This window comes from Muscardinus avellanarius (assembly GCF_963383645.1).
Source record: "Muscardinus avellanarius genome assembly, chromosome: 7".
Taxonomy (NCBI): Eukaryota; Metazoa; Chordata; class Mammalia; order Rodentia; family Gliridae; genus Muscardinus; species Muscardinus avellanarius.
In genome coordinates this window covers 10,441,006-10,585,184 of record NC_137793.1, presented here as the reverse complement: position 1 = coordinate 10,585,184, position 144,179 = coordinate 10,441,006, and the positions used below count along the sequence as shown (strand labels likewise).

Here is a 144,179-nt window from a genome sequence, read left to right as displayed (position 1 = left end):
GGAGATGTGGATAGAAGGGGGGAGACTCGATGAAGAAATCTGTTCAAACAATCCTATGTACATTCATGAAGTTATCAACACCATTTCAATATTATGAATGGGGAGATGTAGGGAGTAGTGCGGGATCCAGAGGGAAGTGCACCAGATGCTATGTGCATGTATGTGTCTCTCACACCAAGTCTCAATATGATGTATGGTTACAATGCACCAATAAAAGTATATTTTATTAAAAAAAAAAAAAAAGGAATCTTCTCTTCTGATAAATGAACTCACCAGGTTAAGAGTAGAGCCACGGTGCCTGTATATGGGGATTCTGTTTGCAGTAAAGTAATAAACACCTATAGAAGCCAACTTAAATTCAAAAGGTTGTGGGAAGCATATTGTTACAGTCTACATGGAAATCTCATGGAATCCAAGCCAAGGCTCAAGGAAAGACCAATATAAGAAAGAGAAACCCATTTGGAATCCAAAGGCCACTCTCCCATATTGCAGGACCAATGCTTCCTACTGTCTACTTTTCTGACTTTTCATTATCCACCTACACACAAAAGGTCAGGGTGGTGGTGAGACCACAAAGCTTACACTGCAGCCCAGGAGTTGAGCCATGCATAAAGAGTCCCTTGTGGTCTCCGCTTCTGTCCCAATTCCAAATTCCAGGGAAGGGATCATATTGCTCCAACTTGCTAAGTTCAGGAATAGGTGTTTGAACACAATTAAGTAGTGGGAATGCTGTGGGACAGGGGGTGAAAACAAAGGGAAATCATTGCAGGCTCAGCAGAGAGCCCCAAAAGTAATTTCTAACGGGCATTCAGTTTGGTAAAAGAGAGAGAAGGAAAGAGGGAGGGAAGATATGAAGTGAAAAACCATCCAGATACATGTAGACAACTTCACCAAGATGATAAGAGACAGACCAGAAGGTTGGGAACGTGGTGTCTTACTGGGGATGCTCCTGAAGTACAGGGACAGTGACATCATCAGACCTAATCCGCATGTAATGTTTATTTGCACGTAGGGAGCCATGGGTTGCATTTGAGAATATGTATGCTAATCAGTAGCAGGGATCTACAGCTTAGGAAAAATAAAATTAGGCAAACACTTTACTGAAGAGCCCAAAACTAAACCTGTCAATGACTTCTGAATCAAATGAGCCAGGGGCTATGCACCTCATACCTACTGTGCATGCAATTTTACTGAAAGGTAGAAGAGGAACCCCTCTCTCTACTCAGGCTAAAGTGTAAATGGGTGCTCACTACAGACAATGAGCAGCCCTCTGGGCATCAGATTGTCAGTAAGATAAAGCCCTGGTATGGTCTAGGTTTCCCAAAGTATGGTTGACATCAGAATCTCAACCAAGACATCTGCAAATTTAGCAAGCCCCTGAGCTTCGCAAGCACAGCACCACTGTGTGGTAGTGTGGTCCGCAGCCTCTGGACTGACTCGCAATGGTCCTAAGCCACACCTTTGCATAGCTCCCTCTCATATTTTACTAGGTTTGCTCTATATGACCAAGGCATATAAGAGACAGAATATCACTTCTACGATCAGGTTATAAAAATATTGTGGCCTCTGTTTTAATAGCTTTCTTTCTCTCCTTATTCCTCTCTTTTCTCACATAACACCAATCCAGGGGAGCCATGTGCCGGACAACCTCATGGAGCTGCAAGCAGCTGCAGCCTGCTAGCAGCTGCGAGTCACCTGAGAAGCAAGTCTCTGGCTCCTTCAGAAACTTCAGCATGAGTTGACAGCTTGACTGCAACATCTTAGGAGGCTCTGAAATCAGAACCACTCAGCTAGCCACGCCCACATTCCGTATCCCCAGAAACAGCACCAGGTAATAAACAGTCTCCAGCTGCTACACCATGAGTAATTTATTACACAGCAATAGACAAGTAACGCAGGCAGCCAGTCTCCAGAGGTGCCCCTTCCTGTCCTTGCAAACACCTTGCTCTTCACGTCAAGACATGGCGTTCACTTCTCCTGTCTGTGACTAGTGGGAAGAATAGAATGTGGCAGAAGTAATGTTCTAGAACCTCTGTGCCTAGGTCTCAAATGAACTGGCTGCTTCTACTTCCTACATGTTGGAACCTGGACACATGCTGTGGGTAACTAAAGCCACACAGTGGTGCTGGCTACCACAAGAAACCCATAACTTTTTGACATTGGCTCCCCCAATTTCACCTTTACTTCTAATTATAACACAAATGACTAGCTCTGCTAAGACCTACTAAGCCTCAGACGCTGTCATAAATATATAAGTAACAGTTTGCCAGTATTAATTTAGTATATCAACCTTAGAAGCTACATCCCGTTGCTAGCTCTACTCTCCACATTGGGAAACTGACTTGAAGATGTCAAGAACTTGATCAAGCTCACACACGCTGATAGACAGTGGAGCTAGAAGTGTGGGACCTACTCAATCCACTCTGCAGTTACACTTTCAACCACTATCCACACTACCCCCAACCCTACAAGCAGGGGTCCCTGGCACAAAGACCACAGGTGATTAGGGAAGCAGAAAGAAGATAAACGTCCTATAGCACATATTTTCGGAGTACCCCCATCTAGAGAATGTGCAGATTGCAGCAGGGCCTGATCTAGCCACAATATCAGGACTAAAAGACAAGTCAAAGAATCACAGCTGTCCAATCAACTCAACAACTCTTAGTCCTCTTTGCCTCCCCCTGCTCTCTCTCTTGCATGACGTGAAGAACCCATGTGCTCTCCCTCCTCCTCCTGCCATCATGCCCTGGAAATCCATGGTCCCCAGCCTTACATAGACTGAACTTGAAAGCATAAGAAAATAAATTTCCTTTCCTCTGAGTTACGTGGTCAGTTTTTTTAGATTATAGCTCCAAGAATGCTGAGTGGAACATAGACTTTGGCAAATGGGGGCCTGTGCTACGTTTACTATTTCCAGACTAATGTAAAACATAGCATTACTCATAACTCACTTAAAACAAATCACACCTTTTGCAACACATTTTCTACCACTCCCCAGAAAAAAATTCACAATTTCACTTTCATTCTAACTTTTTAAATACTAACCTTTTTTCTTGTGTAGAGGAAACACTTTCCCTCTCCTTTCTTAAGGTTTGATTACTGAGTCAGTAAAGTAAACAAATGATGAGCAGACAAATAGGAGAAAAGGTATATCAATTTATTATATATTTTGCATGAAAGAAAAATAAATATCCAAAACCAGTGAAACCTAGAAGTTTATATACCATGTTCATAGAGGAGTAGAAAGGGAAAATATACACAATTTAGTGACAGGTTTACATTTGTATCTTAAATGTGCCTTAAAGGCCCCAGACATCAAAGGTGTGGTCCCTAGCCTGTGGTACTTCTGGGAGGTGGTAGTACCTTTAAAAAGTGAGGCCTAGAAGAAGGATTTCAGGTTATGTCGGTATGCCTTGGATGGGATACCAGGACCCCGACCCCTCCCCATCTCTCACTCTGTTTCCCTAGAGCCTTGAGATAAATAGTGTTGCTCTCTCACCTACTGACTTGCTATAAGCCCAAAACAACAGGATTGAGAGAGCAGGACATGAAAACTCCCAAACTGTGAGCCAAAATAAGTCTTTGCTCCTGTTTAGTTGCTTATTTCAAGTACTTTGTCACAGCAATGGAGAGCTGACCACCAGAGGGAGGATGAATGATTGCTGAGAAAAAATGAATGGGTCCTGAAAGGAAAGGTGACCTAGACTGTTAGACTGTGACAAAGTCCGTCTGGGTACAGTGTTGACTCCAGTCTCCCCTCCTGAGACAGAAGTTAATCCTTCCTGTCTGGTGTGATTCCCAGGGAAGAGATTTGTAGCAATTGAGTCATTTTGGAGAATAGTGTTGAGAGATGGGGGAGATAAGAGAAAGCCTCTGCCTGCATTTGCTACTCCCCAAACGCCTTTAGTTTTAAGGTCAAAGTGGCATGCTTTAGGGTGGACTTTTCCTGAACTCCTTTCACACTTTCCCCCTCTCATTTCTCTGGATTCTTTCCTATGCATACCTTACACTTCAGGCAGGTCAGCTCTTGTTTCTGGGTTTGTTTTTTTTTATACCCTTGCTTGTTTGACCCTCTTTGCTCTTCTAGAAAGTTATTATTTTCATTAGACAACTCTCTTCCTCTTTGGGGTCACATGGAAAGAATGCTAGTTTCTGGGTCCCATTAGCAAATTAGGACCCAGGGGCCCAACCCACACTCTGTAGTCCAGTGAAATTTTATTTATAATTACAATCTCACCCCCATTAATTGTGGATTATCTGTGGCTGTTTTTATTTTTATCTACAATGGCATATTTGAGTTTTTGTAATAGAAACCTCAAAGCCTAAAATTTTTCTATCTGGCTTCTTTGAGAAGAATTTTGTCATCCCCTTGTTTACTGGGAAATAAACACATTTATACTATCTATTATCAACCTATATATTATCTACTTTTGGATGATGTTTTAATAGAGGTTAATGCAAAATGTTCTACGAACATCACTATTTTTTTTTTTTGGCAGTACTGGGGATATAACCCAGGGGAATTGTACCTCCAAGCTACACACCTCTACCCTATTTTTTATTTTGAAACACAGTTTGACCAAGTTGTGGAGGGCTTCACTAAGTAGCTGACGCTGTCCGCAAACCATTATCTTCCTGTCTCCACCTCCCAAATGCTGGGATTACAAGTGGGTGCCACCATACCCAGCTACTGCTAAATTTTTAAAAGTCTAATATACATGGTTAATAGCTGCCATCTTTGTTGAAGCTTCACACTACAAATAAAAAACAAGGCAGGTTCTTTTAAGTAAAAAAATAAATAAAAATTCTTAAATTAAACAACAGTTTTCTTCTCTGTCAGTCCAGTTCAATCAGGTAGCAGGGACACTCACAGTTATATGGAATGAGATGTTCATTTAATTTATGGGAGAAATGATAATTTATACAATTGGAGGAGAAGCTAAGGAAGTGAAGGTCTAAAAGGAGCAACAGAACAATCAGGGAAAAGTTACTACACAGCCAGAACAGAGCAGAGAAGAATGAGGGCAAAAAATGCATGTGTCTGGTCATGTATATTGGCATTGTCAATTCCGAGTCCCCTTTGTAACATTCCCATTTGTATACTTTAAAACAGAAATGCACCCCAGCGCTCTGCCCTTTGGAGGAGGAGTAATGCTCTGCCTCACACTGGAGTGAGAAAGGTCCTCGTTCATACCCCCTCATCTTGATCACTCTATGTAAGAAGTGATACTGATAGTTTTGAATTTACCTATCCATAGGAGTCCTTGCCTCGTCTAGTTGAACTTTACTGATTTTAACCAAAAGCTCTTTCCAAACTTCCAGAAGAGTGATCGAGAAAGTGACGGTTTAAAGACATTTCTGTAACCTGGTGGACGTTTCTCTTACAAAATAGACAGTCTCCTTGATTATGCACGGGCTTTAGTGACTTCAAAGGCACAGAATACCATAGAAGTGATACTGTGAGACTCAGACTAAGTTATGAAAATTGTACTACTTCCATGGGCTGGCAATGTAGCTCAGTGGTAGAATGCTCACCCTAGGATGCATGAGGCCCTGGGTTGAGTCCCCAGAAACTACACACACACACACACACACACACACACATACACACACACGCATACACACTCCCAATACAACTTTCTCTTTCCTAAGAACACATACTTCTGGAGCCCTGAGCTATCATGGCAGAAATTCAATTACCCTAAAGCTACCATGCTCAAAAGACTATGTAGAGAGCCCATGTAAAGCTAGACAGCAATGTCTGCAGAAGTCCAGCTGACCCAGCCCCCAGCTATGCAGGGTCCCTACATTGGGCTAGGAACAGCTCTCATGCGATTCTGTTCTCTAGACCTAACAGGTCCCATCCAACACCAAGGAGAGCAGAAATGAACTTCCTCCACTGAGCCCAGTTCCAAGTACAGATCTGTGAGCAAAATATATGTTGTTGAGTCTTAAGCCATACGTTTTGAGACAGTTTATTATAGAGGCAAACCAGGTAAAGCAATTTTCCAAGTAAATTTTAGAGTTCTGAACTAAGACAGACAGACTGAGCTGCCAAAGACAAAACTGCATAAATTCCAATATATTACCATGGAATCTCATTCATCCATGCTACCCATCTAGCCACTCAATGGCTACTTAGGAAGTGCCTCTTTTGTGTGCTGAGAGTTCGATGCTGCCTGGTTGGGGTCACAGGCTACGGTGGGTTAGGGAGACACCAATGGAATCATTTATGAGTAATACAAAGGAGAAGCCCAGGATGCTTTGAGAACCTACCATATCATAAGACATAAGTCACAACCATTCTCAAAATGTAGCCACTGAATCGCCTTGAAAACTCATTGTCCGGAATTTAAATGTTGGACATTTCTTTGTGTGGGGGGGTGAGGGGGGTCTGGGGATGGAACCCAGGGGCATTCAACCTCCATGCTACACCCCCTGCCCTATTTTATATTCTTTATTTTGAAACAGGTCTCACTGAGTTGCAAAGAGCCTCCCTAAGTAGCTGAGGCTGTGTGTGAACTGCGATCCTCCTGTCTCAGCCTCCCAAATGCTGGGATTACAAGCATGCCCGGCATGTTGGACATTTCTTAAAGACACTGGCAATGTTCCAAATATACAGAATGAATGGAAAGATACCAATTTAGCAATTTTGGTAAATGCAGCTTTGCTAAGTTATAGGGGTTTGTGGTGGCTGCTTTCCACTGTGACAGTCATCTGTCCTTTCTCTGGATCAAACACGCGAGACAGGATGCTAATCCTGTGCTTCTTCCTGGGCCTACTTTGAAATTATTTACAATGCCAAAACTACAAGACCAGCTTTTCTGAGAAATGCCCCTGTGAGGAGCGGCCTTAGTTTGGCTGCAAATGGAATTTGCTCACACAGAAGATCTATATTACACCCATAAAACGTCCTCATCAGGCTGCCGATAATGAAGTTTGCTAACCATGCTAGCGCATAAAGTAGAATTATGAAAACTGATTCAGTCTAATTATCAAAGGGTCAGGTTTTGTCCGCCATTCTCAAAATGTAGCCACTGAAGCGCCTTGAAAACTCATTGTCCGGAATTTAAATTACCCATTGCCAAGGCTCAATGATTACTCCAGGAAGGAGCGAAAGTGCTTAAAATCTCCGGACTGTTTGATTACAGGTACCTGTCCGCTATTTGCCCAGTCATGTACGACTGTGCAATTAAAGTAAATGGTGGGGTATAAAAAACTGACTGGGGGAAATTTGGCCAGCGGGCAGAGTGCCGGCCTGTTGGAAGGAAGTGCCAGGTATGGTTGGGGGAAAAAAAAATTTTAAAAAGTCATAGGTCCCCGTGCTCAAGGAGCCACCAGGGGAAAGAATGTCCAGAAATAAGCATCAATAATAAGCGTGTAAGAGCTGTGTGGCAAGGGAACTTTTAGAGCAGAGAATCAAGGCAAACTAACCCAGGAGTGTGAACGCTAAGCCATAGACTGAGTTGGGGTCACAAAGCAAAAATAAGGAACCAGAAAGAAAAGAAAGCAGGGTTTGGACCAAGTCAATTATGAGCCAAAATGCTAGAGAGACTCGGAAAGTGACAAACTGAAAACAGCCAATTTGGTTGCAAGATTAAGAGACAAACCAGGTGTGGTGGTACATGCCCATAATCCCAGTACATGGGAGGCTGAGACAGGAGGATCACGGGTGTGCAGACAGCCTCGGTTACTGAGTGAGGCCTTCTGCAACTTAGTGAAACTGTTTCAAAATAAAATAAGACTAGAGGTGTAGCTCAGAGGTAGAATTCAATCTCTAGTACGAGAAAGAAAGAAACAGAGATGGAGACAGAGACAGGCTGAGAAAGATGAGGCTAGAGTGGTAGGAAAGGGGCCAGCCATGTCTTGAAGGGCCTTGCGTGCTATTTCACAGTTTCAACTTTCTGTTTCTTAAATATCATTTTTTTTAATTGGTGCATTGTAGTCATACATCTCAATGGAGTACAAGATGGTGGAGACATACATGCAGACATCACTCATTTAGTCCTTACCTAATTCCCACCCCATTTCCCCACTCCTCCCTCCTTCTCACGTTTGGCTCAGTGACTGACTCTGATATGCTTGGGAATGTACATCATGTACCTTAAATTTTATTTCTAACATGAAACAGACATGTTCAACTAGCACCTCAAATTTTTTTTTTAAAAAAAAGGTAATTTTATGAAGGTTTCTAAACATCAAATAAATGAAAAATCAGTTCATGCCAGACCTATAATCCCAGTATTTGGGAGGCTGAGGCCTCAGAAATTTAGTGAGACCCTCTGAAAGTTAATAAGATCCTGTCTCAAAATAAATAAATAAAATAAAATACAACTCGGGCTGCAGCTTGAAGGTAGGATGACCCTGGGTTCAGCCTCCAATACAAAACAAACAAAACAAAAAAATAAGAAAAAAATGCATTCACTTTTTCTGCTCTTAGGTCAAGAAGGCAGAGCACAGGGAGTACCTATTTCCGTATTCAACTTGTTCCTTCCAAAGACGGGTGCTTATTTAGTTATCTAAACACTCATTCCCCTGACCTTTCTCTACCCAGCAGACTGAAAAGGGAGGCCAGAGATATGAGTCTAAAAGCTTGCAAAACATTATTCTCCTTTCTCAAGAGGGAATTCTCCCACACACACACAAAAAAAATTACTATTTCAGACACACATAAGAATAGGTCAGTATTGAGTTTAGAATTGCCAGAGATTTTCATTTTCATTCAAGACTCCCGTGTAGAACATTTATGCCTTTTCCCTGGGTCTCGAACAAACTAAGTTATTTTACTTCGTGTACGTAAAAACAGTACTAGCGCTTAGTGGTAACTGTTTTTACCGCAGGCAAAAGTGGCGAAACATATGTAAACTGACTCAGGAATGTAATGGCCACCTCTCATGAAACTCACTTTGCTTTGAGAACAGCCCTGAGCAAAGTGCAGGATGTCTCCTCCATCGAGCGCTCCGACTTTCCTAGACCCACAGTGGTACCGGGGTACGTGAACACACTCAAGCCTACGGTCCACTCCAAGTCAAGGCGTGGGGCAGGCAGAGCTCCTGGAGCAAACACTATTCTATCATCTGGAAAACTTTCCTGACTTCCATTTTCCTGGACCAGCCAAACAAAACTCACAATAAGAAAAGCCCTTAAAACTGACCAACAAAACACATATGTACTTGCTTCCTCTTGCTGCCTTAAAAAAAAAAAAAAAAAACTTGGTGGCTTAAAACACCACAAACTGGTTTTCCTTTAATTCTGGAGATCAAAAATTCAGAATGAATCTCAGAGAGCCATTAGCATTGAGTTCCTTCTGGGGGCTCCAAGGAGAATCCTTCCCTGATTTTCCAGCTTCTAGAGGTTGCCCACAACCCTCGACTCCTTCCTGTCACTCGGCTGCTTCTGTCCCACCTCCTATTTCACTCTTCTGCCTCCCTCTTTTTTAATAAGAGCCTTGTGATTAACTGGGCCTTCCTAGAAAATCCAAGGTAATCTCCCTACCTCAATAACATTAATGTAATCACATCTCAATGTCTCCTTTTGCCCTGTGAGGTAACATATTCGCAGGTCCCAGGGACTAGCACGTGGGTATCTATGAACAGCTATGATGCTATCTACCACAATAAAAAGAGAGAGAGAAATCTGTAAGATCCTAGAGGATGAGACTGTCTGATTTGTTCAACATCATCTCCACCAAGGACAGTACCTGGCTCTTTGTCAGTACTCAGTTAACAGCGACTGAATAATTGACTAAATGAATAAACTAATAAGAGAAAGCAAAGAATGTGCCAGTGCTCATATAATAACTCCATATGTGACTCGGATTACAAAGAGCTCTAAAACCTCACATTTGCTATCTCTTAAAAATATGAAAAACTAGGCACAGTAGAGTATGCCCATCCTCCCAGCTACTGGGGAAGATGAGGCAAGAGGGTCATTTGAGCTCAGGAATCCAGAGCAGCCAGAGCAATTTGGTGAAACCTCCTATCAAGGAAAAAAATAAAAATGAAGAAGGAGGAGGAGGAAGAGAAGAAATAGGTACCAAGTTTCAGCTGGGGAAGATGAGATAATGGTTGTGCAATAAATAAAGAGTCGTGATGGTTGCACAGCGATGCAGCCGTACCTCATGCCCCAGAACCCCACACTTAAAAATGGTGAAAAAGAGCTGGATACAGTGGCACACACTTTTAATCCCAGTAGTTGGGAGGCTAAGATCACAGGTTTGAGGCCAGCCTCAGCAACTTAGAGAGAACCTGTTTCAAAATAAAAATTGAAAGTGGCTGGGGGTGTAGCTCAGAGGTAGAACGTTCCTGGGTTCAATCCAAAGTACCAAAAAAATGGTTAAAATGGTATTGTGTTTTTATATATATTACTACAATATGAAACATAAAGGCTAATTGAAAGATTCCACAAGTCCAGAAAAAAATTATTAAATGTCCTTGAACAAAACAGTAACAAAGGACTTGATTGGATGTAATTCTCTTGACAATTCCCTGAAAAGAAAAATGTGAAATATTCATAGTCTTGGGTAGAGGTTTTTTTTTTTCCATCACTTTGGGTCCTAAATAATCAGAACTTGTGATGATTCATGTATGTTAAACCAAAATGTTTTGATCGTGCATTTTTTATTATACAAATGAAGGTGGAGTCCATTAAGCAAGCAGATTTCTACTTGAGCCATTGGCTGGTTTATTTTTCTAAGTGTTTATCTTCATTTATCTACACCATGATTCCAAACACACACACACACACACACACACACACACACACACACACACTCACTCTCTCTCTCTCTCTCTCTCTCTCTCTCTCCAACACATGTCAACACATAAAAACATACACATATAAAGTTGGTATCCACGTATTGCAAAAACCCTCCCTGGGATTGTAGATAAAGATTGCTTCTACAGTAGATTGCTTGGCTAGACTGTCCACAGACCTATCAATCCAATATGAAGTGAATACCCCACTTTTTTGTCAGTTCCTTGGGGCAAATGTAGACACAGCCTCCAACAGACCATTCTCAGAAGAGACAGGGGAACTTTATTCCTAAAGCAGCAACTAGGAACCAATTACAGCAGTTCTTATAATGGGGCTTATTATTTGTGCTACTCTGAAAAGAATCCAATTGTGAGGGAGTTTACACCCTTTGTTACACCCACAGGGTTTACTGGGCTTCTCCTAACACCTGCCGGCTGCCTTATCTGCACCTGTAGGATGGTTTCACAGGGAGAATAGAGCCCCCTCTGTGTTCTAGACCAGCTTTCTCAGCTTCAAGTGTGGGAGACCAGGAAGAACACAGAAAACTTGGGTCATTCCATTACATCTGCCCCTGCATTACCTCACTTGATCCTTATAATCATCTCAGGAGAGATGAGTTATTAATTAACTCACACAATATTGTGCAACTGAAACTAATGAAATAGAACCTGGAGTCCAAATGTGTGTTACTCTAAGTCACCACGCTTCTATTACCATCACACACTGACCTAAGGAATCAGCCTCGAGAACTAGCCAGTGCTCGTCTTTCATACTGGGCTGTCGTTCCTATACGCTCCCTCCCTTTCCGTAGCCATCTCTCCCCTGCTCTTTGGGGAGTCCAGGTCCCTGCCTGCCTCACACACACGCTAAGATGAAAACATTTGGCAAAACCAACTTTCATGCCAGCACAGCTAGAATTGCTGGGTGCTTACTCCGAGCTTGGTCCAGTGTTCAACATCTCATTTGCATTAGGACACATGACATCTTTTTCGCAGATGTGACAGATGCTGAGGTCTGAGCCGACCTCAGCAAACCCGGACCCTGAATTCATGACGTAAGACTGGATTCCAGGCCCTGGGGGACCACAACTTCCAACTCCATCTTTAGTGAGTAGAGCCAGTGAGGGCAGTACAATATTGACTTTGTCACATCAACACAACAGGCCAGGGAGGGAGAGAAGATGGCAAAGGAACAAGGAGCCCTTAGCTGAGAAACAAAAGGACTCTTCTGTGAACAAAAGTCTCTTACATTTTGCTTTCAAAGAACTCCTTTAGAGCAGCGAAGGCTCTACAAAATAAATTTGTACTGGAAAGCATAAAAACGCATCAATATTTCCTCTGTGCATCCAATGCCTCGGGATGAAGGAGCTTGGTAGAAATTGCTTCTTCCAGTGTAAAGTGGACCTTGGTCTGAAGAGATGTATAAGGGGAGACAGAGCCAGAGTTTGTCTTCAGAGCATCCCGAGTCCTCGTATTTCTCTATACCACTAAGCACGGAAACTTAGAGGGTTTCTAAGAGATTTGCTCTTAGGGTGTTTGTTATTTAATGAGTCTCAAGTGCAAATCTCCCTATAGAAATAGACCCTGCCCCACCCGCGATTATTTAATACTCTTATTCCTGTCTCATCTCCAGGGAGAAGGTGCTGACTCATAAGCGAAGTCTGAGCGTGGCATGGTGCTCAGGAAGATGGTTTATAGCATCTTCAGGGCAGGGGAAATAGAAAACATGAGCTGGGCCATGACTTTTCATTTCACTTTTTATTTTTCCTTAGCTAATAAAACCACCCATGAGATTATGCGACTACTACAGACCAATAAAACCTAAATTTCAATGCAGAGTCTGAACTTTTTTTCAATACTGTCTTTTTAGCTATGTGAGATCCTTCCTCTGAAATAAAGGAGAAAAGCCAACTAATGCCACCCAACTAGTGGCAAGTAACCTTGAAAGAAATTGATTAGAGCAAATCAGTATGGCAGAGATATTTTTCTCTCTTAAAAAAAATATATATACACATACACATACATACTGGGGACTTAACCCAGATACATTTTATGTTTGAACTATACCTCCAGCCCTTTCTTTAAAAAATAGGGTCTCACTAAGTTGCTGAGGCTAGCCTCAAACCTGCGATTCTTCTGTCTCAGCCTCCCAAGTATCAGGATTATAGGCGAGTGCTACCATGTCAGGTGAGCTTGTAAAATTTAAAAAGTCAAAGAGAAGAGTTAAATCTTCCACTGACAAGCCTCTAGTAGAGTTCATTTCTATTCTTTTGACGATTACAGCAATTGAAAATCCCAAAGCCAAGTGATCCTAATGAGACACATAAGAAAAATTCCACTTCATGTAAATGACACCCGGCCAAGGTTAAATGTGCAGTCAACCAAAGCCTCATGATATGACTGGAAAATTAAAAGCCTGAGTTCCCGCATGGTCACTGGCACCAACTCCGTGTGTAATCAATGCTAGGTCTGTCTGTCTGTCTGTCTTTTTTTTTTCTTTTTCTCTCTGCTATAAGAGAAAGGTTTTGATTAGATTGTATCTGGGGTTCTTTAAGCCTCCCCAATCTAGATTTCTAAATTGGTCCCTTTTTATTCTCTGGTCTCTTTTTATTCTCCCTCTCTTTCAAGTCTCCCTCCCCAGTTTTGTCATTTATTTCCTACATTCCAGCACAGGAGACTTTCCCCAGCACTTAAATGAACGATGTCTGTAAACATTATCAGATTTAAAAGACACATAAGTTCAAGAACATAAAAAAAGCTGTCTTCAGCCAGGTGTGGTGGCTCACACTTGTCATCCCAGCATCCGGGAGGCTGAGACAGGAGGATCATGGTTTGGGGACAGCCTCAGCTACTTAGGGAGGCCCTCTGCAACTCAGTGAGACCCTGTTTCAAAATAAAGAATAAAAAAATAAGGCTGGGGGTGTAGCTCAAAGGTAGAATGTCCCTGGGTTCAATCCTCAGTACTGTAAAAAAAAAAAAAGTTGTTTTCATTTAATAAAAGGAGACACTCAAAGAGATAAAACCTCTTGCTCACAATTAAGAAGCATGGGGAAAGACTGGTGGTGTGGCTCTGTGGTACGGCATCCTGGCTTCAGTCCTTAGCACCACAGGGGAGGGGGAGATATGCCAAAGATCCAGGAAGAGGGTCTTGTCTGGGTCTGAATCGAGGTCCCTCTGACTCCAAAGCCCACATACTTTTCACTAACCCCTGTGGTCTCACTGAAGCTATGGACTTCTTCAGGGACCCATGGTAATTGGCTCTTTCAATGGTCCAAACCCCCAGACAGTGACCAGCTGTTTCCCACCAGACCTTATGTGACCTCTCAATTCCTTAAATGCCTGCTCAGTTTTGCACACAGTTCCATTGTAGCTGATAGAGGACTTGGTACCTATTTCATTTATTAAATTTAAAAAAATAAACAAGGAAAAAACCAAAGGCCAGCCAAAGGAAATAGTTACTCAGCCTCACAGAGTATTTACAGGTAATGTATGAACACAGCCTATTGTTAGGCTTCAAACCCACTTTTGTTTAAGTTGTCACAAACAGTTGCCAACCACTGAATTGTTACTCAATTATCTTAGAATAATATATTACATTCCCAGCTACTTTGTTAAAGAAGCAAGACAGGATACTTCACACAATAAAAGAAATACAAGTTTACTTTGGACAATTTGGAAACTAAAGGAGAATATAGAGAAAAGAAAACCATTCATAATTTACCAAGAGAAGAACACTGTTAATTTACCAAGAAAAGAGCACTGTTAATTTTGCTCACTTTCTCCCAAGACTCTTTCTTCCTTCCTTCCTTCCTTCCTTTCTTTTCCTTGGCATCATTTAAGCTTTATTTTTTTATAAAACTTTTTTCTGATTATAAATAACATTTAGTCCCCAATGGGGACATGCTGCTACCCACCCATCAGAATGGCTAAAATAGTTTTTTTTTTTTAAAAAAAATGACACCACCAAATATTGGTATGGAGCAACTGAAACTCGTGTTGTTGATGACGATAAAAAAAAGTAGAGTCACTTTGGGAAAAGGTCTGCAGTTTCTTACAAAACTAAACATGCCCCTACCCTATGACCTAGACATTCTACTCTTAGATGTTTACCCAAGGGAAATAAAAACACATGCCCACAAAAAGACTTGTGTAAGAATGTCTATAAAAGCGTATAATACCCCCAAACTGGAAATAGCACAGATCTCCTCCAACAGGAGAATGGAGACTAGAGCAACATAGACATACCATGTTCATAAACACAAAGAAGCAAACTACTATATGTAGCAGCATGAGCAAATCTCAAAAACACACGGAATAAAAGAAGCCTTCCACAAAAGACTGCAAATGGTACATCTCCATGATGTTCTGTAACAGGCAGAACTCATCTAGACCTTAAAAATCAAAGGAGAACAGAAGATGCCACCAGAACAGGGACTGACAGGGAATGAAGGAACTCTAGAGGGTGAGGACAACGTTCTATACTTTGACAGGAGCTTAGGTTACACAAGTTGGTACATTTGCCAGAACATGAGCATCTCATTGTAAGTAGATCTTATCTCAAAAGCAAAAAAGGTACAGTTTCTCCTTCCTTTTTCCAAGGAGAATATGTTCAAAGACTATGATGGATTCCTGAAACCAGAGAAAGCACGAAATCTTATATATATAGTTGCTCCTCTTCTACAATAAGCTTAGATCCCAATAAACCCATCTTAAATTGAAAATATTATATGTCAAAAAATTGTCTAAGCCAGGTAGGTGATACACGCTTATAATCCCAGTACTTGGGAGGCTGAGACAGGAGGACCCAGGTTCTCAGCCAGCCTCAGCTACTTAGGGAGGCTCTCTGCAACTTAATGAGATCCTGTCTTAAAATGAAGAATAAAAAATCAAGCTGGGAGGTAAAATGCCCCTGAGTTCAATCTCCAGCACCACAAAAAATATTTAATATATACTTTACCTGCTGAAGATCATAGAGCATAAGCTAACCTACCTTACATGTGTTCAGGTTGGATGTGGTGGCACGTGGCAGTCGTCCAAGGTACGCAGGAGACTGAGGGACGAGGATTGCTGGAGTCTGTGAGATTGAATTCAGCCTGGGCAAGACAGCAAGAGTACAACTCATAAATAAATAAATAAATAAATAAATAAACAAACAAACAAACAAGCAAGCAAGCTAATAACATGATCATAGCCCTAACACTAGCCCCCACTTCAGCAAAATTATCTAATACAAAATGTGTTTTATAGTAAACTTCAAGTATATCATGTATACACTCAGATGTGTGGTTTGTTTTGTTTTGTAGTACTGGGATTGAACCGAGGAGCATTCTACCTCTGAGCTACACCCCCAGCCCTATTTTATTTTATTTTATTTTATTTTATTTTATTTTATTTTATTTTTGCAGTACTGGGAATGGAACCCAGGGGCATTCTACCTCCAAGCGACACCCCCAGCCCTATTTTTTTTTTTTTGAAACAGAGTCTTACTGAGTTGTAGAGGGCCTCACTAAGTAGTAGCTGAAGCTGTCTAAGAAACGTAATCCTCCTGTCTCAGCTTCCCAAATGCTGGGATTATAAACCACCACGCCCATCTTTATTCTTTTATTTTGAAACAGAGTCTCACTCAGTTGGGGAAGGCCTCACTAAGTAGCTGAAACTGGCTGTGAACCTGCAATCCTCCTGTCTCAGCCTTCCGAGTACTGGGATTACAAGCATGCACCGCCATACCCAGGGCAAATGTGTATTTTGTACACATGATGAGATGCAAAACACAGTATCTCAAAAATTCTGGCAACATAGTACGCTGCAAATAATCAGGTTTTCCCCTCATGGTCGTGGGCCTTACTTCAAGCTGAGGCTCACTGCAACTGCCCCGCATTTTAAGAGGGCACCATACTGTATAGTACTAGCCTGACAAGATCAAAATTCAAAGTATTATTTCTAAGCCAGGTGTGGTGGTACATGCAAGACATGAGGATCACAGGTTTCAAGCCAGCCTCAGCAGTTGAGTGAGGCCCTCAGTAACTGAGCAAGACCCTGTTTCAAAAACAAAATAGGAAGCCAGGCATGGGAGCACACGCTTGTAATCCCAGTATTTGGGAGGCTGAGACAGGAGGATCACAGGTTCATGGCCAGCCTCAGATACTGAGTGAACCAGGCTGCATCTTGTTTCAAAAAATAAAGAATAAAAAAAAAAATAGGGCTTAGGGGTATTAACTCAGAGGTAAAATGGCCCTGGGTTCAATCTCCAGTGCTACAAAAAAAATAATAATTCATTAATTAAATAGGACCAGGGAGTATAGCTCAGAGGCAGAACTCCCCTGAGTTCAATCCCAGTACCCTACATACACAAAAGTACCATTTCTATGGAGTTCATATAACTTTTGTACTACCATAAAGTTAAAAAAACATTAAGTCAAACCATCAAATCAGCAACCATGACAGTAACCATCTTATATAAAGGGGGGGGACAATTTTTTCCTATATACACATATGTATGATAAAGTTTAATTTATAAATTAGGCACAGTAAGGTACTAACAATAAATAATAAAACAGAACAATTATCACGACTATAATAAAAGTGCATTGGGGCCATCATTAAGTAAAATAAAGATTGCATTAACACAAGCACTGGGTCCTTGGCCATTAACATGGTAACCAAGATGGTTACTAAGTGACTAATGGGCAGGTAGCCTATAGAGCATGGATACGCTGGACAACAGGATGATTCACATCCTATTCACAGGGTAGAACAGAGGGGGAAACAGCACGAGATTTCAACGTGCTACTCAAAATGATGTGTCATTTACAACTGATAAATGGATTTTCTGGAATATTCTATTTAATATTTTCAGATCACAGTTGACCATCAGTAACCAAAACCACATAGAATGAGCCATAAGAAGGGGATATTGTAAACACATATTGGATTTTTTAATTTATTGGGGCATTATAATCATACATCGTTATGTGACACAGGATGGTAGAGGCATACATGCACACATCACTCATTTACCCTTTCCCCAATTCCCAAAGTATTAGATTTTAACAACACACATGATAAAATATTTGGGGAGAAATTGTACCAATATCTGCAAGTTACTATGAGAGGCATAAAAAAATTACCGGCAGACATGTAATAAAACAAGTGTTGTAAAATATTAATTGTAGAATCTAGGTGGTAGTTATAAGAGTATTCATATTTGCTATAAAATTCTTTCAAGTTTTCTATATGTTTAAAACTTGTCATAATAAAATGTCAGAAAAAAGTTAAAAAAAGTAAAAGTAGAAAATATGAAAAACACATTAAAAATAGAACTCTTCCAAAGCACAATAAAACTGCCCAACAATGAAAACTTAACATTTTAGTAATTGTTTTCATCCTTTTTTTTCTATATTTATGAATGGGGTGTTTTATAAAAATAGTATCAAATGCATCTACATCTTTCTAATATGAAGTAACATTTCATCAATGGCTATTTCCCAGCTCATTAAATATTATTTGAAAGTATCATGATATAATTTATTTAAACATATTCTGGCTACATTAGGGTTTTTTTTTTTTTACTAAGGCTTGAACCCAGAGACATTCTACCTCTGAGCTACACCCCCATCCCTATTTTTCTTTGAAACAGGGTCTCACTAGGTTGTTGAGTCTCGCTACTTTCTGAGGCTTTCCTCAAACCTATGATCCTCCTATCTCAGCTTCCCAATTACTGGGATTACTGATACGCACCACCACACTCAGCAATTTAGGTATATTTTTCACACAAAGTTGCAGATACTTGTGTTTTTTCACTCAAAGTTGTAAATAACTTTGATGAACATACACAAACAAATATGCTTTCTACCTAGGCCTTAGAGCCACCAAGTGCCTTTACCAAAAGGAAATACATGTGTGTGGCAGGGGAGGGGCTGCTGGAGATTGAACCAGGAGCATTCTACATCCAAGCTACACTCTCAGATTTTTTTTTTTTTTTTAAACAGGATCTCGCTACATTGCTGAAGCAGGCCTCAAACCTGTGATCCTCCTGTCTCAGCCTCCCAAGTACTGGGGTTACAGATATGTGCCACCACGCCCAAAAGAAAACATTTTTACAAGGCAGTGGAGCATTGTGGTTTCAAGGGCATGCACTTAACATCACCACTTCCTATGCTCTTATCTCCAGAAAGGTACTAACCCCCTCTGATCTATTTCTCCTGCTGTTCTCTGAAGATTCAGCATGACAGGACGTGGGATATGCCTGGCACGGGGGCTGACACATCCCTAACTCCCCATATACAATGAGTATATATTACCCAGTCACAGTACTTGGGCACATGACAGTTGAGGGTATCTTTGCAAAGGAAATGTTTAGGAAGACATAGCAAGAATCGTAGACAGGAAGAGAATTGCATCTCATCTGACTTAATGTCACCACTTCTTATAAACTTTCAATCATGTCAGAGGTCCTTAATAAAAGCTGAATAAATGGCTTATAAACTGTTTTAATTCACTGAGGCCCCAGCTTCAACCATCCTTGTGATCTCTCCTCACCCCCATCCCTCTAGAAGCAGGTGAAACGCAGAAATGCTCCTTGGTTTGTTGAACAGTAGGATATGGTGGCACACGCCCATAATCCCAGTTCTTGGGAGGTTGAGGCAGGAGGATCACAGATTCGAGGCCTGCCTTAGCAATTTACCAAGAGTCTTATCAACCTAGCGAGACCCTGTTTCAAAACAAAAAATAAAAAATAAATAAAAAGGACTGAAGGTATAGCTTGGAGGCATAATGTCCCTGTACCAGTATTAGGAATGGCCTAGAAAGATTTGAGAAAGAAGCTCTGATTGTTAGTATATATATTTCAAAAATGAGGTCACAGAAGATGAAGCTCAGAGCTGTAAGAGGGAAGGGCGAGTCAGGACTTGGTTATGGCCAGGAGTCAGGGAACTGCCATAAAGTACCCTCACCTCTAAAACACACCATGTACTTAAACGTATCGAAGCCAACCACCAAGCCAAGCAAGGGAGGGAGGTATGGGGAGGGAATGGGGTGGGAATTGGGTAGGGGTTAAATCGGTGATGTGTACATGTATATACACACAAGATTTTTTACCCCAATAGGATGTATAAATACAATGCACCAATAAAAAATAAAAATAAAAAATACATTAAAAAATAAATAAAGTACCCTCGCTAAAAGTAGTTAGCAAGTGGAAAGAGGAGGGGAGCCAGGGCTCACATTCTAAAGACAGGTTTACATAATAACTGATATCTTTAGTTAAGAGGAGGGGAGGAGGGACTTGATCTTTGTGAAAGGAGAAACCTGGGTGTAAACCAAGAATCAGGTGGTAAATTAAGGGGAAGGACTTTACCTATGTTGTCGGGGTACGTAGGAGATCAAGATGGAGGATGTACTATCTATAAAAGTCTGTTTTATATTCTGTATTTTGGTGACTTCATTCCGGGCCACCCCCTCATACTATCCCTGGATAGTCTGGGGCTGTAACTGTATTCTTTATTTCTATCTTTGTAATGAACGCATTTAAATCTTCAGCAAGAGTCCGGGCTATTGCATATTTATCCTCAGCTCAGGACAAGAACCTGCAGTTTTATGGGAATTGTTTCCGGGGGTCTAACAAGGGTCCCTGGGGACAGTTCCCCCAAACGGTAACACTTATTCCCAAACCGTAACCGTCCCTAGGTTCATTTCCCCAGGACCAAGAACTAAATAGGAAAGCAAAAAAGAAAAAAAAAAGTGTATGATGAAATGCAATTCAGAGACCGGAGCTCAACATCTGGCTCTCTTGCTAACAGCAGTGAAGCTTTATGTCAGAAGGGAATTTCTATGTGATGTAAGAAAGAAAAAAAAAGACATATCTTTTATCAGCAAAGCAAATTTTACTTTTTTAAAAAGAGATCCTGCCACCAGTAAAGTCAGGTGTGCAAGAACAACAGAGATGAGACTTGCTGGTCGTTTTCTTCCCAGCAAGGCCGGGAGGCTGTGTGCTGTGCTGTCCATTGATGGGAACAAGACCCCACAACCTCACCAGGCGAGGTGGTACACACTTGTAATCCCAGTATTTGGGAGGCCGGGACCAGAGGAGCATGGTTCCCTTACAGCCTCAGCTACTTAGCAAGTCCCTTCACAACTCGGTGAGACCCTGTTTCAAAAATAAAAAAAACTAGCCGGGCGTGGTGACGCACGCTTGTAATCCCTGAGCTTGGGAGGCTGAGACAGGAGGATCGCACGGGTTCGAAGCCAGCCTCAGCTACTTAGTGAGGCTTTCAGCAACTTAGTGAGACCCTGTTTCCAAATAAAATATTTTTTTAAAAAAAGGTCTGGGAGTATAGCCCAGAAGTGGAAAGCCTCTGGGTTCCACCCCCAGTACCACCAAAAAATTAAAATTAAAAAAATAAAAATTTAAAAAATAAAAAGACTAAAAAAAAAAAAAAATAGGACTGGGGGATGTAGCTCAGCCATACCCCTGGGTTCCATCCCCGATACTAAAACAAAAAACAAACAACACACACACACACACAAAAAAAAAAAAAAAAAAAAAAACCACACAATTGGCTGAAGGGATCCCAAATGAGGGGTTGACACAATTTCCAGGAAATGTTGCCTTTGCAAGAAGACAAGCACACACGTAAGATTGTACACAATGGCAGGTTTACAAAATGGAGCCCAAGTCAAGCAACCTCTTTGCTAGTAAATACCTAATTATATTCTCACAATTACAACACACCATTGGTAACAACCTTCCCGTCATCCCATTAGGCCACTGCCACAGTCTCCAATGAGGAGGGGGCTGAGCATGTCACCAGCCCCGTGTCCAGATGAGGAAACTGCGCTTCGGAGAAGTGACTTCATGTGTCCAAATGTCTCCCTCCAGACCAGGAGGCAGTTAGGCAAACCTCCGCAGCTCCTCTGCCTCCGAGGGTCTCGGTCTACCCTGCTTCCTTCTGACTACTACTTTCAGGTTGCAAATAGGTGCCTCTGTCACTTTATTTCTTTTCTTTTATAAATAGTTGGGTTGTTGTTGTTGTTGTTGTTGTTGTTGTTGTTGTTGTCGTTATTTGTTTTGTTTTTGTGGTGCTGGGGATGGAACCCAGGGGCATTCTACCTCCGAGCTACACCCCTAGCCCTATAATTTATTCTTTATTTTGAAACCGGGTCTCACTGAGTTGCAAAGGGCCTCGCTAAGTAGCAGAGGCTGGCCACAAACTGGATCCCTGCAGCTCTCTTCTGAGGTCCCCTCCACACCCTCCGCGCCACACTGGCTCTGCTAAACTGAGCCGGGATTTCTGACAGCAGAGGGCGCTGCAAAGTCAAACCCAGCTTTCTCCATATTAGGCAGCTCACCCGGCCTGCCTGCTGAGAAGCAGTGAGAGGCCTGCTCTCCACCCTGAGTTCTGCAAAGTCTCCTAGGTCCACCGTAGTGAAAAATACCCCAGGGACCTGTAATAACAAAATAGAATCCAAGAGGAACAAGTGTTCTGGTCTTCCCTCTGCCAATAATAACCTTGTCACCCTAGGGAAGTACAGAAAAGCCCTTGCTCAGGGGTTCTCAGAACTGGCTACAGATCAGAAAGCAAGCTTTGGGCTGCTTACTACAAACATGGGATCCAAGGCCTGATCCCAGACCTGTGAAACTAGCATTTGTAGGGGTGTATTCTAGAAATTTGCAATTTTATAACTTAAGATCCCAGGAGCTCCTAGAGTATACATATGCCAGGTGTGGTAGTGTAGGCCTATAATCCTAGCACTTCAGAGGCTGAGATCAGAGGATCGCAGGTTCGAGGACAGCCTCAGCAAGTAGTGAGACTCTCCTCAACCTAGAGAGACCCTGTTTCAGAATAAAATCAGGGCTAGGGGTGTAGCATGGAGGTAGAATGTCCCTGGGTTCAAGCCCCACCACCATAAAAAAATAAAGACATGCTTAAGAACCACTAGAGAAATAAGAAGATTCTTTCTTTTCATTCTAAAATAGATAAGCCAACATGTGTAGACTCCTCTCCCACTGCCTTAACATACTGTCACTTTTTTCTGGTTTATTGGTGCTGACTGCCTAGAGATAATATCTTTAGAAGGTTTTGAAGACAGTACTGCTCAGTAGAAATATAGCACGAGCCACACATGGGAGCCATGTATACATACACTTACATCTTCTTGTAGCCACTTTGAAAAGTTAAAAAAGCAAAAATAATTTGAATAACATTTTATATTCAAAATATTCTCAATTTGTAAACCATATAAAAATTATTGTTTTGCATTCTTGTCTTAGATGCTAATTCCTTATATTCTGGTGTGCATTTTGCCTAGACAGTATATGTGAATTCAGATTGCTTGACTGCCACTCCTGACCAATGGTCCCCACTGTAGACAGCTCCAGTAAGCCACAGCAGTAAGGCGGGTCAGTTGTAAGCTGTGCCCGTGATGAGCCAGGAATTGGAGTGGAGATACATCACCGGATAGTAGATGCTAAATTACTAATTTCTGATTCTCTAGAATCAGGTAACAAGACAAGGTTCAGCGGTGACTAGCCTAGGACTTATTTATGGAGAGGAGACAGGAAATCTATATGAATAGTGGTTAGAAACAGTACAATTGACGTACAAAATGTTAAAATAAAATTTAGCCGGCACTAGTGGTAAAATATACCCTGATTATGGCACTTGAAGATGTATTATTGTAGCCGGGGGTGGTGGTGCAAGTTTGTAAGCCCAGCATTTGGGAACCTGAGACAGGAAGATCACGGTTCGTGGACAGCCTCAGTACTAATTACTGAAGCCCTTTGCAACTCAGTGAGACCCTGTTTCAAAATAAAGAATAAAAAATAGGACTGGAGTGTAGCTTGGAGGTAGAATGTCCCTGGGATTCATCCCCAGTATCACAAAAAAAAGAAAATATATTATTGTGCTTGTGTTATGAAAATAATCTTCCTGAATCTGAGACAATATTGAGAGGCTATTAATTAATGTATCAGGCATCATTCACCGTTGGGTTGAATCTCTACTTGGAGAGGTAGCCAGCCAATACACTGCAGAAGTGGGGGGCGCCAGGTTCCATGATTAGAGCTAGCTGGTTAGTACATTGCAAGAGTGGGCAGCTTTGACCATTAAGATAATAATATCAGCTGGGCATGGTGGCGCATGACTGTAATCCTAGTATTTGGGCGGCTGAGACAGGAGGACCACAGGTTCAAGGACAGCCTCAGAAATGTAGCAAGACTCTCAACAACCTATTGAGACCGCTCTAAAAATAAATAGGGCTGGGAATAGAGCTTGGAGGTGGAATACCCCTGGGTTCAATCCCTACTACCGCAAAAAATAATATCGACCAAGCAAAAATAAATCATATTTAAATTGTATGATTTCCTGAAGCACTTTCTTAATCGCTTTCCTTTATTCCTCCTAACCATCCTAGGAGGCATGCAAATGGGAGATACATTCAAGGTTGCATGTATACTTATGTCTCACACCCAGTTAGTGAATAGCACAGTCCCTCCACTTGAAGCTCTCTGGTCCATATGGGAATTCAACCTTGGCCTCATTATCAGCAAGACTTCATCAGCTAGCTACGCACCTGATGCGGCTTATAAATATCATTAATTCACTTTTCAAAGGCCTTTCCTCTTTTAATAGATTAAGTTCCAGTTAGCTTCCCATCCACCCCCCTCCCCGGGCCTGCCTTCTCTAATCTCACCTCTCCCCTGAAGGTGTAAATGCCTTTGCCTCCGGCAAGGGTGCCTTTTCTACTGCACCATGTGGAGCTGCAAGCCAGCTTTGAAAGTGGGAGCCACACTTCCCTGCTGTCTGAGTGCAGATAACGATTTGCAAAGTCATTCAGTGAGACCAGAAGAGTTTGCAGCAGGAATGTGCAGTGATGTGAGGAGATAGTTATGAGGCAGGACAAGTAGAAGGGGAGCCTAAAACTAGAAGAAGAAAATATGTAACAATAGCAACAGTCTTCTGGTTATTCAGGGCATCATCTGTCCAACCTACTTAGAGGAGCTCTGTCAAATCACCTTCATTTCTGCATAGCACCTGTCACTCACGCTTTTATTTGGTCCTTATTACCTGTCATTTTCCCCTGTTGGATATAAATTTCATGAAAGCATCAATCCTCTTTATCTTCTTCCCTGCTCTCTCTGCAGGTATTCAAACCATCTTGGGCCTATAGTAAGCACCCAATAAATATCAGTTGAATGGATAAAGGAATGAGCATTTTACTCCATGCCAGGGGCCAAGGCAAATGTTCAACTAACAGCTTATATGTTATAACACTGAATCTTCACACTAATCTGGAGAATTAGGTTTTATCTTCTGCATATTACAGGTTCCCATGATCTCAGTGTGAGGTGATATCATAATCTGTATATTATAAAGTCACTAATAATTTCTTTATCCCCCAATTCCAAACCCTTTTCTCAGTGACATGTTTTCTCATTCATTTCAGTCTTTCAGATAGGGGATGGAGCTGGGTGAGGGAGCACAGACCTATAATCCTAATACTTGAGAGGCTGAGACCGAAGGATCACAGGTTTGAAGCTAGCCTCAGCAACTTAGTGAGATCTTTGTTTCAAAATTAAAAATTAAAAAGTAGGGTCGGTAGCATAGAGGTAGAATGCCTCTGGGTTCAATACCCAGTACCAACACACACCAGAAAAAGATAGGGGACAGTTGACCTGGGCTTCTAGGAAAAAAAAAATCTCTCTTTGATTACACTCAGGCATTTAACAAACGTTTGTTGAAAGCTGCCTGTGCTAGTCCCTATACTAAGAGCTGAGGGTGTGAAGTGTTGACAGCCAATTAGGAATTGGGGAGGATCCCAGTGAGGCAGTGCTGTGTTTTTTTGGTTTTTTTTTTTGTTTTGTTTTGTTTTTTTGTTTTTTATTGGTGCATTGTACCTCCTGCTTTTTAAAGAGGCTCCATCCTCCCCTATTCCATACCCTCTGATTGGTCACCTTAATTGCTTCACTATAGGGCCCTTTCTATAGCTCAACCTCTTCTTGTTGCCCCTTTCCTCCTAGTTATTGCTGATTAGGGGAAGCATCTGATTTTTATTTTCTGCGATATTTCTCTGTGCATGTCGCGTTGCAAATACTGATCCCACTCTTGATGGCCCCAGTTGTGGCCTAGCTACCTGGTGGACTGATCCAGACCTCGCTGGCTCAAGCAGTGGCCTTGCTTCATGGGAGGCCCCGGTTCTGGCCTTGCTGGCCCCGACACTGGCCTAACCCCTCAGCTGGCTCTGATCCCAGCCTCGGAGGCCCCAGCACCTGCCTTCCTCACGGCAGGCTCCGATGTTAGCCGATGGCCCCGGCATCGGCCTAACCCCTCAGCAGGCTCCGATCCAGGCCTCGGAGGCCTCAGTAGTAGCCTTACTTCATGGAAGGCTCCGATGCCGGCCACTGGCCCCGGCACTGGCCTAACCTCTCGGCAGGCTCCAATCCCAGCCTCTGAGACCCCAGCACCAGCCCTGCCTCGCGACAGGCTCCAATCCCAGCCTCGCTGGCCCCAGCACCGGCCTAACCCCTCGGCAGGCTCCGATCCCGGCCTCAGAGGCCTCAAAAGCGGCCTTGCCTCACGGAAGGCTCCGATGCCGGCCAGTGGCCCCGGAACCGGCCTAACCCCGCAGCAGGCTCTGATCCCGGCCTCGGAGGCCCCAGCACCAGCTTTGCCTCATGGCATGCTCCAATCCCGGCCTCGTTGGCCCCAGCACCGGCCTAACCCCTCGGCAGGCTCTGATCCCAGCCTCGGAGGCCTCAATAATGGCCTTGCCTCATGGAAGGCTCTGATGCCGGCCGTTGGCCCCGGCACCAGCCTAAACCCTCAGCAGGCTCCGATCCCAGCTTTGCAGGCTCCGATCCCAGCTTTGCTGAGTCCGTCACCGGCCTCACCCTTCAGCAGGCTCTAATCCAAGCACTCTCTTCGCCCAACTATTTGTCCCACGTCTCGAGGGTGTGTGGTGGTGGTAGCATTCTGCCTCTGAGATCATTACTTCAAAGGTTCCTGGTGTAATGCATCAGATCTCTGCCTCCCCTGAGTACTGGCCACTGCCATTGCCACTGCCTCCACCATTTCAAATCTTTCCCAAGCTCTTTTTCCACTCTGAATGTTGTCCAGTCTTCCTAAGCATGCGCAACAGTAGCATTCAACCTTTGGTGTAATTTCTCCAAAAAAAAATAAATAAATAAGGTTGGTAGGCTCCGATTTCTGTTTCTCCTGAATACAAGTCTCCACCTCCAACGTGGAGACCACTTTCAGCACCGCCTTTCTCCTTGGTCTCCGCTAAAGTCTCTCTCCTTACAGGTGATGTCCAAGATTCTTAACAATGTAGAGAAGAAGCAGTCCTCCTTAGTGGGGAATTTTTCCAATAATTCCAGTTCATTTGGATAAGTTTTGTCTGCATCTCCAGTATCCTGGCATCAGCCACCTCCTTTACCCCTCTCCAATATTTTCCTTTTTTCTTTTTCTTTTCCTTTTTTACAGGGTCTTTCCGGGTGGAAAAGGGTTCACCTAGAGGTGCCCCGCCAACGCCTGCCCCCCCGCCCAGGGTCAGGGCCAGGGGCCTGGACCTCAGAGTCCTTCCGGGTGGAGAGGGGGGTCGCCTAGGGGCGCCCCGCCAGCGCCTGCCCGCCTGCCCGCCCGCCCAGGGTCAGGGCTAGGGGCCCGGAACTGTTTTTGTTTTTGTTTTTGGTGGTACTTGGATTCCTGGAAGCCCTTCTACTTCCGGGCTCCACTCCCAGACCTATTTTATATTTTTTTATTTGGAAACAGGGTCTCTTAAGCCAGCGAGGCTGGCTCCGAACCAGCGCGATTCTCCTGTCTCCACCTCCCAAGCGCGGGGATTACAAGCGTGTGCCACCACCCCGGGCTGGTTTCTGATCTACCACTTCTCTGTCTCCTACAATGGCTCGTCCACATTCCCCCCTCATCACCCTTATGTAAGTGTCCCTGAGGTCCAGCTGTAAGCCTCAGTGTCCATTTACACATGAAGATTGTATCTATTACTCCCTCTTAAGCAGGCCGCCAATATGCAGACACCTTCTTAATGTATATTTCCATATTTCTTTTTTTTTTTTTTTTTTTTTTGGTGGGTCTGGGGATGGAACCCAGAGGCATTTGACCTCCGAGATACACCCCCTGCCCAATTTTTTCTTTATTTTGAAACAGGGTCTCAATAAGCTGTCCGCGAACCACTATCCTCCAGTCTCAGTCTCCCAAATGCTGGGGTTACAAGCGCACGCCACCACGCCCAGAACCATATTTCCATATTTCTTTCTGCCATTTTTTTTTAGGTTTGTTTGTAGGCAAGCCCAGAGACTGGGAGAAGATATCAGCAAAATACATACGTGACAATGAATTGTTACTAGAATATTTAAAGGAGAGCTATATTCCATAACAAGAAAACAAACAATCCAACTATAAAATAAGCAAAATATATGAACAGATGTTTCACCAAAAAAGATACACAGATGACAAATAAGCCCATAAAGTTAGGTGTCGAAATTCTAGGACTTGGAGGCTGAAACAGGAGGATCACAGATTTACCGCTCCAGCCTCAGCAACTCTTTGAGGCCCTCCACAACTTAGTGAGACCCTTTAGACCACAGTTAATATACCATTACACAATCCTTAGAGTAGCTCAATTAAAAAGGCTGACCATAAACCAGGTGTGGTATCACATGCTTCTAATCCTAGTAGTTGGGAGGCTGAGACAGGATGATCAGTTTGAGACCAGCCTCAGCAACTTAGTGAGACTGTTTCAAAACTAAAAATAAAGCTGCGCATGGTGGCAACATGCTTGTAATCCCAGCTCTGAGGAGGCTGAGACAGGAGGATCATGGTTTGAAGACAGCCTCAGCTACTTAGTGAAGCCCTTTGCAACTCAGTGAGATGCTGTTTAAAAATAAAGAATAAAAAGCAGGCCTCGGGGTGTATCTCAGAGGTAGAATGCCCCTGGGCTTTATCCCTAGTACCACAAAAATAAATTAAAAATTAAATTGAAGGTGAGAGTGTAACTCAGAGGTAGACTCCTCCTGAGATCAAGTCCTAGGACCATACACCAAAAGAAGGATAGCCATACAAATGTTAATAAAGACGTATAATAACTGGGGGGAAGATATGTAATAAGTGAAGCTCTTACATGGAAATGTACACATGATATGACCACTTCAAAACAGTTTCTTAAAAAGTCAAACATAAACCGGGCATGGTGGCACATGCTTGTAGTTCATGCTTGTAGTAATCCCAGCATTTGGGAGGCTGAGACAGGAGGATCACAGTTTGCAGACAGCCTCAGCTACTTAGTGAGGCCCACTGCAACTGTGAGACCCTGTTTCAAAATAAAGAATAAAAAATAGGGTTGGGGGTATAGCTGAGAGGTAGAATGCCCCTGGGTTTCATCCCCAGTACTGCAAAGAAAAAGGTCAAATATACACCTATAATACAATTCAGGCATTCCTCTCCTAGGAACATACCCAAGAAAAAAGAAAACGTATCTATTAGAAGTCTTACATAGAAATGTTCACAAGATTTTATTTGTGATAGCCCAATGCTACAAGCAATCCAATTATCTATCAACCAGTGAATGGACAAACTGGAAATCTATACAATGAAATACTACTCAATATGAAAAGTAACTACTACTGTACGCAATATGAATGAACCTCAAAATAATTACAATGCGCCAGGCATGGTGGCACATGCTTGTAATCCCCGCACTTGGGAGGTGGAGACAGGAGGATCGCACAGGTTCGAAGCCAGCCACGCTGGCTTGAGAGACCCTGTTTCCAAATAAAAAAGTATAAAATAGGTCTGGGAGTGTAGCCCGGAGGTAGAAGGGCTTCCAGGAACCCCATTACCACCCCAAAAATATTACAGTGAGTGACAGAAACCACAGACTGTACACTGTATGATTCCAATGCATAACATACTTTTTCTATAGTGTCATTCGCATTTTTCTTGATGATTCTTAAAGTTTTTTTTTATTTTTTTTCATTCTTTTTATTTTACATTAGAGCTATCATCAATCATTTAATATTTTCTCTTGGATGTTACAGAAATAAGTCATACATACTATTATGTCCCAAATCAGATCAATTACCAGATCTACCCTTTCTCCAAACCTTACTTACTCTTACTTTAAGGCAACATTGGTACCACGCTCCGGTCATCAGAGCAAACAGAATGATGGATGGCAGCTTTATTTCAGGTTCTGGAGTATATCATACCAGCCTCTCCTGGCTTTCATGACTTGGGTTGAGAAGTCTAGAGTGATTCAAACTGTTTATTCCCTGAATGTTGCCCATTCTTTTGTTCTCAATGCTTTAAAATTTTTTTCCTTAAATTCTGTGGTAGCCATTTTGATTATTATGTGGCATGGGAAAGTCCTTCTTTGATCTTATCTTGTTGGTGTTCTGAATGTCTCCTATAAGTAGATTTCGAAGATTTTTTCCATTTGGGAAATTTTCTATCATTTCTCTGAAGAATTTTATGATATCCTTGGTTTTTGCTTCTAGACATTCTTCAATGCCTATTATCCATAAATTAGGTAATTTCATATTACTTGAATGTTCTGGTCATGTTGCTGTATTGTCTTCTCTATATTATTGATGATGTGGTCAGTTTTAAATGAGTTGTCTTCCGAGAGTGAGACTATTTTCCATGTGCCTGGCAGAGCTGGTTTCTACTAAGGCCTTTAATTCATTTATTGACTCCGTTTCACTCAATGCCTCTCTTTGGTTCTTACTTAGGGCCTCAATTTCTCTATTCTTATGTTCTCTCATTTCCTGTACATTTTCTCTGATTTCATCTCTGAGGCTTTTACTCATATTAAAAATTAAAATTCTGAATTCTCATTCTGGCATTTCCCGCAGCTCAGTGTTGGTGATCTCCCTTGTTGTTGTGGGAGTTTGTTTCCTCACTGGTCTCAATTCTCGTGTTTTCACAGTTCTCAGGTTTGTTTTCTCTTGTCTTAGCTTCTTCCTCTTTGTGTGAGAGTTCTAAATCTGTTATACCTTTCTAATAAGGACTATGCTGAGTATATTGATTTGCCTCTACAAACTTGTCTCATTTAATCAAATTTTTGAGTTTATCCCCCAGAATCTCTTTAATAAGATATAGTTCTTCATGTAGGCAAACAGGAATCTCTGATTGGCTGCAGGTCACTCTGCTCTCCAGGCCCAATCTCTGTAGAGCCAGATTATGATGTTCTGTTCTGAGCAATTTTGCCTGCTGTGTGAAATTTAAGGCTCCGCAGACACCACTGCTGCTCTGGTGATTGTGAGTTCATTAAACCCTGCAGAGCACTGGCCTCTCCCCTCTGTGGCCCCTACACCTAAGCTCAGCATGGTTAGAGATTACCATATTCCAAGCTCGTGACTTGGCTGGCTGAGTTTAGATGGTCCAGTAACACCGCTGCTAATGTGCCAGTTATAATCACACGGAACTATCAGTCACTGGTAAGTACCACATCAGACCCAAACCCTGCTGGCATAGAGATGAGTGCCTAGACTGTAGCTGTGATCAGTGAACCCAATGACCTCTGGATTCACTGACTTCAGGGCCCAAGTACTAGCAGGAAGAGAGTGTACCATTCTGAGCCTGGAGCTTGGGTGGCTCAGTAATTTAGCCCCAGGATACCACTGCTGCTCCAGACAGTTGCCATCACTTGAGCCCTTGTTGGCCTCTGTCGTGTTGATGTTTGTAGTACCCAAACACTACTAGGCATGAACTTATAGCCTTCTGAGCCTGAAGCATGGTTGGCAGAGTTATTTCACCCACAGACACCGTGGCCGGCAGTCCTGTGGAGATTGCTGGAGGCCCTTCAGGGGTACAGCAAACTGCAGTTCCTAGGTCCCTCCTGCCGGAATGTCTGTAGGTGCTGTCTGCTAATTCATGTTTCTGCTGTGTTCAGTTGTAGTTCCTGCCCCCATCTTCTCAGGGATGATTAGCAAACTCAGAGACCCCTCAGTTCTGTTCATTGCCAGGAAAGTCCCTGTGAACAAGCAGGGCAGACTCCCACCAGGACAGTTTGCTAACTCATAGTTTTGATAAGTGCTGCTCCAGTTCCTGCAGGAAGAGATGGGTTCAGCTGCAGCCACAGGATTTCAATGCATGATGTGGATGGGCAATGTGGGGAGTCAAGTCTTGAGGTATATTCCAGCGTGGAGAGAAGAGTGCAGTTGCTTTTGTTGATGGTTTTGTATAGTCACTGGCTTGACATGATTCCCAGCAGCAGCTGCCAGCCCAGCATGGGCTCACCAAGGTGGCTCTGCCTCCACTCTCTGCTCACTAGATTCCCGTGGAGTTCTTTTCAGCCCTCTGTTCTTGGGGCCGCAACCAGTTCCATCACATTTTGGCTGTTGTTCTGTTGAGATCTGACTGCTTTGCTTCCCTTGACAAGAAGCAATCTTCCCACTGACTGGGTTCCGAATCTCAGGGTACCTGACACACGCTGTCTCTCTACTCCACCATCTTTCAAAGTCCTTCATTTTTAAGTATGTTTTTGGTAAATATTTGCAAATCTTTCACAAAGCTGGCAGTTTTTCTTTTAGCTCGGCTCATAGTGTTTAAGGCTTTGTCTTATTTTGTTTTGCTCTCGGTTATATCATCTTATAATAATGTAAATGTGTAGTTGATGGTCACAAGAAGGACTTAGTGGCAATGTGAATATTAAGTATAATAATTCATTAAAAGGTGTTGGATTTTGTCAAATGTTTTTTCTGCATCTATTGTTATAATCATGTGGGGTTTTTTTTTCTGTTCTAAGCACTCTTTGTGTGGTGAATTACATTTATTAATTTAGGTATGCTGAACTAGCCTTGCATCCCTGAGATGGAGCTTACTTGGTCACAGTGAACTATTTTCTTAATGTAGTTCTGAATGTGTGTTGCTAACATTTTGAGAACTTTTGCATCTATGTTCATCAATGATATTGGTCTGTAATTGTCTTTCCTGGTGGTATCTTTGATTTGGGGATTAAGGTGATGCTGACTTCATAGAATGAATTTGGTAGCTTTTCTTCTACTCATCCCAAAGAACAAGTAGATATAAATGTGGTTTTTAGAGAGATATTCAGAAATAAGGTCAACATCAGCTAGATGAGCAAAGACTCCAAGGTAATGACTGAGAGTGATGAGAAAAGGGAAAAGAAGATGAAGTCATAAAGAACTTAAAGTAAAAGTAACACCATGATTGTTTACAAAATTTTCAATTCCAATCTCAAAGACTTGCTAGGGGGGATCCAATAAGGAAGCAACAAGAGTTGTATTTTCCTAATACTCTGTACCCCAATATGATATAAAATAACAATGCACTCAAATAAAAAACAATATTGAGAAGTATAAATCTTCAAAAAGTAAGTACAGTAATTTTCTACTTATAGAAAAACCACAACTATGTAGGCCCTAATGAGGCAGGTCAGAAGCCAAGCCATCCTACATAAAGCAAAGAATTTTAGTGATTCTCTCACTTTATATAACCTAGCTATCATTTTGGAAAAGTCTAAAGAATCTTAATTTTGAATACACTCTCTACAAAGAAAGATTCAAGTGATATAACGAGAATCAGAATTTCATTTGTGTTGTGTGTGTGTGTGTGTGTGTGTGTGTGTTGTATTGTGTACTACTAGGGAATTGAACTCATAAGCATTCATTCTACCTTCAAACTACACCCCCGGTTCTTTCTGTTTTGAACAGGGCCTCACTAGGTTGCTAAGAGTCTCACTATATTGCCGAGGTTAGCCTCAAACCTGCAATCCTCCTGTCACAACCTCTCAAGTACTGGTATTACATGTATGTACCATCATGCCCAGCTCCAGTCGGAATTGTTTAAAGCCTATTCAACCAAAGGATACTAAAAATAAAGCACTCTTGTGATCATTACCACCAATGTACCTTTTCTTCAGCCATGGTAGATATGGCTAATAGATCACTCACTCTCCCAAGACCTAGATGTGATCTAACAAGTTTTTCTCTATCCTCCCAAGGAGCTGCTATTAATCAACTGGTATCAGCAAGTGAGACAAAACCTGCTTTGTCACCGGGCTCTAGCTCAACTTTCCATCCTTAGGAGAAATACACAGCCAGGTTGAAGATGTGACGATACAAGAGGAAGTTAGTTGTAACATCAGACCTGGAAACCAGTCCCTTGTCTTTCCATCTAGTGCCCTGCCATGGGACCGCAAGTCCCACCTTACTGTGCTCTGCCTTTCTGCCATGTCACCTTGGCTTCCCTAAGTCCCACCTTGCTGTGCTCTGCCTTTCTGCCACCTCCACCAGCAGCCTTCCCAGAACACAGGGCCAAGGTCTTTTCCAAGAATGAAGGGCACACAGAAATGTTTTCATCACAATATGTGCGTCAATAACATCCTGCTAGATCAAAGCTAGGTTAAGAAGGTAGCCTAGTTGGGTAACCGATGGGAGCCACAAACCACAGGGATGCTGAACTATGATGATGAAAAAGGCAAGAACGTGGAGAGCCTGCCTTGGGGAGAGCTCTGCACGGAAGTGAGAGAAATAGAGAATAAAGTGTTTGTAGACCCTCCAGTAGCCCAGCGCCGTCATGCAGTCTCTCAGCTGGTGGTCTGATTAACATCTGTTCACAGAGTAGAGCAGTAACCAATTGTTGGGAACAGTAAGGAGAAGCTAAAGGCTGACAAAAGCCAGCTTCCTTTTTTGCCCTTCCCTCAGGCATGCTTCATGTCTTCTCTAAATGAATACTGAATAAATACTTAGTGACATTTGATTTAAAGGATCACCATATTATTGGCCTACTTTGAGCACCAAGTTATTGATGCTCTATCAGCAATCACATGTCTGCAACCAGCTCTACTCCTACCCAACTCCACCCATTTTCCACGTCACCTTGGCTTCCCTAAGTCCCACCTTGTGCAGAGTCACTTCTTCCTGCTCTTGTTTATCATCTGTACCTGGATTTGAGCATGGGCCCATGCCACCAGTTATTAGCAAACATCTCTCCATGAAAGAACAACCTGTCTCTTCTTCCTAGACACAAACTATGACTTTTCCTTATCTGCATGCCAGGTAGCACCTGACGAGCACAATCATTGCCCAGAAAATATCGCTAGATTAAATTGCATAAAGAATTCACAGTAACTTCTTGGCCTGACTTTCAAAAGGTCCATGGAGATCTTGGAAGAACATAGAGTTTCTCTTCCTTGAAAGGCCTATTTGACTGGGTCCTGTGCTCTTTGTGGAAGGATACCGTTTTGAAAGGCATCATACTAAATTTTTTTACCTGTTTTTGTTGTGTGACTCATTCTCATTTTATCGCATTATAGAGTAGCAATATTTCACACCTGAGCTTAGTAACTCTTAGTAGTGAGAGCCCACCGTGCAATATATTTTATCCTCTACCACGAGGGCTAGAACTGGGGAGTGGCATAAGAAAGAAAGAAAAGTGGGGCAGAAATAAGAAAGGATGAGATTGAGAGTGTGAATTCATGGATGCATGCAAATCTTTATCTAGAAAAGCATTTCTAAACTAGGGGAAAATTTTACCCTCACTTCCCAGTAGGTTGCCAGATTATATATAGTACAGCCAGTTAAATTTATACATACTAAAAATTATTGTTTCTCTGAAATTCAAATTTAACAGGCATACTGTATTTTTATTTGCTAAGGCTAACAACCCTACCCCAGGGTACGTGTAACGATATCTCAAGACATTCTTTATTGTTGAGTCTTAGGCATGCTCCTGGTCCCTAAAAAGTAGAGACCAGGGATGCTGATAAACATTCTGCAACGCACAGGCAGCCCCCCCGCCCATGGTAAAGAATGATCTGGTCCAAAACATTAACAGGACCACTGTTGAGAAGCCTGATTTAGAAGGATAATTTTATTGGACTATGGATATAACTCAGTGGTAAAGCACTTGCCTAGTAGGTACAAAGCCATGGGTTTGAGCCCTAGCATCACACACACACAAAAAGGGCTAATTCTTTCACTATACAATAACTAGTATTATTAAAAGAGTACAGGAGGAAAACCAAACGCAGGTATATGTATCAGTGTATATATCTCCCCACCACCTTCAAAGATTTGGTTGCAAAGTTTCTTTTAAATCTACAACCTACTTATGAACTAGAGGTGTGTTTTTTTTTGTTTTGTTTTGGTTTAGTTTTGTTGTTTTTTTGTTGTTTTTTTGTTTTTTGTTTTTTGTTTTTTTGCTTTTTTTGTGTGTTTTTGTGTTTTTGCAGTACTGGGGATGGAACCCAGGGGCATTCGACTTCCAAGTGACACCCCCAACTTTATTTTTTATTCTTTATTTAGAAACAGGGTCTCACTGAGTTGCAAAGGTCTCACTAAGCAGCTGAGTCTGTCCTCGAACCGCGATCCTCCTGTCTCAGCCTCCCAAATGCTGGGATTACAAGCGTGCACCACCACGCCCGGTGTAGAACTAGAGTTTTATCATGGTAATTTCTCTAGCCCTGGGGAGATGTGTATATCAAAATTCAGATATTTGTATATGTGCTGCTGAAGAGAGCACCAAAACTCAGATATTTGGGAGAGAAGAAAACTCAGAAATATTATGTGATTTTTCCAGTATAAGCTAGAATTAAAACCAACAACTGCTAAGTACACTGTTCCTTCCAATAAACTCTGCCTGTCTGCACCTCTGCCCAGCTGTCTATGCTCAGAGCCCGGCAACTGAAGAGGGTTTTCGTTTTCAAGAGGAGATCAAAAGTTCTCCTGACTGATTAGCATCCAGAAAGCAACAGCCTCCTTTAACCTTGAGATGCAAATAGCCAAAGACTGTCAAGGGATCTGAAGAGCTGGAGGATTTGACGGAAGATCAAATTCCCGACATTTCCAGGGCAATTAATTTCACATGCAGTGTCACAAGCCCCAGCCGCCCATTCTCCATAAGCAGTAAAGCTATGATAAGACTCTGAGCTTTACAAACTCGGACTAATTGGCCTGCACCCACCCAGCAGAGTTCATTATCATTATCTCAGTTTCTTAGAACAGAGAGCTTAGATAGAACTCTTGTGACACTACCACTAGAAAATGGCCTCTTGAAATTTTCCCACTCAAGTCACTGTACATCAAGTCACTGTACATCAAGTCCAGGTACTGAAGGTTGGCATTGCTTGGTACTTATTCACACCAGGGGGAAGGAAAGGTCCAGAATTGAGTCAAGTCTCTTTGCTGGCATCTCTTAAAATTCTACTAGAAGGTGAGCGCTGGCCTCAAAAAGGTTTAAAGCAGCTCAGCACTTTTATCTCGGTTACAGAAACCCAGGGAGGAAGTTGCTGTCAACACCAGCTCGAACTTTGGAACCTGAGCTAAATTGATTTTGAAAGATCTGATTGCTAACTGGCCTTCCTCACACCGGCAGCCTGGATCGGGGCCCCCGGCTGGCTTCTCCAGATGTGTAAGGGCAGTCGAGTGCCAGCCACAATGTTCTTGTATAGTTCTGTCTTTTGTCAATCATCCATGAAGATCTTCTGGGGCCAATGACTGGTGTTAGAAATATATGTCCACGGCATCATAAGAAAAGACACATATTTGAAAGTGGCTCAGCAAGGCGGGTTTACTTTTGGCAAAAAGGGATCCTGCCACCAGTAAAGTTAGATAGGCAGGAAGCAAGGCAGAATATGGCGGGGGATTTTACATTCTGTGCTGGGTTTCTGTTGGTGGGAACAAAGCCGTACAATCTCCATGCCACTGGCTGAAGCAGATCCCAGGGGAGGGGTTGGCGCTTGCAACTCTCAGGAGATAGAAACCGACAGAAAAGAATATAAGCACACACGAGGTTACACAATGGCGATTTTACAAAACGGAGCTTAAGTCAAGCTATTCTTTGATAGGAAAGCTCTGAGTATATTCTCACACTGGAGACTCTCCCACTGGGAGGCCCCAGTCTGACGGGCAAGGGTAAAAACACCCCAACTCTCAAGAGCTTTCACCTGGATGCTCCGTTCTCTGGCACTGATGAGATTTGATCTTATTGGAGCTGGCAGCCAGCTTCCTGAGATCTGCCAAAGGACACTGGTTACACACACCTGCCCTAAGAGACTATGACCAAAGATGCCAATAAAATCCACGCTGGCAGGACTGGATCCCGAGGGAACAGCTCATCGCTGGCATTTCTACCCTTTTGGTCTTCTACTAACAATTCCATGAAGAACTGGGGCCTGCAAAGGTTCCTTCAGGACTACCCTTCCCTCCCCAGAGTGTCGGCAACAGTGAGGTGTGGTCATTAAGAACGAGGCTTTAGTCTCTGCCACTTTGCTAACTCTGTAATCTTCTATAAAGCTGTCCTTTAACAGCACTTTCCTCCTCTATAAACATGAGATAATGACTCTCGGTCTTGGGAGAACTGTGGGGAGAAATAACGAACCACTGGTGTAGTGTAAGGTCTCAGCAAACACCACCTCCTGTGCAATGGTGGGGGCATGGTTTCCCTGTCAAAGTCAAAGGCAAGCTGGGCAGGTGGCACACCCTGCAATCCCAGAACTTGGGAGGCTGAGATAGGAGAACCAACCGTAGGTTCAAAGCCAGCCTCAGCTAACTAGTGAGGTTGTCATCAACCTAGTGAGAACCTGTGAGATTAAAACATAAAATAGGTCTGTGGGTATAACTCAGAGGTGGAATGCCCCTGTGTTAAATTCTCAGTCACACACTCACACACACACACACACACACACACACACACACACACACACAGCAAAGATAAACTCAAGCCTGCAGGCTATTTAATAATGCTCACAAAACACAAAAGAAAAAACAAGGTACAAAGAAAACTCAACCAGGTATGGTAGCAAATGCCTGCAAACCCAGTACTTGGGAGGCTGAGACAGGAGGATTACAGGTTCAAGGCTAGTCTGGGCAACTTAGGTTTTAGCAAGTTACTGAAACCCCCTTTTAAAATATAAAATGGGAGCCGGGCATGGTGGCACACGCTTGTAATCTCAGCATTTGGGAGGCTGAGACAAGAGGATCGTGGTTCACGGACAGCCTCAGCTACTTAGTGAGGCCCTTTGCAACTCAGTGAGACCCTGTTTCAAAATAAACAATAAAAAAAAAATAGGGCTGGAAACGTAGCTTGGAGGTAGAATGCCCCTGGGTTCCACCCCCAGTACGAAAAAAAATAAAATAAAATAAAATAAAATGGGCTGGAGGTGTAGCTCAGAGGTAGAAAGCCCCTAATTTCAATTCCCAGTACCAAAAACAAAACAAAAAAGCTCCAAGTTGTCCCATTCTCCCATTGCCCTCTTTTGCATCTAACATTTTCTGTAACCTTCACCCCCAGTCCCAGCACCTCCTCCTGCCATTCTTATCAGAAATCTGCACCACCCCACTGGCCTTGACCCAGCCGCCCACAAGCACTCTAGCACACGATATTGAAATGCTATTTCTCATGACATCAGAACTCCCACTGTCTCCGATGTCCTGGTCTCCTCTGCCCTCATTGCACAGACTCTGGAATAGTCCTGGGCAATAGCAGATCACACTGCTACCCCAGAAGGAGTGCCAGGAGGCCATGCACATGCAAACTTTCCCCCATACCACCACACACGCACTGCAGAGCTATATTCTTTTGTCCTTACTGGACTAAAATGCACAGCAGGAAATTTCCAGGGTAGGCAATATCACCCCATCCCTCCATAGGCTACTCGGAATATGTTCATAACATGGGCAACAAAGGAAAGCCATTTCCCTCACTAGGGACCCAGTAAGCCATTAGTTCACAAAAATCAATCAGGTGAGTGCTGCAAAAAGAGCCAGGAGCATGGTGCAGTGGCCCATGCCTGTAATCTTAGCAAACTGGGAGGCTGTGGTAGAGGATCCTAAGTTTGAGGCTAGCCTGGAAAAATTAAGGAGACCCTGTCTCAAATAAATAAATACAATAGGCTGGGAATGTAACTCAGTGGTAGAGTGCCCCTAGGTTCAATCCCCAGGAGAGAGACGGGGGGAGGGGGAGGTACACAGATATTAAAAAAATAAAACTGGGCCATGGAGTGGGGAAGCTTTGATGAGACTATAACAGAAAACCTTTTCTGCACGAAAAGTGAGGCTCCCTGAGAACTATAATTATTGGGGGGTAAATGGGGGATCAAGAGGCAGAAACGTAAAAAGTGAGCTGCCCACGCTTGTAGAACAGAGCTCTACAAAGGCGAGCGTCTCCCATCTCCCTTCCAAACAGCCAGGACCTGTCCTCATTCAAAGGCAGCAGCTGGCTGGCTGTGCTTATTCTTGGTTCCACGCTGCCGCAGACAGAGATGCGTGAATATTTTAAATGGATGTTTTCTGTTTCTGTCGTGACCTTGAAAACTTTTGCAATCAAACTGGGGAAAGGCAAAGATGTTGGAGGGGAGATATTATAAGCTTCTTGGGCTTAAAGAGCCATAAACAGACCATCAGGCAGCTGAAACCCTAGAAAGGCAGGCGAGGGCTCCACGTGGGCCTTTTATCATGCCCCTGTGGTGAGTCCTTATATGGGAAGAGAACTCATGGAAAGATCAATGGGAAACGTAGAGGGAGCACCACAGACTGCTAAGTGGCTCGGTGTATAAAGTCAACAGTGTTGGTTAGCTGAAACATTTGAAATATGGAATGTACTTTCTATTGACTTCCACAGATGCCATTAATATGTGATATACACCTCCCCATTGCTTCTAGACCTAAAAATTAAAGAAAATAAGGTAGGAAGATATTTTAGTATAACCCCCCAAAATATCTCAATGACTTGAGAGAAAATAAATTATTCTCTATTGCTTTGAAGTGTGTGTGTGTGTGTGTGTGTGTGTGTGTGTGTGTGTGTGACAGGGGATTGAACCCATTCTACCTCTAAGCTACATCACCAGCCCTTTTATCTTGAAATAGGGTTTACTAAATTGCTGAGGGTATCACTGAGTTGCTGAGGCTAGCTTCAAACCAGCTATCCTTCTGTCTCAGCCTCCTAACTACTAGAATTACAGGTTGGCCACAAGGCCTGGCTTCCAAAGGATTCTTTATGAGACCAGCCAATAAGAGAGAAAGAAATCTCTCCTGCACCTAACCAGTAGGGATTCCCATCACTTCACCTTAAACGACATTGGTGGGAAGTAATCTGTGGTCCAAAGTCAATGAAAAGGGGTTGTAAAGGCAGTCCAGAGAGGAAATGGATTGGCCAGCACCCCATCTTCACAATGCAAATGACAATCACTTTGGCATCTAACCTTCCTCTTCATTGGCACACTAAACAGTGCAGGCACCGCTGGGTCTCGCAAGACTGATATTTGCAGGGGCCAGGGAAATCATCTCTCCTTCGACTGGCACGTCTTTGGCGGGTCTGCTGTCACTTCTCATTTCCTGACCAAGGCAGACAGAGCTAATTGATCACGACAGTCCTTCCCTGTAACTCCAGTCACAGTGGCACCACCTTCCTTGGTGCAAAGCCACAGACACTTAGGACCAATGGATTGGCGTTGGCATGCAAAATAAGACCTATTTGTGCTGCGGGTTCTTTCCATCCCTTACGTTTTATACATGAGAAAACTGAAACCTAAGGAAGTAGAAAGACTTCATTCATTCATTGACAAAGTTATAGTATGTCTGTTCCAGTCAGCATTCTTACAGCCATAATCTAAGGACCTGACCATGTAACTCAGAGGAAAGATTTGTTTTCTTATGTTTCGGTTTCAGTCCATTTGAGGCTGGCGATCGCAGATCTCAGGGCATGGCGGCAGGAGTTGGAAAGAGGGGATGCACATGGACTGTGCTCCTCACATCATGGAGGCCAGAGGCAAGAGAGAGAGCAAGGAAGGAGAAACCATAAATGTAATCCCCAAGGCTGCACACCCAGGGACCACCTCCTTCAGCCACACCTTACTGGCCTCCTGGGAATGCCCAGGTAAATCCATTACTATGAATTTATCCACTGCTGGGATTACAACCCTCAAGACTCTACTAAAGCCTGAATATTGATAAAAGAGCTCTTTAGGCAACATTTTATACCTAAATATAATAATGTCCTTGTTATAGTCTAGATGCTATGCTAAGCCCCAGACTATGTTAATTCAAACAAGGTGCAAGCCTGCCTCCAGGAACTTAAGAAGGAACAAGAAGTCACATGAGTGAACATATAATAATACTGTATAATAAGTGTTAAAAAAAAAAAAAGGTGAGGGCAGGATGCTAAAAGAAAAGGTGACTATGTTAGAGAAAATATTGTTCCGACACTTGCTAAATAAGATAAGAAAGACTATTCAAGAGACTATTGTAATGGGGTTTTGCAGTAGGGAAAAGAGATTGGGCACAACTCCAAATATAACAAAAAAAAAAAAAAGAGAGAGAAGGGATATAAAATTAAGAAGCAGATCTGAAGTATCAGCAGATGGGAACTTACCAAGAAGCAGAGTCAAGGTGTCAGTAGATATTACTAAAGGGGTAGAAAATATCTTGCTCAACTGACCTAATTGGATTCTGGCTAAAGGCAGGCCAGGATGATCAGCTATCAAGGGTAGGAAGTTCTTTCTAAAATTATTTAACAGAATTTTTTGCTTAATCTGGACCCTGAAGGCCTTAGAGTCCTGGCAGATACAAAGGAGTCCAACCAGGGTTAGGCCAAGGAGAGTATCTGTTAGTTGTGACAGCTAACCTAGTCATGATGGAAGGTAGGCAGAACTTACTGGTAGAATAGCCATAAATGTATGCACTTGAAAATGAATAAACTTTAACCAAGTAAAGGGTAAAGCTAGAAGATAAAATCCCACAGCATAGACACATGAAATTAAAGGTGTATCAATTAGCTACTGCTGTGTAACAAACTGTCCCACAACTCAGGGACTTAAAGTAATTACAGCACTATTATTGCACGTAAGTAGAGGCATCGACTAAGCAGTGCTAGTCTCAGCTAGGATCATTTATATACTGGCAGCCCACCAAGTTTCAAGCAGGGAGCTCCCTCTTCCATGTCTGGGCATCATCTAGAACAGCCTGACTGTGACAGCTGGTCTCTCTTCCAAATAGGTTCCTACCCTCCAGCAGGCTGGGCAGTGGCAGATTTGCAAGAGAAGCAGAAATACTCCAGGCCTCTTGAGACCTGGGCTCACAGGTGACACAGTACCCCTCCCGGTGTATTTAATGAGCCAAAGCATGTGACAAAGACAGCCCAGAATCGAGGGATGGGGAAATAGGCTCAACAGCTTGATGGAAGAAGCTATAGAATCTTTTTGCAAAGCATATGAATGCAAGACGGGAGAATTGGTTGGTTATTCTTTTTCATTGTTTTCTCACTCTCTTCTCTCTTTCCTTCTAATATTTATCTATCTACCTAACTACCTTTCTATCACAGAGTAGTCACAAGAAAAAAACCTAAAGAGATAGGTCCAAATCATGAAAAGTTTGTCAAACTCAGGAGTCTACAGAAACAATGGAAAACCACAGAAGTATCATGACCAAATACCCACTCTAGCAAGGTGTTGTTTTAACCTGGAAAGTGGTTGAAGAAGACTTGGATAATGGCAAGATGGAATGCAGTGATTAAATTAAAGAGATAACAACCAGGGGCTAGGCATGGTGGTGTATACCTGAAATCCCAGGCTTTGGAAGGCTGAGACAAGAGGATCTCAGGTTAGCGGTCGCCCACCATCGTAACAGCAAGGTCTCTCGGCAACTGAGTGAGATTGTGTTTACAAATAAAAAATAAAATAGGACTGGGGCTGTAGCTTGGAGGTAGAATGTCCCGGTGTTCAATCCTCCGGGCCTCCCCAACACACACACACACACACACACACACACACACACACACACACACACACGACAACCAATGAGATACTACCTGGGGGTACTATATGGAGTGAGAGAGAAACCTAAAGTTTCATCAATGGTGGACCACAAAACTAGATTAAAGCAAGGTCCCCTGCATTGCAATTCAGCGTCATTGCCACTCTTCAAAGGCTACTGTGTTTTCAGCTCAGGGATTTTTTTTTTTCTATCCCTACCCTACCAGGAAGTGTTTTTCTTGGCCACTTTCTGAACCTTTTACCAGAAAATAGAAACACCAAGGTCATTGTAAGATATAAATCCCAGCTTATTGTCCCAACAATTAGAGGTGGAAAGCCTTTAGAGATAGGGAAATAACAACAGACCTTAATAACTAGTTGGTCTACCTGGTGTGGTCTGAACAATCATTAACCATTGTTAGATAAATAAATCATGCCTGTTAACCACCCAGGAGCTTGCTCCTTAGAGGTGTTTCTGGGCCGATGCAAATCAATACTTCCCCTTAGGAGTATCCACCCTTTTAGCTTTTAATTGGGGGCTCACATTCAAGAACAGGTTTGTTCTCTCTTCCAGAGCATCTCCGTGACATCTTCCCAGCCAGCAGTCGGTTGGTAGACATCATTTCCATCTCAACTGCTCCTGCGAATGACTTTTCCAGAATGCCCCACAGAGGACCACAAGTATGCAAAATAAATACTGCCTATGTTCTGTCTGATCATTGCAACCACTCCCAACAAATCTGACTCAATCGACCTAGTGGATTTTGCACATTATGGAGACGAACAAAAGCTCCTTGAGTTTATTTATGGTGGAAATCTGCACCTATTAACCTCACACCGCACTTTTCTGCAAAGTGGCTCGGAACACTTTGTGAATGCTATTTTGTTTAACATCTCTCCTTTGGAGCAAGGTACCAAAGCTGGCTCTTATTACTCCTTTTGATTCGGGTCTGGTGCAATAGTTGATCTGCAAAGACAGTCTCAATAATTCTACCCAGTCCTCATATGCACACAGAGGAAATCCTTTTCCTATATCTTTTTTGGGGGGTGAGAGGAGGTACTGGAGATTGGACCCAGGGGCATCCTACCTCTGAGCTACACCCCTCAGCCCTTTTTTATTTTTGTTTAGAAACAAGGTCTTGCTAGGTTGCTGAGAGTCAAAGTTGCTAAGGCTGGTCTTGAACCCACAAACCCCCTGTCTCAGCCTCTTAAGTACTGGGATTACAGGAGTGCACCACCCACCACCTTTGTCTCATTTCCCCAATTCCTTGATCATGGCTTGAGCTCATCACTTCCTCAGAGCAACAGAATAGGGTGTGGCACTGGGCGACTCAATTGGCTTTCCGGTTTCTGGTGTGACTCTTCTGGAACTTCTGCCACCTTAATTAATGAGAACTTGCAATACAGAAACCAGTGAGAGTCTGTGAGCCTGCCTGCTGGAATATTAAATGAGCGTGTGTGTCTGAGTCCCCCACACATAGGTGTTACAGCCGATGTCCGTTTCTTTCCATCACTTTCTATCTGGGGAAGGCTGGAATCAAATTAACCATTTTGGGGGACTTTTTTCTTAAGAGTAGAATAGTTTTCCCCTTTTCCTTCCTCAGAAAGGCATTTGGAATATGGTGCTATGATGAGGACCAGCTCAAGTGTATAAAATATGATTACCCTCTGAAGGACAGCGGCAGGGGTCTTCAAAAACCCCTGCCCCTCACTGGGAGAAAGAGTTCACTTTGTAATACATTCCCGGGCAGCCAGAACAGAGAGCGCTTTGAGTCCTGAATACTAAGTATAGTTCAAAAATCTGTCATTGGAAAGGAGAAAGGAAAAATCACAGGTTTTACAACAAAGTCACTTTTCAGGTTCTCGGAAGCACTTGAAAAGGTCTATTTTACTGTTTTCTCTGCCAAACTCAAGTTCTTTGTCCCATGACGGCTAACCACACAGGTCTCCGTGGGTCACCGGGCCTCAGCTGCAGGGGGACTGGACTGCTTTAGCAGGAAAAACCAGTCAAACTAGTGGAGGGCACCCGAGGCAGGTGGCAGCTTGTCCCTTCCTTGGAACCCTTGGAGAAAAGGGTGCAGTGGGTGGATGGGGCGGTGGCGAGGGTGGTGTGATATTTCCAAGACTGTGTGTAACAGCAGCAGAGTCAAGTCCAGAATCCAGGCGGTGGGGGGAGTTCCTGCTAAAACCTCCTGACCACCATCAGGAAATACAACCTTTCAGAGTCAACAGCTTTTGAAAGGCACCCATCTGAGACTCAGGCACGCCCTTCCATTCTGGAAGACCAAGCTGGTATAAAGGGTATCTCTGAAACCAACTAAGAGGATGTTTTACTGGGTAGGAAGCGTTCTCCTGTGCCAGTCGCCAGAGCCCTGAGTTAGAGATGGCCACTATTTGCAATAGAACCCGTCAAAGCCTGCGCTGAAGGCAGAGAGAAGCTTGGTAGCAGCCATTGTTGTGGTTTCTGCTCTCAGAACATGAGCATGGGTGCAGCCCTAGGAAAGCAGAAGCGAGGATTCTGATTGAAAGACTGTCACTGTCGCCACCGCGGCTCCATGGCTTGGAGCTGCTCCTCTGCTGGTTGGCCCTGGCTACGCTGCTGTCTCCATCAGTCTTTCTCTCCTTAGGTTCCTGGGCCACAAGAGCCGAGGGTCTCTTCCAAATAGTGTAGGATCTACACAATCACCCTGCAGCCGTGGGCCTGCCGTGTGCTAAGTGCTTTGTACCAGAAGTGGCCTCTATTTGAGGCATCTACATAGAAGTCTAGAAGCCCGACCCCTTTTCCATCAGCAGGAAGGAACTTTGACACAATCCTACACCTCTCCCCTAGAAAATGAAGCTAATCGTCAGCGTACCTACAGAGCAGGGGGATGCCAAACTCAAGATTGCCTGCATTTCTGCATGTATGAGTAGAAAATTTACCTGTTTTTCTGTTTGTTTGCCCAGATTCTACCATAATGAGTAAAGCAAAGCATAGGCTACATAATTATTAAAGAGTCAAGAATGATAGCACACACCTGCAATCCCAGTACCTGGGAGGCTGAGACAGGAAGATCACAGGTTGGAGGACAGTTTCAGCAACATAGTGAGACTCCCAGCAACCTAGTAAGGCCCTGTTTCAAAATCAAAAATAAAAAGGGCTGGGGTGTCGCTCTGTGGTAGGATGCTCCTGAGTTAAATTCCCAGTACCACACAAATAAGTTAATTAATTAATTAATTAAATATTAATGACAGCCTTCTAGGTACACAAGCTTCTAGGTACACAAGCCTGGCTATTTCTCCTTCCTCCCACTTTTGGTAACTGGCAATAAACCCTTATAGATAGGCATAGAATGTAAAGTCGCTCCCACAAATTGTTCATGCTTTCTTTGTCCAAGCTGGTGTGGACATTAAATTTCCAGTGTGTCATCGCCATACATTTACTTTTTGATATAATTATGATAGGATGCACAATAGGTTCTCTGTGAGCAGCACTCCTACTAATTGCCACCAGCACCTTTATCGTGCACCATTTATTGGACGCTTAGGTGTGGTAAGTGGAGGGAAAGAAAAGGAGGGCGATTCCTTTATAGCCCTTCATAAATGGTCACACCTGACACTCCCATAACAAAAGACAGGTTAATAAGAAAGAAGCACAGCTGGGTGCGCTGGTGCACGCCTGTAATTCTAGTTCCTGGGAGGTCCAGATGTGCAGCCAGCCTCAGCAACTTAGTGAGGTTCTCCGCAACTCATGAGCCCTGTTTCAAAATAAAATAATTAATAATAATAATAATAATAATTAATAATAATGGAAATGGGGCCATTGGTGTAGCTCAGAGGTAGAATACCCGCGGGTTCCATCCCCAGTTCGAAAATAGGGAGAGAAACCATGAAAAGTGTACTTGACAATAGTTTTGTGTGATAGAGAAGCCTTCAGACTGAAGAATGAAAAACTTAGGGGAAGCTATCCAATGTTATGTTTAGGCTTGATAAAGAAAGAGCATCCAAGTCGGGCGTGGTGGCGCACGCTTGTAATCCCAGCATTCGGGAGGCTGAGACAGGAGGACTACGATTCACAGACAGCCTCAGCTACTTAGTGAGGCCCTCTGCAACTCAGTGAGACCCTGTTTCAAAATAAAGAATAAAAAACAGGGCTGGGGGTATAGCTCAGAGGTTGAATGCTCCTGGGTTCCATCCCTACACCTCCCCCCCCCAAAAAAAATAAATAAATCAGAGCATCCAGGTTAGAAATGTGAATGGACAAGAGGATGAGAAGAACCCAGATGTGGTGGTACACCACAGGCATCCCAGTACTTGAGAGGCTGAGACAAAAGGATCACAGGTTCGAAACCAGCCTCGGCAATTTAGCAAGGTCCTTGGCAACTTATCAAGATCTTGTTTCAAAATAAAATAGGGCTGGGGTTGTAGCTGGGAGGTAGAATGGCCCCTGAGTTCAGTCCCCAGTATCAAAAAAAAAAAAAAAAAGTGGGAGTAGGTAGCAGGAACTAAAAGAAATAGCTCTAGTGAGGACTCCAGATAGGTCTTTTCAGATTTTTCTTGCTCTCTCAGCTGTAGCACTGCATGGAATTATGGTCATATAACTTACTATCAAATGAGGTAGGTCAAAGAAGTTCTTTAACCCAGGCGTGATGGTGCACGCGTGTAATCCCAGCATTTAGGAGGCTGAGACAGGAGGATCGCGGTTCGAGAACAGCCTCAGCTACTTAGTGAGGCCCTCTGCAACTCAGTGAGACCCTGTTTCAAAATAAAGAATAAAAAAATAGGGCCAGGGGTGTCACTCAGAAGTAGAATGCCCCTAGGTTCCATCCCCGGTACCACCCCCCCCCCACAAAAAAAAAAGAATTTTTTTTTATGACCAGCTCTTGCACAGGAAGGCTGAGGAAAAGTTAGAGTGATATTTGTAGGTTTTATAGCTAGCTTTGGGGGGGAAGGGTTCTTCTAGTTTATAGGAGCTGCCTTGAATTCTAATTTCAACTGATTGCATTGGGAGAGACCGATGAAGGGAGAGAGACAGGAGGGCCCTCTTTGTGGTATGATTTTCCGAGCCCCAATATAAGCCTTGATTCAAGAACTGTATGTGCATTGCCTTGTTCTGTTCACACAACAGCCTGCTGAAGTAGACATTATTGCCTCCATGTTCCAGCCACAGAAATCAAATTCAGAGATTAAATCGCCCGAGATTAATGGATGGTAAGTAAAAGGACTAGGTTCAAGGATTCGTGGACAGGAAACCTGAGCCCAGACCTCTGTGACACAGAATGTCCCATCATATACAGGTTATATCCAAATGTGCCTAGCGGGCACCTCCTTGGCCCAGCCCGTCCTGCCTCCCCAGGCCTCTGTAAGGACGCATATCACAGTACAGGCCTATCAGAGAACTGCCTAACGCACCTAACTCTTACACCTTAGAGTCACTCTGCAGGGATCACCTGCTCCCGCCCCTTTCCGTATGCAAATCCTTCATCTCAGACAACTCAAACAAAGCATCCTTGTGAAACTCCTCAATCTTATCCCCAAGCTAGGCTTCTGTTCTCACTTGGTTATCCCCTAGCACCGCACGTATCCCGCAATGACAGCCTTACATTTTAGCATCATGTTGTCATTTCTGTTTGTCTTACACAACTTTGAGCCCTTTCCCAAACGGAAGCTATGTATCTCTTCCTTAAATGTCTAGCCCTTAGAATATCGCTATTAGATACTCAATAAATAGCTGCTGACTTACACTGCTGCTGATGTTAAAGGAGTTTCCAATGTCGATCTCAAAGTATTGCCCGCAGATTTGGAAGAACAGGTAAACAGTGAGCACGTGACCCAACCAGTATCTATCACAAAGTCAACGAAAGAAGAAGCTTTAGAGAAAATTGTCTAAGAATCCATTTCATGTTGTGCATGGTAGCACATACTTGTAATTCCAGCTACTCAGGGGGCAGAAGCAGGAGGATAACAATCTGAGACCAGCCTCAGCAACTTAGCCATGACCCTATCTCAAAACAAAAACTAAGAAGGTCTGGGGGTGTAGCTCATTGGTAGGGCACTCCTGGGTTCAATCCCCAGTGCCACCAAAACAAAGAGGAAGAAAAAAAGAATATGGGGAAATGCTGCTATGGCATAGTTCTTTTAGTTAATAATATATTGTTAAGCCAGGAATGGTGGCACACACCTGTAATCCTAGAACTTGGGAGGCTGAGACAAGCAAGATCACAAGTTCAAGACCAGCCTCAGCAACTTAGACTCTCAGCAACAGGAAGACCCTGTTTCAAAACAAAAAATAAAAAAGGCTTGGAGTATAACTTGAAGGTAGAATACCCCCATGGTTCAGCCCCCAGCACCACAAATAATAACAATATATTTTAAGCATATTTCAGTTCTGAAATGATAATGGCTATGCTGAATTTGAACCCATTTAATCAATTCTCTTTTGTTGTATGATCAGACCATAACCAACGTTTTGCATGGTAAATAACACTGTAATGAATATATCTGAACTTAAAGTATAAAAAAATTATACTCTACTTATTTACGCTGAAGACCAAACCCAGGCCCTCACATACGCTAGGCAAGCACTCTATATATTCATTTTTAAATCTCTGTATCATTTTTAACAGAAGCCTAGATAAATAATGAAAAATAACTCTCCCCACTCAGTCCATGCACTCTACGCGCTTTCTCTTTACTCTGACAGTAAAACTAAGTGATGTCCTGCTGCTGAGCGGCAGTGCCGTCTGATCATTTCACAAGTCATTTAAAAGTCCTTTGAGTGATAATTTTATTAGCTTTACATTAAGAAAACCACTGGCACCATGTCCTCCGTGATTTAGAGAAGTAATAATGGGAGAAATGAATAGCAATAATAGGTTGAAACATTTCTGGAGAAAAACAAAAGCTTTCTTTGAATGTAGATTCATCCCCCAGGCTAGACAACATCTACAACAAATTCAGTGTTTGGTGAGTGAATATTAAAGCCCAGTCAACAGAAAAAAAAAAAAAAAAAAAAGTGAGAAACCACAGAAAAGGAGGGGAAAAAAGGCAGTCATCCCTGACTTGGCTGAAAAAGGCCATTCATTCCTTATGGTAAATAACTAGAATATCATTCAGGAACCAACCAGAGAAAGCACTATTTAGCAAAAGTGATTTGTTTACAACCACATTCCTGGGGCAGCCTTGGAGCATGTTAGCACGTCTGGATTTGGCCTGGAGGTCTCCCAAATACATTTCCCATAAAGCTTGAGAAAAAACAAAATACTTAAACCAGATTGAAGGGTCTGCTGTAAGCTAAAAAGAATAGGTTCCCTGTGTCTCCACCCGCCGCAGTGGGAAGGAGAAGTGGAACTCTACTCACACAGGTCTAGCAAGAAGTTGGCAGTGGGGAAGTGTTTTAGGAAGGACACAGGTTGGTGGTGCCAAGCGTTTCAGACAACTCCATCTTTCTCTGTGTGTTGGGGAGGGGAAAGGGTCTGAAAAATGCAACACCCAACAGTTGACCAAGTAAAAAAGACAGCCTAGGTAGGGAAGCAGGGCCCTGTATTCTGAGTAGATGTTAAACATGAAACTGGAGAAGAAAAAATAATTGTTAAAAATAGATGTACGCTGGCCACAGTAAGCAGGCCATTTCAGCATCAGAAGCTAAGAATCTTCTTTTCCATTAATTATCTCATTCACTTTCTGCCAAAGGAAGACTAGGCATTGTGGACAGACAGGTTCTGCTGGCACCGCAGACCCTGGGCATCATGTAATGACTCCTCAAGGCGAGGCCAACTGTTGACTTAGGTGTTCAAGATGCCTCAGAGGCTGAAGCTGGAAAGACCTTAGTAGTCAACAAATCTCCACCTACTCATCTCAGTGGAGGAAATGAAGGCCTAAAAAAGATGAAGTGACTTTTCCAGAATGGCAGAGCAAGTTTGTGTAAGAGCAGAAGGAGAGCCACAGTCTTAATCCCCACGTCTACACCACAAGACCATTCCCCTAATCATCTCTGTCCCACTTGAAACGTCCGGAGAGGAAGGAGGAGGGAGATGGCTCCACGACAGACAGGACGTACTGGGATAAAACCTGTGGAGGAGGTTCCCAATAAAAGGTTAGAGCCCATGTCTACTTATCAACTGGAAGCTTATAGAGGTTGTCTAGGGGAGATTCCACAGGGCATTGGGAGTAGTGGTCAGTCATTGTGAGGGAGGTTAAGGGGACTGAGTTGGGTTCTTAGAGCTGTGTTAGGCAGAGCAGTGGTAATTTTCTGTAAGCAGAGGGATGCAGTAAGGGGCTTGTCAGGCACATCTTCAGGCAAGACAATGGGGAGATTTCTGTAAGCAAGAGGGAGGGTGTTTTGAGCAAGACTTGGTGAATTTCTGGGAAGCCAAGAGGCCTGCAAAATGGCAGATCTTCACAAGATGGGGTCAATTTCATTTGTGCCTTTACTGTACTGGTATTGGGAAGAGGATTTAAAATGTATTAATGTGTCAATACTGGGAAAGATGTCCAATCTTGAAATATGTCTTCTTTACTAAGAGAGCCAGGGTTAGCTAACATGTCCTTGCATTCCTAAGAACAATTTAACACATTTTGGGGGAGAAGACGAAAGGTAAAAGCCTGTGTCTGGAGACAGAGGTGTCTCCCCCTCAGGCCATAAATCTGGGCCTGTGTTTGAAGACAGAGATGTCTCCCCCTTTAGGCCATAAATTCGGCTGGAGAGATAACAGAAGCAGAGTGGGGTTGGAGATAAGGGGTAACATGATCTCCAAAATCAGAGGGACCTGCTGGACTTAGACAGGATAAAAACTCAGTAAACTGGTGTTCTTTGGCATTTTCGTTCGAATTGCCCCCCTGTGCCCAGCTCTGGCACAGGGCTATAACTATCTCTATATTTCTATCTTTTTAAGAAACTTCTTTAAATCTGCAGCAGCTGTCCAAGCGATGAATACTTATTCTTAGCTTAGGACAAGAATCCACGGTTTTTCTATTTGTCTGTCTGTATGGTGGTGGTGGGGGGATTACTTCTCCACACACACAACACGCACCTTCCCCCCCCCCAACCTATCCCCTGCAACATATTCCTACAACATTTACCACTAGTGAATGAAACTGCCATCCACACACATGTTCCCTAGTCTGTGGCTTCACCTTAGACCATCAGCCAGGGAACACGGCTGCACTCAGATGCCGCGTCTTTGTTTCCCATTTCTTTATTCAACAGCCACTTACTGAGTGGTTCCTACAAGTCAATGCTCTAAATGCAGCTAAGAAATATTGGCAAGACAGGTGCTTGCCTGTGTGGAGGAGGGGTGGCGAGAGGCAGACTAGAAATAAGCATATAAAGATGGTCATTTCAAACAGTGCTAATGCTGTGAAGGCAGCCTAGCAGCGATAGGGCAGAGAGTGTCTGAGCTTGAGAGAGGCCACTTTGGGAGGTGGTCAGAAATGGCCTCCCTGAGCAGGTGACATTCAACTTAAAACCTGAAGAACTAGGAGGTAGACAACCAAAGACCTAGGGTAGGCTGGCGAGCAGCTCGGGGGCAGAGCACTTGCCCAGTGTGTGAAGAGCCCGGGGTCTCATCCCCAGCACTGCAGACAAACAAAAACCCATAAATGCAAGTGAAAAGAAATTCAACCTGGAAAGAAAACACGAAGCCCCTAAGGCAGCAGTTCTAGCTCCAGGTAAGATGGAGAAAGCACAATCGTCCTTTCTTTGTCCTCCAGTGGCAGTAGCTATAAAACCCAGGGCAGAACACATGGAAGCATTTTAATTTAATAACTCAAAGGTGCCAGGTGTGGTGGCTCACACTTGTAATCCCAATACTTGGGAGGCTGAGAGAGGAGGATCGAAGGCTTGAAGCCAGCCTCGGCAACTTAGCAAGGCCTTCAGCAACTTAGAAAAACCTTGTTTCAAAACTAAAAAAAAATAAAATAAATAAATAAACATAGGGCTGGGTGTGGCTAGTGCCCCAGGGTTCAATCCCCAGAACCAGAATGTATACAAAAAAATTGGAGGCAAATTTGAGACCAAAATTTGAAGTATCGCTATAACCAGCTGTGAACCCCTCCCCACTACCCCAGTCTTCTTTTTCTGGTATCCCCAATCTGTTTCAAAACATGAGATTCCTGGAGCTAGACACAGAGGAGAGAGATAGGAGCAACTGTCTAAGCTCTGGCTTCTGGAGAAAGAAAGCACTCCTAATGCTAAGTGGGATGGGAAAACTCTTTGGGTTCTTTTCTCTGTTCTTTCCTGTGTGAGCCAATGGCTGCAACAGCGGAACCTGCTGCTTCTATGCCTCCTGCTGTCCTCCCGCCACTTGGCCTGAGAAGAAGGCACGGATGCAGGAAGTACTGAGCTGAGTACTGTACTCAAAGGCCCATGGAAGGAAGAAGGAAGTCTAGAGAGCATGTCAAAGGCCCTGAGAGGAAGCACAGGAAGAAGGAACTGAAAAACGTACCCCACACAGTGTTTGTTGGTGGTGGCATCGGTGGTGCTGCTGGTAGTTGCTTTGTTGTGGTACTGGGGATTCAACTCTGAGCTATGCCTCCAGCCCTATTTTATTTTTTATTTTGAAATAGGGCCTCAAGGCATGGTGGTGCATCCCTGTAATCTCAGTATTTGGGAGGCTGAGAAAGGAGGGTTGCAGGTTCAAAGGCTGCCTTAGCAATTTAGTAAGGCTCTCCACAACTTAATAAGACCCTGTTTCAAAATAAAATAGGGCTGAGGGTATATGTCATGTAGCTCAGAGGTAGAACACCCGTGGGTTCAATACCCAGTACAAGAAAAGAATAGAAAAGGAAAGGAAAGGAAAGTCTTACTAAGTTGCCAATGCTAACCTTGAATCTGCAATCCTCCTGTCTCATCCTGCAAAGTACTAGGTGTACAATTCTGGAAGCTAGAAGTTCAAAGCTCAGGTGTGGCCATGGTTGGTTTCTCCGGAGGCCTTTCTCCCTGGCTTGTGGATAATTATCTTCTATGTCTCCAGGTGGTCTTCCCTCGTAATTGTCTACGCCCAAACTTTCTTTCTGTGTTTGTTTATTTTTACAGAGCTGAGGATCAAAACCAGAGCTGTGGATCAAAACCAGAGCTGTATTCAATTTAAGCAAGAGCTTTACCACTGAGCTATATCCCTAGCTCAGCCCAAATTTCCTTTTCTTAAAAGAACAATGGTCATATTGGAATAGGGCCTACTCTGTAGACCTCGTTTAACTAAATTACTTCTTTGCGGTACTGGGGATTGAACCCACGAACATTCTACCTTTGAGCTACACTCCCAGCCCAACTTTATTTCCTATTTGGAAGTGGTCCCTCTGGGTTGATGAGAGTCTCACTACTTGCTGAGGCTGTCCTGGAACCTGCAATCTGTTGCGGGGGATAGGTTGGGGGGGAAAGGGTGCGTGGTGTGTGTGAAGTAACCCCCCCCACCAGACACACAGACAAACAGAAAAACCGTGGATTCTTGTCCTAAGCTAAGAATAAGTATTCATCACTTGGACAGCTGCTGAAGATTTAAAGGAGTTTATTAGAAAGATAGAAATACAGAAAATAGAAATACAGCCCCATGCCAAGATGGCATGAGGGGATGACTCAAATGAGTACACCAAAGGGCTTACACGTGGACTTGGCCTTTTATACCCATGACCTCCATCTTGTTTGCGTGACTCTGACATGAACGTCCCTGTAAGGTACCTCCCCTAGCAAGGTGGAGTAAGGTGTCTCCTTTCATAAAGGGCAAGGTAAAACCCTGCCCCATCCCCCCTAGACCCTGTAGATCTGTCTTTAGAAAGAGGAAGCCCTAGCTCTCCTCTATTGACTTGTTAAGTACTTTGAGCTAGGTTGATTTACACTGGAATAGCTGCCTGTTGTTAGGCCTAAACCAAGTCCTTTCTTTATCCATGTCTGCCTCCATTTTGACACAACTATTTTGAAATATACCAATTATTTTCTTTTGAAATATATTAATAATCAGAGCTTTCCCAAATCTTTCTAAGTCATTCCCCATACTGGCACACAATCCTTCTGTTGCAGCCTTCCAAGTACTGGGATTACATGCATGCACCACTATGCCAGGCACTAAACTGCGTCTTAAAAAAAGAAAAAAGAAAAAAGAAAAAAGAAAAAAAGGCTGGGAGTGGTGGCTCAGTCGTGTAATCCCAGCATTCTGGAGGCTATGACCAGAGGATCACAGTTTGTGGACAGCCTCAGCTACTCAACAAGACCCTCTGCAACTCAGTGAGACCCTGTTTCAAAATAAAAAATAAGGCTGGGAGTGTAGCTTGGATGTAGAATGCCCCTGGGTTCCATCCCCAGTACGGAAGGAAGGAAGGAAGGAAGGAAGGAAGGAAGGAAGGAAGGAAGGATGGATGGATCTTATCTTCAAATATAGTCCCAGAGTCTAGGTTGAAAGGGATCAACATTTTGTGAAGGTGCAATTCAGCCCCATAATCTCATCCATGAAATATTCTGGCTAAATAACATCTCAAACAGAGCAAGCCTTCAGGACTAAAAGACGGTTTGCAAGGAATATGAGGTTGGGGTGGGAAGGGAGCGGTGCATGTTAAACAACAAAATAGGGATGCAGTCAGCCAAATTCAGAAAAACACTCCCAGACAACTGACCTGTTTCTGCCATAGATAAATTGCAAGGACAAAAAAGAAAGAAAAGGAAAGGGGGGGGGGTACCTAAGCATTTTAAGGACTAAAATGCAATGCATGGGCCTGGTAGAGATTGCAATTAAAACTATATATAGTTTTATTTAATAATATAATATTTATTAAATAAATATTAATAATGTAATATTTATTTAATATATTTTATTATTAAAACCATGTGTAGTTTAATTGCAATTATATATATATAATTTTAGAAAAGAGACAATTAGGAAATCTGAAGATTGACTAATTCTGAGTATTTTTACTAGAAAAATCATTGTTATTTTTAGATGAAATAAATAACATTGTGATTTTTTTAAAGCGCTCCTTGCTTTTCAAATATGTACCGAAATGTCTACAGAAGAATGATATGACTGCAGGGATTTATTTCAAAGTTAGAGGAGACGGAGTACAGATGAAATGAGAGTGGTAATGTGTTAATGACGGTATCTGGATGATTGGTCCACTGGGATTATTATATCATTCCCTCCACTTTTATGTCTGTTTGAAGTTTTCCATAATAAAGAGCTTATAAATACATGAATGAGCCGGGCGTGGTGGCGCACGCTTGTAATCCCCGTGCTTGGGAGGCTGAGACAGGAGGATCACACAGGTTCAAAACCAGCCTCAGCTACTTAGTGAGGCTCTCAGCAACTCAGTGAGACGCTGTTTCCAAATATTACATTTAAAAAATAGGTCTGGGAGTACAGCCTGGAGGTAGAAAAGCCCCTGGGCTCCACCCCCAGTTCCATAAAAAAAATGAATGAATGAATGAATGAATGAATGAATGGTTATGCCATGTATCCCACTGAGCCAGATCAGAACCACTCTGATGTAAGAGGAAGACTACTACAGGAGCCCAGCTAGAGATCAATGTGGTTAAATGCCAGCCCAATTCCAGGACAGGCAGCAGGCAACGTTGCCCATCTTGTATTTATAGTTATAAATCTCCACTGCAATCCATCTTTATTACATTCATGGAGCAGGGAGGAAACTGGGTCATCTGCATTTGACAAAGAGGGAAACCGAGGCTGATGCCCAGAGCTATAAGCAGGGAAGGGCCCAAGACAGACAGCACCCAGGACCTTGGCCACCCGGCCTTTCCCTTGCTCCCCTCTGCCTCTGGGGCCCCAAAACAAGAATGAAATAAAGGCAAGAGGCGAGAAAGAATGGCCTTAATATGGAAATAAACCTTTTTGGTTTTGTATATGAGTGCTTAAGGAAATATATTTTAAGAGCTTAACTTGTTTTGTCTTCTATTAAAAGATAACAAAGCACTTAAAAGTCCCCATCCAACAGAAGTTCTTGCAGTCACATTTCTTCTGCAAGTTCCGTTCTAGGACAATGAATACTAAACATGTTCCTCATCCCCAGTGACATGTGTCACGACACCCACAGGAAAACGTGAAGGAAATGCAGACGGCGTGGGGAAACCTGTGTGCATTCTTCATCTTCTGCTAGGAGTTTTCACACACTCTCCAGACCTGGATTCATATGCACGTGTTATCTCAAATAAAATAACATTGATCTTTGCCACTTGCAGGCCATGTTTTGGGGTTTATTTTTCTCTATGTTTTTTTTTCTTTTTTTTCTTTTTTTTACAAATCATAGCAATGTTTTAATTTATTTATTTATATTAATTTTTTATTGGTTCATCGTATTTATACGTCATAATGGGGTAAAAACTTGTGTGGGCATAAATGCACACATCGCCCAGCCAGCCCCCGCCCAGTCCCCACCTCACTCCTCCCCATCCCTCCCTCCCATGCTTGGTTTAGTGGTTGACTTCGATATGAATAAGTAGTGCTCAGAATCTTTGCCCTTCAAAAATTCTGAGATAGAATATTAGACATTCAGTTGTGAGAAAACAGTATAATAACCAGTGATAATGTGCCATTCTCAAAAGGAGAGAATGTAATATTTTTGGACCAGAGGTACATATCTGATAAACATTCAGTTGCAATAATTCCTCATTTAAAATCCTTGCTATGAAGTAAGACAACCTAACTGTGGGGATGGGAGGTGGGGAGAGGGAAACGCTCTATGTTCTTTTTAAATAACACATAGACGTAGGCTCCATTTCAGAAACATGTCCATCAAAACCTAAGAGTGGTAGTTTTAGCACGAAGCTATAGCCCAACTCTTCTGGATACTTTTGGGCCAACATGAATCACTGTAATGGACTAGAAGCTTCTCTCTCTCTTCTCTTTCTCTCTCTCTCTCCCTCTCTCTCTCTCTCCAGATTTTTACCTCCCTCATGAATATTAGGAAAGAGTCTGTCCCTTCAATAATCATCTTGTGTATGTGTTTGTGGTACTGGGGATAGAACCGGGGGGGCATTTGACCTCTGAGCCACACCCCCACCCTAGTTTTTATTCTTTATTTTGAAACGGGGTCTCACTAAGTTGCGGAGGGCCTAAGTAGCTGAGGCTGTCCGCGAACCATAATCCTCCGGTCTCAGCCTCCCGAATGCTGGGATTACAAGTGTGCACCACCATGCCTGGCTCTAGAATCATCTCATTGACGTTGCTTCTTCAAGTTTCCTGTTCTCTGGCCATCCCTCCCTCTGCAGAGGTGGTGAGAGGGCCCTGTGGAGGGAGACCCTTGCTTCCCCTTATGAATCTGCATTTGACCAATGGGATTGGTCATCTTGAAGGTCTGGCCTCTCTAGATCAAGATAAATACAAAGGCCGGTTTGGTGGCCCACACCAGCATTTGGGAGGCTAACCCTGGAGGATTGCAGTTCGTGGAAAGGCTCGGCTACTTAAGTGAGGCCCTCTGCAACTCTCAAAATAAAAATTTTAAAAATAGGGCTGGGGCTGGGCGTGGTGGCGCACACTTGTAATCCCCACACTTGGGAGGTGGAGACAGGAGGATCACGCAGGTTCAAAGTCAGCTGGGCTGGCTTAAGAGACCCTGTTTCAAAAAATATGTAAAATAGGTCTGGGAGTGTAGCCCAGATGTAGAAGGGCTTCCAGAAACCCCAGTACCACCAAAAAAAGGGGGGGGGGGCTGGGGGTATAGCTCTGAGGTATAATGACCCTGAGTTCTATCCCCAGTAGTAAATCAAGAAAGAAAAAAAAAGAGATACATACAAAAATAGAAAACATGCCAACAAGACTTGGAAGATGTTGCCATTCACCTTTCAATTTTCAACTCATATCCAATCTTTGAGCTAAAATATCTATAGTGCACAATTTATATACTGTGCAATTACCCTGAAGACAGCACAATTCTTTTGTATTATTTCTTTGGGTTGCAAAGCATTAATTTGTTACCGGTAGTGGCTTAAAGCATACCACAATATTGTACAACCTTATTTTGTAATTTCCTTATTTCTAATACAGCTTCCCAAAAAATGGAAGTGGTCCCAGAGTCTCTCAACATCTGAAAGGCCTTGAGGAACATTTCTGACAATATCCCAATAGCTGAACCATGTTTCTGAAGAGGAAGAAGACAGCAGAATGTTGTGGTTTTAACGGTCACGACCACAGTCAACATACACCGAGCACTTTTATGTTCCAGGAACTGGTGGGTGGCCTGACTTAGCTCACACTTAACATATGCTAATACAGTTCATCTTCACATCAACCCTACAAGAAAGTCACTGTAAAATCTCCATTTTTCAGGTAAGGAAACTAAAGGCACAGCTGGTAAGTTACTGTCTTCCACACTTTACTGAAGGACTTTGGAGGAAAATGAAGGAAATTTGAAGTATGAGAGAAGTCATGAAACTAGATATATTGTCTAACTTTTCAGCGGGGTGTGGTGGTGCACACCAGTAATCCTAGTACTATGGAGGCTGAGACAGGAGGATCGCAGGTTCTAGTTCTGTTTCAACTAGTAGTGAGGCCCTCAGCAACCTAGCAAGAAGCAAGACCCTGTTCAAAACAGAACATAGAAAGGGCTGAGGCATAGCTCAATCCCTAGTATCACACAGAGATAACTTCTCACCGTTTAAGGGAAAAACACCTTACAGGGGACCGCCCTTCAGGAAAGGAGTACCCTTTTAGAAACCCCGAGATCCTAATCTTGTTTCTTGGTCCCCTTATTCTCATGTGACAATGCCGACTTCTACTCTCTGGAAAATTCCATCCTTGGCCACGAGGGCTATTCTTGCCCCATTACTATCCCTCTTCCTCTAATAGGTGAAATGTGTCCCATAAGGAGAGAATCTCAAAACCTGAGCTACTCAGTCTAAAAGAACACTCATAATATTGAAAGGGGGTGTCGGCTTTCGGGATGTCTGGCCTCTTCGGTGTCTCCCTGGCAGGCTGAGAGTTAACGATCTTTATTCTATCACAGCCTGTCAATATTGTCGGATCATAATTATATCTTTTAAAGGTTAACACAGGTTATTAGAGGCAACTGAGTCCAAACCAACCCATAATGATGGGGAGAAATAATGTGCAAATGTATCTTTCTCAGCGAAGCAGCTAGTGTTTTAGATGACTATGATTCTTTTTTGTTTTTGCTGTTTCCTTCCACTCAAATTGAGTTTCCCTTGCTTAGCAAACCATCATCAGTCTCCCCTGACTACAGGAGGCAGGGCGGTGAAACGTTTATGTCTTCTAGTTCCACTACAAGGTATATAAGTGAGGTAATTTGAGCTTTTTTATTTTTTTTCGTTTTTCCTTCTTTTTTTTTTTTTTTTTTTTTTTTTTTGGTGGTACTGCTGGGGTTCCTGGAAGCCCTTCTACCTCCGGGCTATGCTCCCAGACCTATTTTATATTTTTGAAACAGGGTCTCTTACGCCAGCGCGGCTGGCTTCGAACCTGCGCGATCCTCCTGTCTCCGCCTCCCAAGTGCAGGGATTACAAGCGTGCGCCACCACGCCCGGCTTTTCCTTCTTTTTTAGTACTGAGTATTTAATCCAGGAACATTCTACCCTCTGAGCTACATTTTTTTTTTTTCAGTACCACGGATGTAACTCAGGGGCATTCTACCTCTGAGCGACACCTCCAGCCCTGTTATTTATTCATTTATTTATTTATTGGTGGTACTAGGGGTAGAACCCAAGGGCTTTCTACCCCCAGGCTATACTCCCAGACCTATTTTATATTTTATTTGAAAACAGGGTCTAAGTGGCTGAGAGCCTCACTAAGTAGCTGACGCTGGCTTCAAACCTATATGATCCTCCTGTCTCAGCCTCCCAAGCGCAGGAATTACAAGCATGTGCCACCACGCCTGGCTTATTCTTTATTTTGAAACAGGGTCTAAGTTGCAGAGGGCCTCACTAAGTAGCTGAGGCTGTCTGTGAACCACAATCCTCCTGTCCCAGCCTCCCAAATGCGGGAATTACAAGCGTGTGCCACCACACCTAGCTCCTTTTATTATTTTGAAACAGGTTTTGGTAAATTGTTGTGGGTCTAAGTTATTGAGGCTGACCTTCAGCCTGTTATCCTTCTGTCTCAGTCTCTCAAGCACTGGGAGTCTCTCTTTTTTTTAATTTTTTTATTTTATTTATTTATTGTGTGTGTGTGTGTGTGTGTGTGTTACTAGGGATGGAACCCAGGGGCATTTTACCTCCGAGTTACACTCCCAGCCCTATTTTTTATTCTTTATTTTTGAAACAAGGTCTGAGTTGCAAAGTACCTCACTAAGTAGCCGAGGCTGTCCGCAAACCTGGATCCTCCTGACTCAGCCTCCCAAATGCTGGGATTACAAGCATGCACCATCACACCCGACTTCTCTTTCTTCTTCTTCTTCTTCTTCTCTCTCTCTCTCTCTCTCTCTCTCTCAAATAAACTTCCTCTACATTCTAAGTAATCAAAAAAGACTGTGGTTGATATTTGGTTACATTCTGCACCAACATCAAAAGTTATTTATTGAGCCTTCCCTGAGGGCCTGGTTATTATTAAACAATGTATAACTACTTTCTTTGAGCCAAATCCCAGGCCTTGGCCCTTACCCAGAGAGGTGGTGAGAATTCTCATGTTAACGTCTTAAGTGGTAGGCATTGCTTGTGGTTGGCCCCAAGTAGGAATAAATGAGGCACTATAAACAATTCAAAGACAATGTTTTGAATGAAAGCAAGTTGTTTTCCCTGACCTATTCACAGCATCCACGACGACAACTTTTCAAAGCAAGTTTACACACACTACATTGTTTCAATCTCATAATAACCCAGAAAAGTCTTCAGACTTGGCATCATTACCTACATTTAATAGACCAGGAAATTGAGACTGAGAGCGTACGAGTGACTGGACAAGGTCACCGAGCGCATTAATCACAGAGCAAAGCTTCTTTTCTGACATCCCAGTCTAACTCTTGCCAAAACATTGAAGCTTGCCTTGTGTCTGTAAAGCATTTTGCAATCATGCCCCCTAATCACAGTTGTATAGATATCTCTTTCATGTGTGTGTGTGGAACTGGGGCATTCTACTTCCCAGCTCTACTCCCAGCCCTATTTTTATTCTGAAACAGGGTCTAAGTTGCTGAGAGCCTAAGTAGCCGAGGCTGGCGGCGATCCTGAAATTCTCCAACGTACGTGGATGACAAGCCTGTGCCGCCAGCCCTGGCTTATAGGCGTCTTCGAACACTCACTTAACACTACAAATTCCCTATGTAAAGGTACTCTTTATCTCCATTTTTATAAACAACAAAGGTTTGAAAAATTATTTATCCATACACCTGCATATAGAGGCATGCTTGTAGTACTCTTCCAGCACCTCCGTGTGTTTAAGTACATTTATCAAGAATATGAATTTGAGATCCCAGAGTAATCTGAATCAAATGGTCTTTGAGTGAACAGGGGAAAAGATTTTATTTATTTATTTATTTATTTATTTATTTATTTATTTTGCAGTCCTGGGGATGGAACACAGAGAGATTCCACTTCTGAGATACACCCCCAGCCCTATTTTTATTTTTTATTATTTTGCAGTACTGGGGATGGGACCCAGGTGCATTCTACCTCCGAGCTACAGCCCCAGCCCTATTTTTTTATTCATTATTTTGAAACAGGGTCTCACTGAGTTGCAAAGATCCTAAATAACTGAGGCTGTCCGTGGATCTCAAGTCTTCTGTCTCAGCCTCCAAAATGCTGGGATCACAGGCATGCACCACACACAAATGAAAAGATTTTTTTTTTATATGAACCAAAGGCTAGCAATAATTTTAGTCATTATCATTAGCATTAGAAATAAGTTCTTTTTTTTTTCTTTTTTTTTTTGGTTGTACTAGGGGTGGAACCCAGAGGCTTTCTACCTCCGGGCTATACTCCCAGACCTATTTTATATTTTATTTGAAAACAGGGTCTCACTAAGTTGCTAAGGGCCTCACTATGTAGCTGAGGCTGGCTTTGAAACTGTGCGATCCTCCTGTCTCAGCTTCCCAAGCGTGGAGATTACAAGCGTGCACCACCATGCCCGGCTTGGAAATAACTTCTGAAAGTGATAAATTGATCTTCAAAATAAGGAATGAAAACAACTCATCGGGGGAAAATAGTCTATTCAATAAATGGTGCAAGAACAACTAGATATCCATACGTAGAAAAAAAATAATTAAGTTGGGCTCCTACTTCACACACACACAATATTTGTTCAAAATGGAGCTACCTGGGCCGGGCGGGTGGCGCACGCTTCTAATTCCAGCATCAGGAGGCTGAGACCTGAGGTCTGTGGTTCACGGACAGCCTCAACTACTTAGTGAGGCCCTCCGCAACTTAGACTCTGTATCAAAATAAAGAATAAAAAATAGGGCAGGGGATGTAGCTCTGAGGTCAAATGTCCCTGGGTTCCATCCCCAGACCTGCAAAAACAAAAACAAAGTAAAATGGAGCTACCTGAATATAAGGGCTAAAACTATAAAAGTATAGAAGAAAGTATGGGGTTAAATTCTCAGGAACTCTAATTAGGCAATAGATTATTAGATTTGACACCAAAAGCACCTGTAACCAAAGGGGGGGAAAAAAAAAAAGATGACTCAGAGTTCATGAAATAAAAAAACTGGCCTGGCGTGGTGGCACACACCTGTAATTCCAGCTACTCAGGAGGACGAGGCAGGATGGTTGCAAATTTGAGGCCAGGATTGGCAATTTAGGGAGACCCTTGCCTCAAAAATAAAAAAGGCTGGGGATGCAGCTCAATTAAAGTGCCCCTGGGTTCAATATCTAGTATGGAAAGAACAAAAAATGAAACTGATTAACTTCAATGAACATATCAAGAAAATGAGAAGTCAAAGAAAAAGGAAAGAAAATACTTGCAAACCATATACCTGATAGATCAAGACAACTGAAAACGATGTGTCCATGCAAAAATGTGTATCCAGGTGGTCACAGCAACATTATCTATAGTAGCCGATAAATAGCAAGAGCCCATGTGTACTCTGAAAGTGATAAATTGACCTTCAAAATAAGGAATCAAAACAAAAATAAGTTGGGCTCCTACTTCACACACACTGAGGCACGAGAAAAGTAGTGTACCCCTTCAATGAATCCTACAAGCCATAAAGAGGAAGAAGTCCTGGTATGTGCTACAACACAGATAAACCTTGAAAACATCATGTGTAGTAAAAGGAGCTGGATGTTAAAGGCCACATATTGTGTAATTCCACTTATATAAAATGTCCGGAATCAGCAAATCCATAGAGACAGAAAATGCACGAGCGATTATCAGGGGTTAAGGGGAAAGAGGAAAAGGAAATGACTGGTAATGGAAAAGAGGGTTTTTAAGGAAGGAGTCGTGACATGTTCTGGAATGAGATAGTGAAATGTTTGCGTACCTTGTAAATATACTAAAAAAAAATAATAACTTTTTAAATTTATTTATTTGTAGTACTGGGAATTGAACGGGGAGGGGCACTAACTCTGAGTTACACCTCCAGCTCTGTCTTTTATTTTATTTTATTATTATTTTTTTTTGGTGGTACTGGGAGTGAAACCCAAAGGCTTTCTACCTCCGGGCTATATTTCCAGACCTATTTTATATATTTTATTTGGAAACAGGGTCTCACTAAGTTGCGGAGAGCCTCACTAAGTAGCTGAGGCTGGCTTCAAACCTGCACTATCCTCCTGTCTCAGCCTCCCAAGTGCGGGGATTACAAGCATGCGTCACCATGCCCAGCCTCCACGCCCGGCTTAATTTTATTTTAAAATGGGGGCTAAGTTGTTAAGGACCCTCTAAAGTGCTGAGGCTGGCCATGAACCTGTGATCCTCTTGTCTTAGCCACCCAAGTATGGGGATTCCAGGCGTGCACCACCACACCCAGCAGAAATCACTCCGTAAGTCATATATTTAGAGTGAATTTTTCCAGGTGCAGTGACAAGTGACTATAATCCCAGGTACTCAAGGGGCTGAGTCAGGAGGATTGAAAGTTCAAGGCCAGCCTGGACAACTGAACAAGGCTCTGTCTCAAAAAAAAAAAGGGAGGGAAGGGTAGGGAGACTGGGAATATGGTTTGATGATAATAGTATCCCTAGATTCAATTCCCTATACCAAAAATTAAAAAAATTAATTTTACAAATGTAAATTGTATATGTCAAGTTAAATTAAAAACAAACAACTCTCTGCTTTATAAAGGAAAGAAAATCACCTAATTCAAGCACCTAAGCTTATCAACAGGGATCTAAGTAAGAAAAGCTGTCTCAATAAATCAGCAGAAAGACCAGATTTTTTTTTTTCTGAGAACCTAAAAGCATTGCAGGCCAGGCTCTAGGGAATCCACATTCATGCTGCACACAGTGACTAGCCCAAGCCCAATGGTACCATCATATTAAGAAATTGTGTCATTATTACTAAAAGAATGATTCAGACCCATATTTATAGAACTGGGGGCTATCTACGACGTATTATGGAGAGAGAGAGAGGAGAGAGAGAGAGAGAGAGAGAGAGAGTGTGTGTGTGTGTGTGTGTGTGTGTGTGTGTTAATAGGAATTGAACCCAGGGGTGCTCTGCCACTGAGCTACATCCCAGCCCTTTCTATGTTAGACAGGGTCTTGCTAAATTAACCAGGCTGGTCTCAAACTTGTGTTACTCCTACCTCAGTCTGAATAGCTGAGGTAACAGGTGCACACCTGACATATAATTGAGTATTTATAAAAGCAAACATCACACACATCACGATCCCCAATACGCGTGCACATATTTATTTATATCTGCATGAGAAAGGGTAGAGTGTGGATAAAAACATATCAATCTTTTAACGACATTACCACAGCAACTTTTTTCTTATACATTTTTGGAGGAGATCACTTGTTAAAATGCATGCATTTCTTTTGTTTTAGTTCTTTATTCCCGTAACTCCTTCTACCTGCTAGCAACCATGATTCTCTAATCGTTTCACTTTAGTTTTTCCCGTTCTAGAGCTTTATGGAGATGAAGTCGTAACTTCCTCCATCCAGCATCTTCTACTCTCCATTGTATCAGTGAGATCCATTCAGGTTGTTTCATATGCTGGGTATTTATCCTTCTCGATTGCTGACTCATATTCAAGTGAGGTGCCACGATTTCTTCATCCACACCCTGCTGTTGGACATTTAGGTTGTTTCTAACTTTTGGGTGCTATGAATAAGAATGTTCTTACTGCTTAAGAACATTCTCTCATCGTAATTTTGATATATCTTTTCCATTCTCTCAGCTAGATACTTAGGAGGTGAATTTCTCTGGGTCAAATGGATAAATAGATGAGGACATAAAAATGTTTTACTTTTGTAGCTGGAAAATAAGAAACATTTAGCCTGGCATGGTGGCACACACCTGTTATCCTAGTACTTGGGAGGCTGAGACAGGAGAATTGCAAGTTCAAGACCAGCCTCAGCAGCTTAGGGAGACTCTGTTTCAAAATAAAAAATAAAATTGGGCTGGGGTGTAGATGGGAGGTAGATGCCCCTGGGTCAATCCCTGGTGTGTGTGTGTGTGTGTGTGTGTGTGTGTGTGTGTGTGTGTTTATATATATATTTAGGGGGGGATGGAAGGAGGGAGAGAGGGAGGGAGGGAAAGAGCGAGACAGAGAAGAGAGAGAAGAGAAGTAGAAAAGCAAATAAATATTTTAGAGCTGGGCGTGGTGGTGCACACTTGTAACCCCAGCATGTGGGAGGCTGAGACAGAAGGAGTGTGGTTCTAGGACAGCCTCAGCTACTTAGTGAGGACCTCTGCAACTTTGTGAGACCTTGTTTCAAAATAAAGAATAAAAAATAGGGCTGGGGGTATAGCTCAGAGATAGAATGTCCCTGGGTTCCATCTCCAGTATTTTAAAGAAAAAAAAATTGAAGAAAAAATAAATCTGTATTAATAATAGGTATACTTGTTCTCTTTTCCTTCAGCCCTTTCTCTCCCAGTAGGTGTTAGGGCCAGGTCAGTGGCCCACCACTTTCCTGGGCGATTCATCAAAGATGGGGAAATTCTAATGTTCGGCCTTCCCCAGAGAAACTAGGTTTCAATCAGCACCAGAAGCCAAAAGACTCGAATTACAATTACCAAAACTGCTAGCACACAGGAAAATTAGCTTTAACTGGCACATACCACCTGCAAGCAAAACAAAACTCATGACACTTCTATTCCACAATAACAGGGTGTCACTGGAACAGACACTCAGCATTAAGTAGAAGAAGAGGAGGTTCTGAAACTAGTCAAATACACTTATCACAAATGAAGCAAACAAGCTGGGCCTGGTGGCAGACACCTGTAATCCCAGTACTTGAGAAGCTGAGATAAGAGGACCACAGGTTTGAGGCCAGCCTTGGCAACCTAGTGAGACTCTCTCGGCAACTTAGTGATACCCTGCTTCACAGGTTCAAGGACAGCTTCAGCAACTTAGTGAGGCCCTCTATAATTTAGTGAGACCCTTTTTTGAAATAAATAAATAAGTAAACTAGGGCTGGGGGTGTAGCTCAGAGGTAAAATGCCCTCAATCTCCAGTACCTAAATAAGTTAATTAATTAGTTCATTAATTAAAATGGGCTGGAAGTATAATCCCTAAATGCCCCTGGGTTCAATCCCCAGGATAAAAAAAAAAAAAGAAAAAAGAAAAAAAAAAGACAGTAGAAGCAATCTCACCACCACGAGGGTATGCAAATGAGTCCAAAACAAACCCTGGTTATTTCCAAATGCAACTCAAACTTCAAGGTGCTATAAAACTCCATCAACCGGGCGTGGTGGCACACACTTGTAATCCCGGCATTTGGGAGGCTGAGTCAGGAGGATCGTACTTAGTGAGGCCCTTTGCAACTCAGTGAGACCCGTTTTCAAAATAAAGAATAAAAAATAGGGCAGGGGGTGTAGCTCAGAGGTTAATGCCCCTGGGTTCCATCCCCAGACCCGCAAAAAAACAAAAAACCCTCCATCAATACCACAAAAATCTATTTTTAGGAAAGACTAGCTGGTATATAAATGGGTTATAAATGAAAGCAAAAAAATTTATAGATATAAAAGAAAAATGGACTGCCATCTGTCGATAGCATATTTTTGATATTTACTGGGCTGGTGGTCTGCCATCACCAGCCCTTGTCTTGAAACTGGCCTTGTGTCCTAGCCCACAGAAAGGTAAAAATATCTCTCTTCCCTTCTGATTACAGATTAGAATATAAATATGTATATTATAGTTTATATGGATCATGGATAGATAGCTGGTCTATCAAGTCTGGACCCTCAGTAACTAGCCCTAACTCTCAGTACTCTGGGCAACTACTTAAGTTTTTTTTATGAAGGTGATAACTTGGTCCAACTTCTTCTTTTAATTGTTCTTAGAGGGATAAAATAAGGAGCTTTTGTAGTGGTTCAGATATCTAGGGAGATGATCATGGAAGATACTGGCAGGGAAAATGAGAAAAGTCAAAGGGATTGTAACCCCTCCAACATCATGAAGCAGGAGAAGTTTCCCGAGGAGCCTGAGATACGGAAAGAAGAAAAAGGCTATGGGGTCACAAAAGCTTTAAGAAGGAAAAACGGGTCCACTGGGGCTTAAGAAGTACTGATAAAGAGCCTGTTTGGGAAGAGGACAGCTGTTAAAAGAAATGGGGAAAAGAAGCAGGCTGTCACTCAGAAAAGATCCAGAAAGTGGCTATAGTAATCTTGACAGTTCTTATTTTACTTAACCATTTAAAAAGGCCAGGGCGTGTCTATATCCCGTGATTTTGTAATCTCTTCATGTGTTGATGGATATCTAGGCTGGCTCCATAATTTGGCTATTGTAAATTATGCTGCTATAAACAGACATGCCTGCATTACTACGGTAGTCTGGTTTCGGTCCCTTTGGGTAGATACCTAGGAGTGGTATAGCTGGGTCACACGGTGGATCCATCCCCGTTCTTCTGAGGATCCTCCACACTGGTCTCCAAAGTGGCCGCACTCATTTGCAATCCCACCAACATTGTATCAGAGTTCCTAGTCCCCCACATCTTTGCCAGCACGTCATTGTCTTTGAATGATTGCCATTTTAATTGGGCTTAGGTGAAGTCTCAGTGTAGTTTTGATTTGCATCTGATTGCTAATGCTGTTGAGCATTTTTTCATGTACTTATTAGCCATTTGTAAAAATTGTGGGATATCGACACAATGGGATTCTGCTCAGCCATAAAGGAGAAAAACATTTTGGCATCTGCAGGAAAATGGGTGGAATTGGAGAATATTACGGTGAGTGAGATTTAGTCACAAAAATTGAAAGATTGATGTCTTTCCTCATATGTGGAAGCTAGGGAGGAACTGGAATATAAAACCTCTAAACCAAGGAGGAGTTTCACTAGGGTGAAAACTAGTGATGGAGAGGGGCTAAGGGAAGGAGACTCCATGAAGAAAACACTCCAATGGACATGACGCACATGCACAAAACTATCGATGCCACTCTCAATGTCGCGCAGGGGGTTGCGAGGGACCGGGGTGGGAGTTAGGGGGAGGCTCACCGAGTGCTCTGTGCACCTGTCTCTCTCTCTCAGCTTCATCATAACGTATGATTACAGTGCACCAATGATCCTTCTGTCTCAGCCTCCCAAACACTGGGATGACAAGCCTGCACCACCATGCCCGGCTCTAGACTCAAATCTCGAATCTCCGAAAAATGTGGGCAAATAAATCTTCCTCTAAGTTGTGTGGTCAGTTGTCTTGGATTAGGGCAAGAAGAACATTGACTGAGACACACCCTCATCTTAACTGTCACTTTCTCAGACAGGTCTTTTTTTGGCCCTTCCCCTACCCAGTCAACACGAAATGCCCCTGTTCTATTCTCTTATCGCACCTGTTCTCTTAAAGACTTCCATGGTACGCCATTATAGTTTGTAATAACAGATTTATTATCACATTATTTAATGCCTGTCTCCATCAGACTGTAAACTCCATGTGCACTGGAATCAGGTCTGTTTTCACAGTGCAATTCTTGGCCATGTGGCCAAATGCCCAAACAGATATTTACTGGAAGACTTAAGGAATCTGCTCTAACAACCTCCCCTGCATCACCTGTGGTCTCTGGCTGGTTACAGTTTTGCAGTAATAGACCTTACACTTAATGGGACCTTGTTACATGCCAGGTGCTACGCTACCAACTTAATGCACCTCATCATATTCACTCCTTGCAACAACTCAAGGAGCCAGGGACCCTTATTAGCTCCATTTTTCCAACGAGGGAGCTGAGACCTGAGAGGCCAAATCACACAGCCAAGATGCTGGAGCCTGGGTGTGAACCAATGTCCTGCAGACAGCAGGGCTGGTACTTGAAAATCCTTTTGCACATGCACAGCTCCTTACTTATTTCCCTGTGGTGTGTGTGTGTGTGTGTGTGTGTGTGTGTGTGTACGTACATATCTTCCATATTAGACTATGCAGAGACACACCAGAACTCCAGCTTTGATACAGAGATTATTTTAAGCTGACGACATTTGACATTCAACAGATCCAGGAAGCAGCTTTCCGAGAGCCTCCCTTATCTGGCTGAAGGCAGAACCCGCTGAGAAATAAAGACTGTCATGAATTCCCTCTTCAGGATAGCTTCTCCTCCCAGGAGAGAGACCAACAATAAATCTACCATAAAGCCCATTTCTGAGGGAGTTTTATGAAGATAACAAAGAGACCATTCATAGCTATATAGAAAAACATTTGCACAAACCTTCCTATCTCCACATGTTATCTTAAAAACCTACTTGTCAGCCAGGCATGGTGGCCCGCGCTTGTAATCCCAGCATTTGGGAGGCTGAGACAGGAGGTCACAGTCCTCGGACAGCCTCAGCTACTTAGTGAGGCCCTTTGCAACTAAGTGAGACCCTGTTTCAAAATAAAGAATAAAAAATAGGGCTGGGGGTGTATCTCAGAGGTAGAATGCCCCTAGATTCTATCCCTAGTACTGCAAAAAACAAACCAAAATAAATAAACAAACCTACATGTTGGCCAGCATGGTGGTACATGCTTGTAATTCCAGTCCTCGGGAGGCTGAGACAGGAGACTCTGCAGGTTAAAAGCCAGCCTCAGCAACTCAATGAGTCTCTGAATAACTTAGTGAGATATTGCTTCCAAATAAAAAATAAAATAGGTCTGAGGGTGTAGCTTGGAGGTATAAGGTTTCTGGGTTCTATCCCCAGTAACTAACACACACGTACACACACACACACACACACACACACACACACACACACACACCCTACTTGTCTTTTCTAAAGAAACTTATTTTTTCCATAACCTTTTTTCCCGTTTTTCCTCCCCTAGTAATTTAGGTATGTATGCCCAAATTCTTCCCTCTTGAGTTACCATCACCAAGCACTCCAGCGTGCACACATAGAAACTCTCCCTTACCAATCTGTTATTTGTCATTTAATTCAGCTCCCCAGGTACAGACGGGTAGAGAAAAAGGTTTTCCTCTCCTATAATTCTAAGATCCTTAAGTAACAGTTTTATTAAGCCCCCCACCCCGCACATCACAGGTGCCCAATAAACACTCATTATTGACTCTTTCCCAGTAGAAAAGCAGAATTAGAGCTCATTCCCCCACCAGCAAGTTGCTGGCCACATAGCCAGGTGCATTCTGTTTATGAAAGAGGTGGTCTGTCCATCAGACTCTTTGGGGCAGCATGGAAGTGGAATCTATCTGTAGAACACACTTGCTCGGAGGAACTGACGGAGTCTGGAGACTGGCCGAGCCTCAGCACAATCTCTGGATGCGTGGAGTTTAGACCCTGACTCAGAAACCAGCCAGCCTATCCTTTCTAACATCCATCCCGTGTGTTCCTGCACCTGACTTGACTGTGCGGCAGGGTTACACAGTCCCACGCTACCCAATGCCTTGTGGAGGCCCCTCAGCTTCCTAGGAGTGGGGCTTCCAGAGGCCTGGACACCAAGAGCAGGGTGTCCACTCTGGACAGGAGAGAGGACTGAGGGCATCTGCTTCCCTCTCTCCTCCTGTTGGCGCACCATTCTCAAGGATGCCTGCAAACACTACCCCGTTAGAGCACCCACGGGCTTTCAGAATAGGCCCACCTGACCCTGCCGAAGGCCCCAGGGGATTGAATTTTATCCAGGAAGAGCCCAGCTGTCGCAGGCAGGTGCCTGGCTATCGGCTTACCTGCTGTACTCAACACGGCAGCTGCCGGCCTCTGGACTCCTTCCTTCTCCTTCGCTTCTGTTTCTTTCTAGCCATTCCTCAGGCCCCTCTTTTCTGGTTTGCTCTTCTTAACCCAGCTACGCTAAGAAGGATCGTATATCACCCACCACAGGGTGGTCCAAAGTCTGGCAAAATTCACTTCCAGTTTTTGTTTTATGTTTTACAAAATACAGATTCCTGGACTCCAACGTAAGCTGATGGTTGAACAGCTGTTGGGTCCATGTGCCAAGACGGGGCTTCCTCCAGAGTTTCTTAGGCGAACTCTTCTTTTCTGGCTCTGCGTGCTTCTACTAAGGCTACCAATTTTGAGATGGTGGCCTCCCTAGGCGTGATTGATCCTAAGATGGGCATGTGATCCCAACCGGGCCAATCAGAGTTAGCCCCTGTGACGTTCCACTCCGTGGATGAGGGGCAAGACCAGGTCTTCCCCATGGAAGCCAAATTGAAGACACATGGTACCTACTGCCCACAGGTGGTGGCCTTATTTCTCACCAGTGAGAAGCCCAGAGACAACTGGGAAAAATGAGAATGAGGCCAGGTGTGGTGGCACACGCTTGTAATCCCAGCACTCGGAACGCTGAAATCGGAGGACCATGGTTCGCGGACAGCCTCAGCTACTTAGCCAGGCCCTTTGCAACTCAGCAAGACCCTGTTTCAAAAAATAAAAGAACGTGGTGGCACACGCTTGTAATCCCTGCGCTCGGGAGGCTGAGACCGGAAGATGGCGGTTTGCAGACAGCCTCAGCTACTTATGCCTTCTGCAATTTAGTGAGACCCTGTTTCAAAATAAAGAATAAAGCTGGATATGGTGGCGCACGCTTGTCATCCCCGCGATTGGGAGGCGGAGACAGGAGGATCGCGCAGGTTCGAAGCCAGCCTCAGCTGGCTTAAGAGACCCTGTTTCCAAATAAAAATATAAAATAGGTCTGGAAGTGTAGCCAGGAGGTAAAAGGCCCCTGGGTTCCATCCCCAGTACTACCAAAAAAATTTTTTTAAATAAAGAATAAAAATATAGGGCTGGGGGGTGTAGCTTGGAGGTAGAATGTTCCTGGATTCTATTCCCGGTACTGCAAACAAAACAAAACAAAACAGAACCAGGCTTCTGAATAGTCAATGTGGACTTTTGGCCCGGGTTTGCAAAGCCTGCACTCTAACACACGTCGTCCTGTGAGCGGTTAAATGTCTAGCAGCTCTCGAGAGCCCATACATATGGTGCCCTGGTCTCACGACCTATAATCTACAGACCTCTTTGTGGCATCCCTTGTACTATGATTAGAAGCCAAGTATCCTCGCTTCTAAGAGGAGGAGAGTCAATCAGGTGTGATCGAAAACAAGACTTGCGGCCCAGAGACTGAAACCCAGGTGCATGTGCTTGCCTGCTGGTTCGATTTCAGTACAGCAGGAAGCAGAAGACAGAATAGAGTTAGACGTGTAAAGGATCTATTTGCAGAAATACCCATGAAGGAAAAGGAGAAGAGAGAGCAGGGTAGTTGGACAGAGTCTCAAAGTGCAAGAATGTTCTAACATCTGTCAAGAGAAAGAGCAGGCTGATGGCACATATCTGTAATCCTAGTACTAGGGAGGCTGAAATAGGAGGCTCACAGGATTGAGGCCAGCCTCAGTAACTTAAGGAGACTATCAGTAACTTAGCAAGCCACTGTTTTTAAAATAAAATGCCAGGCATGGTGGTGCTAGTTTGTAATCCCAGTTCTTGGGAGGCTGAGCCAAGAGAATCGCAGGCTTGCGGCCAGCCTCAGCTACTTAGTGAGGCCCTCCACAACTTAGCAAGAACCTGTTTCAAAAATTAAAAAAGACATGCCGGGTGTGGTGGCGCACGCTTGTCATCCCCGCGCTTGGGAGGCGGAGACAGGAGGATCGCGCAGGTTCGAAGCCAGCCGCGCGCGCTGGCTTAGGAGACCCTGTTTCCAAAATGAAAATGTAAAAATAGGTCTGGGAGTGTAGCCCCGAGGTAGAAGGGCTTCCAGGAACCCCAGTACCACAAAAAAAAAAAAAAAAAAAAAAAAAAATTAAAAAAGACCAAAAAAAAAATAGGGCTGGGGGTGTAGCTCGAAGGTAGAATGCCCCTGGGTTCCATCCTCAGTACCTCAAAAAAAAAAAAAAAAAATTAAGAATAAACAAAATTTAAGAAATTAAGAAAATTTTAAAAAATAGAGCTGGGGGTGTACCTTGAAGGTTAAATGTCCCTGGTTCAACCCCCAGTTCCACAAAAAATAATAATAAATAAATAAATAAATAAATATAAATAAAATAGGGCTGGGTATGTAGCTCAGAGACAGAATGCCTCTGGGTTCAATCCTCAGTAACACAAACGAAGAGAGAGAGAGAGAGAGAGAGAGAGAGAGAGAGAGAGGTTGGATCGGAAGTGTCCCATTGTAACCAGGCTCTGAGAAGATGGGGCAGCTGAAGGCAAGGATCAGTCCAGCACGCGGCAGAAATGACCCAGCTTCAGCCAACCTTGAGCACAGCCCTGGCACGAAGGACCCGAGGCGAGGCCGTGAGCAGGTATCCTAAACCACGCCGAGGCCTGGGTGCGTCGCCGCCTGGCTGTGCGCCAGGAGGCCAGCTTCTCCGAAGAAACCCCCATGCAGCCAGCCGCCAGAGCTCAGTCCTCCCCCGGAGGCCAGCAGCCAGTGTCCACTCTCCCAACTGCTCCTCACACTTACTTAACACAGCTGAGAAGGCTTTCTTTCAAAACATGTGTTGCTTTGGCCTCACTAAAAACGTCAGGTCATTTAATAAAAAAAAAAAAAATATGTTTTCCCAAAGAAGGGTGGGCGGGGCAGTTTCTCATTTATTTTTCTAGCCTGGACATATTTAAATCGCCACAAGGAAGTTACTATGGAAACCACTCCCAAACTTGCAAGATAAAAGGTACAAATGGAACACTTTGTTGACACGAAAATGGTTGGTCTCTAGAGACCACTCTTTTTTTTGTTGTTGTTGGAAGTTGAAACTAGACCTTTATTCTACCTTTAAGCTACATTCCCCATCCAGCCTTATTTTTATTTATTTATTTATTTTTGTCTTGAAACCGGGTCTCACTAAGTTGCTGAGGAAACTTACTAAGTAGCTGAGGAACGTTACTAAGTAGCTGAGGCTGGCCTTGAACCTGGGATCCTCCTATCTCAGCCTCCCAAGTACTGAGATGGAGTGTGCCACCATGCCCAGCTAACCACTTGTTTGTTTGTTTGTTTGTTTGAGTTCATTATGAGGCATTGAACCCACTGGGGCGGTTACTAAGCTATACCCTAGATTCCTCCTTTTTGAGATTTTGAGACAGAATCTTGCTAAATTGCCCAGGCCAGTTTTGAATTTGCAACCCTTCTGCCTCAGCTTCTGGAGGCCCCAGGAGTATAGTAGAGCCACCTCTGCCCAGCTGGAGATCACTTTTTTCTTTTTTTTTTTGTACCAGGGATGGAACCCAGGGCCATTCCACCTCCGAGCTACACCCCCAGCCCTGTTTTTTATTCTTTATTTTGAAACACGGTCTCACTGAGTAGCAAAGGGCCTCACTAAGTAGCTGAGGCTGTCCGCGAATCGCGATCCTCTTGTCTCAGCCTCGGGGATGCTGGGATGACAAAGGTGTGCACTACCACGCCTGGCTTGGAGATCACTTTTTAACAAATTCTCTGGGTCTAATCGTGACTCTCCAGAATAAAAGGTGGACCGGGAGGGGGGTGGATTCATATTCCCTCCCAGCAAGCTGTGGAAACGCCACAGGTAACAACTCCAGGAAAAAAAAAAAAAATCTAGATACAGTCAAACTTGGTGTTAGAATGAAGAGATCTGACAATGACCTTGTACTTTCTGGCTAACTCTGAGGCTAGCTGCTCTCTGCTATAATCAGGCAAACAAGCCCAGGGTAGGGGAAGGGGTTATGATGGTGCCAGGCGCATTCTACAGGTGTACTCTGGACTTGTTTGTTTCAAAGTTAACTTTCTGAAATTCTTCTTTATGCAAATGTCTTCACTTTAGTCCGCTGGCTAAGTTCCAACCCCAACCTTGGGCTGGATGATTTTTCAACTGGAAACAAAGTTTTCCTTTGAAAGCCCCAATCCTTCCCTCCTAATCTCATCTTTAACTTCTCTCCCTGGCTACCACCCCAACGGCTCCAACTCTGTGCTATTCCGGGTGCTCTCTGGATAAATCTCTGAGCTAGGGAACCAGCTTTGTCTTGATTTTGGCTCTTTGTACTTCTCTGCCCACCGATTTCTCCAGCTTGCTTCTTCTGGGACCTTACTCCCAAAGCATTACTGAAACCTCTTTCAAAGCTGCTGGCAATAATTAATTAAGTGAAGGCAACTTGAAGAAGGGGTTTGACCATTGCATGGGGGCCGCAGGTCCTGGGGTCACTGTTACCCAGCTTCATGAATAGCAGCCTTCAACTTCACTTCTTTGAGAATCAGAGTCACCATCTGTCCAAGAATCTTGATCAAGAATTCTTTTCTTGGAGATCTTTTTTCTTATAGCGGGTTTCTTTTTATTCTTTTTATTCTTTTTATTCTTTTTATTCTTTTTATTATTTTATTCTTTTTATTATTTATTCTTTTTATTTATTATTTATTATTTTTTATTTTTTATTTTTTATTTTTTATTCTTTTTATTATTTAGTTTCAGCTGACATACCACGTCCTCAAAGAGACCCTGAAGATCTCCTAAGGTTATTTTCCTTTCGTACCACTGTCTCCAACATTATCTTTCCTTCTTCAAGCATTTACTCTCACAATTATAAGTATGCTTGATTATTATCAGTTTTCTCCTACGGCCTTTTAGCTCAAAGAGAACTGGGGCCCTAGGTAGGTAAATGTTCCACTTCGGACACATAGAAGATCTTCAATAACTAGCTGTAGAATGAAAAAAAAACACATAAAATTTAAGCAGTTGGACAAAATGAAACTTACTTGAAGCTTTATCCTGGGCCTTGACAGAAATCAATGTGTGAAAAAATAACTGATGATAACCATCTCAACAAAACCCTGAAGCCAGTGTGTATTTAATGCTGTGTGTGTGTGTGTGTGTGTGTGTGTGTGTGTGTGTGTGTGGTGATGGAATTGGGGATTGAATCTATTTGTTTAATTTTTGTGGTGCTGGGGATAAAACAACTCAGGGGGATTGTATCTCTGAGCTACACCCTTAGCCCTGTTTTATTTTTTTATTTGGAAACAGCCAAGTTGCTGAGAGGCTGGCTAAATTGATGAGGCTGGCCTCAAACCTGCGATCCTGTGGTCTCAGCCTCCCAAGTACTGGGATTTCAGGCCTTCACCACCACACCTGGCTACTTAATGGTTTAAGTATAACATAAACCTAGCTACGCTCAGTGGCACATGCTCGCAGTGGTACAGGCCTTTTATCCCAGCTAACTCTGGAAATTGAAGAAGGAGGATCTTAAGTTTAAAGCGAACTTGGGCAATTTAGGAGAACCTGTCTTACACTAAAAAGGGCTAGGGAATGTAGCTCAGTGGTAGAGTGTTCTTAGGATCAATTCTCAGTACCCCCAAAACAAAAAGATTCCTACAAATGTGCCAAGTTCTTGGGCCTTACTCATTTAAACCACATGTGTATGTGTATATATAAAGTCTGGAGAACAAAGAACTCCAGCAGCGTGGAAAAGTGGCTCTAACCATCCCCCTGCCCACAGCCCATAAACCTACCTGTCGGCCTGTCAAGACCACCAATGGGGAAAAGCCAGGACTGTGTGACTGTCCCTCCCTCCTAATGCCCTATAAAAAGCCCCTAGTCTGGAAGGCAGGGGCCCCTGACTCTCTGGACTCTCTCTCCCAGTCAGATGCCTCCTCCCAGATTTATTCCCAAATAAATCCGTTCCTGTTGTCAAGCTGTGCACATCTTGCCCAGATATTTACTAACATATATTTACCAACAGTACTGTGGATTGAACCCAGGGCCTTCGATCTCCGAGCTACACCACCATTCCTATTTTATTTTATTTGAAAATAGTTTCACTAGTTGCTGAGGCTGGCCTCCAGCCTGTGATTCTACTGTCTCAATCCTAGTGTTAGGACTACTAGCGTGCACAACCCTGCCTAGTTTAAGGACTAAGTTTCTGAGGCCAATAACAAAGTATCTAACAAGAGTATAAGGTAGCCTTTTTTTCCCCCTGTGCTGGGGATGGAACCCAGGGGCTCTGTAACTCCGAGCTACAGCCCCAGCCCTATTTCTTAGTCTTTTTTTTTTTTTTTTAATTGAAACAGGGTCTCACTGAGTTGTGAACGGCCTCACTAAGTAGCTGAGGCTGTCAGCAAACCGCTATCCTCCTGTCTCAGCCTCCCAAATCCTGGGATTATAAGCGTGCTCCACCATGCCCGGTTTATAAAGTAGCATTTTAAATATAACCATTCTATCATAAGATCAGAATGGCAAAGGATTTAGAATACAACCTTTCAATTTATAGTGTGTGGAAACCAAGGCTGAGAGGTAAAATCACTTGGACATTTGGAATCAAACACAGCCACGTGTTTGCCACAGTGGAACGCATATGCCGATCACATTCCTATGTAATCCTTATTAATAATGCAGCAATATTTTATATTAGAAAAGAATGCATATGGCTAGATCTTACACCAGGGGTTCTGAGACTTGGATGTGATCTGAACGGCCTGGAGCATGTGTTAGAGCCCGGGTCGCTGGGCAGCACCACGCCCCGGGGTCTGGTTCCGCAAGCCTGGGGCAGAGCCAAAACCCAAAGCCAGCTCTGCACGCGCCGCGCGGGGCGAGCCGGGAGGACTACAAGTCCCGGCGTGCCGCGCGCGCGGTGGGCGGAGCCCCCGGCACTTCCGCCCCACGCAGCGCCTGTGCCGCCGCGTCTCGACGTGTCACCGGCGGCGCCGCGGCGGTGGCCAGGGCAGGAGCCGACTCGGGGAGTTGGAGACCGGCGACGGCGACCCCGGCCTGGACCTGCCCCGGCGCCGACGCGTTCCGGGGCCCGTGGGGAAGCGGACAGGGAGGCGGCGGCCCGGCCCGCGCGGGCCAAGATGTTGAACATGTGGAAGGTGCGGGAGCTGGTGGACAAAGCGTGAGTATCCGGGCGGTTGTGGCCGAGGCCCACGCCGGGCACGGCGGCCGGGAGCCGGGCCTGTCTGCGCGGGGTCGCCCGCGGCACGCCCCCCGCTCGGCCAGCCCATCATGGCGGCGGCCGGCTCCGTCCGGGCCTGGGCCCCGGGCCAAGTGGCGGGGCTGGGGAGGGACCCTGCCGTTTCAGAAGACCCCTTCTTAGCCCCCTTCTGCCCTGCGCAGGACTCCCTCCCCTCGCCCCAACCCCAGACCGGGTGCGGACCTGCGGTTAGAGGAGGGTCACCGAGGCCCCGGCTGGAGGGAGCAGCTTCTTGGCTCCTGGCTGTGAGCTTTGCCTCCTGGGCAGCAGGGGAGGCTGGGGGGGAGGGGGTGCACTGGCCTTCGGAGCCCCTTTGGGGGTAGTGCAGAGAGACCCTAGGCCAAATCAGGATGTTTATATGTGTGTGTGTTTATGTATTTATTTTTTTAATTTTCCTTGCTGGGCTCCTTTTAATTCCTAAGGAACCTGAAGCGTTAAAGTGGGTGGTAGGTGTAACAAGTGGCCATTGTGGTCAGGCCGGAGTTATTCAAGAGGAGACTCAGCCTTCGCGTGTCTGGCGCGAGTGAAAGTAGATCATCATATAAAACTAGTCATTCTTTTCCTGTAACTTTCCCCCTCCGCTTCGTTTTAAGTTCCTTGTTTTAAGACCCCTTGTTCCGGTCGTTTTAAGTAAGACGACATTAAGAAATTTCCCCTGCAGAAGAAAACTCTGTTGTATATCCTGTTGACCTGCTTTTAACTTCCTTGACAGGTAAAATGACCAATATGTAGTTGACTCCTTTAAGACTGAAATAGCTCTAGTGCCCTGCTACACTAGGACAACTTTTAAGAAAACTTTTAAGGCTTCAGTTAAGTATTTCAGATATAACATGACGATCTTCTAGGCCAGGAGGAAATGAAGTTAGAGAATTTTAGCAGTCCTCTCCTTTTGAGTTTTAGTGATTACGCAATAAGTGTGATAAGGAAAAAATTTCTTTGTATCACCCACTTAACGTAAAATCAGGAAGTGTAGAAGGCAAACTCTTCTTGACACCAGAAAACAAAATAATTCTCAGCGTCTTTAAGATAACACATCACGTAGAACTAGAGTTTGACCGTGTTTTTAAATCTGCCTTGCTACCAAGAAGGCAAGAGAGTCCTAAGGAACACAGGTTTCAGAACTTTCAGAGCCGCGTTCCAGCTTTGTAACCTTGGGCAAGTTGGCTAACTTCCCAAGTACCCCAGTTTTCTCTGGTGCAAAATGAAAATAGCTAGACCTACCTTCAAAGGTTATACAGATATTGAGGGCCAAGGGGTTAGATTGCATATAAAGCCCCTTGATACAATATGTTAGATCAGTACTTCTGAACTGTAGCAGTGTTCCGTATTTAAAGTGAGCTAAGCCTAGCAACGTGGCACACATCTATAATCTCAGTACTGGGGAGGCTGAGAAATGAGGATGGCAGGTTTGAGGCCAGTGTGTGATAATTTAGGGACATCATGTTTCAAATTTAAAAAAAGGGGGGGGGGTTGGGGCTGTAGCTCAGAGGTAGAATGTTCCTGGGATCAACTCTGACTACCACGTTTTATTTTTTATTAAGTGACACCCCTCCCACCAACTAGGACTAGCTAGACTTTATAAGAACAAAGCTCCAAGTTTGAAAAGTGATTTGCTTTAATATTTTTTTCTTTACAAGTGAACTATTCATTTGACCTTTGAGCCCTCAGTTACTTTTTCTGGACTGTTTGGCTATTTAAGTACTCTCTGTTTTTTCTTACCAAAGGCAAAATAGTGGTTCTTTTCCAGATCCAGCCTCATTGATTGTTTAATATATTTCATAGAGAGCAGGATACCAACTTAAATCATTTCAGATGTAAAAAGTCTCTGCAAAACTACACCCTTATTTCTAAGTCAGAGGAGACAGCAGGAGAAAAATACCTTGTCTTAAAGGGTAAATTTGTGGTACTTAAAATATGAAGAGATGGTATGTTATCTTCAGAAGGCAAACCAGGGCGATCTGCCTTCTGCTCTCCTTCGTAGTAACTGTCATTATCACCATGTTACTGACATCCCGGTCCTTCAGCTTAGATCTGCCACGTAAACAGCAGGTTATCTAATGGGAAGCGCTAATGCTGAAAATAACTTCTAGCTTCTTTTTTACTCCCCAGGTTAGAGTATAAGCTTGAACTGAGCTCTTTAGGAACATGTAAGGATTGTCACCATGGACCTTTTAAAGCTCTCATGGGCATCTGACATACTAAGATGAGAACTTGAGGCTATTTTCAGATTAAATTTTCGTCTTTCACTGGCAGAAAGAGATGAAATTATTCCCCGCAAATGTAAGCAACTTACAGAACCACTGTGATCCTGTGTCTAGTTGGACCGTGCACCTTAAAATGCCAATAAGGGAGGTGAAGCTGCTCTCATTATCAGGGGCTACAACATGAGGAAACTGGCAACAAAAGAGGGAACAGTGGCGGTTTTAAGAACCATTTTGATAGTTGGATTAGCTGGACATGATGTGACCAACCGCTGGTTGGACACAGAAGGTTGGAGACATTAGATTCTGACAGTGCCGTTTGAAATAGCCATATGTGCTGGGCCTGGTGGTGCACGCTTGTAATCCCAGCATTTGGGAGGCTGAAACAGGAGGATCACAGTTCATGGACAGCCTCAGCTACTTAGTGAGGCCCTCTGCAACACAGCGAGACCCTGTTTCAAAATAAAGAATAAAAAATAGGGCTGGGGTGTAGCTTGGAGATAGAATGCCCCTGAATTCATCCCCAGTACTGCAAATAAATAAGTAAATAGCCATATGTATGCCTTGATGCAGAATGGCCTGACTCTCCAGACTCTGAATTCTTTACCTGTAGAATGAGGGCTAGAATTAGATTTGTTTTAACTTTAGTGAATATTTGACAAAATGAGTTTCCATCAAAGGAAAATAATTGGAGCCTGTATTTCGCAATAGTAGATACAGTTCAGAAAAAAAATTTAAAAATTATAATCAGTGGTAGAGTGTTTCCCTAGTATGTGAGAGGCCTTGGGTTTGATCCCCAGAACTGCAAGCAGAAAAAGGTAATCAATAAATGTATTTCAGTGTTTTAGGCAATAAGTCAATATAGCATGGCCATGACTCGGGAAAACTAGGAATTTAGTATATGTTCTTACTCCTTGAGGATTACCTCAATGAGAAAATGTACACTTGCACAATGTGTTCCCACAGAGCCACTCTCAGATACAGTGTAGTAGCAGTTCTTAAGAATAGTGGTACATTTCAGACATTGGCTTTTGAGGTCTTGAAAGCTTTCTGAAAAGTAGGGGATATTTTGCACAATTGGTAATATTAGCTGAATCTCTTTTGCAGAACATTATGGAACTAAAGGAAAGCAGATAAAGCCATAGGCCAGCCAGAGCGGGAGGTGCCAGTTTCCTCCTCCTCCTTGTCAGGTTGATAAACACATGCAACTGTGATGGGAAAGGGTAAGGGGCAGCCCTCCCTCAGCTGGGCCTGCCTGAGCCTGGGTCAGGGACCCTTCTTCCTTTCCTTGGAGCCATAATGAAATTGGCTGCATAGACACATGTAAGTTTTGTCATCCCACACATGGTATAAATTGAAAGTTGCTCTCTCCAAATTTGGGGCATGTAATGAAAGCGACATGATAGTGGTAGGTCAGGACTGCTACAGTGTTCAAGCTCAGCTAACCATTCTCTTTGCTTTTGGGAGCAACATTAATGGTAAATCTGTCTCATCAGTGGCTCTGTTTATGATAATGATTCAAACCACTCTGGCTGAGGTCCTAAGGCAGCTGCTAAAGATAGTCCAATTTAAATTATTCTTTTAATCATAACTTGCATTTTTTCCATTAGTTATTTCATTTGCTTGTTTTTAGTTCCTGTTTAGATAAATAACAGAGTGCAGAAACTACTCTTGTAGTCTAACTGACCCCAGAAGGACAAACTTGCTTTTATAAAAGAGAATAGTTCCTTCAGTTATTTTAACAGATTATACATTTAGTATTTCTTGTGTCAGTACTATATTTTTTTGAACTTTAAAACTAATACTTGCCTTCAAAAATCTTGCAAATAGCCAGGCATGGTGGCACACGCTTGTTATCCCAGCATTTGGGAGGCTGAGACTGGAGGATCGTGGTTCGCGGACAGCCTCAGCTACTTAGTGAGGCCCTCTGCAACTCAGTGAGACCCTGTTTCAAAATAAAGAATAAAAAATTGGGCAGGGGGTATAGCTCAGAGGTCAAATGCCCCTAGGTTCCATCTCCAGACCCTCAAAAAAAAAAAAAAATCTTGCCAATATAAACATATTGTACCATGAATATATTACTGGTTTCCCTTTTTTTTTCAGTCAAACACCCCCCCCCCCATCTTACTGGTAAAGCTCTGTTCAGTTTGCTTCTTGGAACTTGAAAGCAAAAATGGTAAGATGATCGTCAGGTATCTAGACTTGCCAGATCAACTTTTCTTGAACCAACTATAGATAACCATTATTACTGAAACAATGAGTTAATTATCCTTCTTTTCTGTTAACTGGACACAAGTGGGTATAAATAATTTAATTCCAAAGAATGATGAGCTTAAGCGCCCCCAGCCTCCACTGGGGATTGCATATACCCCCAGCCCTTTTAATTTTATGTTTTGAGACAAAGTCTGCTTAAGTTGCTCATGCTGGTCTGGAACTTGTGGTCCTCTTGCTTCTGCCTGCGGTGCAGCTGGGATCACAGGTCTGCGCCACTGCTAGGCTTTATTTTTCCTCTGATGGCTCTTCTTGGGGGTGATTCTCTGTAATTTAAGTTAGTATATTCAGTACTACCATCAAGGTGCTTTTTAAAAGCACTTAGCTACCTCTTAGGTTTTCTTGTGCCTTTTAGTGTTAGTTTCCAAGTAGTTTTTCATTTGTTTACTGATATGTCCACAAAAAGTACTTGGCTTGTTTTTAAGTACCACTTACTAGTACTTGGTCGTTGTTATAGTATAGCTCCCTCAATGAATCTTTGTGCTCTTGTATTATTTTTGTATTTATGATTTTTAACAATTTCCTTAAGAGAAAGGGAAACATATAAGCAGTGTAAATAACTTTCTTCATCTAGAATTTTTTTTATTTTTAGCCTTTCATATTTAGATCTAATGTCTGGAATTTATTTTTAGCTTTTATTATGCAAAATTACAAATGTGTTAACAAATACAGAGACTATTAATGAACTTCTACGGACACATGGACCAGCATCATCAGTTTAGCTAATCCTACATGAACTATATTCTAGCTGCCATTCTTGTTTGAAATTACTTAAAAACAAATACCAGATACAACAGTATTTCATATATGTATCAGTTCTAAAGGTAATAAGGTGTTGTCATGTGTCTATGTAGGGGGGTACTGATGATTGGACATGGCCATTATACTTTTGAGCTACATACCCAGCCCTGTTTTATTTTTTATTTTGAAATAGAATCTTGCTGAGTTGCCAGGGTTGGCCTCTAATCTGTGATTCTTCTGTCTCAGCCTCCCAAGTTCAGAGGTTACAGCTTTGTACCACTGAGCTGGGCAGGAGTCATCTTTGTAAAACCACTACCACAATACCATTATCATGTCTTAAAAGGTGATTTCTTTCTTTTCTTTCTTTTTTTTGTGTGTGTGTGTGTGTGTGTGTGTGTGTGTGTGTGTGTGTGTGTGTGTGTGTGGTACTAGGGATGGAACCCAGGGGTGTTCAACCTCCAAGCTATACCCTCAGCCCTATTTTTTATTCTTTATTTTGAAACAGGGTCTCACTGAGTTGCAAAGGGCCTTGCTAAGTAGCTGAGGCTGTCCACGAACTGCGATCCTCATCAGCCTTCCAAATGCTGGGATTACAAGCGTGTGCCACCACACCCGGCTAAAAGGTGATTCTTAATATTCGACTCTTCAGTCAAAATTTATTTACTTGCCTGATTATTTCTTTTTAATGTTTTGGGTAGATAAGCAGTATATATGGTAGCTAAATCTCAAGGCACACACCAATTATACCTCTTAAAGTGCACACATGTGCACTCTCTCTTGTTGCGCTGTGTGTGTGTGTGTGTGTGTGTGTGTGTGTGTGTGTGTGTTGCGCGTGCGCATGCGTGGTTCTGTGAATTAGGAAAGCTCTCTACCACTGAACCCTGTCCCCAGCCCTCGTTTATTCCCTTCAATCTGTAGATTCAACTCTTACCCATTTTTCTCTTGTTGTTTCTTTGTTAAAGAAACTGGGTTATTTGCATTTCTATCAGAGGTTTTGCTAATTACATCCCATGGTATTATATTGATATTTCCCTGTCCTCTAATTTCTTAAATTGACAATTATATCTAGTCAGTTGATCAAATCCAAGCTCTAATTTTGGGGAGCCAGACTCCTTCATAGATTCAAAGTATACTTTTAGTACTTTTAGTGTTTCTTGTGTACAAAGAGTTAACTCCGTGAGAGGATACGTGTTACTCAGATACATTTTACTTGCTGGGACAGTTTAACTGCTTATTCTTCTATCTTGTAAGCTTTCTGGTTTTGCCTCATTGCATGTGTTTGTCCATCTGTGCATTTTATAGTAAGTCACTGGCTGAGTGTGTGTCCCCTATGCTTAGGCAACTCCAGGTGCTATTTGATGGATCTGGGAAGCCAGATCAGGGATGAGAAATGGGTTGGAATCTTAGGTCCAGTACTAAGAAACAGTGACGCTGGACATTAGAGTAGCATTTCTCAATATTTGTACCTATAAAATAGAGATGATACTTATTTTAAAGGCTTGAGTGCGAAGCCCTTATTATAGTACTTGACATACAATAAACTCTTGGAATACCTATTATTTTTGTTATGTTATGCATAGAATAATCTAACATATAGAAAAAAATTAAAGAAATACAGTGTGTGAGAGAAAAAAAGCATACTGCTTTCAGACTGGGTTATTTACATTAGGACTGTGCACATAAACTCTTCATCCATAAACTTATTTTTGGTGGGCATTCTCTCCTAAAGTTCTTACTGAAGACAGCCGGCCTGCAGATAGGAAGCTCATTTAAATACCTCCGCTCTGTGTGCCGTGTATTATTTCTACCGCGTCATAAATGCGTGTGCTTTAACATTGTAAAGCATATTGCAGAAATCCTATTTCGAAAGACATGTTGAGGAATAAAGTCTCTGGAAAGACATATTGCAGTTTCCATCTGCGCTTATAATATTTTGTGCTTGTTTTGTATATTCTCAAGATTTTAAAGATACGGCTAATGTAAAACATTTCTTCTAAGACATAAAAGAATTTATTTTTTGAATGCAAACTGGAGCTAACAATTTATCCTTAAGAAGCTGAGCAGTATTAAGAAAATGAATCTCTAAAATATGTGATGCTGAATTCATGGTCTCTGACAATAAATGAGCCGTGTATGCACGGGAAGCGTGAGGCAGAAAGGGCTTTCCAGTCACCCATCCCGCTTGCCCGGGTTAGCAGGGAGGCCTTTTGGCTTACCAGGGCCCAGCAGTCTGAAAATCAGGTAAAAGAACATAACATAATTGCACGTTCTGTTTATGACTTTTGGATAAATTAAGCTTGTGAATTTTTTTTTTTTTTTTTTTTTTTTTTGGTGGTACTGGGGTTCCTGGAAGCCCTTCTACCTCCGGGCTACACTCCCAGACCTATTTTATATTTTTGAAACAGGGTCTCTTAAGCCAGCGCGGCTGGCTTCGAACCTGCGCGATCCTCCTGTCTCCGCCTCCCAAGCGCGGGGATTACAAGCGTGCGCCACCACGCCCGGCAAGCTTGTGAATTTTTAAGTAAATGATTTTGTAATGTCCAAAAGTAGACAAGCTTTACACTTCATATCAGGAATGTCAAGTTAGCCAGCTATGTTAGAATGTCTTTCTTTGACAACTTTTTAGTCTCTTCATTTTAGGGGAGTACTTAAATTGTATACAGTCCTAATATAAATCATTGTAACTTTTGCCCACCTTTATGTGGTAAATGTTCAGACATGCTCCTGTAATGTTTCGCTTCTCATCCAGATAGTCTTTTTTTTTTTGTACTGGAAAATCCATAGGAATTAAACATTCAATTTCCTATGTTTCATGACACTTGTTTTTATACTTTGTAGCAAATCATTAAAGAATAGTGCAAATAGGCATACTGGACTTTCTATTTTTTCCACATTCATGATTTGTCATGTTTTCAAAATGACCTAAGGTTATGTTGACAAAACTGTTTGGTTATAGTTAAGCCACCATGCTTAAATAATATCCTTAGTTTGATGTGCTTGACTTATATTTGGTACTGTATGAGCTGCTGAAGAGCAGCTCATTTCTTATGAAGTCTAAACATTTACCTCTCAAATCTACTTTATGCAGCAGCAAGAATGGCAGTTTGAACGTACTAAGTCGCATCTGTGCAGAGCCTCCAGCGGTTCCTCTCCTCTCCCTGTGATCTGGCCTGTTGAGTCCCTGGGACCTCATCTCTGGCTGCTCTGGGCCGGCTCAGGGTTGTGTCCAGTGGTCGCCTGATACCTAGCGTGCACTCACAGGCACCACTGCCCCTCTGTGCGCCTGCCTGCCTCTGTCCCCATGTATCTATTGCCTTTGATGGATGAGCTCCTCATGTGCAGGGCTTTTGTTTACTGTTGTGTTTATTGCTCACTACTAAAGCAGTCGATGACACTTAGTAGGCGCTCAGTTTTTTAATGAATATGTTAAATAGGGTAAATTGATTTATTGGGAAGGATATTCTTTAAATACAGATATTTTTAATAAGAAAAGCCAGTAGTTAACAAGCTTTTGCCACATACCAGGTACAGTGTTACTTACCCACCAATTTCGGATAAGGAAACTGGATACAGAGATGTCCAGGAACTTGCAACAGGTTACAAACACATGTAGAAAATAGTCCAGATATAAATTAACATGATCTACTTTCAGAACATATATTTAAGTCTTTGCTGATCTTTTATAAGACATTTGAATAAAAATTGTCATATCATAAAGATGACCTAGTAGTATATATCCAGCCAGCATGGTGGCGCACGCCTGTGATCCCAGCATTCAGGAGACTGTGACTGAAGGATCACGGTTTGCAGACAGCCTCAGCTACTTAGTGAAACTTTCTCCAACTCAGTGAGACCTTGTTTCCAAAATAAAGAATTAAAAAAATAGGGCTGGGTGTAGCTCAGAGGTAGAATACCCCTGGGTTTCATCCCCAGTACCGCTTAAAAAAAAAAAAAAAGTATATGTCATATGCAAACTGGAAATTATGTGGAAAAAATTATAGTGCAGAAGATTCATAATCGGATTTGGTGAGAATGTCATTCTTTTTCCCCATTTTCACCTATGTAGAAAATAATTTTATTGACCTCTTGTCTCTAAATAATGTCAGTACTCTAAATAATGTCAGTAAGCTGGGTGTGGTGGCACCCACTCAGACTTGGGAGGCTGAGACAGGAGGATTACAGGTTCAAAGCCAGCCTCAGCTGAGCATGGTGGTGTATGCTTGTAATCCCAGCACTTGGGAGGCTGAGACAGGAGGATCGTGCAGGTTTGAAGCCAGCCTCAGCTACTTAGTGAGGCTCTCAGCAACTTAGTGAGACCTTCTTTCCAAATAAAATATAAAATAGGTCTGGGAGTATAGCCCGGAGGTAGAAAGCCCCTGGCTTCCATCCCCAGTATCCCCCCACACACACACACAAAGCCAGCCTCAGCAGTTTAGTGAGACCTTGTTTCTAACGCCTCTGTGTTCAATCCCTAGTACATTAATTAATTAATTAATTAATATAATGTCAGATAGCCCTCAGTCAAAGGGAAGTGGACAAATGTTTCCACAAGTAAAAAAAAACAAGTCTTTGCTATCATCCCTAAATTATGTAGGGCCTTTCGTGAATGTATCCTGTGTGTCAGAATCACTGGTCCTCTCTGACCAACTTCCACTACTCTAGTTTCATGATCTTGTGATCTTTATGTTGCGGTCATTTTGATTTACCTGTAGTGCTTTGTCTTATTAATCTGATTTATACACTTCTTCCAGTTTTTCTTCAGTTTAAAAAAGATCATTTAGGAATAATTTTTCTTGGACCTTCATGTAACTAAGTATGGTATTTTTGTCATCAGTTGTAAATACTTAAAAATGTTATACAATAATTCAAATATGATATTGGAGCCCTTAAATCTTGGCTATACTTTATTTATTTATTTATTTATTTATTTATTTATTTTTTACTTTTTTGGTGGTACTGGGGGTGGAACCCAGGGGCTTTTCTACCTCCGGGCTGCACTTCCAGACCTACTTTTTTATATTTTATTTGAAAATAGGGTCTCACTAAGTTGCTGAGAGCCTCACTAAGAAGCTGAGGCTGGCTTTGAACCTGCGCGATCCTCCTCCTGTCTCAGCCTGCCAAGCGCAGGGATTACAAGCGTGTGCCACCATGCTTGGCTTGGCTATACTTTAATAAGGGTCCTTCATTGAATGTTCGTTAAATACTTATCATGAGCCCTGTAGAGGACTTAAGCCATGAGACAGACTTTACAGTTCCAGCAGGCAGCTTATGGCTCTATGAAGTAGGTGCACATTAAAAAGAGAGAGAATGAGACAGGATGCTGTGATATCCAAATGTGAATACTCTAAGTACTGTAGAAATCCAGAGAGTGGGAAAACAGCTGAGCATAAGCAGCACGAAGGAGAAGATACGGGTACCTTAAAAAGTATATTTGCTAAAAAGCAAGTGAGGCTAAATAGGTATCAGACAGGGAGTGCAAAATCTGCGGCTCGGGCCAAGTGTCAGACTCGCTGAGCGGAGCTTCCCTCCCAAGGGCGCAGGGGTGTCAAGGCGCGCTTCTGAAGAGGCTGGTCTGCTGGGAAAGGGGAGGCCTCATTCTGCCCAAATAACAGTCCAGACTAAATAACTTGATATGTAGGTGCTGCTTTTCTTTGTTCTTTGTAAGCCTGAGGAGAAATAAATTTTAAGCTTTCAAATATTCCAGTGTAAGGTTCTGGAAACAGTTTCCTCATGGTGGCCTCACATGCTAGAAAGGTGAGCATATTTTTCTGCTGCTTGGTAAAGCATCTGGTCTTGGCCACTGGTAAGAAATGAAAAGCCGTGACTTAGAATGTTAGTGCCTGAACTAACAGAGCTCATGTCACAAAGAACACTCTTGAGGCACAGGATTTCTCGCAGAATTCTTCCTTGTATCTGTTTGTACATTGTATTGTATCTCAGGGTATTTTTCTTTTTTTGAGCTTTTTGGAATGACACACATTAAATGAGTTTTTGATATTTGGCAGTATATCTGAATTTAATCCGAAGATGTTTAAGTAATATAAACTGGACATGCATTTGAATTCATAGCTACAAAGATAGAATTTTCACACACTTTGCCACTGATGTCTCATTTTATTCTCTTAGAAAGATTGTATAACTTTAACATTTACTGATTTCATTACTTCATTTAAATTTTTTCTTCCGGAGGGATAAGATAATGCATTTAAACAGTGTTTTAATAGGGCGCCACGTCTTTAAATAGGTAACTGGTCATGAGGTTTCAAGAGTTGATCAAAGCTAATTGGGTCTCAATTTGATGTTAAATGAGGGATGGGGATGACGAGGGAAACACATCAAGGTATTTCATCTGCTTCTGCTCTGTAAAATGGGGGCAGAGTCTGCCTTCTAAGACTTGAAAACGTATTAAGCCAGTCTATTGAGAGCACACTGTTACCTCTAACCATGGTAAGTAAAGTCACTACATTCAGAAAATTCAGAGTCTGAAGTTTTGTCATTGTAAGACAGCTTCAAAAGTTTTACACCAAAAGTTACAAGTTACAGATGAACCTGGCCTGGTGGTAAACTCCTGTGATCCCAGTACTTGGGAGACTGAGACAAAATGATTGCAGGTTTGAGGTCAGCCGCAGCAACTTAGTGATACACTATTTCAAAATAAAAAATAAAATTGGGCTAGGGGTGTAGCTCAGGGGTAGAATGCCTTTGGGTTCAATCCCCAGTATGACACACAAACAAATAAAAAAGTTGAACAAGGACTATTTTTTAGGCTAGCTATAATAGGAATTTAAAAGTATATATATATATATATATATGTATATATATAATAAAACTATAAGCTCTTTAACAGTAAAATTTTTACTGTTTAAATTATTTTAGTGGTTATTTTATCATACCTGTAAAACCTAGAATCAAGATCTATAGTGCAAGTGAAATTCTTATGCTGTACTAATTTTTTAATACCTCGGATATTTAATCTACTGGTGAAACTAGTTGTACATATGGTACTTCTTGGCAAGAAAAACACCATACTGTCCTTTCTCTTAAAAAAGTGCACAACCTGTGGGAGGGCTTATGGAGGTAAGAATCACAGTACATAAAATAAACCATTTTACACTGGGCAGTCCTGTGGCATTCAGTACTTCACAGTCTTGTGCAGTGAGACAGATTTTTAAAATACTTCATTTTGAAATTAAAAGTTTAAGAATAAGCGGGGCGTGGTGGCGCACGCTTGTAATCCCCGCGCTTGGGAGGCTGAGACAGGAGGATCACACAGGTTCGAAGCCAGCCTCAGCTACTTAGTGAGGCTCTCAGCAACTTAGTGAGACCTGTTTCCAAATAAAATATAAAAAGGTCTGGGAGTATAGCCCAGAGGTAGAAAAGCCCCTGGGTTCCACCCCAGTACAACCAAAAAAAAAAAAGTTTAAGAATAGTAGGGGTGCGTGTATCCCTTTTATCCGTACTCAGTGTTGACACACTTGTTATCATCCCCCTTTGTGTATCTGTCTACGCATGCGCACCCTCTGGCCATTTTAAATAGGTCACATGCATCATGCCCTGTTTGCCTCAAGCCTTCAGTATTATTTATTATTGTTATTATTAATTATTTGGTGGTACTGAGGTTCCTGGAAGCCCTTCTACCTCTGGGCTACACTCCCAGACCTATTTGATGTTTTTTATTTGGAAACAGGGTCTCTTAGGCCAGCGTGGCTGGCTTTGAACCAGCGCCATCCTCCTGTTTCCGCCTCCCAAGCACAGGGATTACAAGCGTGCACCACCACACCCAGCTTTAGTGTTAATTTTTTAAGAACGGGAATTATTCTTTTACCCAGCCACAGTAAGTAAATTTAACTGGAACGTGTAGTACATGATCTAGTTTGTCAGTGGTCCCGCTCCTGCGCAGATCCATCAGACAGTGCAGTGTTCAACTGTCTTGACTCTGAATAGCCATTCATAACAGTGCCTTAACTACTTCTTTTATATCATAGGCAGTTTTGAAAACTACATTATTTATTTTATACAACAGTCCTATGATTTAGATTTAGCTGCTGTTTCTTCAGGTTATAGATTTTAAGCTTGAATACTACATTAAGTGATAATGTTTTTTTCTTTCTGCAGTAAGGCAGTTTTTTTTTTTTTTTTTTTTTTTTTTAGTATTACTAGGGATGGAACCCAAGGGCATTCTACCTCTTGAATGACATCCTCAGCCCTATTTTTTATTCTTTATTTTGAAACAGGGTCTCACTAAGTTGCAGAGGGCCTCACTAAGTAGCTGAGGCTGGCTGCGAACTGCGATCCTCCTGTCTCAGCCTCCCCAGTGCTGGGATTACAAGTGTGCACCACCATGCCCTGCTATAAGGCAGTATTTCTAAGCTACTCATTGGTGAAGGTGATTTTGATCACTTAGACAAGGTATCAGCTGTTCCTTTAAAAGTTACTGATTTTCTCATTGCAGCTACTATGCAGTGTAGGAGGAGATGCTGTAAGGCCTCACCAGACTTACCCTAGATTTCACATGTACAGATGCTTCCTGTTGAACCAGTCTTTACTGCAATGGTTGCGAAATGTTAACCCCCGATTCCAGTCTCTCCGTATTTATTAGTTTATGTGAGCAGAAACCCTCATTGTTGGCCTGCCTTCTTCTCTCCGCCCTTTTTCCCCTTCCTCTGTGGATTTTCATTTTATTCAGGGTTGTAATTCATTACTGCCTTTATTTTTAAAGTTCAACTTGCAAGTGCTGCAGATTTAACCCCGGATCACCACTGAGCCACATCTCCAGCCTTTACCTGTGTGTGTGTGTGTGTGTGTGTGTGTGTGTGTGTGTGTGTGTGTGTGTGTTACTGGAGATGGAACCCAGGGGCATTCTACCTCTGAGCTACACACCCAGCCCTAATTTTTATTCTTTATTTTGAAATAGGGTCTCACTGATTTGCAAAGGGCCTACAATTTTTTATTTTGAGACAGAGTCAGGCCAGCCTTGAGGTTGCTTCACCTGCCTCATTCTCCCAGGTAGCTGGAATTGCAGGTGTGCATCAGTGTGCCTGGCCACCTTGGTTATTTCATATTCAGATTGCCACAGATTGTGTCAGTTGGGAGTCCCATAAAGATGGCCTATATCCTTTTGTTATTGTTGTTTGCTTTGTGGTACTGGGGATTGAACCCAGGGACATTCAACCTCTGAGCCATACTTCAGCCCTGTTTAATTTACTAATTTATTGTGGTACTGGGGATTGGACTCGGGTTTCCACCTCCAAGCCACGCCCCAGATCAATTTTATTTTTTATTTTGAAACAGGGTCTTGTTAAGTTGCTGAGGCTGGTCTTAAACCTGGGATTCTTTGGTCTCAGCCTCCCAAGTACTGGGATTACAAGCATGCATCACCACACCCCACTGGCCTGTGTCCTTTTAGGATGCCTGCCTGCCTGCCTGCCTGCCTCAGTTTCTGATATGTTTTAGGGTTATACTGCAGTTCACTGTTTTCAGCCCTAAGAGAGTCATTTCTCCAAAGACTCCTGCTTTTAGTTCCTCTAGTGGTGACGCAGATTCTAAAGTAGGGATTATATGGTTGATTTTATATGGGGGGGGGGATTTTGTCCTAATGAAATCACTGCTAGAACTTCTTAGTTACAGGATCATCTTGTAGTTCAAAGAGTTGACAAATGGGCCACCAAGCTCTGTGGATATGTGGTGGTGTTATTTTTCTCTTGAATAAAGTTTTAAGTTTTATTTTCATGTTTTTTAATCTTAAGAAAACTTAAGAAGACCTCATACTTGTTTGCTCCCACCTCCAAGCAATGTAATTTACTTAAGTCAATTAAGTGTGAGGGGAAGAACCCAAAGCATATTATCTGATTATGCTAAAATACTCTGATAGAATGTGCCCTTCCTAATGGCTGTTCCTGTAGTGCTGGCGCACCTGTCATTCACAGGCTTCTGATGCAGTGCAGCTTCATTTGGCTCTTGAATTGTTGATACTAGTAGCTGATTTCTGATTAATTTAAGAGTCTCAGCTATGGCAGCAGTAATTAGAATACTGAGTATTGACACTTTATTTAGCAAACAGTGTAAAATAGCTCTGAAATTTGTAGATAAGTATTGAGGACTAATTCATCTCTGGGCAATACTGAGATATAGAACTTAAGTATGGACTTAGCCTTCTTTGTCTTCAAAGCAATTATATAAGTCATTTGGAATGTGAATTCTTTTTAACTTAAACTGGAAAAAAATGACCATATTTTAAAAGCAGCTATTTTCCAGCAGTATACACACATACACACACACACACACACACACACACACACTGAGAAACTACATAATTTTAAATAAAACAAACTTTTTTTTCTGGTACTGGAGATTGAATCCAGGGACATTCTACCTCTGAGCTACACTCCCAGCCCTATTTTTTATTCTTTATTTTGAAACAGGGTCTCACTAAGTTGCAAAGGGCCTCACTAAGTAGCTGAGGCTGTCTGCAAACTGAGATCCTCCTGTCTCAACCTCCCAAATTCTGGGATTACAAGTATGCGCCACCACGCCCGCTTATTTTTTATTTGGAAACGAGATTTCGCTAAGTTGCTGAGAGCCCCACTAGGCTGCTGAGGCTGGCTTTGAAACTGCAGTCCTCCTATCTCAGCTGGCATTACAGGCATGCACCACTGCCCCAGCTGCGTGTACTTTCTTTGTAAAGCACATCACAACTTTTTGAGTGCAGGAACAGTAGGTACCACTTAAGCACTTTACTTGTAGGCTGTGGTCTTCTGTTTTGGTTTTTTTCTTTGTGCTACTTGGTTGACTCAGTGGTGCTCTTTCACTAAGCCACATCCCCACCCCTGTTTTTTATGCTTTATTTTGAAAGTATCTCACTAAGTCGCCCAGGCTGACCTCGAACTTGGGATCCTCTTGCCTCAGCCTCCCAAGTTGCTGTGATTATAGGCCTGTGCCATTGTGCCTGGCCTTGCGGTTGTCATTTAAATTCAAGTTGGTGACAGCACAAGGCACTGTGAAGAGCGTGTTGACAGGGCCCCAGCAGCTTGGAGGGGTGGAGGAAGGCTTTTTGGAGGAAGTGGCACTTGGGCTAAAACCTGATGAGGCAGAGCTAGTCGGGGGCAGCGATGAGTGGGCAGAGGTCTTAGAGAAAACAGCCTGTTCACAAGTGCTAGGGGTGAGACTGGTACAGTGATGGGTGAGAAAACTGGTACCTTACGTGGAGAGCCTTTTATGTCCTGAGAAGGAGCTTGGGCTTCATTCTGAAGGCAGTAAACTGTTTTTTTAAAACTGGAGTCTCAAATAGGACTTGTATTTGAGCAAGAACTCCCTTTGGTTGTAGCCTGGGAAGAAATTATAAATAGAAGGAAGAGACTAGTTAGAAGGCTGTTAGGTGGAAAATGGTGGTGCCTTGGACTAAGGTAACGTAGGTATGGGTAGGGAGAGCTGGACAGGCATCGAGAGGTACTTGGAAAGCAATTGAAAAGACCTGAGTGTAGAAGGGATGCTGGATGGGAGGGAGAGAAGCCCTCAACAGTAATGCTCAAGCATGACCGTCCACTTACAGGGAGAGGAGAGTGAGCCCAGAGGTGACGCCCAGTATCCCAGCCACCCTGCAGCCTGCCTGGCTCCCAGGTCATGTTTCAGCACGTAGAGTAGTGAGGCGACCATCTTCTTGATCCTTCTCAAAATACACCAGAGGAACATTTTCTTGTTAAAAATCAGCCATAATAAAATTTGAGCCAGGCATGGTGGTGCACACCTGTAATCCCAGTACTTGGGAGGCTGAAACAGGAGGACCACAGGCTTGAGGCTAGCCTTAGCATCTTAGCAAGGGGACTTTCAGCAACTTAGAGAGACTATTTCAAAACTAAATAAATAAGGAAGGGCTGTAGGTGGACAGCCCTTTTTGTTCTGTATTGAACCCAAAGACAATCTACCTCTGAGCTCAATCCCCAGGACCTACTACTGCCCTCCATTTAAATCTTAAGGAAAAATGAGAATTTTAAAGGAACTAGAATAAAGTTTAAATGCGTTTTTAAAACCCAATGTAAGCTGGGAGTGGTGGCACACGCTTGTAATCCCAGCATTCGGGAGGCTGAGACTGGAGGATCGCAGTGTGGACAGCCTCAGCTACTTAGTGAGGCCCTCTGCATCTCAGTGAGACCCGGTCTTAAAATAAAGAATAAAAACGCCGGGCGTGGTGGCGCACGCTTGTAATCCCCGCGCTTGGGAGGCGGAGACAGGAGGATCGCGCAGGTTCGAAGCCAGCTGCGCTGGCGTAAGAGACCCTGTTTCAAAAATATAAAATAGTCCTGGGAGTGGAGCCCGGAGGTAGAAGGGCTTCCAGGAACCCCAGTACCACACACACACACACACACACACACACACACACACACACAAATAATAATAAATAAAGAAAGAAAGAATAAAAAATAGGGCTGGGGGTGTAGCTCGAAGGTCAAATGCCCCTGGGTTTCATCCCCAGACGGGGGGGGGGGGCAATGTAAAAACAAGGTATAACAAGAGTAAAACAGATGAGATTTAAAATAGTCAAGATAAATGAGATAGGACCAAAGCCCAGATAGAATGGCAGTTATTAAAACACAAATTACAAGTGTTGGTGTGGGTGTGGAAAGGGGACGTTACATGCCAGTGGTGGAGGGTAAATTAATGCCGCCATTATAGAAATTAGGCTAAAGAGTCCTCAAAAAGTGCAAAACTGAGCTGCCTGTGATCCACAGCCTCACCTCTGAATATGTACCCGAGGAAGTGAAGTCAGCATCACTAAAGAGAAGGTCTGCTGTACGCCATGTGGACTGGAGCACTGTTCACAGTATCCAAGATGCCCTTCATGGATGAATAAAAGAACGAAATCCTACCATTTGCATTAACTTAAGTGAACTGGAAGGCATTATGTTAAGTGAAATAAGCCAGGCCAAGAAAGACAAACACCACATGAACTTACTGACGTGTGTGATCTGAAGAAGCTGACCTAACGGAACTAGGAGAGGCCGGGATGGTTGCGTGTGTTTTTGGTCCTCCAGTCTTTGTCTGCACCACGTGTGTTTTTATATAGTCCTTACAAGTGCTTGGCACTTCTGCTTTGGAAGAGGATGTTTTTCCCTGTGGAATCAGAAGGGATTCTTAGTGTTGTCATCGCTGCTTGTTCTGCTGCACATGGTTTGAGCACTGCCGCTGCCACACTTGGAAGCTACTTCTCCAGTCCCCTTTCCTTTACCCAAACATACTGCTTTTCTCTTTTGCTAGTCATAAAGCACCCTTCTCAGTCCTGCACTGCAGGTGCCTCTCGGAAGGTGGCGACTCCTCCGTGCCATGATAGGCCTCCTAGGCCTGTGTGGGGACAGCTTCTTTGTCAGCCTGCCTGGGCTCTGATAGCAGCACAGCCCGAGTGTGACCCCTTCTGAATAGACTGGCATAGCACAGAGTACTTAGCCACCACACTGCTGCAGAATCCAGTCATGGTCAGCTCCCGTGTCGGGGTGGGGCATAGAAGGGCTTTCACAGGGCCATACGTTTCCCAATTCATAACGTTTGTGTTCTTGGAAGCATGGTCCAGGAGCTGCATATCCATGGCCCTTCTGAGACCCTTTGTTCAGCCAGACAGCTCATGGAGTAAGTCAGACGGGATGGTTTGAAAACTCAGGATTTTTGCTGCTTTTTTTCCCCTGGTGCTGAAAATTGAACCAAGGGCCTCCTGCACACTCAACCTCTAAGCTATGCTCTCAAGCCCTTTGCTACTTTTGATATTCCTAAATTACTAATTTCATTCTAAATAGTTTCTCTTATTTTAATAACTTAAAAACCTGAATTTGGAGTATAATTTGTTATGAAATATGCAACTTCAGTAAAGATGAATCAGATGATATCAGATTACCACTAAAGAAGGAATTGCTACTTAATATAAAATCAGACCTTAGCTCAGTTAGTAGTTCACTAGATTATTAAGGAGAGTAAACTCCAAAGTACTTACCAGTGAGTTCGCAGGTGCTCTTGTTGGACTTGTGTGAATGGTTCTTGTCCTGTGCTTAGTGCTCCCCTTCTCAGTTCTTTGGCCATTTCTTGAAGAGGAGGGCTGTTTCTGCCTCCCAGCGGCGTCGTCTCCCTGAGATCTTCATCTCGCTGTCTCCACGGGGTTGGCCACGTCTGTGCAGTGCTGCAGCGGTGAGACGCGGCTGAGTACTATGTATTCTGCCGTTCTGCTCATAGGGGTCATATTTAGGCTGAAGAATTGCTAAGTGCTTCACACGTACTTTGTTCACCTTCGCCATGACAGTAACACATACGAGACCTTTTCACCTGCGGTTGATTTGTCCAGGGACCAAACACGTTAGCTTTGCCAACGACAAAGACTCGGGTCCTCATAATCTTAATAAATTATCAGTCAAGTAACATACATATTATGTTTTACACAAAATAGCCCTAAAAGGTAAACAACTTGTGAATGTGCAGTGTATTCCTTTAATATGACCTTGTGTTTCAGAATCACTTTTAGAGTCAAGGACCATTTTAATGTGTGAAAATGGGCTGCTTTCAAGCAGGTTACTTGGTGTTGCTTACCACTGTAAAGTCAGGAAGAGGAAACCGTTTATAGTTACTTCTTCCCACAGGTCATAATTTAGTAGGGCATCAGGATGTTTTTCTTGGCTTATCTCATTCATGTAGTTTTTCTTGCACATCTGTTAAATAAATTACTAAACTATTCCTTGAAAACTTGCCAATTCAAGTCATGCTTAATAATGATCAACAAGTCGGTATCTTTGGAAAGAAGAATGGAGTGACAGGCTCTATAGGGAAGAAATCCTCTAGATTCCAGGGAGGGGGTCCCACTACATGGTTTAAATATTTTTTTGTTTTGTTTTGGATCAACCCCTCTTTTTCTTAGGCATTAAAATAATCGTATGTGGTTTTTACGTTCTTTTGGACTATAAACATTTAATGGCTTTTTATATAAAATGAATTATTTGAGTTTCTTCTGTGTGTTTATGTCTTTTCAGTGAGGGATCAGTAGACCCATCCCAGTCTGGTACTTTGCCATTTGAAACTAAATTTGGAGTGTTGAGTTCTTTAATGCTTACTCAGCTAATAGAGTCTTTTCTGACGTGGAATTTTGCATAAACCACAAAATAATGATTATATGTGGGATTTTTAGAGGGAAAAGGATTTATTTGGGTGAATGATGAACATATTAGATGTGAGTTTGGTTTGGTTTGTGCATCCAAACTGATACTGAATCTCTACTGGAAATTTTCTGGTATGTTAGGGAAACTCTTTATAAGCAAGAAAACAAGTATTTCTTTAATGAACAGGATGAAATTTGGGTTGAAGTAGGATTTTAGAATGTTAATTTTTAATTGAAATTTTTAAAGATTATTTGCAGTGTTTCCAATCTATAATGGATATTTAGGGGAAAATGTACCATATGGTATATATAAATCAGCTAATACCAGCTACTGATAAAAGTTCTCAGATTAGGTTTCTTTTGCATTACATTACCAGCTGGGTAGTGGTTCTTTCAGAAATGTAGTAGGTTGTCGCAAGATTTTTCTGTTCAGTTTTAACTTTGAAAAACAAATTTGTGTGGGCATGTTGGTGGTATGTCTGTATCCCAGCCACTAAGGCTGAGGCGGGAGGATCACAAGTTCCAAGCCAACTTGGGCAGCGTAGTAGACCCTATCTCAAAGTAAAAAGGACTGAGGTTGTAGCTCAACGGTAGATCATTTGCCTAGCATGCATGAGGCTCTGGGTTCAATTCCCACTCCCGCAAAATAAACATCTGGGCGGTGTCTGATGAAAACAATTTATAATGTTGTTAGGACCCAAAATGCTTTGCCCCAGTGTGCACTCACTTACCAAGCCAGCCCCTGGCTCCCACCTCACTGCTGGGCTTTGGTGACCATTCCCTGTGAAGATGTTCCGCCTGGAACACAGCACAGTGGGACAGTGGGAGAGCCTGGGAGAATCACAGTCACACACAGAATAAGTGCTTTGCATACATTAAGAGAAAACATTAAATTTTGCAGTGATGGATTGGTGACATGATCAAAATACAGAGAACCAATAAATTTTAAGAAAAATATTCTGCCATGCAGGTTTCTTACCTGAAAAATAAAACATCGGTAATTCTTTGCTTGGTTACCCATAGTGAGGAGGAAGTATAATATGCATAAGATACTTTAAGTTCTGATGGTTTGGGGTATATTTTAATCTACCGTTTTGTTCCTTATACCAAAATCCCAGGCAAAAACAACTTAGAAGAGGAAGGGTTTATTTGGGTCAGAGTTGTAGAGGTTCAGCCCATGGGCGGCCGGCAGCAGGGTGTGAGGAGGGTCCTGGCGCTGCTCCTGGCAGCCCAGAGCAGAGGGAGAGAAGCCACGGTCAGAGTCCTCAGGACCACCGCTCCTGCCGCACCCAGGACCTTCACTGAAGCACAGACCCCCAGCGCCTTTATCCACGGAAGAGCTAAGAGTCCTGAGTTGTTACTTCACCTTGGAACATTTGTGCGTTGCTTATCCATGGTCGTTTCTAGGGACTGCATTCAGACTATCACAGGGAGGTTGTCAGGAGTCTAACATCTCCATTTACACAATTGTGAAGAAACAGGGTTTGAACATCAAGAATATGAGGAGTTTGTTTTTATATCTTTATTTTTTCTACTTACAGAATATTGTTTAGTGTTTTATTTAAAATCTAAAAAAGAAAACAAAATGTTTTTATAAAATATTTTTGTGGAATTTATATTTTTACTTTATCTGTAAGCAGTTTAAATATAGCATAACATTTTGAGTTAAGATTGTGAAAATATTAAGCCATATCAATCAACAATGTTCAGTAGCAGGAAAACATCAAGAGGGATTAAAATTCTCCAGTTCATTTCCTGTCCCCTTGATAATGTTGGACTGAGTGTGGCTGAAATTGAAGGCCAGCGTGGGTCAGCATTAAGTATTTGCCACTACAATTGATGTGAGGACAGTTTTAGAAAGAGAACAATTCTTACCACGTAAAACAATTAGAATTTCAACAGGAGTTAGACCAGTTAGGGCTACTTTTCCTATAGTCTTCTATATCTGTGGGGATGGAACAATTAGAATTGTTTTTTTTTTTTTAACATTAACACCTTTTCTATAGTTTTAATATCAGACCGGCAGCTTAAGTTTGGACTTAGATTTTTGTGCCTGTGCTCTATTTTTAAATATTTTAGTAACCCAGTTTTAGTAGCTAATATGTTCTTTCTTTGAGTGTCTAGAATTATTCTCAAATTAGGAGATTTAAATAGGACTTTGCTTTTCCCTCAAAACCAGACAGGAAGTTGCTCTTTTATTTATTCTAATTTTTTCTTTTTTTTTCTTTTAGCTGAGCTAGCTAAAGGGTGACATATAATCTTTTAGTGCAGATTTTTGATGGCTATTTTTAAAGCAGGATGTTTCCGATTTCAGCCTTTAAAATTTTAGTGTTCTCTCTTGAAAAGTAAAGAGGAGAACAGAAGGTGTATAATCCGGCATAGTCCTCTGTGTAAATAATTGAAGTCATAAATAACGCGCACCTGAGCGTTCTGAATATACATACGTATCATTGGATTGAAATGGAGTTTGTTTTTTCAAGTAAGCATATTACTGATTATTGAAATCTTGTTACTGAAGAAGAATGGCTAAGAGCCTTAGATTTTAGACGTCTCCAATTTCAGCTTTTTTTTAAACACTGCTCTTAAGAGTGACTGTAAGAAGGGAGACATTGACCTTCTTTCTTTCACCTGGATGGTTTGTGCTAATTAATATTCACTAGATACGAAAGAAATGTGATTCTCATGACTGAGAAGATATCTTTTTGTTAAACAGCAATTCAGTATTTAGTTTATTCAGTGCACAGTTTGTGACGTTGCACTTTATGTCCTCTTGTGTATTCATAGCAGGCTTTTTCACGTAGGCTAGGTAATAGTACTGATTCTTTTTATTTTTAAGGCATTGCAGCATAATAGAAAACAAGTTTTAGAATGACCTAACAGTTCTAGCATCTAGTTGTGGGGATGGGTTTATTTAACTTCTCCACTAAGGTATTGCTGTCAAATACATTCTTCCTCTTTCCTTGCTTTCTTTTCTTTTCTAGTTAGAACAGGGGCAGGACTGGAGAGAAAACTGTGGGGTTGGAGTGGCTGCATTTGTTTTACTTTCCATTATTTATTTGCTTTCTTCTCATGGTGCGCAGGAAACACTAGTTAATTCATTTCAGCACTGGTGCTCTTTGCTATATAGTCAAACAGGATAATATGTGCTGGAGTAGAAGTAACTGTTCTACTGAACCATGTTGAGTGGATGAAGACATTTTTCATTGCTTTGTGTTTTTTAAAATCAAAACTAGATTTTTTTTTAAATGAGTAGTAAATATCCAATAAAATGGACTTGCCAGTTTTTGTTTTCTTTTTTACCTTCCCATGTCATTTCTGTAGTGCCTCAGATTCTCTGCTAACAATAAAATATATGTTTATTGAATTCAGGAGTAGTAGACTTCTTGGTTTTGGGTGATAAATTGTTACTGTTCACAAGAATATGAGATGAAACATAGTTTTATTTTGCTTATTTATTATACTTGTGGTATTGGGTATTGAACCCAGGAGCATTCTACCTCAGAGCTATACACTCACCCCTCTTTGTTATTCTTTATTTTAAAACAGGGTCTCACTAAATAGCTGAGACTGGCCTCGAACCTACAATCCTCCTGTCGCAGCCTCCCATGTACTGGGATTACAAATGTGTGCTACCACGCCCAGCTGAAATATGTTCAATCTGAAAGTAAGGGCAGCGTGATAGAGTCCATTCCCTGATTAAAAAAAGGTATGTCATAATATGCTTTATTGAGTTTTAAGAGATGATATTAATTTCCATGGTATGGTTCCCTGTCGAACCAAACTGTGTTCCCTGTGGAACACAGTATTTTTTATGCATATGCATTTATTTTAGTTACTACTTAGTAGAAATAATAAGTCTTATCTATAAAAGTTAAAATGTAGTAAACTATGATATAGTATGTGATTTGTACTTTTAATGATGTTTAATAGCCTTCTCTTGGCTCTAATATAATGAGCATGGTAAGAATTTGGGAAAATATAATAAACTAGAAATAAATAGCATTTCCTGGAACAGGCTTGGAGCAAAGCTGTGCTTGTCTGTCTGGGTGTGACGTGCATATGACAAACACTTGAGCTTCGTAAAGGAAGTATTTCCTAGTCTCACAGTGGCATCTTTGTAATCTTAAAACTAAAAGAAGAAACCATGTGAAAAATATAAACCTATTTGACTCCATTTTTTTTTAAACTGGGAAAAATACTTGTTGCTACATTGTGGGTTCCACTTTCTTTATTCCTATTAACAGTTAGGACTGGGTACTTTCCCTTCTGTCTTCATGTAGTTTTGTTTAGAAAGCACATTCTTGAGATTGTAAGAGGAAGAAAATATCAGTAATAAGGAGTATTCAGTATTTGTCTTGATTTACTAATGCCTCTAAAACCTGGACCCTATCGTATCAAGTAAAATAGCGTGGTATTTTCTTAATATCAAGTGGCCAAGTAAGGGCCAAGCGAGGAGTAAGTGGGCGGTGGACACGGGGCCTTAGGGACCTAGTGCGCGGCCGCAGCTGAGCACCTGGGGCAGTCCTGACTGTGCAGAGTTGAGCCCCTGCCCTGCAAGGTCTCCTGAGCGAGTGTGGAAGTGCGCGCGGCACCGCAGAGGCGGTGAGCAGCACCACACAGCACTGGTGGTGGCTGAACTGGGGTTTTATCTTTGTCAAAGCACAGGTTCTTCAAAACTGCTCTCAGTAACATCGTCAAAGCTGATGCGGCTTCATCTATTCCTCACTCTTGCCCCTCCATCTTTTGGGCTTAGCACTAGAGAAGTTTTGGCAGTATTAACCAGTTATACTGAAAAACTGCCTCCCAGTGATTGTGGTTACATTTAGAGTATGATCTTACTATTGATCTTCAAGTCAGTCAGAAGAAACCTATGTTCTTTTTCTGGTCACCTACTTTTTTTTTTTTTTTTTCCTGCGGTCTGGGGATGGAACTCAGGAGCAGGAGCATTGTACCTCCAAGCTACACCCCAGCCCTATTTTTTATTCCTTTTATTTTTTATTTTATTTATTTATTTTTATTTTTTATGGTACTGGGAATGGAACCCAGGACCCTTGACCTCTGGGCTATACTCCCAGACCTATATTATACTTTATTTGGAAACAAGGTCTCACTAAGTTGCTGAGAGCCTCACTAAGTAGCTGAGGCTGGCTTCAAACCTGTGCGATCCTCCTGTCTCAGCCTCCCAAGTGCGGAGATTACAAGCATGCGCCACCACGCCCGGCTTTAGTCCTTTTATTTTTGAAACAGGGACTCAGTAACTTGTGAAGAAGGGCCTAAGTATCGAGGCTGACAGGGAACCGCGATCCTCTAGTCTCTGCTTCCAGAATGCTGGGATTACAAGTGTGCGCCAGCACCCCTAGCTGGCCACCTGCTTTTAAAACTACTTTTTATATCTTAATTAAAGAGAAAGTTAAAATACCAAAGAAACAGAAAAATAAAAGGAAGAAGGCTCATTTTGTTTTTTATGACTGTTAGGTTGGGTTTTTTTTGTTTTTTGTTTTAGGTGGTACTGGGGTTCCTAGAAGCCCTTCTACCTCCAGGCTACACTCCCAGACCTTTTTTTTTTTAATTTGGAAACGGTCTCTTAAGCCACCGCGGCTGGCTTCAAACCTGCGCGATCCTCCTGTTTCCACTTCCCAAGGCAGGGAATACAAGTGTGCACCACCACGCCCGGCTGTTAGGTTGTTTATTAAATTGTGGATAGCATTTAATACCAAAGAAGAAATGTTAAAACTACAGCAGCATTTCTTGGATGTGATTTTCTTCTCTTATTTTACCCCTTCTGTGATTACATTTTCATGTCTATATGTTTGCGAAAAGTAAATAAACGTTAAAAACCTGGAAATAGAAGGTCACTGTAGGTGGTCATCAGAATATTAAAATTCACTAGAAATTTTTGTAGGCTGAGCTGAGCCCTCTTCTGATATCATTGCCAAGCTGATTAAAATAGTATACAGAAAAGAAATAAGTTTGGTGTAACCATAGGTGAGTTTTTTGGTTTTTTTGCAGTACTGGAGATTGAACCCAGGGGCACTTTACCTTTAAACTACACCTCCAGCCCTATTTTTTATTTTTTTACTTTAAAACAGGGCCTCACTAAGTAGCTTAGCCTGGCCATTAGCCTGTGATTCTCTTGTCCCAGCCACCCAGGTCCTGGGATCACAGGTGCACACCACAGCACCTCAGCACAGGGTTTTGCTGTTTTGTTTTGGTCCCTTTGCCAAGTGTGGTCAGTGGGAGGAAACGCAGTAGAAGACACTTCCCGCTTCCCGTGCTGCGCAGTCAGATACCATAGTCTTTGTTCTAGAAGAAGCTCTTCTACTAAACCATGGTATGTGGAGACATTTTTCATCGTTTTGTTTTATTTTCCGATCAAGAAGATATTTTTTAAAATGGGTAGTCAACATCCACATCTGTCCATGTCATTTCTGTAGAACCTCAGATTTCCTGCTAACAAAAAAGTTATGTATTTACCAAATTCAGAAATAGTAGACTTCTTGGTGGTAGTTGATAAATTTGTTGCTGTTCACAGGTATGTAGTGAGAGGAAGTCTGATCTTTTCCTTAAAAATGGAGTATAAAGAGATAATTTAAAATTTTTTCAAGTCAGGAACTTCAATTTAGGATTGAAATAAGGCCAGAAGTCAGTTGTTTGACTATAAGATCCAGATGGTAGAACACTTACTGATATTTTTCTATAATTTTTTTAACACAGCAAATTTTAGACCTTTGTCTGGATTTGTGTCTCTAAAAAACTAATTGCAGAGCCCCCTCTAGTGTCCGAAGTAGCCATTCTTAAGACATTTCTGTCACTCATAGAAGTTTTAAAAAATTAAGTTTTTTCTTTAACATCTGAAAATAAATTTTTTTGGGGGGGAAGGGGGTTGCTTTTCTTTTTTAAAAGGCTACTTGAATTATGAGTAGGTCATGGATTGAGGACATTAGAAAACATGGGAAAGGAAGGATCAAAATGCCATTTCTACCTTTTCAGAAATCGTTTTTAAGTGACCTGGAAAAAGGCCAAATTATCCAGTGTTGTGTTGTGTTGTTTTGTTTTAGTTTACAGTTGTTTCTAAAATTAAGTGAAGCTTAAAAATACTTTGTTTTGGAATTCTTTATGCTATCAGATTTCATCTTGAAAGAGTTCTTTCTAGTTTCTGAAAGCATCAGCTTCATTGGAAAATAGCTTTAAAATAGAGGCTGATTCACTTCAGAGAAGTGTTCTGTGATTGTGTGTTACTATAGTTGCCATATCCTTCCATGGATCTGCTTAATAATGTGATGTGTTCTGTGGTCCTTTCTTACTGTTTTCAACAAAGGAAATAAGGAGATTCCTAAATTACTGGCTCGCTGCCACCTCCCCCTCTAAACGCAGACCTCAAGCTAGGAGTCGTGTGGAGGGTTACAGAAACAGGACCTTTCCCATTTGACCTGTGGTCTTGGTGGCTGGAAAAGGAGAGCAGTGTTCTGAAAGTCCCCACAGCACTGAGGAAGGCTCTGATAAGTCCTTCCCTTTCCTTCTTCATCAAATTGAACAATACAGAGAGATTTTAGAGCACTCTTGGTAACAGAATGCTCGGGTGAATTATAATCCTAATTGCTGTTCCTTTTCACCGCTGCATGTTGACACTTTTAACTGCCTAAGCCATGCATTCTCCAGCCACCAGGGTATACAAAAGCATTCTGAAATCCATCATTACAAATGTTATTGCCTGCCTGGGTTTTATTTTGGTTCCATTGTTGATAAAACTAGGGATAAAATTAATCTTATACATTTATACATAAAATTGTTATCCATAGAATCATTAGTGGATTTTTATGAAAATTCATTATCAGTTTTAAATTATGAAGAGGCAATAGAGATTATGGATTTATTTGAGCCCCAGTGAAATAATTTGTATTCACTTTAGCAAACTAGTTGATATTTTAGAAGGGGGCTTTTTCCAGGATTTGAAAGAATACACCAGGCTTTCACTTTTCTTCCTTAGTAGAAGGTATTCTGAGTGTGTATCTAGAAGCCACAGTGATTTGGCAAGTCATACTTACATGCATCATTGTTTCTTTAAAATTTGACCCAAACCAGTTTAGTCATTTTCCTAAAGCTAAAAAAAAAAAAAAAAATTGAAAGGATTGCAATCAATTTAAAATTTCCATTTCTTAAAGAGATTTTGAGTGCCAGCCAGTTTCACCCAAGCCTTCCTTACTTAAGAAAGCAGGACTACTCAGTGACCGAAAAGCCAGATAGCAAAAAGAAGTATATGGAAGTAATAGCTACCAAAGTCTATTTTTTCACTATTTCTAAGATTTAATGTTTTTGCTTTTTTACTGGTACATTGTAATTATACAGTGTACCAATAAAACTGAAGTGGTTGAAGTTCAGGTGATAGAGCTTACATGCACACAGTACTCATTGGACCCTCCCCCAAGATTTCCTAAGTGGGAGATTTGAATTATCAAGTTTACAGGCATTTGTTTTTTTTTTTTTTTTACTTCCAAATCAGTTAAACTTTTATTTCTCTGAACACCGCCAATGCTCATTTGAAAAGATCATGCACCAATTAGTTTGGGAATACTATACGCAAAAATACACACAGTGTTATCATTTTCTTGATAGTTTCATGAAACTGAGAAAGTTATAGTTAATGATTTAGAAACTATAACTAAAATGTGGATAAAAGAAGCAAACATTTTTTTGATCTATATATTAGTACTTGTAGTGTCAAATTGTTTCTTTTTTTATTTATTTATTTATTTATTTATTTTTTAATTTTATTTTATTGGTGCACTGTATTCATACATCATAGTGGGATACAAACTTTTGTAGACATACATGCACACATCGCCCAGTCAGCCCCCACCCGATCCCCACCCCATTCTCTCCCCATCCCTCCTTCCCATGCTTGGCTTAGTAGTTGACATCTAGTATTATAGCAATTTATCCAAAATTAAAAATGATAATCTCACATAACAGTTTCATTTGTCTGATACCAAGCGTTTGATGATTTAAAGATAGCATTTCAATATTTCTTTTTGCTTTCTTTCTTACTAGAGCATATTTTTTTCTGTTTTTTTAGGTGAAACTATCATATATTTATATATTTATTTTTCAGAAAAAAATCTATCCTAATATGGAATATGAATTCTAGATACCCAAAACAATCTTGTAAAAGAACAAAGCTAGAAGATATATATTTTCTGATTTCAAACCATATAAAGCTACAATAATTGAAACAGTGTAGTACTGTTCTAAAGGCAGATATATAGACCATTGGAGTTAAATACAAGCCTAAAGCTAAATTCTTCCCTATATTGTCAAGTTATTTTTGACAAGGTTTCCATGAACATTTGGTGGTGGAAATAATAATCTTTTAACTAAATATTGTTGAAAAATAATAATTACATGGAAAAGAATAAAATTGGACCTTTACCTAATCCCATATACAAGTATTAACTCAAAATAGATAAAAGACCTAAATATAAATCTTAAGACTATAAACTTTTAGGAGAAAATCTGGGTCATAAAACCTCACAACATTGAAATTGGCAGTGATTTCTTGGATATGATTTCAATGGCACAGGCAACAGAAGAATATACAAACTCCCTAAAAAATAAAAGAAAATATTGTATATCCAAAGACAATGTAAACAGTTAAAAGTTACTAATAGAATTGGATAAAATATTTCCAAATGCTATATCTGAAGGTATATTAATATTCCAACTAGAAATCCTAAAAATTAACAACAATAAAGGCAAACAATACAACTTAGAGATAGGTAAAAGACTAACATAAATAATGAATCTCCACAGATAACCAATCTTAGTCATCTGTTGGATGGAAACTCTTGTTTCTCTGGTTCTGGTGAGTGTTACCTATTTCTTCTTTGTAGTTAATCTCTTTGAGTATTTTCTCTAGCGCTGGTTTTGAAGACATAAATTCCTTCAGTTTCTGTTTGTCATGGAAGCTTCTTATTTCTCCATCTAATTTGATAGAAAGTTTTGCTGGATAGGAAATTTTTGGCTGGAAGTTGTTTTCTTTCAGAGTTTGGAATATGTTACTCCAAGCCCTTCTGGCTCTCATGACTTGGTTTGGGAAGTCTGGAGTGATTCTAATTGGTTTGCCTCTGAATGTCACTTGGCCCTTTGTTTTTGTTGCCTTTAAGATTCTCTGCTTGGCTTCCACATTGGTCATTTTGACAATTATATGGCGTGGGGATCCTCTTCTCGGATCCTGTCTAAAGGGAGTTCTATAAGTTTCCTGGATCTGTGTATCAACCTCTTGCTCTATATTTGGAAAATTTTCTGCTATTACTTCCTTGAAGAGATTGTTGATCCCTTTGGTATCACTTTCTTTTCCCTCCTCTATTCCAATTATTCTTAGGTTAGCCCTCTTAAGATGGGCCCATATTTCTTCAATGTCAGATTCCTGCTGTTGGATATTTTTTTCTAGATTAGAAACTATGCATTCATTTTTGGATTGCTCATCTTCTAAGAGCGAGATTCTGTTCTCCATGTGGTCTAATCGGTTGTTTGTGCTTTGAATTGAGGCCTTTACTTCATTAATTGCATCCTTTATCTCTTTTTGGCTCTCTCTGAGTTCTTTTCGAAGCACCTCTATTATTTCTACAGTTATTTTCCTGATTTGATCTTCTAGAAATCTCTGATTTTCTGTTTTATCAGGTTCTGATGTTGTGGGGTTGTGCACATTCATTACTCCAGTGTTATTCCTCTTTCCCATGATTTCGGAGGTTTGTGCCTTCTCTGGGTTCTTCCCTTGGGTCACTATGGCTTCCTTTAAGGTGCTCTGGATCTCGAGTCTGTATTATCTCAGACCCCACTACTCCTTTACTGGGTTGTATCACAGAGTCTCCGACCCAGGGAGTCGATAGAGGCTGCTTTAAACTATGGGGGTGCCAGGTTGCACGTTCTCCTATGGTGTGATATCTCTGCCACCACCACTCCCTCACTGGGTCAAGTCCCAGGAGGCCCAATACTGCGATTTCTCCTCTGTGGCCCGCAATTTGACTCACTGTTCTTGAGTACGCAGATATAGCTGTACTGGACTCGGTGAATTCACTGCTGCTGCCGCCGGTGGCAATATGGCGCCTCTGCCACGCCCTTGGCCATGAGGCTGGCGTATTTTTTCTTCTCTGGTTTTGATTTCCACTCTGAATCCCTGCAGCGTGTGCTGAGCTCAGCCACTGGGAGCTTTAAATGCTGTCTGCGCCGAAAGATCCCGCCTGGCTGTTCCGCAGCGGCTCACCTGGCTTGCTGTAGCCGTCCGTTGAGTTCGCCGCTGCCGCCGGCAGTATGGCGCTGCTGCCGCGTCCTCGGGCGCGTGTGTCTCCTCTGTGGCCCTGAGCTCTGTTCTCAGTCCGCTTTCTCTCTGGAGCCTGGTGGGTTTTTTTGTTTTTCTGGTGATGGTGTTTTCTGGCTATGAAAGGCGCTCTTTTTGTGGTAATGGAGATTGGTTGTTAGCGGGACTCTTAAGCCCCGCTTTTCTCGGTCGCCATCTTCCCGGAAGTCTACAGGCATTTGTTAAACTAATAATTGGAGCTTTAAATATCAAATGAATGCTACTGTAATGTGTCATTTTTATAGTATTCTGTATTCCCTCTTAGAATGTCTTTGAATTCTTAAATTCATAGGAGCATTACATCTTAACAACCAAACATTTTGCCATATCATCACTTCACAGTGTTTCTCAAAGTGATTTCTTTTTATTAAAATGTGAGGTTTTAAGAATTTTACTGCATAGTTATTATACTAAATAACAATGACTGATATTTATTGAGCACTTCCTATATGCTAAGCACAGTCTTGTCATTCTTCTGTGTGTGTGTGTGTGTGTGTGTGTGTGTGTGTGTGTGTGTGTAACTGGGGGTGGAACCAGGGGCATCTCCTAGCGTCACCCCCAGCCCTATTTTTTTTATTCTTTATTTTGAAACAGGGTCTCACTGAGTTCATAGGGCCTTACTAAATAGTAGCTGAGGCTTGTCCTCAAACCACGATCCTCCTGTCTCAGCCTCCCAAATACTGGGATTACAAATGTGCGCTACCACCACGCTTGTCTCTCCACTTTACATTTGAGGAAATCAAGATTAAGATAATTTATTTTGCCAAAAGTCACAAAATGTGATTGGCATAAGATCTTTCTGACTCTTAGAGCCCCATGTTCTTGGCCATTGCTAAAGTCTTAAGGGAAAGGTTTTTTTGTTTTGTTTTGTTTTGGTAATTGGAATGGAACCCAGGGGCATTCTACCTCTAAGTTACACCCCAGCCCTGGTTTTTTTTTTTGTTGTTGTTGTTGTTGTTGTTTTTAGTATTATTATTATTTTGAAACAGGATCTCACTAAGTTGCAGAGGGCCTCACTAAGTAGCTAAGGCTGGCCACCAACCTGCAAGCCTCCTGTTTCCTGCTCCCAAGTACTGGGATTATAAGTATGTGCCACCATATCTGACAAAAGTTAAATATTGTACAGTCTGATTAAGTATTATGAAGCCAATAAAAGTGGGGTTACAGTGACTCTATAATGACATGAAAAATGTATGTGATAAAGTAGGTGAAAAAAGACTAAGGGATTACAAGGTAAATATTCCTAGTAGTTCTAAACATTTGTTGAATATTCATTTTTAGTTTAATTTTTTATAAACATGATATAGATAGTGTTCAGCTATTACACATTTTGCCCAATTTATAGAATTTCTTTAAGCAGGAAACAGAAGCCTACATGTAAACTAAATCTGGTCAGGAAACTGACAACTTGGTTTCCTATTAGATTTTAGCTCACTCAGTTTCCTTTTTAATTTGACCAAAGCCATTTTTACTGGACTTGTGCCAGCTCTGATGCAATCTCTCATCTGTATCTTGAAGGCTAATGGAATAGTAAAATCTCAAGGATAACTTAAATATGTTATATAGTGTCCTTGGAGTAGCTTGTGCACAAAAGATGTTTTCTTTCCAGCCTGTAGAGGTAGCTCATTAGGACGCCCAGTAGTGTCATGATTAAGGTTTCATGTGTTTCTCAGTTTTGATGCTAATCTTTGTGCCTATGTGCGTGCATTTTTTTCTCTGCAGCACCAACGTGGTTATGAATTATTCAGAGATCGAGTCTAAGGTTCGAGAAGCAACGAATGATGATCCTTGGGGACCTTCTGGGCAACTCATGGGAGAGATTGCCAAGTAAGTGATAATTTGACTCAGCAGTGCAGAAAGAATCAAAGGATCTTTACACAGAAATGTGAAATTTGCTTGCAGTTTTAAACTATCTGGCTGCTAAATATAAATTTTGCATAATAATTCAGGAATAAGTTAGAAAGTTTTATACAGGGTCCAGTTCACTTACAATTAGCTTATATTGTTTTTTAGGGAAGTTTAGAGACTTACTATAGCTTATCATGTAAATGTCAAGGAACACATGTAAAATACTTGAAGTGAAATTATAAAAAATTTTTTCTGATGAGCATCTGGGCCATTGTGCCAGTGATTGAAGAGCTTGCAAAGTGTGATGTTAATTAGCGGTGCTTACAAATATGCTAAGTATTAGATAAATTGTAGGAAAAACATGTTAAAGGAAGTATGGCATCCGAATTTTTTGAGTTAAGCTTATTCTTTTTTAAACTCTTTGGGGAAATACAATAACTTAGAACAAGCCTGCCATCTACTGTTGAAATTAGCATATGGCACACTCTTAAGAAAAATCATCCTTTTTTCAGGGCTACGTTTATGTATGAACAATTTCCAGAACTTATGAACATGCTTTGGTCTCGAATGTTAAAAGACAATAAAAAGAATTGGAGAAGAGTTTATAAGGTATGAACATGTGCATATGTTAATAACCTAACATGCTGAACTTTAAGGCATGCGTAGAAAGGTCATTGTGAAGTGCGTTACCGATAGCAGAGGAGTCTCCAACACATGGAAGAAACATTGAGTGCTATTTTGTAGTCATCATAAACAATGATTCTTAATGTACTTCTAAATGTTGTACTTCTAAATGTTGAATATTTTTATTAAGTTTTTTCCTACCAAAAATATGTTTGTACAGACTAAAACTGATGCATCTCTAATTGTATGCATGTTTAATTGTGTGAGCATTAAGGTGAAAATTAGTCTAATGTAGTTATTCATTTCTGTATTAAAAAGTCACTTAATTTATAATAGCATTAAAATAGTATTCTGCATCAAAAAATCTCAGTTCAGCCGGGTGTGGTGGCGCACGCTTGTAATCCCTGCATTTGGGAGACGGAGACAGGAGGATCCCGCAGGTTTGAAGCCAACCACGCTGGCTTAAGAGACCCTGTTTCCAAATAAAAATATAAGAATAGGTCTGGGAGTGTAGCCCGGAGGTAGAAGGGTTTCCAGGAACCCCAGTACCACCACCAGAAAATAAAAATCTCTGTTCATAGTACAGATTCTAGCCCAGCGTTGTGGTACACACTTGTAATACTAGCATTTAGGAGGCTGAGACAGGAGGATTGTGGTTCACAGCCAGCCTCAGCTACTACTTAGTGAGGCCCTTTGCATCTCAGTGAGACTTTGTTTCAAAATAAAGAATTTTAAAAAAAATAAAAAAGTAGGGCTCTGAGTGTCACTCAGAGGTAGAATGCCCCTGGGTTCCATCCCAGTACCTAAAAACAACAACAACAACAACAACAACAAAGTACAGATATTCTAAAGCATACAGACTTAAATTTTAATACTTTAAATTCATGAACATTTGCTTTTTTATCAGATTTCTTTCATTTAGTTCTGATACCATATAATGCAAAATTCTAAAACAAGGTAGTTATTTCTTTTCTCCCCATCAAATTTTTTTGGTCCTCAAAATACATTTTCCAAAATGACATGTAACATTTATATTTGACACTTTAAAAGTTCTGGCTTTCAGGACTGAAAATCTATTACTTAGTTCTATGTGTGAATGTTTTGAGAACATTCACTGCCATTCCATTTGCTTGTGTAGTAGGTATGATGAAATAGTGAGGTTTTGTAAATTAAATGTGTCTTTTAATAGAGTTGTGGAGTTCCCTCTTCCCCCCACCCCTTGGGGCACGTTACATTTTTTAAGAAAAATATATTAATGGTCGGATGAGATTTTATGCCTCTCAGTTTCACCAAACTAACTAGATTTTCATATATCTATGTGAAGGTTGTTCCAAGCAAGGTTACGTTTAAGCATATACCTTAGTGTGGCTTTTACTGTATCACAGAATTGTGCAAGGGTCACTCACACTTAATTCCAGAACAATGTTATCACCCCATATACATTAAGCAGTCATTCTTAGGGCACATTTTAGCAAATTTTCTGAAACATTTGAGTTTTTTCTTTTATTTGCTGGCAGAACCTTTTTGATACAAAAGCAACATCATTACCCTCAAAATTAAATCTTATCTGGAGAGAATACTCTATGGTATTTTATAATACCACATAAATCTGGTGTTTCTTATAATTCACAATTTCATAATACCCACATAAAAAGTAAAAACTGAGCCAGATTTCTAAAACCTTATTGTTCACGTATATCACGCATTCCGATTTCATTAAACATCAGATTAATTAATTTTTAAAAAATTTGATGGTAGTAGCCTACACTGGTTCGTTTATCATTATTTGCTATACTTAATATCAAAAGAACCTGTTTATAATTATTTGCTATACTTTGATATCAAATTGGTGAGTTCTAGGCTGTCTGTTTAAAATCTAGTATGGGGTAAAGAAACTTCACCACCACCACCAAAGTGATCATATTAATTTGCTAATGTTGGAATTTTTTTAACCACTTACCAAAGCTTTACCAGAATTTATTTATTCCATTAAATCATTGGTGCTTTGTATTTTTACAGTCGTTGCTGCTCCTAGCTTACCTCATAAGAAATGGATCAGAGCGTGTTGTTACAAGTGCCAGAGAACACATTTATGATTTGCGATCCCTGGAAAATTACCACTTTGTAGGTGAGCAATAGAAAAACCTTATAAGCAAATTAAAACAGTAGTTGGAGTTGTCAGTCACCTGAACCAGCTTAGAAGCTTCTTTGCTCTAATTAGAATGTGACTGTTGCTGGTTGTGTGACGAGTGCAGAATCCAAGACGTGGGGCCCTAGAGTATTAATTAGTGAAGACAAGAACTTGCAGAAAAGACGGGCTAATAACAACAGAACCAACACAACATGAGTGTTGGGGCTTATATTAAAATATGCACTGGAGACTGGTCCCCTGTGGTGTCCATAAAGGAATAGCTTTAATCATACGGGAAGAAAAGGTTAGAGCTCTAAAACACACACATCTGTTTGAAGCTGGGTTCGCCTCCTCCCACCAAATAATATTTACTGTGCAAAAGCAGCAAGGCCAGACTGTGTTTTGAATGTGAAAGAGGGAGAGGATGAAGCACGTTTCATTTTGTAGCGTGCCCTAGTTAAAAGTACTTTAAAAATTCAATTTTTCAGCTCTACACAGTCCCAGTAATTAGTGTTCCCAAATTTGTATTGGGAAGCCAAGACATCTGCGGTGCTTTTTGGTCTTCAAAAATATTAAAGTGCTTCTAGTTTTCATTTGTTCTGTTAACATACAGTAGAAAACATTTATGGATGTATCCATTTCTTGTGGTCGTTATCACTCATCCTTTTTAGTTGGTCTTTAACTGACCGTGCATAGTATTAAAATCTGGTTCTTAAGCTAAAATTGTGTTTCAAAACTTGCTGAAGAGTAATTGACAAAGTTAAGTACGACAGCTTGCCTCTTGTTTTTATTTTTTTAATATCAAAGTTGCTTTTAAGATTCATACCTTTAGGAATTCTGTACTATTTTAAAAGTTTGGTATATTAAATGAATCTTAAGGTTTTGTTCCTCCCTTTTCACCCTCAAGATGAGCATGGCAAGGATCAAGGTATAAATATCCGCCAGAAGGTGAAGGAATTAGTTGAATTTGCCCAAGATGACGACAGGCTTCGTGAAGAACGAAAGAAAGCGAAGAAGAACAAAGACAAATATGTCGGGGTTTCCTCAGACAGTGCTGGGGGGCTCAGATACAGTGAGTACCAAGGACGGGCTGCCAGGCATTGGGCTGCGCCTTGGGTATATCTTAAGAGTCACTACATACCAAAAGACCAGAATGCTTTCCCCAGAAATACAAAAAATATGACAGCATTTAATACTCATTTGGGCTCCTATCACATGGATCTTAGAAATATTTTTTCCTTTTTCTTTCTTTTTTTTTTTTTTTTTTTTTTACAAATTCAAGAATATGGTTTTAACTAGCTAGATAACTGCAAACTCTGAGTTAATGGTGAGAGAACGAAACAGATGCTCCCTCTTAAGGCCACCATCATCCTTTAAAAGAGAGGAGAAGAGAGTCACCTAATTCACAGTGTAGAGCATCAAGATACAAAGGTTTCGGGGGAGGTGTGTTGTGGTGCTAGAGATGGAAGCCAGGGAACTACATCCCTAGCTCTTTAGTTTTTGTTTTGAGACAGGGTCTTCCTGAGTCAGCCACATTGGCCTTGAACTTGCAGTCATCCTGCCGCAGCCACCTTGCAGTATTACTGACATAGGCCACCACACCTGGCCGAAATACAAAGTTTGATCAAGTGATTCACCTATTTAGTTCAAAACCAGTTTAATTTGTATTTTTAGCCAGAAGCAGGTGAGCTTCTTACAAATCGGCCCATTTCAGACTCTGTTCCCTTAATGGAGCAGTGCATTATTTGACACAGAAAAAGATGACTGACAATACTGTCAGTTTTTTTATCTGGGCCTATTGCTTTGCTGGTCCTAATACATTTAAGAGCAACTAGAATATTCATCTCTGATGCTTCTTTTTAATGTAATAATACAAAAGAATACTAGGTCCTTGAAGTCTGTACAGGAAATAATTTTCTTTCACGGTGTGTCCATTTGGACTGATCCTGTCTCCTGGGCACTTTGACAGTCCCTGCAGGGTCTTTGTGTGCGTGCAGACCGGCCAGTGCTGTGGACCTGAGGGCTTGCTGTTAGATGAAGGCGCTCGAGCACTCACTACCCATAATCTGAGTTTTTTTGTATTTGGACCAGATAATATTCTTAGAACTTCCACAGTGGAACTGTGTAAAACTCTTCTCTTATTTTGTGAACATCTATAAAACACTATCATTCTTTTACTCCTCTGTTTTCTGCCCTTGAGGAAATAATACTGTATTTAACTAGGTGTCTAAGACTATCTCTGATAGCACAGAAAGTCACATGTTTATGTCAGAGCATCACATAAAAGTCAAGTCATGAATTGGACAAGAATATTTCTCTTAAATAACATATAAGTATGCCAGTATGCTTTGAAGTTGTTTTTATAGGAAAGTAAGACATTTTTATATTATTTACTCAAGTATTTATTCCTTAGCTCTTCCCTATGAAGCAATAGCAGTTTAATGTGTTTTTAATAGAAATTGCTGTTTGCAGCTCATTTTCTCATTCTGCTTGCCTTGTATCCTTTTCTAAACCAGTGTAATACGTAATTATATCAGATAAATTTAGAAAATTGAGTAAGTTTTCAACTCAGTTTCAATAAACTAGCTGCGGCACCTCTCTCTATTGGAGGTGAACAGCCTGTCTGTTTGCATCACATTCAGACTTAACTAATCAACTGTAGCTGTTTTTATGCTTTTTCATTCTGGCTATAGATGTCTTACCCATGCCCGTATTTTTCATTCTGGCTATAGATGTCTTACCCATGCCCGTATGTTTCACACTGAATAGCATGATGTCTACCACAGTCATCATTTGGTTTTCATTTTTTCCTGAAAGCTTGTTTCTTTTCAGAATCTAGTTCTTTACATTGTCATTAAAATGTACATATGCATTATTGAAAAGACACGGACTTTCGAAAAACCATCGTAGTTTAAGTTTTATTATTTTCGCCGTGTTCTCTTAAGTTGATGGCCACTTCCAGATTGATTATGTGTAATTGTCGAAGCAGTCTTGTGGGGGCGGCGGGGATGCACTAGGCCCGAGCTAGGCCAGCACTTCAGCAGCGCTACATCCAGTGCACTCGTGCACATATTTTAAAATCTTCAACCTTTATCAGAAAATTGTAGCCTTGTAGCATTAGCAAGCAATTCAGCAAATAGATCTGTGCCAGATCCAAAGGGCACATACGCCACCAAAACTTGGTTAACAAAAGTCCAGAACAAAAGGTCTGTTAGCCACCTTTCGATTATTTTGTTCTCATTGCTCTTCCCCTCTTATTCCCAACTCACCTTAATTCTTTTTATTAAACCTCATTTGCTTTCTGTACTTCCCACTCTTGGTTCCTATATTGAATTTGGACATGAAAATGGAAAGTTCCATTTTTGTCTCTGTGAGAGCAAGGACCAAAACAAATTTCTGACCTTTTGGAAATTTTTTTGTTCAGTGCCATGATCTTTTCTCTTTATTTCCAGATTCTCCTAGAAGTCCTGTGGGTTTCCACATGCCTACATAGATTTCCAGTTGGTCTTTGAATAGTGATCACTATGCTGAACTGCTTGAGCATACATTGTTTCTAATATGTGCAGTTTTTGACAGAATATTCTTTGTTAGTGTTAAAAAAATATTTTCCCATGTCTTAAAATTCATTGAAGTACTTTTCTAGTTTAAAACTAAAAAAAAAAAAAAAATAGCTGGGCATGGTGGGCACGCTTGTAATCCCCGCGCTTGGGAGGCGGAGACAGGAGGATCGCACAGGTTCAAAGCCAGCCCTGCTGGCTTAAGGGACCCTGTTTCCAAATAAAAATATAAAAAATAGGTGTCTAGGAGTGTAGCCTGGAGGTAGAAGGGTTTCCAGGAACCCCAGTACCACCAAAAGAAAACCAAAAAAAAAAAAAAAACTAAAAAATTAGTTACCATATTCTTTTAACATGTCTGGACATGTAGCATTTGGAGTAAAGTTCCTTTAGTTTTATTTTATCTTACTTTATTTTGTGTATGCATATACATATGTATTTTTGAGATGGCATCTTTTTATGTTGGCCAGGCTGACCTGGAACTCCTGGTCTCAAGCAGTTCTGTGTCAGCCCTCCTCCCAGGAGCTGGAATACACCATCACACCTGACTTATTTTCTATTTTTTAAGACTCTATTGATGCCAAATATATGATACATGCCTGTAATCCCTGAACATGGGAAGCTGAGACAGGAGGGTTTATATTGACGGCCAGCCTCAGCAATGTAGTGAGGCTCTCAGAAACTTAGACCCTGTTTCAAAAACTAAAAACTAAAATAGGGCCGGGGTATAGCTCAGAGATAGAAGGCCCTGAGTTCAATCCCTAGTACCACACACACTTGAAAAACCATTAAGATACAGGAATGAAATCCTAAGTGACTTTTGAAAAACAAAGAAAAAATGCCATTTCTTGTTTTCTTACAAAGCTTGTGTTTTTGTCTTTTTATTACTCCTTTCAACAGCCTTTAGAATTTCCTGCGTGCTGTGTTTTTTTTAGTTAGGGTTGTGGAAGTTTTCATAAGCAAGTGTTTGAATCTGCACTCCTGCCACTAATGCCTGGCATTCCGTGCTGTGCCTTACTGTAATTATATTGATTCAGCACTGAGGGAGCTTTCCGGTTTTCTTCGAAAACAATTTTGTTATGAAGAAAAGCTTCAGAAATAAGGACTATAGACACCTATGAATTTAATGTTCTTAGAGTTGCTTCTCTCTTAAATGTTTTATATAGGTGAACGATATGATCCTGAGCCCAAATCAAAGTGGGATGAAGAATGGGATAAGAACAAGAGTGCTTTCCCATTCAGCGATAAATTGGGTGAACTGAGCGATAAAATTGGAAGCACCATCGATGACACCATCAGCAAGTTCCGCAGGAAAGACAGAGAAGAATCCCCAGAAAGATGCAGGTATGGACACCATCTCCCGGGCTCTAAAGGAGGGTACAGGTTTGTTCCGCTGGGTTTTTGTTTGAGATCTCAGCATTATCTGAAGTTCAGTGGTTCTGGGGATGGAACCCAGGAGCACTCTACCTCCTATCTACACCCCCAGCCCTATTTTTTATTCTTTATTTTTGAAACAGGGTCTCACTGAGTTGCAAAGGGCCTCACTAAGTAGCTGAGGCTGTCCATGAACCATGATCCTCCTGTCTCAGCCTCCCAAATGCTGGGATTGCAAGAGTGCACCACCTCACCCGGCATTCTATGGGTTTTAACAAAAGCATAATATTCCCCATTGAAGTATCATAAAGAATAGTTTTATTGCCCTAAAAATGCCCTGTGCAAAAAAAAAAAAAAAAAAAAAAATGGAACAGTTAGTACATTTACACTTCATCCTTGCATAAAGGCCAGACTAATTTTCCCAGTGTTAGTGTAGATTCGCCGAAGCAAGCAGTGTGCAACTGTTCTGGAGATGCTGGGTCATGCGCTGCTGCTGTTAGTACTGACCCTCATTGCATGTAGTCTTTGTCTATTTGTATTTGTCTGTCTGTTTTCTTTTTGTGGTACTGGGGATGGAGCCCAGGGGTATTCTCCCTCCAAGCTGTACCGCCAGTCCTACTTTATTTTTAATTTTGAAACAGAGTCTCACTAGGTTGTTGAGAGATATTAAGTTGCTGAGGCTGGTTTCAAGCTTGTGATCCTCTTGTCTCAGCCTCCCAAGTACTGGGATTATAGGCATGCACCATCACGCCTGGTTTATTTTCAAGTAAAACCTTTTACAGATTATTCTGTTCTTTCCTGAGATTATCCAGGGTGCTAAGATAGTATTGAATAGTTAAGTCCTTATTAAGTTTAAAACAAAGTGAAAGGATTTTAAGTTTAACTCTTCCTATGACATTTCATTATGATTTGGTACCAGTGTGCATCAGAAAAAAATCTGAGTAGATTTTGAACCAAAAGTTTTCTAGAATAGACTTATGTTTTCATAAACTTTACTTTCTATGGTGAGGTATTTGTATTTATTTTACATAGAACAATATTTGGCACTTTGCAGCATTCACTGTTTTTCTCATCCACTAGTGGTAGCTGTAAGCTAGTTTTTCTGCCAATTTAAAGGGTATTATGTGTAGTGATATTAAATTGTAAAGCAAATTTCACAAGGCCTGCAGTATTTGTGCTTCACTATCTCTATTAAATAAGGTAGAGCAAGGATTTTACCCTTGGTCCTTAGAAGTGAAGCCCATGGCCGTGCAGACTGTGCGGCCTGCCTGAACTAACAGCGGCAGGGCACAACCTTCAAGTTAGCTCTTGTGGCTGAACACCATCTCTTCATAGCCCACAAATGCCTTCAACATTTGGGTTTTATGGGTTGTCGAAGTGAAATCCAAACACAAACATAACAGGTTCAAAATTTGTTTAGTATATTTGTTTATATATTTGTTTCCATGTTTATTAAACCCCTGAAATGCTTCTTTTTCAAGACTTTCTAGAATTTGATCTTTGAAGGGCCAGAATTAATTACTTTGAATATATTTATTTTTCAAATTTAACTCTTTTTGAGTATGCTTTTATTGGGCATTGTACTCTCACACCATAATGTGAAGCCTGTTGACATTGATACATGCACACAGCACTTGGTGGCCCCCCTTGAATATATTTATTTTGTAACTAAATTTCTAATTCCTTCATACTGAAAAAGAGTAAGCATATAATTATAAATAATAGCTGGGCGTGGTGGCGCACAGTTGTGATCCTAGTATTTGGGAGGCTGAGACCAAGGATTGCAGTTCGTGGACAGCCTCAGCTACTTAGGCCCTTTGCGATTCATTGAGACCCTGTTTCAAAATAAGAATAAGGAATAGGGCTGGGAGCCGGGCGTGGTGGCGCACGCGTGTCATCCCCGCGCTTGGGAGGTGGAGACAGGAGGATCGCGCAGGTTCGAAGCCAGCCGCGCTGGCTTAAGAGACCCTGTTCCCATATAAAAATGTAAAATAGGTCTGGGAGTGTAGCCTGAAGGTAGAAGGGTTTCTAGGAACCCCAGTACCACCAAAAAAAAAAAAAAAGAAAATAATAGGGCTGGGGGCATAGCTCAGAGGTAGAATGACCCTGGGTTCCAACTGCAAAAATAAATAAGTAAATAAAAAACAATACTCAACTTTTGAGAAATAGGGCCTGCTTCAGACGTTCTGTTAATTTGTCCTCATTAATGTTCTTAAGGCCTATACATGTACGCTTTTGGCTTGATTTGAAAAACATAGGAGCAGTGTTTATGCAAGCTGTGCTGAGTAGAGACACAACTGTCTATCCTCACACACTACCTGCTTCCCTTGGCCTCTCTTCAGTATTTTTTCTTGCCCTGTCTCCCTGCTCTTCCTCTCCATTAGCCTGCCTTCTAGAGTTACTGAAGCTTAAGAATCTTCAGGTTTAAAAGAGTGAAGAAGCTGGGCGTGGTGGCACGCGCTTGTACCCCATTCGGGAGGCTAAGACAGGAGGATCGCGGTTCGCAGACAGCCTCAGCTACTTAGTGAGACCCTTTGCAACTCAGTGAGACCATTTCAAAATAAAAAATAAAAAGTAGGGCTAAAGGTGTAGCTCGGAGGTCGAATGCCCTTGGTTTCCATCCCCAGTTACACACACACACATAAAGTGAAGGTATGGCACAGATGCTCTATCAGAGTAACAGTAAGGACATGCCACAGACACTGCCTCTTGGACTCTTTGTGAGAGAACTGTAGATTTTTAGACAAAGTTGCATGTAAACTCTAACATGTTCCCAGAATTTCAAACTCAGTATTAGAGACCAGGCTTCTTGAACGTTGATGGCAGATGAAGCTCTCATTTCATTATAGCTAGCCAGATGTGTAGTCCTACCTTACAAAGAGATTGTCTTGTGCTGAAATAGAATTGGACATCAAAAAGGTAAGGACTGTCAGTTTTACTTACAGGATGTGTGGTGGGAATCTTTAGGTCATTGTTGTTGAGAAATTAGTGAGCGCTGTTGACCACTGCTTAACAGAACTTACAGGTTCCTTTACCCTACACGTTCACGTATGATGATGTATTTAACCCCTTTTCTCTCTGTGGGAAGATAGGCCTTTAATCATTGACTTACACAAGTTTCAGATTGGTTTATATTTAAGTAGAAATTGCTTTAGATTAGTCTGGGGTAAATTGTATCAGTAATAGCCATAGTTTAAAGAAGAATTTAAAAATTTTTATTCCAGGATATTTGTAAATTAAGTCACTTACTCTGAAATTAAGTAATAGAGGTAATGGAATATCTTTTGCACTTTTTTCTTTCTGTCTGGTCCCCCCAATCCTCCAGGACACACTTTTGGAGATTCTGAAAAAAACAAAACCGGTGCCTTATACTGGAGAACAGACTGATACTGACTTTTTCCTTCCCAACATACAAAAATTCCAGGTTGTTTTTGTTTTTGTTTTTGTTTTTTGGTGGTACTGGGGTTCCTGGAAACCCTTCTACCTCCAGGCTACACTCCTAGGCCTGTTTTATATTTTTATTTGGAAACACAGGGTATCTTAAGCCAGCGAGGCTGGCTTCGAACCTGTGCCATTCTCCTGTCTCTGCCTCCCAAGTGCGGGGATTACAAGCGTGCGCCACCACACCTGGCAAAAATTGCAGTTTTTTATTCTAGATTTTTTTATTTGTTAGGGTTTTTTTTCACTATTTAAAAAATAGGCTGCCAGATGTGGTGGTGCATGTGTTTATTCCCAGCATTTGAGAGGCCGAGGCAGGGGGATTGTGGTTCGCGGACAGCCTCAGCTACTTAGTAAGGGCCTCTGCAACTCAGTGAGACCCTGTTTCAAAATAAAGAATAAAAAATAGGGCTGGCGGTGTAGCTTGGAGGTAGAATACCCCTGGGTTCCATCCCCAGTAGTGCAAAAAAATAAAAGGAAAAACAATTTTTTGAATGTGACCAAAATGAAGTTTCAGAAACATTTTAAATATATTTAGGTTTCTCTGAAACAATTACATTGCTACATGAAAGTTTGATCTCATGATACTGCAATAAAGTACAGCAGAGTTGTGAAATGCATTTCCTCATATTTTTATGCATTTGTAAGTAAGCAGTTTATCACATTGAAATCAAGGAGGATATTATTTTCAAAGTAGGCCCCCAAATTGCATGTTTTTATGTTACATGCATTAATATATGAGTTGGTGACAGAATTGTTATAAAATGAATTGTAGCCATTTGCACACAGAGCCATTTCAAAGAAATGCAGATGTTCAAATATGAGTCCTTAACAGCTGATTTTAATAGAATTCCTACTATTTAATATTTTAATTAAGGTCTAAATTTATAATCAGCAAAAACCACAGTTATTTTGGGGCATTTTTATATACATTTATGTAAATACTTTTTCTTTCATAGCAGTGTTACAGACTTATCTAGGGAATTCTACGGGTTCTCACTTCCCTCCCTAGTACACACATGTCATTATTCAGGCAGCTTAGAGAACATTCTGTTGATCCCTGTCAGACAGTCGGAGTATGGAATTTAGAATTACTGCATTTGAATTTCTCTAGCTCAAGTCACTGAGGACTCCATTTTTTAAAATCCCAAGTCTTATTATTTTGCTTCATTTTTAATATCTTTTAGTGACAGCGATGAGGAAAAGAAAGCAAGAAGAGGCAGATCTCCCAAAGGTGAATTCAAAGATGAAGAGGAGACCGTGACGACAAAGCACATCCACATCACACAGGCCACAGAGACCACCACCACCAGACACAAGCGCTCGGCAAACCCCTCCAAGACCATTGATCTCGGAGCAGCCGCACATTACACAGGGGACAAAGCCAGCCCCGAGCAGAACGCCTCAGCCCACGCGCCTCCGTCCTCGGCCAAGGTGGGCGCAGGCTTTACTCTTACAAACTGCTCTTAGAATTCTTGCCGCAGTGGGCTTGGGCATTTCCCGGCAGCCATATTAATTATAGATCATCTGGCGTATATTACTCGGAGTCATTAATAATGAGAAATCTCTTTGGGGGCAGAAAGCTGTCCAGTTGCTGCATGATTGTTTATGCACTTTCTGTGAAAGTGGAAACGACATTGTTGGTTCATTTGGGGAAGGCTGCACATCGAGATGTGGTGCGTTCCTTTCCATCCACACATGGCTGCCGGTGACCAAGCCAGAGAACTGAGGGAAATGGCGGGCTTGGAAGTTGTAAGGAATGAAAGAGCTGCAGAGAAGAGAGAGGGAGGGAGGAGAGAAAGAGAGAGCGGAAAAATACTCTGTTTACACTGAGATGGTGCCTGGATAGGGAGGCTTTGCCTTGGCTCATGTAAGAAAGCACTGCCTCTTTTCCTGTACTGTCTTCATTTTTCTTCACCACAGAAATGAAGTCTACCTACTGGATAGTTGGCCACAAACTAGTCTTTCAGACAGAAACCTGCCAAAGGTTTGCCCTAGAAGATTAAATTGTTTATGTCACTCAGTTTATACCCACTACAGATTATCTAGCTTGTATCTTTGTAGTAGAAGTAGCTAAAATCTGGAGAAAGCACTGAAATTGAAATGTTTAGTGGCAAGAGGAAGCACTCTGTCAGGTGTGCTTAAATTCCTTCTGGACTGGTGGATACTTTTCACACTTGGTTTTTCATGTGTTTACTTGGTTGTTTTGTTCTAGTTTCGATGAAAACCTCAAAATAATTCAACTTTGGTTGACCACTTTTTGAGAGGAAATGGCTCTGTTATTTTCTTTGTGATCGTAGATTTCCCCTTTTACAGATAAAGCTAGGTCACGGATGGCTGTATATGGCTGTATATGCTAGATAGATTTCATAACTAAACCCAAATATATGATGGCTGCAAAACCTCACCTGAAGCTCCAATGAGGAAAATCAGCCAGATGGTTAACAGTAGATTGAGAGTTCCTCAAATTTTAACTTACTAAGTCACAGGTTTTCAGTTATTTGAATATTTCAATGAAATGTCCCCAGTCCTTGCCATAAGTATTTTATGTTTGTAGTACAAGCTGTTTATTTGTAATTTTTAACAAAAGTTTAGAAGGCTGGAGTTCTTGAGAAGTTGCCCAGTTGCTTCAGATCTCTTTTAGTTGAAAGGTTTTTTGAACCACAGTTTAACATTTTCAAAGCTCAAATCAACACAGGAATTTACAGTGTTTCCTGTTATCTAACAGCTCACTTCTAATTTTGCACGTTTTTATTGGTCACAGAGAACAAAGATATCAAGGTGCTTGGCACTATAGGGAAGGCAAAAATAGTGTTAGAAGTCTTGGCTTCGAGTTCACAGAATTTTAAAAACTTGATAGGAACTTGAACTCTCTGGTTCAGTGGATGTCAACTGAGGAGTTCTCTAAGGGAGTTTTAAGATTTTATGTGCCACAATCCCGCCCTGAACTGCTGTGATCCCGTATATTAGGATAGGGCTGGCACAGATTCTTTAGCGATTATGACAATGTGACATTAAAAATTGGGTGTAGCCAGGCATAGTGGAGCACACTTGTAATCCCAGGACTTGGGAGGCTAAGACAGGAGGATGACAGATTGAAAGCCAGCCTCAGCAGGTTAGTGAGGTTCTCTACAACTTAGTGAGACTACGTGTGGGCATAAGAAGGCCTTTGGGTACCATCTCCAGTACGACCAGAAAATAAAAATGGTGTGATCTGGGAGTTAAGGTGGGTAAACGAGTTTGGATTTTAGGGATTTCTCAGTGCTAAGAATAGTATTATTTAGTACTTACTGCCTTTCTTTATGGATCCAAGGTCAGTCATTTTTTCAGAAAACTAAGTCCTTATTTATATAGGATATTTTTAGATATTTGTGTCTCAGTTGATAGAGACTTGCAGAAGTGATCTTAGGGAAAAATAATGGGAGTGTGCTTCTGAGCACATGCGTATGTGTTTGTTTTCAGAGTTCAGTGCCTAGCAGCAAGTCATCCGGTGACCTTGTGGATCTGTTTGATGGTACCAGCCAGTCAACAGGTAAGCATCTGAACTGACCTTTTCTTTTTAATAACCTTGGTTTCAGTCATTTTTTAAAATGCCATGCATATAATAGATGACAAATGCAATTTTTATGGAATTTATTTCTAATGTTAAATTAGTCTCAAGCATTATTTGGGGACAATTGTTTAATTGCTGGAAATATGAGTAAATGCTTAAATATTTGATAAGTTGGTAATCTCTGCTTCTTCATATTTTCTTTAGCACATACATCTTATACCATCCTTTGGAACTACCAAATATTTTCCTTAATGATACTCATTTTTACGCCTTTTCTGATTCTCCAACATAAGGAAAATCCTTTGTGTTAAAATATTGATAGTAATAGTATCCTCAAGTCCTGTAAGGCTTTTATTTTAATGACTCTTTACACCTGATGTAGTACTTCCTTTCTAATTTATTTTCTGAAATTTTCCATGATAAAGATTTTGGGGGCCTTATTTACCCTTCTTAATCTCCTAAGATTAATTTGGAGAAATAAAAAGTTTGAAATAAAAGTATTGAGTGCTGACTTTATTTCTTATGAAAAATGTTTTGCTATGCTCATTTTACTAACTTTCCCTAAGGCTTAGTTCTTTTTTTTTTTTCCTTTTTTTTTTTTTTTTTTTTTTCTCCAGTACTAGGGATGGAACCCAGGGGCATTCTACCTCTGAGCTACACCCCCAACCCCATTTTTTATTCTTTTATTTGAAATAGGGTCTCACTAAGTTGTGGAGGCCCTCACTAAGTAGCTGAAGCTGGCCACAAACCTGGGATCCTCCTGTCTCAGCCTCCCAAATGCTGGGATTACAAGTGTGCGCCATCAGGCCCAGCTCCTAAATCTTAATTCTGACAGTCTGGGTGTGCTTCTGTTGGTTTACCTTTTCACTTATCTGTTCAGCAGACACCCCTTGAACCACACACTGTTCTGGGAATTTGTAAAGGTTGAAAAGGTAAAGTGGAAGAAGTGCCATTGATCAGGGACCACAAATAGTTACCTCGCTACAAACGGCTGGTGCTTAGGAGGAAAGTGTTCAATGAATGTGTCTACAATTTGTCTACCTGTCAAGCATACTTTATGTCGTTTTTTTGGGGGGTGGGGGGGTAGTACCAGGGGTGGAACCCAGAGGCTTTCTACCTCCGGGCTATCCTCAGGGACCTTTTTTTTTATATTGTTTTTGGAAACAGGATCTCACTAAGTTGCTGAGAGCCTCACTAAGTAGCTGAGGCTGGCTTCAAACCTGTGCGATCCTCCTGTCTCAGCCTCCCCAAGAGTGGGGATTACAAGCGTGCGCCACCACGCCCGGCTATCAAGCATACTTTAAGAGTGCTATAGCAAAAAAAAAAAAAAAAAAGTGTTACAGTGAAAGAATTTTACCACAATTTTCTCATAGATTATTTCTTCTGTTTAATTTCCCAAACATGTTAGATTTACTTGAGTAATTCCTGATAAATTGTTTCAAGAAAATTGATACCTTGGGATTGCATTTGATGCTGATTAAGTCTTAAGTTAAAACAGTTCGAGAAATACAACTTCTATTTAAACACGGTCTTTCCAAGTCTGTTTAAAGTTTGTCTCACATTAAAATGTTGAACAGCAAGATGGGGATATAAGTAATGTACAAAAACTAAGCCTGTTATTCTCAGTTGTGTGTAATGACTTCCCAAAGCTGAGCTGTTTGACAAGTTCTGCGGTAGCATTGAAGTCTCTGGTGCGTCCCCTGTTGTTTTCCCTGCTTACCGCTTGCCTCCGTGAAACTACCGAAAGGAGTCTTCCTGCTTCCTGAGATCCTTGCTTCTCTCTGCTTTTCTCTCTAAGTGTTGCTAAAATTATTTTTTAACTTTATTAGGCTCTAATGCCTAAAGTTACATAGTAACCACATTAGTTATTTAATGATTTATGTGCTTCTTGTATGTTTAAGGTTTGAAGGGTGAAATTAACTGGTTGTCAGCATGTTGTATAATACAGTGTCACAGAATATCATTTATTTTGGACTTTATGGCATGAAGTATTAAAGAACTTCTTTCGTGCCTCTGGAAACATTTTAATGGAGACATCAGATAAGAATTGAGAGTACAGTCAGATGAGTGATGTAACGTTCTTCCTTCCTGTTATCACGATTACATTCAACAGAGAATTATTAAATACCAGCATGCTTCCTTTGCTTGGCAAGAAACCTTTGAGTGGTTTTTCTTCTCTAGTGCAAAGAGTAGATTGACTAATTAAATAGAAGTCATAATTAATATTAATACATAATTGAAAAAAAGTTTGAATAAAATCTGGAAGTTTACAGTTATTTTACTGTAATAGTTTCTAAAGAGCAACAGAATGTAAATTGACATTAGAATTATTTTTAAGTTAATTTGTACTTGAAACAGTATGTGTATTAGAAACGGTATGTTTAACCAGTTTTTGCAGATCGCCCTCCATTAGGTACATAAATTTAGTTACCCAATTTCTATTTATATATTACATATTAATAATAAATTTTAAATTGAATTCTGCAATGAAAAGAAATTGGATATTAAATCTCTCCAGCACCTACACACGAGTGTAAGAACCCACCGTCTCAGCATGCCATTTGGCGTGTCATTTGGGTGTCATTCACCAGATGTGCCCAAGTTGTAATAGCACCATCTTGCAGTAATGTGGGCACAGGCTGTAAAGCTAAGCAGATACAGTGACTGCAATACTCATCAGATAAAATCTCCGTTGAGAAAATGCTCAGATTTTTTTCTTCTCGTTTTCCTCAATGTGTTATTACGTGGTTATTGTTAGCATCTTCATAAGTATATCTGGTAAAATTACTGCAGCATATTTTACTAAATTTAAAAGAACATGTGGGATTATTTTGATAAATATCCTATTATGATGGTATTCTTTTAAAATCTACTTGAATGACATTTGGTAGCTTTTGTACATAGTACAAAAGCCATGACTTACACTACGGTGTGCATTCCTTTTTTAGGTTAAAACGTTTTTAATGACAGATCAAATCCACAATTTTCATTACATTTGGACCTGTTGCTGCCCTTGTACTCAGTAATTTAGTCCTGTGCTGGAGATTGCAGCCCTTTACCACTAAGCTGTGTCCCAGCTCTTTTTATTTTGAGATGGGGTCTTACTAAGTTGCCAGGGATGACCTCAAACTTGCACTCCCCTGCCTCAGTCTCCTGATTAGCTAGGATTACAAGCATGCGTCACCTCTCCGAGCTCAGTAATCACTTTTACATTCTAGGTACACCAACTTACATTAAAACTTTTAAGGGGTCATTGCTAGTTTTAAGCCAAGTTTACTAAAACTTAGTATTTTTAGTACATTTGTTTCACTGATTATTGAAAATTTATGCATGCTCACTTTAGAAATGTGGAAACCAGGGGCAAATGTGGTGGCACATGCCTCTAATTTCAGTATTTAGGTGGCCGAGAAAGAAGGATTATAGGTTTGAGGGCAGCCTAAATAGCGAGGCCCTCAGTAGTTTAGTGTGGCCCTGTTTTAAAATAATAGGATAGGGCTGCAGGTGTGGCCGAGAGGTAGAATGCCCCTGGGTTCAATCCCTGGTACCCCCTCTAACACTCAAGTTTTTTTCCCGTCTATTCAGTAAATACATGTGTTTTAAGCATTTATTACATGGCAAGTCTTTCTAGGCTTCTGACTAAGGATTTTGGTTTGTTTTATTTTATAAAATAAAAATTTTCTTTCATTTTCACCCAAGATTTTATTACTTAATGATATTTTTGCAGAACTTCTCATTGCTCTATCATCTTATATTGTAAAGTGATTCCATAATCTCCTTAACCTATCCATTCCTTGTGTTTTGGAAATTAGGTTTTGGGGGTTGTTTGTTTGTTTGTTTGGTGGTACTGGGGTTCCTGGAAACCTACCTCTGGGCTACACTCCCAGTCATATATATATATATATATATATATATATTTTTTTTTTTTTTTTTTTTTTTGAAACAGGGTCTCTTAAGCTAGGAAGGCTGGCTTTGAACCAGCATGATCCACCTGTCTCTGCCTCCCAAGTATGGGGATTACAAGCATGCGCCACCACACCCGGCTTAATTTTTTATTATTAAAGTAACACTAGCACCTTTACAGTCTTCCTTTTGGGTAAGGAGAAAACCATTATTTGGCGCTTGTTTCATGAATGATCCTGAGCACTGTACCTTAGGCCATTTGTGACTCGCCTCTTCACATTCCTTTGTCCCTTTTATTCTGTGTTAGTTTATTCAGACTTCGTGATTTTTTTAAACTTCTCATAGGTTATTGGATACTTTTTATATATTTAGAAAATTTTTATATTTTGTCATTTCTTTTAATTTTACATACGAATACTTCATACATCAGTCTTTCTTAATATAAGCCAAATTAAATTCTTTGTTAAAGAATGTTTCCATTTGTAGTTAAAGCACTGTTTGGCCATATTTTTCTTGTTCACAGTATTGCTTTGGAAAATACAAGTTCCCAGCTGGTGATTGTAAATAACCTCCTTGCTGCTCTGAAAAGGCAGATGGAAATGGTTCATTTATAATGACAGCTCTCATGTGGGATTCTTGCAGGATAGTGCTGTGAAAATTAGCAGTCTTCCAAATGCAGCAATTTCTGATAGACTTTTATTTTTACTTTCTTAGATATTGGGGAAATGCTTAAGCATAGAATTTTCTGTTGAACTTAAAGCGTCAGTGTGCATATCATACGTATCAGTATAGATTGTCCCTCCTAGGAGAGAAACTTTTCCTAAATAAAAGAGAGATTTTAAGCCAGGCATGGTGGCACACGCTTACAATCCCAGCATGCAGGAAGCTGAGACAGGAGGATCTCAGTTCTCAGACAGCCTCAGCTACTTAGTGAGGCCCTCCACAAATTAATGAGACCCTGTTTCAAAATAAAGAATAAAAAATAGGGCAGGGGGTGTGGCTTGGGGGTCGAATACCCCTGGGTTCCATCCCCAGACCCACAAAAATAAAATAAAATAGAGATTTTACGTTTTTGAGAGAGTTCACAAAGTTAAAAGATTATTATATGTAAAATACTAATTGCAGCATACTATGTAGTACTTGTGAGATTTAAGAAAAGGTCAAGTCCACATCAAAGAAAGGTAACTTCAGTTTATAAAATAGCTCTGTGCGATTTCCAGTATTTGCCCTGGATTTCTTAAATTAGTCTTATTGAAGTCAAACTTCTTGAATATGTATGGGAAGAAATAGTTACTGTAGATAAGTTATGAGCCCTGTATAATATCAGCGTAGGTGGTAGACAAGCAGCAGAACAATCAAAGTATAGGTATTGATCCAAATAATAAATTCAGGAAAAGTAAAAACATAAGGGTAATTTTTTTTACCCATTTTAAGTTCTGACCTATGTTATTCAGTGCTTTAATCCGCAACATTTTTTTTGTACTTGAAAATACCTACTTGCTTGTCATGATAAATTACGTAATGGTATTTATTCAGTGCATGGGTTAAGCAAATTAAAATGATCTCAGTTTTCAAGTCCTTTAATTGTATGTTATAGTAATCAATTATTCTGTTACAGCCGGGCGTGGTGGCGCACGCTTGTAATCCCCGCGCTTGGGAGGCAGAGACAGGAGGATCGCGCAGGTTCGAAGCCAGCCGCGCTGGTTTAAGAGACCCTGTTTCCAAACAAAAATATAAAAAATAGGTATCTTGGGAGTGTAGCCCAGAGGTAGAAGGGCTTCCAGGAACCCCAGGACCACAATAAAAAAAATAAATAAAAATTAAAAAAAATTATTCTGTTACCAGTTTACTTTTACAATATTTTTAACATGAAAGAACAATATGGAAACAAGCATGAATATTAAACAGCAACTCTTTATGGCATTCATTTTCCTGCCATTTTTCTTGATGTATGTGCTCATTTATATAGCTTTAACACCTAGCTCATTGTTCTTTGTGCCTCCTTGACACATTTTGTCATGGTGTATATACCTTTTAGGAAGAGAAAAACGAACCACTTTGATATTATCCTTCAGATGAATTGAAAAATAGAAGCTTTAGTTTTGGTAGGAGAGTAAAAACTGGTAGGCATTAGTTCACTGGTGAGTAAGGAGATGTGCGTGAATGTGTACGCTTGTAGTGTTGCGAAGTCTTAGGAATCAGTGATGCCCCGTGGTTGTTGGCTACAGTAAATGTGCAAGAAATACCATGTATGCATCTATCAGAAACTGATTTGTTTCTTTTATTACTGCTGGCCATTTATTAAGGAGGGGAGATGGTTCTAGTTTAATTAACCCATTTGAGTGTAGCAGATGGGGCAGAATGTCTTGCAGCGATAAGACAATTCAGAAATGGCACCAGATGTTGAAAGCTGTCCCTGGTGGTATTTGAGTGCAGCCCAGATGTTCCAGTCCCACCTGGCTGGTTTCTAAGCACTGCGGGCTAAGCAGCTGTGATGTAACCTATATAATGCTCACATAACACTAAAAGCACTATAATTGAACTGCTGCTCTAGACTTCTGAGAGGTGACTCTTACGAGGTGAAATCTTAAAGGACAGACAAAAAGTAAGGACAACTACTTAAGGTTTTTATGTCTTTGGCCAATTCATTCATAATTAGAGAAAATAGAATATTAAAACTTGAAATAATGTTGTTAAAATTGTAGATAAGGATATTCTTACCTGTGGAGTGTTTATAAATAAGAGTTTTTCTAAGAATCTGATATGTGAAGCCAGGCGTGGTGGCGCACACTTGTAATCTCAGCCAAGTCCAGGTCTAGTCAGAGATTGTGCGTTTTATTTACAGGTTGTGTGAACGTCTTATTCCCAAGCAGCATTCACTCAGGTGTAAGTGGCCGTGGAAGATTGGCTCTCCCGTCTGCCCTCCCTTGCTAGGATGCCTTACCCACGAGTGCTGTGTGGACTTGTCTCACCCAGTGGAGGGCTGAGGAAGTGCCTTGCAAAGCATGCCAACATGAAACCTAGCCCACAAGGGGCTTCTGTGAGGGCCTGAGGCCTCTTCTTTGGGATGTTTGTATGGTGCTAAAAAGCTTTCTGAAATTGTGTGGTTGTGCTCTAGTTCTGACTTTTCCTCACTCTTAACTTCCAGGAGGAGCAGCTGATTTATTCGGGGGATTTGCTGACTTTGGCTCAGCTGCCGCATCAGGCAGTTTCCCTTCCCAAGGTATGAGGTGATTTGATTGGCCGGACATCTGGGCTGGCCAGTTACCAGTTATCAGAATACACACACACACACACACACACACACACACACACACACACACACACCGTCTTCATTGTGCACTTTTACCCTTGTGTTTATCATTCAGCATTTCTGAAAACTTATTCACAAGGTATTCTTGTGAATACCAATGTCTTAAATATTCCAAATGAATTAATGGCTGTATACTGCTCTAGCATTTTAAGAAAATCATCCATGTTCATTTGTAATTATTGTTTAGCTTTGAAGGGAGGATGTGAATAATTACAAGTAATCTTTATGTGTGTCAAGGGAGTGGTACTGGGATTGAACCCAGGGACGTTCTACCTCTTTACTACCCCCCAGCCCCATTTTATTTTTTATTTTGAAAGAAGGTTTCTCTTAGTTGCTGAGGCTGGCTGTGAACCTGCAATTCTCCTGTCTCAGCTAAGTACTGGGATTACAGGTATGCACCACCATACCCAAATACAAGTAATCTTATTTTAGCAATCAAAAATATTAAGATTTTAGCCGGGCGTGGTGGTGCAGGCTTGTAATCCCAGTGCTTGGGAAGCAGAGACAGGAGGATCGCGCAGGTTCTAAGCCAGCAGCTCTGGCTTAAGAGACCCTGTTTCTAAATATAAAAAAGTATAAAAATAGGTCTGGGAGCGTAGCCCGGAGGTAGAAGGGCTTCCAGGAACCCCAGTACCACAAAAAAAAAAAAAGTATATATATGTGTGTGTGTGTGTGTGTGTGTGTGTGTGTGTGTGTGTGTGTGTATGTATATATGTATATATATAAAGATTTATGTTAGTTTGTTTCAGGAATGAACCTTCCCAACTTTGGGAATAGCCAGGCATGGTGACGCATACCTATAGTTTCAGCTACTCTGGAGTCTAAGGCAGGAGGATCTCAAGTTTATGGCCAGCCCGGGCAATTTAGCAAGACTTTGTCTCAAAATAAAACATAAGGCAGGCTGGGGGTGTAGCTCAGTAACAGAGCGCCTCTGGCTTCCATCCCCAGTATGGCAAAATAAAGAAAAAAAAAGAAATAAACAAGAAAAAAATGCGATAAAACTGGGAATGATGCTGCTTGTTGCTGTTCTTTATAAGGATAAAACAATTCTATAGAAATAAATGTAATAGAGATTAAGTTAGTATTATCTTTTTTCCCAGTAGACTATGAAATGGTTGTAATGTTTGTTTAATAAAATCTAGACAGTCTAAAGTTTGAGAGAGATTATTTAACAATTTAGCTCTGAAAGTCTTAAACAAGGTGAGACAATGAGAAATGTAACTGCATTAGTATATTAATTTTTACAGGTAGTATAATCTATTGTTACAGTAAGCTGCATTAAATTTTATATTTAGTAATGTCTGATTTAGGTTCATGAGGAGTTAGGAAGAGAAATGTATAACTTTTAATAATGTGGTTTGGGATTATTTTGACAGCCTACTTTTGCAAATTTCAAGTGTTGCCCAGAAACCAGAATTGTTGAGTAATTAACTGCTTCATTTTAGAAGTGTGATTACACCTTCTAAGGGTTGATACCTTACTTTAGGCAAGTCAGCGTGGAAAATAAACGTTGCCCTAATTTTGCAGACTCCCTGTGTAATTCTCAAAGTTTTTATTTATATAAAGTTGCCTACTATGCAAATAATTTGAATATGTTAATGTTGCCAAATTGATGCATCTCTTCAACTGTGTGTGTGTGATTAATATAACCTGGTCAACACTGCGCAGGGGCTGAAACTGTTGCAGCGATGATTAATCATTTCTGAACAGTATATGCCCCACTAGAACTCACTTTCTCCCATGATTAATCATCGGATCCTCAGTTCAGGTGGGGCGATGCACTTTGCCCACTTTCCAGTCATATTCTGCTCTACAGAGCAAGCAAATAGAAATGAGCATAGAGTTTACATTTATCCAGCAGCTTTATTTTAGTGACTTCAAATTGTCTAATATGTAATATTAACTGTAAAATCTCTAAAAAGTCTCTTTTGTAAAAAAAAAAAAATTAAGGACACATTTTAATAAAACCTGGAGGTAATGAGTATTAGCCCAGTTCTTGTCTTAAATTGTGTAGAGCTTAGGAGTTCTAAGTGGCTTGTTTTCTCTTTTGAGTGTGCTTACATTGTAATATAATTGAGAAAGATAATGTCAAAGAAATAATATTATTGTTCTTTTTGATACTTAGCATAATAAGGTTCAGTGTTAAGGTGGTTGATTACTTTTTAGCTAGATAAAATGTATTTCCAAGTGGTACATGAAAAGAGCTGGTGTTCACCTCACATTGACAGTTTTTATTAGCTTTTTCTTCACCTTTTGCATTTTCAGCTTCCAGTTATTCTTATTCATCTGTCCTTTTCTTACAAAAAGTTTTGTCCACTTAGGCTCATGTACAGCCCAGTTGAAAACAGTTCTTTTGTTTGGAGGGGGGATAACTAGGAATTGCACCCAGAGACATTTTACCCCCAAGCTGTACCCTCAGCCCCATTTACTTTCTTGTATTTGAAATAGTGTCTCACTAAGTTACTGAGGCTGGCACTAAACCTGTAAACCTCCTGCCTCAGCCCCTCAAGTACTGGGATCACAGGAATGTGCCATTATGTAGGCTTAAAAACAATTTTTTAAAGTATCACCTGCCTTACTACTAATTGTGTTTCAAATAGTACTGTTAAGTATGCAGTGTCACAGAAGCCTGACTTAACTTTTATGTGGCATGCCCAAAGAAGAGGGTGCAGTGCCTTGGCCCTCGCCCGGACTTTCACAACTAATCCAAAGTAACCGTGACATCTGAAACAGCGCTTGCATGCATTAGATTACATGATCTTCACAGTGCAGACTTGGAAGGTGAGGCCCCGCGGTGAGAAAGGCCTGCCTGGGCCACATAGTAAGGCATGAGACCCACGCTGCCATTGCCACGTCGGTCAGTTTACCTGCGTCAGTCTTCATAATGCGCATGCTCAGTCTCAGGCTTTTCAGTGACTTGACGTGTTTCTGTGTGTTTTAGTGTTAGCACAATTTCTCCTTCCCCCTCTTATTTAAATAAATTGGACAGTTTCACTGGAGGCGAGCGAGCACTAAGGTTCTGTTGTGGCCCCTGCCCTTGTGTCAGCGGAAGCGCAGCCAAGCTAGAAAGAACACCTTTGCAAGTTGATTTCACCTGCACAAATTCTTAAGGGTGTTCTCTCCAACCTTTTCTGATTAAAAATTACATCACACACTAGGCATGGTGATACACACCTGTAAATCCCAGTACTTGGTGTAACATTGAAATTGAGCTGGGGAGTCGTGAAGGAGGTAAACACCAGCCAGGTTATAAAAAGTGGCTTTAATCAAACCTGGCACCTTCAAGTGGGTCTGCCGGCCATGGGGGAATGGACCGATGAGCCACGCGGTCAGCAGAGCCAGCCAGTGTCCCTGGTCAGTCAGAGTCATGTGGTAGAGCAGAAGTACCCATATTTTAAGCAGGGGGGTGGTTGGGGGGCCAGCAGTATGGGAATGCTGATTCTTTCCCGACATCCCGAGTCTCACGATGCCTGGAGTCTGTCTCGTGATGTTTGGAGTCTCAAGGCACCTGGATTCTCGTGATATCTCTGCTTCTGGCTTCTGGGGTTCCGCCTCCTATCTCCACTGTAGGGTCCTGTGGGGGAAGGGAGGGACCTGACCAATCCCTTGGGGGGGCTGAGAAAGGAGGATCATAGGTTCAAAGCCTGCCTTAGCAACTTAGACCCTGTTTCATAAACAAAATAGGGCTGGGGTGTAGTTTGGAGGTAGAATACCCCTGGGTTCAACCCCAAGTAACATAAACACAACTACAAATCATAGTTTGATTTGTTCTTGAAACTTTCCAGACATTAAGTTGCATTTTCTGACTTTACTGAGGAGGATTCTGGAGCTTCCCACAAAATTTTCAACCAGTTTAGAATTTCCTCCTTGCTTTTTGAGTTCTGGGCTGGATTGTGTTTGTTTAGCTGGAAGCATATTTGATATGCTAACTTGATGAAACAGAAGTTTTTATAGTATTTTCTATGTGTCCCCTTCAGAGCTCCAAGAGCTAGGTTTTAACTTGATCTGTGGGAGTTTGAGTTTTCTTCTTAGCCACCTTGTTAACACTCGTGTAATATTCATGAGAAGGAATAACCTCCAGATGGAGATGGTACCTGCAGATGTTAATCGGGATGGACTTTGAATCGGCTCTAATTAGTTTCAGTTCAGAGATTGTTACATTTTTCTGGTGCATTTCAGAAAGTTTTTACCCTTGTGGCCCTTTCTTTCGTAGCAGCAGCAACAAGTGGGAATGGAGACTTTGGCGACTGGAGTGCCTTCAACCAAGCCCCGTCCGGCCCCGCGGCTGCCGGTGGCAGCGAGCTCTTTGCTGGAGCGCCCCAGCCGGGAGCGGAGCTCATCAGCAGTTCACAGCCAGTGTTAGGCCCACCCCCAGCTGCCTCGAACTCTGCGGATCTCTTTGATCTTATGGGCTCATCCCAAGCAACCATGACGTCTTCCCAGAGTATGAATTTCTCTCTGATGAGCACCAACACTGTAGGACTGGGTTTGCCCATGTCGAGGTCACAGGTAAGGCATCGCTTCCCCGGGAATTGTGTTTAATAATCTTTGAGCTATTGTAGTCTAAGACAGAAATAAACACGCCTTGTGTGTATGTGTGTGTGTTCACTTGTTGCTTTAACAACAAATATGGTCCAAGAAATGCACCAGTAGCCATTGTCCTTGTTATGTGAACATTATAGTGTACTCACACAGCCAAGGTGGTTCAGCTGCCCTAGCAGATATAATTTTTCTTGGTCCATTGTGGACCAAAACATCAGTAGGAGGCACAACCAGTTCTGCTCCTGACCTTTACCTTATACTCTTTCCCGATGTACAGGCATTTGGGTTCTAGAAGGCAAGGCCCCCTTGCCCATCTCATAGGCCCTGTCAAAACCAAATGTGGTGTACCCACAGGAGGAAAATGCTGAGAATGTATTAAGATATGCCATATTGGTATTTAATAGTGTTTAAATTTTGTTTTTAAGTGTAAGGAATACTTACATTGTTTTCTGGGCCTGTTCCTAAGTATCATTTGTTTTTAAACAGTCATTGTTAATGTGGAAAAGTATTCTCCAGGGGTTGATTTTTTTTTTTAATTCCAAATATGCTTTACATTATATAATCGTCATATACACTTCTCCTTTAATATTTGTTTTGATTGAAAAAAAAACTAGATGGAGAGCCAGGCATGGTGGTTCACACTTCTAATCCCAGCATTTGGGAGGCTGAGACAGGAGGATCGCAGTTCGTGAACAGCCTCAGCTACTACTTAGGCCCTTTGCAACTCAGTGAGACCCTTTATCAAAATAAACAATAAGAATTAGGGCTGGTGTAGCTCGTAGGCAGAATGCCCCCTGGGTTCCATCTCCAGTACCACAAACACACACACACAAAAGTATATAGATGCTTCTTAATTCACTCTTTTATAGTTAAATCCAAATTAGCTGATACTAGGTTAAAATTTGAACAAACTCAGGGTTGTAAAATATGTGTCTGTGAATTGTTTGAGGAACTTGCTATCTTTGAAGCTATTTAGAATATCTGTGTGATGCTTTTTTTTTTTTTTTTTTTTTTTTTTTGGTGGTACGGGGGTTCCTGGAAGCCCTTCTACCTCTGAGCTACACTCCCAGACCTATTTTATATATTTTTTTTATTTGGAAATGGAGTCTCTTAAGCCAGTGTGGCTGGCTCCGAACCTGCGCAATCCTCCTATCTCCGCCTCCCAAGCGCAGGGATTACAAGCGTGCACCACCATGCCCGGCTAATTATTCATTTTAAGGTGTTTGAGTCTCCTCTTTGGGTGTCAGCCTGAAGGAAGAGAAGGAAGAAGCAGAAGGTGACTGCTCCGTCACAACAGGCCTCTGTGAGGCCTGGCCTCTTGAAACACAGAGCCACTGCGTGTGCAGTGCTGATAGTAACTGTACTATGCTTCTTCACCTTGGTGCATTCCGGATTATCCTTCCGAGTCCTTTTCCTTTTCTCTGTTTCTTTTGTAGTTACCCTCAGTAACCACCAGGCACCTCTGCTTCTTTCTCCTAAATGGTCCACACACGCTCCAGGCTCCCTAGTGTTGCCCACTTCAGGCAGTAGAAGAGTCCACCAGGATTGTGTGGGAGGAAAGTTGTCTATGAGAAGTCATTCTGTTTTCTGAGAGTAATTTCCACTTGTGTCATTTCTTAAAGCTATACTAACCTGAAGTTGGTAGTTGCCTGGGAGTTTACCAGGGATGGTGGCTTCTAGACTTCGGGTTATGGGAGCATAATTGTTAGTGCAGATGCACTGTTGGGAAATTTTACCCCAACCCTAATTGGGACTTCAGAGGGACCTGTTTGGGAAGCTTAATGATTCAGAGTGTTGAAGACCTTCTTAGTACTGAGCATTTGTGATTTCCTTTGGATTTCAGAAATTTATTATTGTGATTAAATTGCCACTTGACAATCCTTATAGAACAGATGCTTAATTTTTAGAGCATTTTTTTTATTTTCCAGCCTTTGCAAAGTGTTAGCACAGTGCTGCAGAAGCCTAATCCTCTCTATAATCAGAATACAGATATGGTCCAGAAGTCAGTCAGCAAAACCCTGCCCTCAACTTGGTCTGACCCCAGTGTGAACATCAGCCTAGACAACTTACTACCTGGTATGCAGCCTTCCAGACCCCAGCAGCCATCGCTCAACGCCATGATGCAGCAGCAGAGTGAGTTTCCTCCGCACGTCACACTTCTCTGTGTCCTGAGCGTTTCCTCTGCACGTCACACTTCTCTGTGTCCTGGGCATCTCCTGCCCTGATGCCTGGCCTGCCTTGAGCATCGGTGCAGATGTAACAGACTGTAGTGAAGTACAGCTAACTATGTGTATTCACTTAAGGTCTGCTTGCGTAATGCTCATCCCTCTTGCCACATTGACTTCATGATCTGCTCTCGTTATGGTAACACTTGTTGTAATGTGAGTTTTGACGGCCTGTCACTAAAACAAAAATATTTGCTGTACAACTGTTTTTGCAAATGATGATGGAGAAACAAAAAGCGTTTCAGTTCCGTGCTTTTGAGATAATCGTTTTTTCCATCTTTTCTAAGCATATTTTAAATTCTTGGGATTGTTTATCTCCGTTGTTTCTTGCTGTTCTCATTTGACATTAGGTTATGATTTTTTTCCTGTTAAATATTCTTAGGGAAAAAATTTTTAGTTTTGGTTTTTGGTTTTTGGTGGCACTGGAAATTGAATCCAGGGCCTCATACATGCTAGGCAAGTACTCTCCCACTGAGCACATCTTCAGCCCCTTTATTTTGAAAGGTCTCGCTAAGTTGCCCAGCCTGACCTCATACTTGTGATCCTCCTGCCTCGGCCTCTCCAGTAGTTGGAGTTAGAGGACGGCACTACCACGCTCAATTGGTGTTTAGATTTTTAATTATCCATCATTATCAGCGTATAATTTCTCTTTTAGGTTATTCAAATCATTTTTGGCTTTTTGTTACTCCATGGTTTTTGTATAAATCTTTGTGAATGCTTACTCTTGACAATTCGTTAGATAAAATTCAACAATAGGTTTGTCGGAGTGTTTGGAGGTCATGTCTTTTGCACTTAGTGCTCCCACATCTCTGGGAAACCAAGACCATCAGTCCCTGAATGTTTCCCAACAGTATTCAGTGCAGATTCACTGGCTTCTCTTATAAAATCACTGGAAGGGACTTTCTTTTTTTGGTGGTACTGGGGTTCGTGGAAGCCTTTCTACCTCCGGGCTACACTCCCAGACCTATTTTATATTTTTTTATTTGGAAACAGGGTCTCTTAAGCCAGCATGGCTGGCTTCGAACCTGCGCGATCCTCCTGTCTCCACCTCCCAAGCAAGGGGATTACAAGCGTGCGCCACCACGCCCCGCTGTAAGGGACCTTTACTGGGGCAGAAAGGATTGATGGTCAGGAAAGTTATCGTTCTGTCCTGTGAATCTGAAAATTCAGATTGGTAAAGTCCTGTTGTCTCTTTTCTTCTGATAGATATGCAGCAGCCTCTGAATGTAATGACTCAAAGTTTTGGAGCTGTGAACCTCAATTCTCCATCAAACATGCTGCCCGTCCGGCCACAAACTAACCCTTTGATGGCGGGACCCATGCCTATGAGCATGCCCGGCGTGATGACTGGCACCATGGGAATGGCCCCTCTTGGAAATGCTCCGATGATGAACCAGAGCATGCTGGGCATGAACATGAACATAGGGATGTCAACTGCTGGGATGGGCCTGACGGGCGCCATGGGGATGGGCATGCCCAACATGGCCGTGGCCTCCGGGACTGTGCAGCCCAAGCAAGATGCCTTCGCAAATTTCGCCAACTTTAGCAAATAAGGGATTGTGGAGAAGCAGATTGAATGAAGAGTTTTAGCTGTGCGGATAGGTGATGTTGGGATGGAAAATGCTAATTGACTCTCTCTTCTTTTATCTGTTAGTTAAAATAAACCTACATACAGAACCAAAAAGGCTGCTTTTAAAAGTGAAATATCAAGTGTTTCAGAAGGCCAAGCAAGACTGCTTTGTGTGAGGGAGTCAGAACCATCTTTCCCAGTTGAGAATAGACCACAAGTGGGGTGACGAGACCATTGAAGCCTTTATAAATCCAAGAGCCCATTTAACGTCATAATTTGTGGGTAGATTGAGATAGAGCTGAACAAATCTGTTCGAATCTCTAATTTTATACTTTTTTTTTCCTGAGGAACTTGATTTTTCTGTCCCTGAATCGCCTTGTCATCATTGGGTCTGTTCCTTTTACTACCACTCTTGAATCCATATATGAAATCATTAAAGTTGGATGATCAGTTTTTTATAAAAATATATATTTTTGTCCAAAAAAGGCATACATATGTGATTATGGCTAAATCAAAGGTAACTGGAATGTATATACTTTTGCTAATGTTCCAGCGACACTGCTATTATACTGTCCAAATCTTTATTGTGTGAAAACCTCTTGAGCAATTGGTGATAGCTATGGGACTTTTCTCATGTCTTCTGCTATAATGATCCTGTGCAGAATTAGGAAA

General features: G+C 41.7%; 1 protein-coding gene across 6 annotated transcripts; it reads left to right on the top strand.

Annotated features, from left to right (window-relative positions):
- Positions 1 to 79,626: 79,626 nt before the first annotated feature.
- CLINT1 (clathrin interactor 1) lies at positions 79,627 to 143,490 on the top strand (the record flags this gene model as incomplete). Of its 6 annotated transcripts, none has more annotated exons than XM_080698263.1 (12): positions 79,627 to 79,667; positions 113,158 to 113,262; positions 113,796 to 113,892; positions 115,927 to 116,035; positions 116,946 to 117,110; positions 120,759 to 120,936; positions 125,592 to 125,838; positions 127,867 to 127,936; positions 135,006 to 135,080; positions 139,390 to 139,679; positions 141,695 to 141,845; positions 143,144 to 143,490. In XM_080698263.1, 12 exons carry the CDS (start codon positions 79,627 to 79,629, stop codon positions 143,488 to 143,490), a joined length of 1,875 nt encoding a protein of 624 aa, XP_080554389.1. The 6 variants fall into 6 exon arrangements, with proteins under 6 accessions (XP_080554389.1, XP_080554387.1, XP_080554388.1 ...); XM_080698261.1 differs by having other exon boundaries at positions 141,641 to 141,845; XM_080698262.1 differs by having other exon boundaries at positions 139,384 to 139,679.
- Positions 143,491 to 144,179: the final 689 nt, after the last annotated feature.